Source organism: Hylobates moloch, unplaced genomic scaffold (assembly GCF_009828535.3).
Source record: "Hylobates moloch isolate HMO894 unplaced genomic scaffold, HMol_V3 SCAFFOLD_22, whole genome shotgun sequence".
Lineage (NCBI taxonomy): Eukaryota > Metazoa > Chordata > Mammalia > Primates > Hylobatidae > Hylobates > Hylobates moloch.
In genome coordinates, this window is record NW_026652297.1 from 4,034,017 (window position 1) to 4,176,889 (window position 142,873).

At 42.4% G+C, this 142,873-nt stretch overlaps 3 protein-coding genes, 1 long non-coding RNA gene and 1 other non-coding gene across 14 annotated transcripts in view; 4 read left to right on the forward strand and 1 right to left on the reverse strand.

Annotated features, from left to right (window-relative positions):
• The window catches only part of LOC116461620 (rap guanine nucleotide exchange factor 3), a 12,412-nt gene extending 1,199 nt beyond the window's left edge, over positions 1-11,213 (forward strand). For both annotated transcript variants that reach the window (XM_032143367.2, XM_032143370.2), the window contains 15 exons: positions 1-45; positions 131-213; positions 859-898; positions 3,693-3,774; positions 4,085-4,231; positions 6,169-6,266; positions 6,732-6,857; positions 6,949-7,130; positions 7,376-7,466; positions 7,580-7,630; positions 8,552-8,639; positions 9,112-9,176; positions 9,618-9,672; positions 9,772-9,843; positions 10,180-11,213. The exon at positions 1-45 is cut by the window's left edge and continues 106 nt beyond it. In XM_032143367.2, coding sequence (XP_031999258.2) covers positions 1-45; positions 131-213; positions 859-898; positions 3,693-3,774; positions 4,085-4,231; positions 6,169-6,266; positions 6,732-6,857; positions 6,949-7,130; positions 7,376-7,466; positions 7,580-7,630; positions 8,552-8,639; positions 9,112-9,176; positions 9,618-9,672; positions 9,772-9,843; positions 10,180-10,298 — 1,344 coding nt within the window. In that variant the 3' untranslated portion in view covers positions 10,299-11,213. The remainder of the gene's footprint in view (positions 46-130; positions 214-858; positions 899-3,692; positions 3,775-4,084; positions 4,232-6,168; positions 6,267-6,731; positions 6,858-6,948; positions 7,131-7,375; positions 7,467-7,579; positions 7,631-8,551; positions 8,640-9,111; positions 9,177-9,617; positions 9,673-9,771; positions 9,844-10,179) is intronic.
• Positions 11,214-18,217: 7,004 nt separating this feature from the next.
• On the reverse strand, positions 18,218-41,911 carry LOC116461622 (uncharacterized). Of its 3 annotated transcripts, none has more exons than XR_004246144.2 (4): positions 41,797-41,911; positions 28,532-28,652; positions 28,105-28,204; positions 18,218-18,933 (listed from the first exon to the last, which is right to left on the reverse strand). It is a non-coding gene; the product is annotated as an uncharacterized LOC116461622 (long non-coding RNA). The 3 variants fall into 3 exon arrangements; XR_009211697.1 differs by lacking the exon at positions 18,218-18,933 and adding an exon at positions 26,920-27,550; XR_009211696.1 differs by lacking the exon at positions 18,218-18,933 and having other exon boundaries at positions 26,920-28,204.
• On the forward strand, positions 18,967-38,077 carry ENDOU (endonuclease, poly(U) specific). Of its 5 annotated transcripts, none has more exons than XM_032143371.2 (10): positions 18,967-19,394; positions 26,929-27,051; positions 29,607-29,672; positions 30,145-30,282; positions 30,743-30,914; positions 31,303-31,502; positions 34,421-34,534; positions 35,188-35,294; positions 36,034-36,176; positions 36,891-38,077. In XM_032143371.2, the coding sequence occupies exons 2-10, from the start codon at positions 26,934-26,936 to the stop codon at positions 37,006-37,008; spliced, it is 1,176 nt and encodes a 391-aa protein (XP_031999262.1). In that variant the 5' UTR covers positions 18,967-19,394; positions 26,929-26,933; the 3' UTR covers positions 37,009-38,077. The 5 variants fall into 5 exon arrangements, with proteins under 5 accessions (XP_031999262.1, XP_058289644.1, XP_058289645.1 ...); XM_058433661.1 differs by having other exon boundaries at positions 18,967-19,400; positions 36,891-37,787; XM_058433663.1 differs by lacking the exon at positions 18,967-19,394 and adding an exon at positions 22,304-22,438.
• Positions 41,912-41,915: 4 nt separating the features above from the next.
• RPAP3 (RNA polymerase II associated protein 3) lies at positions 41,916-82,186 on the forward strand. Of its 3 annotated transcripts, none has more exons than XM_032143376.2 (17): positions 41,916-41,932; positions 44,512-44,670; positions 45,750-45,890; positions 49,608-49,730; positions 51,234-51,361; positions 56,019-56,140; positions 57,450-57,520; positions 58,649-58,774; positions 59,742-59,869; positions 66,447-66,568; positions 68,248-68,318; positions 68,428-68,529; positions 75,421-75,659; positions 76,669-76,855; positions 77,921-78,018; positions 78,698-78,798; positions 81,884-82,186. In XM_032143376.2, exons 2-17 carry the CDS (start codon positions 44,515-44,517, stop codon positions 81,967-81,969), a joined length of 2,001 nt encoding a protein of 666 aa, XP_031999267.1. In that variant the 5' UTR covers positions 41,916-41,932; positions 44,512-44,514; the 3' UTR covers positions 81,970-82,186. The 3 variants fall into 3 exon arrangements, with proteins under 3 accessions (XP_031999267.1, XP_031999265.1, XP_031999266.1); XM_032143374.2 differs by having other exon boundaries at positions 41,921-41,987; XM_032143375.2 differs by lacking the exon at positions 41,916-41,932 and adding an exon at positions 42,202-42,681.
• A 58,161-nt stretch (positions 82,187-140,347) lies between these two features.
• On the forward strand, positions 140,348-140,478 carry LOC116462164 (small nucleolar RNA SNORA64/SNORA10 family). Its single transcript, XR_004246261.1, has one exon. It is a non-coding gene; the product is annotated as a small nucleolar RNA SNORA64/SNORA10 family (small nucleolar RNA).
• The last annotated feature ends 2,395 nt before the right edge of the window (positions 140,479-142,873 follow it).

Genomic DNA, 142,873 nt, shown 5'->3' on the forward strand with positions numbered 1-142,873 from the left:
GGCTCCATGCTCCACACTGACCCTGTGGCCACCAGCTTCCTCCAGGTACCTGGCAGTGAGGCACAGCGGGGCTGGGCTGCCCGGGGTGGATGCAACTACAGCCATCTCAGTGAATCTTGGCTCTTCTTAGAAACTCTCGGACCTGGTGGGCAGGGACACCCAACTCAGCAACCTGCTGAGGGAGCAGTGGCCAGAGAGGCGGCGATACCACAGGTGATGCTTTGACTCTGTTAATTTGCCATTTCCATAACTGGCAGTGCCACAGCGACCAAGGGCATACGCTCTGGAGTCAAGCACTTGGCTTCAGATCCAGGCTGCACCACTTACTTCAATTCCTTGTTCTTATCAGTCCCCTTGCTGTTCACCCTCACGCCACACGTCCATCCATTCTCATGCATCATGCACTCATTCGTTTATTCATTCTCACATCCTGAGTGCACCTGCTGTTCTCACTTCCTTCATTGGGCATGCATTTATTACCAAATACCCTCAGTGCCAGCTTCTGCCAGCCCCACCCGGTACATTTCCTAGACTTTCTCTTCACCTTTGCAGATATTCCCACGGGAGCAGCTGAGATTCAGGGGGGTCGGGAGCTCATCTGAAACAGCACTCGATCTGAAACCCTGGGTCTGCATCTGCCTTTAACTTTTTCCTTCCCCTCCTGGCCTTGGAAAATCACAGAGTCCAGGGACCTGGTTTCAAGACCGTGTTTGCCCCTCTTTATGTGATACTTACCTGGTCGTGCTTACCTCTGAACCACTGGTGAGGGCCGGGGGGGAATCCAGAGCTCCAAGGGCCTCCCTGCTGCAGCCCCAGGGATACCCGGGCTCACTCACCTCCCTTCTCTCTTGTCTGCAGGTTGGAGAATGGCTGTGGGAATGCATCTCCTCAGATGAAGGTGTCTGCCTGGCCCCAGCTTCTTTCCTCTGCTCCTCCTGGACTGCAGGCCCCTCCTTCACCTCCTGACCCTGAGGGGCTCTGTGTGCGTGGGAAGCTCTCCTTCCACAGACACACCCTTGGGTCTGTGATAGGTGTTCACGGGGCCCTTGCTGCATGTGGTGCCCTGGGCCAGGCCATGCCAGGAGGTGCAGAGGCCTAAGGTGGCCTCCCTCCTCCCCCACTCCCTGACTCAATGGGCCTTTTATTCCTTTTGGGAGGTAATTCATGCCCACAGGTAGAGCCTGGGAGATGAGGAATGGTGGCTGGAATTGGCCTTTGAGGCCCACGGGGCTCCTGGTGGCCAATGCTGTGGGAGCTCAGAGGAAGGCGAGGCCCATCCCTGGAAAGTCAGAGGTGGCCCCAGGCCATTCTCAGCTGGGGCTTAAAGGGAAGCAAAGAGGGGATGAGAAGATGTGACTGCAGCCAGGATTTGGTTGAGGAATGGTGGGAGAAAGAACTGGAAAGGTAGATTGGGTTGGTGGTGGGGAGGGCTGCACTGGGAATAAAATCCAGGGGCCTCACCGGCCAGCAGGCTCCCCATGGTCCCACGCTACTGTGTGTCCCAGCCCCTGCCTGCTGGAGGCTCTTACTGGCTTCTCCTCCGCAGGCGAAGCCTGTTCTCCCCTTAGGGCCTTTGCACTTATCCCTTAGCCTAGAAGGGTCTTTCTCTGGCTCTGCCTGACAGGATCCTTCTCATTCTCCTCTCAGCCAAATGCTGGGTTCCCAGACAGGCCCCCTCCCGTCTCCCTATCCGGAGCACCCTCCGCTTTCTCCCCACCATGCTCTGCCTTGGTGACCTCTGTGATGTTCTTCAAAGCACTCTCGCCATGTGGAGTTGTTTTCTTTGCTACTTGCTTTCTGTCCTTTGGTATCTCTCCCATCCCACTGGAGGGTTGACTTCCCTCCTGCGGGCCCCCACCTCCGCTTCTCCGTGCTCACATGCTGCCTGGCTCTTGGCTGACGCTCAGAAACTGATGTGGGCTCGCCCTCGCGGGCCGGGCACTGCGCTAGGTGCTGACGCTGCACTTCATTCAACCCTGGCCTGCGGGGCTGCAGTCAGGCAAGGGGCAGAGCAGTTAAACAACCTGTGATGTGCAGTGACATGGGACACTTTCCCTGAATGTGCACTGGAGTCGGCTCTTCCGACTGTAGTTGGCTCCTGAAAACGGGAGGAGAAGAGCCAACTCCAGTGCAGATTCAGGGAAAGTGTCCCGTGTAAGCGACTACTGGAGTTGAGAGCTGCAGGGGGCGAGGGTGGAGGAAGAAGAGGATTCCTGGTGGGCAAACCCAGGAGGAAAGGGAACCCAGGAGGAGGATCCCTGGAGGAGCGAGAGTAAGAGCAGGACCCCAGAGCAGACAGGAAGTGGGCAGGGCCCCCTGGGCCAGGGACAGGGGTCTGATCTTTGTCCTAAGAGCAGTGCAAACCATTAAAGGGGTTTGAGCCAAGGTTGGCAAAGTCTGATTTGTGTTTTGAATAGGTCAGCTAAAGAGCCTGGGCTTTCTCCAGCAGACAATGGCCGCCATTGAAGCCGAGTGCGGGAGCTTCACAGGGCTCTGGTCAGGCAGATTGGAGGAGGAGGCCTGGAAGCACCTGGCAGGGAGGAGGAGGAGCACAGTTGGGCCATTGGGGTAGATAAGGAGTGAGGCCTCGTGGGCAGGTGGAACTGGAGTTAGCCTGGGCAGGGGAGGAGGGGGCACGGGAGACCCATTTCAAAGAAGAATCCTGAAAGCAAGATGACAAACTATGGGAAGTGTGGAGGACCCTGGAGCCGGGGAGAATGGCTGGGGAACAGAGTGGTCTGGGAGGCAGGATGCAAGGATCTGATGGGTATATGGAGTGTGAGGTAACGGATCACTCATGTGGAAGGATGCAGGGGGTGTTTGAGACCAGGGTTTGGAAGAGAGTTCAGCACTGCTGGTAGTTTTGGGAATCACCCATGTGCAGGCGACACATGAGGCAGTGAGGAACTCTGCAGCGGTCCCTGAGATTTGGAAATGTAGGGAAGAGCAATGGATTGAGGTCCGAACCTGGAGGATCTGCCATATGCAGAGCTGGGAGGAGGGACAGAGTCAGTACCAGAGTCGGAAAAAAGCAGGGTGGGAAGGGGAACCTGCGTCAGGAGCCTTGCCTGGCAGGCGCTGCCCTGCCAGCAGAGGCCTGACAGTGGTTTCCACGCACTGCATCCCTGCTGTGGGCTGGGACAGGGCTGCTGACACAGTCGGAGCACAGAGGGGGAAAGGAGCAGGAGGGATTCCAACTCTGCCAGTTAGCTGCTGTGTGGCTTTGGGCATGTTACTTAACCTCTCTGAGCCTCATTTATTTCATCCACAAAATGGAAATAAAAATAATACTTTTGTATTTTGTCAAAGGTGCATTGTGAATATTTAGATCCTCAGAATAATGCCTGGCTTGTAGCCAATGGTAGCTGGAGGGAAAGGAAGAGAAAACCAAAGTCAACAGCTGAAGGATTTTCATATTAGAACTGCTCTGGACCTATGTGGCAGAGGCAGAAGCACACACACACGGAGGGGCATGGATTTGCCCTGCCCTTAGACATGTTGTGTCTTCTCCTGGAGCCTTGGTCCCAGGTGCCTCACCTGAGCTCAGGTGAATGTGGCAAGCAGAGCCCTCTGGTGGTGTGAATGCTGTGTGGTGCCCATGCTCCTGGTGACACAGGGCCCTCACAATCCCTCCCTCTACACTCTCCTCTCATGCCGTCCCAGCCTTATTTTCTCGTTCCTCTTCCTCCCAGGCCCGGAACTTGCCTGTTTGGCTCCCTAACCAGGACGAGCCCCTTCCTGGCAGCAGCTGTGCCATCCGAGTTGGGGATAAAGGTTGGTGGTCTGAGCCAGCTGGGCACAGCCCGACATCTGCACCCTGCTGTCTCTGCCTCTCTTGTCCTGCTGTCATCACTCTTGACCTCGGTGTGCCTGGGCCAAGGTGGCATGCTGTACTCCTCAGGGTCTGTGTCCCAGGCTGCTGGCCAGAGCTGCCTCCTGCATGCCTCTTTTTTGCTCAGGGCCTCCCCACCTGCAGCTCAGCCTCTTGGGGATCCCTCCCACCATTACTGTAATAGCTGCCCTCTCCCTCCTGGGGTGGAGATCAGGCAGCTCTTCCCACAGCTCAGTCTGGTCTCCTCTTCAGTCCCCTATGACATCTGCCGGCCAGACCACTCAGTGTTGACCCTGCAGCTGCCTGTGACAGCCTCCGTGAGAGAAGTGATGGCGGCGTTGGCCCAGGAGGATGGCTGGACCAAGGGGCAGGTGCTGGTAAAGGTCAATTCTGCAGGTGGTGAGTTATGCCCCTGGATAGACCCCACGGGAGGGTGGCCCCTCGGATCTGCACCCAGGTTCCCCAGTCAAGATCATTGTCATCATTGTCATCTTTCTGGTCTTCCTCAGTGTGAATGATGGCTAGCATTAATGGGAGGTGGAGTGCGTCTGTTCGAAGTGCATTTCATGCAGTGTGTAAGAGCATGAGCTCTGGAGCCTGCTGCTTGCATCTGGCACCAGCCCTTTAGCTCACCATCTGTGTGTCCTCTGGCAGGGTACTTCATCCCTCTGTGCTCAGTTTTATCATCCATAAAATGGGAATAGTAGGAGTACTTGCCTCCTGGAGGAATTGTGAGGATCAATTGAGTTCATCTATGAAAGCATTTAGAATGGTGCCCGGCACATAGTGATACATAAGTATTAGCTGCTATTATTATCATCATTTGTGTTTAGTCATTTAATATGAAATAATAACAATCTCATGAGATACAGGTACTTTTATCCTATTTTCAGACAAGAACACTGAAGCTCAAAGGGCGTGAGCTATTCCTCAAGCTCACACAGTGAGAGTAGCTGGTCTTGGAACTTAAGTAGTCTTCATTTGTTTAGTCACTCAGCAAACATTTTTGAGGATCAGCTATGAGCCAGCAATACGTTAGGAGCTGGAGATACCACAGCAGGTAAAACAGGTCGGCTTGATGGTTAAGAGCATAGACTGTGGACTCCTAGCCCTGTGAAGGCATCTTAGACTCACCATTTACTAGCTGTGTGATGCTGGGCAAGTTGCTTAACCTCTCTGAGCCTGCATTTCCTCACCTGTCAGATGAGGACTGTAATTGTATCTACCCACAGGGTTGCAATGGCTACTAAGTGAGCTAATGTGTGTAAAGCACTTAGCACAGGGCCTGCCACACAGTCCGTGCTGAGAACATGGCGGGCTCAGGAGTAATAAGATGGGCCTCCAGAGAACCTGGAACATTCAAAACCACTGTTCTCTGCGGAGGGCACGGGCCTGACAGCTGGAACCCAGGGCAGACAAGAATTAGGGGCGTTCAAGAAGTGGGGATGAGAAAAGAAAAGCCTTCTCCCTTCAGGAAGTGGGGAGAGTTGAAGGCCACCTGTGTGCCCTGCCCTGGGAAGCACTGCCCTCTGCTGGCCACCTGGTGAGTTGCAGTTGCCCAAAGGTCATGTTTATTGAGACCCTACTATGTGCCAGGCACTGTTTAGAGCACTGATCTCCAAAGCACTTGGATCGACACCCATGTCAATAACCAACATTTAATTAAAACCCACACCCCACTGTGTGAATATTTGTTTGTAAGTAATACACATATATTACTACATTATGTCATAATAAAGATAGATAAAATAGAAATTGATGGAGTAGACATGCAAAGCAGGTAGGAAAAATAAACATAAGTAGAAGAGCTCATATTTTCCCCAGGCACATGGATGATCTGATGTACCTTACTTTGGAAGTCACTGCTCTAGGGACTGGGGACTCAAGCACGGTCCTAGTCCACGAAGAGCTGATGAAAATCAACATCAAGGCTTATGTAAGACATTTCCGAATTTTCAAAGGGCTTTTATACATAGCATGTACTTATAGCTACTATTTATCTACATTATTTTATTTGACTTATGAAATAGTTGGGGCAAGTCTTATTGTCTCCATTTTACCAGGGAGGAAAGTGAGGCTGAGGGAGGCTCAGACCCTGCCCAGGTTCTTCCGGACTCACTGAGAATCTTTTCTCATCCCCTTGGATGTCCCTCCCTGGGCTGCGTGGCTGCGTGGGCACATGCACCTGTGTATTCTGAGCACCCACCCAGGACTTCAACCCCGCTACTGGGAGAAACAACCTCTCAGCCTCCCAAACAGCACCTCCACCCTGGCCTCCAGCTGGTCCCTGGCCTCCCTCCCTTCACCCACCCAGGCCGCCTCTGCTGTCTTTGCAGATGCCATTGGCCTGCAGCCAGATGCCCGTGGTGTGGCCACATCTCTGGGGCTCAATGAGCGGCTCTTTGTTGTCAACCCACAGGAAGTGCATGAGCTGGTAGGGACCAGGCAGGGTGCCAGGGCCCAGGGAGGAGATCTATTTTGAGTGTGGCAGGGGTGGATTCTGGGGAGGGTCCCAAGAAGAAGAGGTAGGAGGGGCCTGGCTGTGGCTGCTGCTGGGTCCTCAGCACACAAAGGAGTGGGCCTCAGCTGATGGGGGATTTCCCAAGATTGTGCAGGGCAGGGGCTGGTAGCACTGGTTGGGAGCTCCCAAGGAGAAAGAGGAGGACCTGCCCTAGTTAGGGGTTCCCCAGGAGACAGGAGCCCAAAAGGAGGGGTCTCAGCACTGGGGAGCTCTGTCCTCCAGCTGCTGTAGCCCCCTAGAGACCCTCTACTCCCCGCTCCTGCCCTCCTAACCCTCCTCCTAACACGAGCATAGAGTCCTTGCCCCAACCCTGTCCCCCTGCCCTGTGCCTTTCCCTGGATTCCTCAGGCAGCCCCCTGAGCACTCTCCCACCCGCAGACCCCACACCCTGACCAGCTGGGGCCCACTGTGGGCTCTGCTGAGGGGCTGGACCTGGTGAGTGCCAAGGACCTGGCAGGCCAGCTGACGGACCGCGACTGGAGCCTCTTCAACAGTATCCACCAGGTGTGGGAGGCAGAGCTGGGGGAGGAGAGCAGGCGGCGGGGCGCCCGGCTTGGCTCAGCACTCGCTGACCTCTCCTGCTGCCCCCGCCCAGGTGGAGCTGATCCACTATGTGCTGGGCCCCCAGCATCTGCGGGATGTCACCACCGCCAACCTGGAGCGCTTCATGCGCCGCTTCAACGAGCTGCAGTACTGGGTGGCCACCGAGCTGTGTCTCTGCCCTGTGCCCGGGCCCCGGGCCCAGCTGCTCAGGAAGTTCATTAAGCTGGCGGCCCAGTGAGTCCCTGTCCAGTGGGTAGGGCGTGGCCAGAGTCCCCGGGCTACCTTCTCCTAAGCCCCCCTCTTTGCTTAGTATGTTGCCAAATCTGCCACCCTATTTGTTCCCTGGGTCCCCTGGAGCCTCTGCCTTCCCACCCCATCCAGCTTGGGTCTCTGCAGAGGCTGGCCTGGCTGTTGTCTGGGGGCACTGTAGGCGTGGCTGCTTCCCTTACCCTGAGGGTCTCTGGGTCTTCTGCTCACAGCCTCAAGGAGCAGAAGAATCTCAATTCCTTCTTTGCCGTCATGTTTGGCCTCAGCAACTCGGCCATCAGCCGCCTAGCCCACACCTGGGAGGTAAGTGTGGTCTGGAGGGCCCCCTCCTGAGGTCAGGCCTCAGGCCCTCCTGGGAGTGCTGGATGGGGTCGGGCCTCCCCCAGAGCAGCCGCTCATCTGCCTCCTTTTCACAGCGGCTGCCTCACAAAGTCCGGAAGCTGTACTCCGCCCTGGAGAGGCTGCTGGTGAGTGCTCAGCCCTGCCCGGCCTGGCTCTGCTAGGATCAGCTGGGCTCGGCCCTGCCCTCCAGACACCCTCACTCTTGGCTTCCCCGCAGCCCCTCTACCCGTCCTTTGTCACTTTCAGGGTTCCCAACCCCGGCCCAGGGCCTAGCTCCGGCCCGTGAGTTTGGGGAGCTGGCTGAGGAAGGGGTGTTCAGCACTAGGATAGGGGTTGCACGGTGCACTCTGGCCCTCAGTGTGTGCATGGGGGCAGGAGATCCTGGGTGAAGACTGGGCTGGAGCATGTGGGTGTCCGGTCTTGGGGTCTGAGGTGCCAGGGCAGTGTCAGGGGCTCCAGAGCCCAAGGGCCTGGCATGGAGCACCCCTGGTGCACCAGGGCCTGTCTGCCCCTTAGGAACTCTGAGGGGCTTGTGGGCTAGACCAGTAGAAGAGGCGAGGATAGAGTTGGGGGTGGAACCTCCCACCTCCAGGAACTTTTGAGGATTTTGAGGGTTTTGACTGTTCTGGAGAGAAGCAGAGAAGAGGTACTTCCTCAGCATGGCCTGGGAGGTCTTGAGAGAAAATCCACCTCATGGGGCTGAAGGGATTCAAAGGAGTTTACTCTCCAGAGAGAGAGAGGGAGAGAGAGGGAGGGACACAGAAAGAGACAGGGATAGAAAGGGACAGAGAGATGACAGCGACAGACTTTTCCAAGAAACCTGGGGCCCCTGTGACTAACTGCTGTGAATTTTCTCAGTGCTAATGGGAGGTTGGAAGCCCCGTGTTCGCCTGTGACAGAGCCTGGGTGAGACCTGGGGCTGAGGAGAGGCTGAGCTGGGGCCTCTGCACCTGCTGTGGGATAGGCATGTGGCCCCTCCTTGGTTGGGTGGGGTCTGTGGTGGCTTAAGGTGTGTGCAACCCCCTCAGTGTGGCTTCTTCCCCTAGGATCCCTCATGGAACCACCGGGTGTACCGACTGGCCCTCGCCAAGCTCTCCCCTCCTGTCATCCCCTTCATGCCCCTTCTTCTCAAAGGTAACAGGGCTTCCTGCCTCCATCCCTCCATTCCCCCCTTCCTGCCTCCATCCCTCCATTCCCCCCTTCCTGCCTCCATCCCCCATTCCCCCCTTTCTAACTCCATCCCCCATTTCTCCCCTTCCTGTCTCCATCCCCCATTTCTCCCCTTCCTGTCTCCATCCCCCATCCCATGCCTATCTGTGTGTGCACCCACACTGCTGGAGAGGTTATACCCCAAGTGCTGATGCCTCGGGGAGTGCAGAGATGAATTAGGAGTTCTTAGGCTGGAAGAATGAAGACATCCAGACAAATACGGGCTGCCTTCAGGGCCTGAGAGATACAAGGAAATGCTGCTGGGGCTTGGAGGGGGCAGAGGCAGGGGCTATATGGAGTGAGGTAGACCCAAGGGAGCCGTTATGCCCTTCACCTTTTCTGGGTTACAGGAGGGCAGAAGTTTGGGGACCTATGAACAAAACCCATCTCTTTGCAGACATGACCTTCATTCATGAGGGAAACCACACACTAGTGGAGAATCTTATCAACTTTGAGAAGATGGTGAGTCCAGGGAGAGCAGGCGCTCACTACTAACATAGGTGGAGGACATGACGGTGGCCTGGGAAGGGGCAGGGCTTGGAGGCGGCTTAAACTTGTTATGAATAATATGAGGATGAATATTTACTGTGTAATAGCCCCTGCCTTATTCCACTGCAACTGGGTCTGCCAGGGTGCCAGCCTCAGACGTCTCACCATTCAATGAGAGCCCTTCCAGCCCTCTTCTCTCTAAGCCTTTCTCTCCTGGCCTCTGCCTTCTGTCCTCTGCCTGGTCCCCACTGGGCCTCTGGGTGTGCTGGGGTGAAGTACACGTGACGCCCCATAACCAAGGATCTTACAGCCCCTGATCCTTGGTTCAGAGGGAGCTTGGTCTCCCTGCTGCTGCACAGGGCAGGACAGGGTTTCTCCCTCAGGCAAGAGCTCATGCCCCGGTGTTGTCCACAGAGAATGATGGCCAGAGCCGCGCGGATGCTGCACCACTGCCGAAGCCACAACCCTGGTGAGAGGGCAGGTCCCCGGGGTGGGAGGTCCCCCACCCTACATCCTCTGTGAGGCTCCAGGGTGGCCCTGACTCCGTGACCCTCCCCACCCCCCGCAGTGCCTCTCTCACCACTTAGAAGCCGAGTTTCCCACCTCCACGAGGACAGCCAGGTGGTGAGGATTTCCACATGTAAGTGGTGGGCAATGGTGGGTGGGCAGGGAGGGGGTGCTCATGGTAGTTACCCATGGCTGGCACATCCTAGGCACTTGCCATGTGCCAGGCATGGAGCCCGGCCCTTCCATACTTGATGTTGATAATGTTCAGACTCTGTGCTCTGAGCCACGGGGCTCTTCGGTCCGCTCACCCGTGGGGTGGGCAGGGACAGCCGTCTTTAGGAATTGGTGATGGGAAGTGGTTGGTGGGTCGTGGAGGGCAAGAAGGCAGATGTGATATGGCTCCTTGGAGGGGAAAGGTTGGGTTCCACAAAGGGGCGTCAGTGCCTCCCTGACCACTGTCCTCCACCAGGCTCGGAGCAGTCCCTGAGCACCCGGAGTCCAGCCAGCACCTGGGCTTCTGTCCAGCAGCTGAAGGTCATCGACAACCAGCGGGAACTCTCCCGCCTCTCCCGAGAGCTGGAGCCATGAGGAGGGGCTGGGACTGGAGCTGGAGCAGGCACTTGTGGCCGGGAAAGTCAGGGTGTGCTGGGCCAAGATCCCCACAGGCTGGCCACAGCTGGGCAAGGCTCTCTGTGGAGTGGACTCGAGTCCCTGGAGCAGGCAGCGTGGAGGCAGCCATCCCCTGTGATGACTGGCGGCTAAGGAGGACCTCGGAGTGGACCCCAGCCAGGAATAACGAATGACCCAAGGCCAAGGAAGGGAGGACAGAGAGGCCCCAGGAGTGGGTGGAGAGTGGAGTGCGCTGGGACGTTGTGTGCAACAGAGAGCTCTCCACACCAGGTGTTTTCCAGATTCTGTGCCTCTGGCTTTGTTGTCCAGCCAGGCCTGCAGCTTATTTTCACAGTGGACACACAGAGAGAGAGGCTGCATGTGTGTACTGTGTGTGGCAAGGGCAGGACCTTGGCCTAGGGCAGGGGCCCCCTGCTTTCTTTCCACAGCATCTGAGATAAACAGCGGGCAGTGGGGCTGCGGGCCTGTGTGGTGGTCCCTGAGGAGCTTTATTGTTACTGTCAACATAGTGGTCTGTTCCAGGCCAGCCAGGAGGGGGTGTGGCAGAGAGGCTGAGGCCCCGCCCTCTGGGAAGGAGCTGTGGAGGAGAAGCAGCCCCATGCTGGGCACGGGCCAGGCTGGGTCCAAGATCCTGATGCCACCCAGATGTGCCTCCAGGACTCTCACCAAAGGGCGGGCTGGAGCCTGGAGCCCCTGTCAGCAGCCAGCCAGGGTGACCATCAGCTCCCCATGGTGGTCCAATAGGACTTTACAGTCCAGATGCAACTGGCAGCTTCCTCCCAACTGCAGTCCCCGCTCTTCCACACTTGCGCTCGTCCTGGCCTGTTGGGCCAGGCTTCTGGGGTCTTCTGGGGGTGGCTCATGACAGAAACAATGCTGAAGCTTCCGCAGAGAGCCCATCGCTTGTTGAGGCCTAACAGACTTCCAGGAAATAGGGCTTATCATCAGTGTTGAGAATGGTCCCAGCAAGCTCTGGTCACACGAAGTCCTCTCTTCTCTGCCCCTTCAGCACCTCCCCTAGGAACCAGCTACTGCCAGGACACCTCCTGTGAGGCAGAGCTCACCCAGGAAGCTCCAGGGACTCCACCCTCTTGCCTCGCTATTGCCGAGTCCTGGCAGCAAGAGGCACTTGTCTGGCCAGAGAGAGACCTCAACGGCCCCTGGCATGACCCCTGAGTAGGTATTGAGGCTGCAGGGCCTTGGGCGTCCGGAGGCAGCTGGTATGGCCCCTCTGCACTTCAGCCCCATGGATGTGGATACACAGGCCTGCTGCTTCCAAAAAGGGTCAGAGCCTTTAGCAGGGAGGCAGCACAGCTGGGCTTAGACCTCAGGTCACTAAGTGAATCTCAGCAAGTCAGTGAACAGTTCTCTGCCTTCATTTCTCCACCTGTAAGCCAGGTATGATAAACGCCATCCAGCGCTTAGTGACAGACACATAAAACTGTAGCTCCTGCCTCTGTAGCAGAGGTGACAGCCAAGGGCAGTCCTGTGCTATCCAGGCCTGGTAGGGGGGCAGCCTCGCCTCAGGTGAGGGCTGAGGGAGAGACTGAGGTGGAGCAGATGACAGTGGTAACCAAACCAGTTCCCTTGCCATGGGTGGGGACAGAGGAGAAGCACGGAAGCATCCGGAACTGAGCAATCAGGACAGGAAGCTCAAGCCTGGGTGAGTCAGGAGTCCGGGGGCTTTCTTAGCCTCCAACCCATTGTCTGCTGGTGTCTCAGCAAAAGCCAGCCAGCCGGCCGCGGCCCTTCGCTGTCCTTCAGACTCCAGGGTGAGCCCAGCCCGGCGACACAACGGAAACCAAGTGCCACGGGGGTCGGTGTCCTCCACCAGCATTTCTCCTCTGGTCACATCTACGTCCTGATGGGACTTCTCCCTCCTCCTTGGACCGTCAGCTTTACAGTCCAGACCACCCTGCAGCCACCCTGTGGCCTCCCAGCTGCCCCAGTCTCCTGGGCAGGACGCCTTTTGAGCCTGTTGGGAGAGACCTTGCCAGGAGAATGGTGCCCAGGGCAGGCAAGAGGACACAGACTTTGGGAGCTGGAAGAGCTGCGGCCCAGGGGGCCGGGCCACTCCCAGAGGACAGGAGGCCCAAAAGCAGGGAAAGGCTCCATGTTACGGTGGCCCCATGCTGGGAGGTTGTGCTGGCTTCTGTCTCCCTGACTGCCCAGGCGTGGGGTGGGGTGGGGCAGGAGGCATCCTCTGGTGTCCCCTAGCAGCCCGGGCTGTGTGCAGGGGCTCCCATTTTGTGTCTCAGCTGCAAGAAGGCCACAAAGGGAGGAGGGGCTCACGGGACTGCTGAGAAGAAGGTGTGAGGCAAGGGAGTGTGGCCCTAGATCAGTCCTTTAAAAAGCCTCTGTTACCTGAAAGGAGGTCAAGCAGAGAGGAATGGCTGCGTGTGTGTCCTACGGGGCAGGACAGGACAGAGGGAGGTCATTGTTACACACACATCTCCCCTCCTTTCCTCCTTCCCCTCCACTTCCCTATGAAGGCCTGAGGCAGGCTGTGGCCAGGCTCAGGCCCTGACTGTGGGGTACACACCAAGGAGGGCCACGCCTCCCCACAGAAGGGGTGGAGCGGTCAGTGGAGCCAGCACCCTCTGCTGCTTCAACATCTCCGCCTGGAGCCAGCTGTCCCCTCTCTCTCAGGCTCCATCCGAACAAAAGCAAGGCACAGCCTGAGATCCGGCACCCCATCCCCCTCCACTCAGCACTGAGTTAGAGCTGGGTGGGGGCATGTCTGCCTTCACACGCTGCCTTATGGCCTTTGTGTCTCCAACAGCCCTCAGCCTCTGGCTGCTCTCCTTCCCAACAGTCACAAGATTTACCATGATAATAATAGGTTAAGACTTGAATAGTGTTTTCATCTTCTTTCATCTTCACCGTCTCACGTTATGTTATTTTTATCCTGCTGACAGAATAGTTACTACAGGTATTTTTACCCTGGTTTTACAGTCAAAGAAACTGAGGCACAGGCAGGTTTGCCCAAGGTCACATAACTGCTTAATAGCAGGGTAGACAGGTGAAGTAACCGGATGTGTATCAGCCATGCCCTTTCTCCATGCCCCCGGCACTCCCCATGACAGCTCCCTGAATCCCAACATTTTATTCTTTTGTAGGATTAGACCCAAGCATATAAATTCCTTTTTCCCTCTCTCCATTCCCACATTCTTTTATTTTCACGTACTTACTACAGGCCTTGTAGGGACTCTGTGAACAAGACAAAGGCCAGGCGCTGTGGCTGGTGTCTGTAACCCCAATGCTTTGGGAGGCTAGGCGTTTGAGACCAGCCTGGGCAACAAAGCAAGACCCGGTCTCTATAAAAAATAAAAATTACCCGGGTATGGTGGTGTGCACCTGTAGTCCTAGCTACTTGGGAGGTTGAAGTGGGGGGATCACTTGAGCCCAGGAGTTCGAGGTTACAGTGAGCTATAACTGCACTTGTCCTTTCTTTGGTTGACAGAGAAAGACTCTTGTCTCTAAAAAAGAAAAAACCAAGACTAGTAGTTCTGGCCCTCATGGGGTCAATCATCCAGCTAGGCAGCCAAGTCTATCAGTAACAGAAGATGCCGAGGGATAAGGTCCAGAGCAGCAGAATCCCAGGGCTGCAGCATCTCAGTGCTCACCCCAAGCATTGAGGCCCAGAGCTGCTCCCGTCAGAGCATAGGTTCATAGCCCCAGCTCCCCTGAGTCCTGCACACCTCTGTCCCCTGAGATGGGGATGCTCTCCACTCACCACTGGCACAAGCCACCTGAGTAGCAGGCAGGTATGGTGGCTGGTGGCTGCAGCAAATTCTGACCTGGCAGGTGTCCTCAACCCCTTTCTCTCTTCCACAGACCTATAGGCCAGAAAGTACATGTCTTTCCAAAATGTGTCCTAGTACCCCAACCCACACTCAGTATTGAGCTCCTCCTACATCTGTCAGGCCATGGAGCTATACTAAGTGTCCACCCAGGCCTGTCCAGTTGCTGCAGCCAATTCAGGCACCCTCCTCTCAGATTCTGGACCCTTCAAGACCTGAGCTGTAGCCTTCCTGCAGCACACAGTCTGCTGGCATCTGAGGGTGAAGGGGCTTGCAGGCCAGGGCACAGGTGACTGCTGTCCCTCCCAGTGATGATAAAACTGGATCATCCTGAGCAGCCGAGTCTGACTCAGCTGCACTTAGAAAGAGTCTTCTCTCCCATGCCTGGGGGCCTTCCTGGAGCAGGTGCCTCGATGGGGTCGGGGAGGATGCTGCTGGTGGTAGCTGGTAGAACACGGAGGAGCCTGGTGACTCCCAGAAGAAGACAGAAGGTTAAGCTCACAGCTTGGACCCACTTTTTGTGCTAGGAGGTGTGGGATTCTGGTTGTGCGTGTGTGTGTAGACTCTGACCAGTGTGCACCCTGGACCAGGGAGCTGGATGCTTCAGGCTTCACCCTGACTCTGCCTGCTTTGCTCTTGGCCCTTGGAGAGCACCTGGGTCTTGGTTTTCTCACTGGAGTGAGTTGCAGGCAGCTAGAGCTGTTTTGGACTGCGGAATGGAGGGCTGTACTGGCTTTCCTGGCACTTAGGCGATCCTAGCTGGCAGAGGAGTAGAGACAGGGTGCCTTTTTAGGGGGCCATGACAACAGGATATTTTAAGCTTACTTGACCACCCAGAAAAGTGCCCTGTCCACCAGAGTATAAGGCAGCATAGGGGGATCCCATAGGTGGGCAGTGTGCTGGGGCAGGGGGGCCTCCATCTCTCAGCAGCCCTGGGCAAGGCGAGCGCCTTCCTCTCCCTGGGCCTCACTTTCCCCATTTAGAAACAGGAATTCGGATGAGAAGTGTTTGAGGATCTATGAGTTTGGCAACTCAGGGTGTCAAAAGGGGAAGGGGTGTAGGCCCCTTTAAGCGTCTTCCCCATGGTGGCTTCCAGCCATAATTGCTCGTGGGAGGGATAGTGAGCTGCAAGCACTGTCTTATTGGAAGGGTTCTCAGAGCTCCCTACCCGAGTGTTGCTCCCTGCTACCCGCCTGAGTGCATGACTGCTTGCCTTCTACTCTTTGAGTTCTAGTTGTCAGTAGAAGGCCCCTGTTATGTAGATACATAAGTTGGGAAGATTCTAATGGCCCAACTGTAGATTCTAATTAATATTTCTAATGGTCACTTTTAAAAGAATAGAAAAAGAAGAGCCTCGAGGCAATGGCATTAGGGGAATTTTAATGGCATGATCAGGTGGCAAAGTCCAGAGATGATTACTTAGGGTGGGAGAATGTTACAGGGGTCCTGGGAAACAGGGCATCCAGGGTGGGAATCAGAGGGAGAGGTAGGTGGCCAGTTTCACCCTCTCAGCGTTGCTGGGGCTGAGCCCTGCAGGAGCAACCTGTGTGCTGGAGGGAGAACCTGCACGTGCAGGCTGGACTCTGGTGGCCCACAGAGAAGGTCAGCAATCTCTGTTTCTCTTCTCTGGTTCTTGACTTTGCACCAGGCAGCTGTGGATAATCTCATCAAATAGAGCACAAGGCTCAGGAGGCTGAGCCATGGAGTTGCTGCTCTTAGCTTAGCCCCATTGCAGCTTTTAGCTTCCCCCAGAGCAAAGCACTGTTCCTAAGGCTGCAGGCCACTGCCCCAGAAAACAGGTGGTTCCTTTTGGCACCAAACTAGGTGAGTTAGACACTGTGACTCATCAAAGGGCCATCCCCAAGACACGTTTTTTAAATGAAAATATATCTTTGGAATTATAAAATAAATATTACATTATAGAGACTGTAGATGAGAGAAGCTGCCACCTTCTCACTATTGTCATTTTCAGAACTTTTTTTTTTTTTTGAGATGGAGTCTCGCTCTGTCGCCCAGGCTGGAGTGCAGTGGTACAATCTCGGCTCACTGAAAGCTCCACCTCCTGGCTTCATGCCATTCTCCTGCCTCAGCCTCCCGAGTAGCTGGGACTACAGGCGCCTGCCACTACGCCCGGCTAGTTTCTTGTATTTTTAGTAGATGGGGTTTCACCATGTTAGCCAGGATGGTCTCGATCTCCTGACCTCGTGATCCGCCTGCCTTGGCCTCCCAAAGTGCTGGGATTACAGGCATGAGCCACTGTGCTGGGCCCAGAACATTTTTATTTTTATTTTTATTTCTTTGAGACGGAGTCCTGTTCTGTTGCCCAGGCTGGAGTGCCGTGGTGAGATCTTGGCTTACTGCAACCTCCACCTCCCTGGTTCCAGCGATTCTCCTGTCTAAGCCTCCCAAGTAGCTGGGATTACAGATGTGCATCACCATGCCCGGCTACTTTTTGTATTTTTAGTAGAGATCGGTTTTCACCATGTTGGCCAGGCGGGTCTCGAACTCCTGACCTCAGGTGATCTGCCTGCCTCGGCCTCCCAAAGTGCTGGGATTACAGGCGTGAGCCACCACGCCCAGCCACAGAACATTGTTAACATTCATTTTTCAGGCCTTTCCTAACCATCCTATCTAAATTACACCCTTTGTGGCCCTATTTTTTTTTTTTTAACAACAAACATCTGGCCTTATTTATTAGGCACTGTTCTAAAACCTTTGCAAGTATTAACTTATTCGATCCTCACCATAGCCCTCTAAGGTACTCTTACTTGTTCTATTTTAGATCTACGGGGGAAATTGAGGCACAGAGGGGTCAGGGAACTTGCCCAGGGTGGTACAGCTGGTGAGTGGCAGAGCTGGGATTCAAACCCAGGCAGCTTGGCCTTAGAATCAATAGTGTGAGCCTCATGTCCTGCTGCCCAGATCTGGCTGTAGACGCTCTTTATTTATGTCTTTCTTTCTCTCCAGCTGCTGAGCTGCTCACCCTTTATCCACTTTGCTTATCACAGCGTCTGGCACACAGTGGCACTCAAGTGCTATTTGTCAGGTGAATGAAGGAATGAATGAGAAAGGGAGAATTTCCCATAACCCAACTACCTTAGCACAATAGTTATGATAATTTTGACAGATCGTAGATTTCAAATCATGGGTCAGGAACCGCTCCTGCCAGTCCTGTTGTCCCGTCATCGTCTTTGAGGCCAGAACAGCCCAGCTGTGCCAACATACCTGGGGCGAGAGGCAGCCCATGTTCCTCATGCCAGCAGCCAGCTGCGGGTTGGCCTTGGGCCTGTCTCTCTCTTGATCTTGCCCTTACTCACTGCCTCGCTGTCTCTCTGAGCCTTCTTATCGCTGTCTGCCTGTCTTGTCCACTTCTCTTTGTTCTCATTGTGCCTCTAGACCCTCTTTAAAGCCAGTGGAGTTTGAGGACATGCAATAGTAATTTTATAATCATTACTGGGCAGTGTAAAACAAACAGCACAGCTGGCAAAGAGTGTAGGCAGGTGGTTCCTTTGGGATCCTAAAAAAGCAGGATACAGCTGAGATCTCTGTGACATTGTGGATTCAGAAACTGCTGGAACTGTCCAATCCCTGTGGTGGCTGCCCCTTGTAGGGGTGGTGCCAAGGGTGGCTTGGGGGTTTAGGCCCTCCTAAATTTCCATTAGGCCCCAACAAATATACAATATAGCTTAAAAAAAAAAAAAGAAACCCAGTGTATTTGTTATGAAAACGCAACTTTGAGATGAGTCTCTAGACCCCGCATCCCCCCTTTGGATAAACTCTGGAGCTTCACAGCTGCCGGAGACCCATTTGCTGTCCTCTGCTTTGCTAACCATCTTCACTGAGTCTTTAATAACAAGTGGGGCTGGAAGACTGACTAGTGCCCTGATTCATTTACGTATTGATTCATTGCAGGTCCCAGGCACAGGTTGATAATTATCTGTTAGATTCTAACACACATTGGATGGCAATACAAAGGGCCCATGAGGCAGGGTCCCCTTCTCAAAGAACTTCAGAGGAAAAGTTAAATGGCGGTGCAGGGGTTAACTGACACCACGTTGGCAGCAACAGATAGTCAGAGATGACTGTGCTGTGTCAAAGGCACACAGGACAAATATGGACAACCAAGTTCATAGGCAGGACAGATCCTGTGGGCTGGAGAGAGGTTAGGCTTTGTGGAAGGGTGAATTTGCCCTGGGGCTGGAGGATGAGTAGGAGCTGGACAGCTGAGCAGGGAGGGTGGGGGAGGGTGTTCCAGGCTGAGGACCAGCATGGGGTGTGGCTGGCAGAACTAGAAGTGCAGCATGGGACTATGTGATGAGTGGGCCTAGTTGGGAGGTCTGATGGATATGCTCAGCCCAGGCAGTGAGTGTGATGCTGATGTCAGGGCTGCCCACAAACTTAAACAAAAGCCTGGGAACACAAACGTGGTATACACCATACTAACCAATGTGGGAAAGAAATCACACATGGAGCCGCTTCTAAGACACATTCAATAAGAGCAGACATGGGTGACCATCCTGCGCTTCTATCCTGTGGGCCAGGGCAGCACTCCCAGGAGAACCAGCATCTTCATGTGCCAGGGTCCCCTTGGGAGGTGAGTCTGGGCCTCTCCTGTGATGGGCCAACTGCAGGGTCCTTCCGCACTCAGGTCCTCTGCTGAAATGACGTGGCCTTGGTTTTGCAGGAGAACGAGGATGGTAGAATAGGCTGGCCTGGGCAGGTATCCCTTTTAGTAGTCCTCTGGGTCAGTCTCTCTCATGGCCTGTTGATCCTGACAGATCCCAGACCACCTGTGGTAGCCCAGAGATGAATGAGGCCTACTTCAAACTATGGCCTAATGCTGAGGCTTATCTGGCCTCTGTCCCACCAGAAACCAATCAGTTCCAGGAAGGGTTTTCCAGCCTGGCCTGAACCCTGCCAGTCCAATAACAGCATAGCCCCTGGCATGCAGTGAGCACTCGATAAACATTTGGCTGATGGAATTCCCACCCTCTCCGTCTCTCCCAGCTGAGTGCCTCCCAAATCCTTGCCCAAGCAGCCGCACCCTCTTCCCCACTCTCCAAACCTCCACAGAGGCCACAACTGCACCATCTCTGTTGCCATTCTCATCACTGAGACACCGTCCCCCATGCATCTCCCTCCACTCTCTCCCTACCCCAGGTCTCCAGGACCCAGCCTAACGTGATTCCCAACTTGCTGGCTGGTCTCACTGTGGCTTCTTGGGAAGTTTGCAAGGATGGAAGTTTGCAAGGTACATGTGAGTAGCTAATGGCGGGGGGTACTCAGAAAGAGGAGCAGCAGAGTTCTTGGTCCACAACAGGCTAGCAGGGAAGAGAAAGCTGCCTGAAATCTATCTTAATGTATCTCTGTGTGTGTGTGTGTGTGTGTGTGTGTGTATACACACACATATATGGACATCTAAGTTTATGAGGCATCTTTGCATGAATGTATATTGATATATTTTCATTTATTGGCTTAATGGATTTTTTCTGCGTTTGTCAGCATGTCTTCGGTTATAAAATCTAGGGTTTGGGAATCCGATCTGCGAAGAGGGCGTATGAGCAGCCGTGGGAGGGCATATCCTAATTCCCCACCCCTCAACCCTCAGCACCAGAGGCATTGAAGGAGAGGCAGGACAAGCACTTAGGGTTGTTTAGGGAGTTGCGACATCCTATGAGAAGTAGAACTAGATGGCAGTTGAGGTCCCTTTAATCCCAGTGAATTTAAATCTAGACTGCTTTGTATAGTAACCAGATATGATTAAGTGGTGGTTCAAAGTGTGATGTTGTGGGGCAATGGAGCAACGGTGCTTATGAGAATGACCCCTGGTCAGGGGGATCTGGGTTGAGGCACAGCTGCATAACTTAATGATTGTGTGCTCTGGGCACGTCTCCTAATCTTTCTGTGCCTCAGTTTCTTCATCTGTAAAATGAGGACAGCAATAGTACCTATTAAAGTTGTCGTGAGAATCAATGAGATAAAACATATGATAAGGTAACACGCGCGGTAAGTGCTCAGTCAATGTTGCTGGTGGTTGTTAAGGCTGTTATTCTTGTTGAAGGATGCAGTTTTAAACACTTGGGTCCTCAGATGAACTATCTGGCTCTATGGAGTCATCCTTAACTGTCTTCCCCAGCTCCCATCCTTGCTCCCGACCTAAAATTCCACTAATAGGGGGAGAGCTCCTGCCCTCAAAACGCCATCCCATGGCCAGTTCAGCTGGACACTAGGAGAATCTAGCTAGGCTGTACCCCACTCTGACAGCTTTGGCTTCAGCTAGGGTCCACCCAGCTGGACACTTGGAAGGGACAGACCATTCAGTCCCAAATTCTGAGGCATCATTGCTTCCCGGGCCAGCCAGTGACACCGTCCTTTGTCCCGTAAACAACAGGAGTCAGAGATATGTTTATGTGTTGCCAACCCAGGGAGGATGAGGATTCTGAGGGGCAGTGACTCTTCAGCCTGCTTTTGGGTTGTGTAAATGAAACCTATGCAAATGAAGCGGCCATTTCTGCTCTTACTCCTTCTAACCAGCTTCCTTCTGGGAGAGAAGGGCTAGGCTCACTCTTCAGTTGTGCTTCCGGGCTGGATGCAGTGGCTCACACCTGTAATTCTAGCACTTTGGGAGGCCAAGGTGGGCGGATCACCTGAGGTCAAGAGTTTGAGATCAGGCTGGCCAACATGGTCTCTGCTAAAAATACAAAAATTAGCCGGGTGTGGTGGTACATGCCTATAATCCCAGCTACTCGGGAGGCTGAGGCATGAGAATTGCTTGAGCCCGGGAGATAGAGGTTGCAGTGAGCTGAGATCACACTGCTGCACTCCAGCCTGGGCGACAGAGAGAGAGAGATTCCATCTCAAAAAATATACATATATTGCACTTCCGATGTGAGCCCCTTGCAAAGGTTGCTTGCCCTAGGCTTGTCCTTCTGTCTACCCCTGAGTCCCTATGTTTGGAATCCTCTCTACACAGCAACAGGTTGGGGGATTCTCTTTAACCCACCAGCAACTGTTCAACCTGGCACATGGGCAGGAAAACTCGAGATTAAAGTCTGAGAACCTGGAAAGGATTGTCAGATCCAACCCCATCATTTCAGATGAGAAAGCTGAAGACCAGCGAGAGGAAGAAACTTCTCCTGCTAAAGCACACTGGATGAAGACGTGCTCCACTCCCAACCTCTAGAAAAAAATCACTGATGAGTGGCCTCCACTGTTCACCAATTTTGCCTTTTTATATTATAGTTTTCTTGCCTGAGAGGGATGAGAATCCCCATGCAGTGCTCTTTCTGGCAAGGGTATCATACTTAGCAGATTTTACCTTTATTATCGGGGAAAACTGGACAGTCACACGGAGCTACTCCTCTTCTTTTGGACTTGGAAACAAAAGAACCTCACTGGGGAGGAGTTCCTGAGGAGAGGAGTGTAAGTGGGGGTGAAGGGAGTGAAACCCTGGGCTCCCAGGGGAAGAAGAGTGGGCCTTCAGTTGCCTTTAAGAGGCCTCTTGCCCCTCCCCTGCCTCATAAGGAATCTGAAACATTTAAACCCCAGAGGCTAACTCAATAAGAGTCATTTGCATAATATTTTAGGGTGATTTAGCCATGCGCAGCTACATGTGGCTGATTTAGCTATGCTGGGCTTGGTGGTAACAAGAATAGCCCTGGTTCTGACCGACACATCCTGTATCTCTCTGTCCAATGACCCCAACTCTTGCTTGGGCACTTACTGTTTGTCAAACTTGGACCAGTCACCTTACTGTGTGCCAGTGTCACGCTAAGCTCCAGGAATTTGAAGATGAATCCAACCTGTGGCCCCTTGGAAAGTCAGGTCTGAGACTTGGAAGTAGGTGTCTGGTGGGGATCACCCAAAGATCAGCCCATGGGTATCCCTAATTTGGACAAAGAACCCTCCAAACTGGACCCATCTTGGTGTGCCTGCCTGCATGACCTATTTTTTTAAGCTGCAAACAGCTAGCATTACCTGTTCTCAACATCTGGCATTACCTACCTGCTTAGTCACCTTCCCTCAGGCTTCAAACAGCTGTAGGGCCCCACCTCCTATCCATCTAGGGTCCCTCCCTCCCCTTTTTCTTCCTGAAAGGATCTGGAGACACCAGCTCCACAAGTCCTGGTGTCTTTAAAAGGATCAGCTTGAGGAATAAGGCTCATTTGAGAGCTGTGACATTCATCCGACGCTAGTGAAAGTCCAACAGCCACTCCCTTTTTGGCCTCCAACTGGGCACCATGAGGGCCTGCATCTCCCTGGTAGTGGCCATGCTGTGCGGCCTGGCCTGGGCTGGTAAGTCACTATCTGGCAGGCATGGGATTGCTGGTGGGGCGGGATCTTGCCTAAAGAAGCAGAGAGTTGGAGAACTTGGTAGAGGGTAGGGCCGTGGGACAAGGGAGGGTGAGCTCTGTCCTAAGCCCGCAGAAGATTTTTGGGTTGTCCTTGTCTGAGGGTGCGGGTGTTGTTCCCGGAACGGACTGGACTATGTGGAGAGAGTTGCAGGGCTGATGGTCTGATTTCATGGAAGTCCCTTCTTGACACCTTGGAGGATCAGCCCCAAACATCCCTTAGTCCAGCCTGAGTTTTGATCTCCCCAAGATTTTGTTGTCCGGGGCCACTGTAAAGTATAAAGCTAGGGCTGGGGTCCACGGGGTCTGAGTGGCCTGGCTGCCCTTGGTCACTCCTTCCACTGCCTGGTGACAGGTGAGGTTGTCTAGGGTGTGATCTTACTTTGGGTAGAGCCTTAGGAGGTGGGCAGGCTTAGGAGGAAACTGAAAGGGCCCTTGACCAGAAGGTGGGCCACGTCCTATCTGGGGCTGTACAGGGGTCAGAGGAATGGATCTCTGTTGCAGTGTTAGGAGAATTAAAGAATACAGAAGGGACCTGGCCCACAGTTATGAGAGGTCCAGGGGATGGGACTGGCAGAGGAACAGGACCATGTTCCTGTTTAGTAACTGTGCAAAATGCTGGTGCTGATGTGTTAATTGGTAGCTAGTGGGTAGGTGGGAAGGAGTGCCAAGGGAGGGGCTGAGCTGAGGAGTGTGGGGAGAATCCTCCTCTGCCCACAGGAGAATCCTTCCACTGGGTTGCTCCTGTGCAGGACTGTGGAAAGGATTAAATGAAATAATATATGAGAAGCACCTGGTGCAAAGTGAGATCTCAGTGAATTGGAAATTCGCTATGATTATGACTATAAATATTCTTGGGAGAAACTTCCACTTGGGGCCATTTCAAATTGGGTTGTGGAAAGGAGACCCTTATGGGATTTCTAAATGGAAACCCCCTGGAAGAGGAAGCTGTGCCTCCCAACCATGGATGAGATAGTGCGCCTTACCAGAAACCAGCTCTGCCTGGGCCCTAGTGGGTGGACAGGCAGTGGGAGAGCATGAGTGTGGGCCTGGGAGGCACCAGCCTCAGTCCTGTTGGTGGGGAGGAAGGTGGAACCTGGGGGCTTAATGTGTAGGGGTGGCCAGCGGGCTTGGCATATTCCAGCCTTAGGGAAGGAGAGCAACTCTGGATATTTGGTCCCTGGGGGGACATCCCTGAGGGCAGAGGTAGCAGTGGCTTTAGAAGTGCAGGTGGAGCTCTTGCTGCTGGGTCAGAGGGCAGTATCTGCTTTGGCTGTGGGATTGATGGGGAAGTGAGGTCAAGTGTGTGAGGCTTCCTAAGGTGGCAGGGAAGAGGCTCTGCACTTGTCAATACTATCCCAACATCTCAGAACTGAGAGGCAAGAATATGAATCACATGGGGAATCATTGACAGCCTCAGGCCCTCCTTTATGAGTTGGATGTCTGTGGAGAACCTTGGTTATTTTTTTGGTTGTGAATGGAGGCAGGAAGCTAGTCCAAGGGGTGAGGCTTCTTAGTTGACTAGGACTCCATGGAAACAGCATGAGGCCTTCTGAGAGGTACAGACGTGTAGGATGTCCCAGTCATCAGAGGGGCTGAGCGCCAGTGTACAGGGACACTGTGTCCACCCAGGCTTGGGACCAAGCTTTCTTGATGGCCAGTATGGATAGGGAGTGGCTGTTCTGGCATATTGAAGTCTTAGCAAGTGCAGAGAAATTGAGCATTTCATGGGGGAATGGAGGGAGAATTTGAACCTGAGAGAGGAAAGGCTCAGATGAAGAAAGGCAGAGAGTCAGAGAGGTGAGGCAGAGGAACAAGAGGCACAGGTTACTAGAGCAGTGATTCAGGCACCCGGCTTGGGGAGCAAGGCTTATTCAGAGTGTTGGTGTTAATGGTGCAGTGTGGGGATGCTGGAGTGAGTTGTTAGGGTGACTAGTCACTCATCAGAGTGTCCCCAGAATGTCACAGCAAAGTGCCTATGAGGAAAAGTTCCTCCTACCCCTGCCCTCCACTGTCAAATCCCAAGGTCACCTTGAAGCAGACTAAGTGCACAGAGAAATGTGAGAAAGTGCTGGCATGGGGCTCTTGCTGGAGACAAAGTTCCTGAGCAGAGATGAAAAAGCCCACTCAGCTTGGGCCGGCGGGGGTGCTCTCTTGCACGTCCAGCTGACTGCTCGCTTGCAACCCTTCTCAACTGGTGCCAGCTGCTGGAATGAAGTGAATTCTTTCCCTGGACTCTGCTGATTTGGCCCATTAAAAACATTGCCCTGATTTGCCTGAATTCTCTCCCTTTGGATTCTGGGTGTACTGCCAGGCTGACTGAGCAGGGAGCTGATGGGCTGAAAATTTCTCCTTAAGATCTTTGCATTCAGGCTCCAAGGCAGCATCATTTAACATTCAAGAGGAGTTCCTGCGGGCTTGAAGGAACAAGTGGCCTTGGGCCTGGTCTCTTTTAGGGACTGGAAACCTGCCTTCCTGGCCACCTTGGAGGCCTGACAATGCGAAGTTGTCTGAGGACCCGGGTTAACCTTGACCCGATGCCTGTCTGATGTAAAGAATACCGAGCTGTAGTGATGAAGTCAGCCAGGAAACCAGCAACACAGATGTGCTGACAACCCAGCCCAAGGGATGGCCCTGTTGAAACCCTGGGAGAGTGTCAGCTAGATTAAGTGTGTCGACAGGGCCACCACACAGGGAAGACTGCTCCAGCCAGTCTGAACACTTGTCACTTGGAAGATGGGCATGAAATATTGCCACCGTTTATTCACCTAACAAATACTTCTATGGTACTACTATGTGTCACTTGCTGTCCTAAGTGCTTTACACATATTAACTCATTTAATTCTTATATTCTATGAGATAGGCTCCATTATCATCCCACTTTTACAGATAAGAAAACCAAGGTACAGAAGTTCAAACAACTTGCTCAAGATCACATAGCTAGAAAGCAGCAGAACCAGAATTCCAGCCTCAAGCAGTTTGGCGCCAGAGTCTAGGTTCTTAACTTCTCTGCTATCCTGTCCCTCATTAGACACAGTATCAACCCTAATCCCAGAATCCAATACTAGGGACTGGTAACTAAACCCAACCTCTAATATTTAAGCTCTAACCCACTCCAGGCTTAAATTAAGATACTATGCCTGTATTGAATCATAACCAGAACCAAGCCCCCAAACAAAACAGGGATTATTCATCTTTTTCTCATCCTGACACATTCCTCAACCCCGAATGTCATCTTAAGTCTATTCCTATTCCTTACTCAAATATCAATACAAAATTGTTAATTTATCAACTAATCTAACTCAAGCCCAAATCCTAACTGTAGTTCTTAACCTAACTAACCCCAACCCTGGTCCAAATTAGGCTTCAGTTTCCTCACTGATACAAATTCTGATGCTGATGGTAACTCTGACTCTGACCTTGACATTCTCTGTAACCCACAGTATGACCTCTGAACCCAGCGTTCATGAAATCCAAACCTCAGGAACCTCAAATCGAACAAAGACTCTGTTATCACCCTTAAATCCCAGAGTGGATAGTGGGTTTCCACTGTTCCTTCAAAATGTCTTGTCTTATGTCCCTTGCGACCAAAAGCTTGTTTCTGCAAACCATTTGGCTGCAGTAGGGGATGTGGTCTGTGGTTACATAATAGAATGCTATGCCAGAGCCCAATTCTCACCCGCACCCGCCTCATTCCCCACCCTGAGCATAAATTCATCTGAATGTACTCCAAAGACAGGAAAGAACAGAAAGATGTGACACAGGGGGAAAGAGGGTGCAGAGAAGAGCAGAAGGGGAGAGAAGAGCAAAGAAGCAAAGAACATAACAGGGATGGGATAAGAGCCAGGGGAGGGTCAGGGGCAGGGGACATCCCTGGGGCAGCATGACATGACAGGTGAAGGGGGCCTGTGGGCTATACCCAGTTCACAGACCTCTTTCTTTGGCGTGCTTAAAGTGTTACAAGGTTGGAAAATTTCACATAAAAATGAAGATTTATCTTGAAAAAAAAAAGGGGAGGCTCTGGCAACACTGAGCCCACATCCCAACATGGCCACAATCGGCTAGAGCTGAGCATCAGCTGCGAATTTCAGATGGAGCATTGCTCTCAAGTTTGTCACGGTCTCCATTTCTTCCTACTGCCTCATACCCTGCTTCTTTACTTGTTTATGTTATGGGCCTAACCCAAATAGGCATTTGGGTTTGTGATCCTGGTCTCTTTGATGAGCCTTGAAATATTTGGTGGGTGTTGGATGGTGGGGAGCAGGCTTATGTTGTGCACGGGAGGCTGTGGATGTACTTCTCCCTTGCAGAGATTAATGCCCTTCCCTGCCAGGTACACTCCTGCCCTGGTCTGTGAACCCTCCTGCAGGAGCCACCTTGGGGAGGAGAACAGGGTCTCCATAGAGCTGAGTTTGTGACCTTTACTGCCCATAGGAAAAATGGAATCCTGTGCATCTCGATGTAATGAGAAATTTAACCGGGACACTGCCTGCCAGTGTGACCGCTGGTGTCTCCGGCATGGGAACTGCTGTGAAGACTATGAACACCTGTGTACTGGTGAGCCTCCTTGTGAGACGAACGCACATCCAGCCTGTCTAAGGGGCCACTGGCCTGGGTGTCCAGCAGGCCACAGCAGTGTTCAGGACTGACAGGGGCTCTAAGGGTCTGGACAGAAAACACTGAGGGACAGAGGCAGGGTCAGGAATTTGGCCACCACTTTTCTCAGGTTTTCTAGGATGCCCCCAACTTAAAATACAGTAGATGTCATTTACCTAGAATTTCTGTGTGAACTATGAGTATTAACAATATCTTGAAAGTTTAAGTACCAAATTCTAAAAATGGGTAAAATGATAAAAATAATATATTAGTATGTATGACATTACTAATTGTTATTCAACACTTTAAATCGCAAAAATGTAAAAATGGTAGCAAACTCTCACAACTTGTGTACCGCCAGGAAGACTGCATGGTGTCACAGTGACGGACACGATTCATACCACTCTTCCTCTAGTGAAGGGACCACGTGGCACAACATCCCCATACCATCATTTCCAGCCTACAAATTAGAACAGGACATGCACCACCTTTAACTGCATAGTTTTAAATGAATACTTGAAAAAAATCTTGTATGAATAATCAACTTGTTTAGGTGCTTCCAATGTTGTCAACTCCCATATTAATGATCTTCTGCTTTGTGACACAAAGCCTTGCTATCAAGCCATGCACTCTGACTCCCAGTTTTGAAAACACGGTCACTGAAGGCACGTTAGGTAATGGCCATCAATTTCACTGCATAATCGTTGCACAGGTTGTGCATTGCACAAGGGAACCTAGTTAAGCAGCAAGCTGGACCAGAATCCAGTCTGTATCCTTCTCATCAGGTTTTGTGCCCTGGTGAAGAGTTGTGTCTGCTGAGAGAAAGGAGTGCATTTTCTGAATTTGCCCAAAGGTGGTAGCCAGTCAAGCGCCCAAAGAGCTGCTTCCATTCATATGGAAGCTTTTTTTCAATTTATACAAAAATACCATATGTATTAGTCCATTTTCATACTGCTATGAAGAAATACCTGAGACTGGGTAATTTATAAAGAAAAAGAGGCTTAATAGACTCACAGTTCCACATGGCTGGGGAGGCCGCACAATCATGGCAGAAGGCAAACGAGGCGCAAAGACACATCTTCCATGGTGGCAGGCAAAGTGCGGGGGAACTGCCCTTGATAAAACCATACAATATCGTGAGAATTAATCACTATCACGAGAACAGCACAGGAAAACCTGCCCCCAAGATTCAATTACCTCTCACTGGGTCCCTCCCATAACACGTGGGAATTATGGGAGCTACCATTCAAGATGAGATTTGAGGGGGGACACAGCCAAACCATATCACCATATAAGCATATGTATTATACATTTGCACCACATAGATATTAGCACACACACATATACCTCCTTCCCCAGGCAGGGAGACCCAGGCCCAGGGATCAGCCGGAATCAGGGCCTATGCCTTTTCTGCTGCCCTTGTGTCCCCACTTTTTCTTACCATTCAGAAAACACAGGAAGGCTTGTTCACCTTGGACCATCAGGCTGGCATTCAAGATAAAGGCAATACCCAGCGTAGTAGCCATTTCATCTTCAAGTTTCTGATTTGCAACTCAGAACCCCTTTCCAATAGAAAAACATATTGGAAATGATGGTTAGGATTCCAGCTCAGCACACAAAATTCTGTTTAGCATAAAATGTGGCTGAATTCAGAACTCTATGGATTGCCAGCACTTAGAACACAGCCTGACACATAGTGAGTGATCAGAAGATGTTTGTTGACTGAAGAATAACCTGACTGGTAGTTCTGATGGTAATAACTTCCCAGCAAACTCACTAGTAGATTCTGAATCACTTTGTAACAGTATTGTTTGTTGGGTATGTGGAGGGGGGGCTGGGGGGGATTATTCCACTGTGTGATGAGAGAGGAACTCAGAGTCCCCAGGAACATTTCTCCCCCTGCATCACCCCCAACCTCAAATCCACCCTTCTCCACCCAGAGCTGAGCTACAGTCACTCAGCTTGCAGGTGAAGGGAAAGGGGCAGCAATAGGAATGTGCTTTCCTGAACATGCCCTTTCACTAGACGCAGTCTTTGTGGCCATTTCCAAGTGGGGCAAAGAAAGAAGGGAAGTTGGAATCTCAGGAAACAGTGCTTATTCCTTGAGGCCCTGAGAATTTACCCTGAACTCTGATGAGAAGTTTTTCTAGGTACAGGATGTTCCTAAGTGAGGGCCTTGTCATTAGGACAGCATCAAGGCTCTATCCATCTGTCAACTTTTGTTAAATCAGAGTTTTCATCACCAAAATCAGAGTTTTCAATCCAGATGTGTCACCTGGGGAAATTATTTTCCTTTTTTATAAGTTTTCTATAATGTGTCTTCCATTGGAAACATCTTCCATTTTCTGTTTTCATCCTCATTATTTGGTGCCTGTCCATTGGACCCCAGCCCCTGTTCAGAATTTGCTTCCAGTGCTCTTGCTTGTCCCCTGAGGCTGGGGAAGCAGAGAACCAGAAACCAAGCAGCAGGGGAATTCTCAGGTTGTTGGTGACTTTATTTTTCTATCTACCTGCAGAGGACCACAAAGAGTCAGAGCCAATGCCACAGCCGGAGGAAGAGACAGAAGAGGCCCTCGCCAGCAGTGAGCCTGCCTCCCCAAAGAGGGGCCCTCAAGATAAAGCAGGAGGGACATGAGGGTGACAAAGAGGGGTGGCCATGGCCGTGGCACCAGGCCCAGGCCTCAGCCAGATGACAGAGGCTTGTTGGACTCTGGGAACCTGGGCAGGAAGAAGCCTGGGGGGCTCAGCCAGCCTGGGGGGCCATGGGAGGAGGGTAGCTAGGAAAGAGAGCCGGAGGCCTGGAGAGGGAGGTGGAAGAGATTTTATTTTTAGAATGAGAAGATTAGAAAAACAGCAGGCCAGAAAGTAAAGCTCGGCATCAGAAAGGACTTCCTGACTGTGAAGGGTATGCACGAATTAGGTTTGTTTGTTTTTCTTCCCTGGAGATCTTTACTGGGCAGAGCGAAGAGAGCCAGGCTAGGGAGGGACAGCCTGTGGGGCGTTCAGAGTGACCTCTAGAGGTCAGCCCGGGACATACCACCCCTCTCTTCTCAGACTTGTACTCGGCACCCACCTCCTGCCGGGGCCGCTGCTACGAAGCCTTTGACAAGCACCACCAATGTCACTGCAATGCCCGCTGCCAAGAGTTTGGGAACTGCTGCAAGGATTTTGAGAGCCTGTGTAGTGACCATGGTTAGTCTTCTGCTCCCTTAGCTAAGCTGCAGACACAGAAGGACTTTAGAGCAGGTTCTCAACGTGTGGTCCCTGGACCAGCAGCATCAGCAATGTCTGAGAACTTGTTAGAAACGCAAACTCTGGGGCTTCACTCCGGGCCTACTTAATTAGAAACTCTAGGGGTGGGACTCACTGTCCTGTTCTACCAGGGCCTTCCGGTGATTCTGATGCATGCTCAAGCGTGAGACCCCTTCTAGGGGGAAGGGGTGGGGGGACATTCTGTGCGCAATGCGGTGTGGTGATTTCACAGGTCCTTTAGGCTCTGGGCCCCTGTCCACCACTAGGGTGTCCAACTGTGGCCCCCCTCTCTCCATGCTGGCTTCTTGAAGGTGCCCAGGAGGGGATGCACACAGATAATTTCCTGCCAGCCCTCCTTTCCCTCTGGCTCTGAGGCCATCCCCCTCCCAATTCCTCCCAGAGGGCTTCTCCCACAGCAGTGATGCCATAACCAAAGAGGAGATTCAGAGCATCTCTGAGAAGATCTACAGGGCAGACACCAACAAAGCCCAGAAGGAAGACATCATTCTCAATAGCCAAAACTGCATCTCCCCGTCAGAGACCAGAGACCAAGTGGATCGCTGCCCAAAGCCGTAAGTTCCCGCAATTCCTCTTTCTACCCCCCAGATCTCGCCCCATCCTTGCTTCTCTTGATGCCTCAGCTCTTTTATCCTCAAGTCAGGCAGGATCAAAGGGACAGCAGAAAAAAATAGGTCTCCAGAGACAAAGCCATCTTAGGGACTGTGGATATCCAGTTGGGAGGGTTTCTGTGATTGGCCAGGCTGAGGATAGAACAGCTCTTCCAAAACGTGAGGTGGAAGAAAAGTGACCTGACGTGTGGCTTTCAAGAGTACCTGAAGTGCCCCCTCGGCTCCTGAAACCAGCCCTCGCCTGTCTGCCCCTGGCCTGTCCAGAAGTCTCTGGAGGGTTCGCTGCCCCGTGTTTGGGGCTCTCAGTGGGGTTCCCCTCTGCCTCCCCCAGACTCTTCACTTATGTCAATGAGAAGCTGTTCTCCAAGCCCACCTATGCAGCCTTCATCAACCTCCTCAACAACTACCAGCGGGCGACAGGCCATAGGGAGCACTTCAGTGCCCAGGAGCTGGCCGAGCAGGATGCCTTCCTCAGAGAGATCATGAAGACAGCAGTCATGAAGGAGCTCTACAGCTTCCTCCATCACCAGAGTGAGTGAGCACCCCCAGGTCTCAAGGCGCATGAGTCTGTCTGAGGGAAGCCAGGTGGGCGGGGGCGGGGGAGGGGAAGGTTAGGAGGGCAGGTGAGGAGGCAGTGGGGACTCTGTGGAGGTTAGTGTACATCTAGGAGGGATGAGGGATGAGGCCAGGGGGAAGCCAAGGAGAGGTTAGGAACCCAACCAGGAGCTGGCACATCCTCTGGCTGGTTGGCTTGGAAATCACCCCACCTTTGACTTCATGTTAACTGCCTCATGCACGCCCACCCTCTGCTACAGTCTCAGGGTTCTCTGCCGGGTGTGAGCCTCCCCTCACATCCCACCCCCACCCAGGGCACGTCTCAGCCACCTCCGCGATCCCGGAGTCAGCACCATGTTTCAGACAGATAGAGTCGCTGACTCTACTTCCTCTTCCTGCACTAAAGTCCAGGAATCGGGTTGGCTGAGTCCACCTTTTGGTTGGGGAAACAACATCAGAAAATCAACAAAGGTTCAGAGAGGGAAGTCCTATCGGGAAGAGTTGTGGTTGGAAAGCCTCCAGATAGAGACACATTTGAGTCAGACCAAAAAAGATTTTGGCCGCAGGACTTCTTGGCATGGAGTTGTGTTTGTTACTGTCCTGCAGATTCCTTTCCCAAACTCCAGGCAGCTGGGCTTTGTCTCAGGGGTGGCTGTGTCCGGGTATTCCCTCGTTGTCCCTGAGAGTGCCTTGGCTCAGAGCTGCTGCCTCCCTTAAGAGTTGGTGACACTGTTTTTAGGTAAAGTGACAGGGACACAGGAGTGACTCTATGAAGAAGTTGCAATCCTGTGCTGCCCCCTGGCGTTCTCTTTGTAGTAAATACACAAGAGAATCTTGGAGGCCTAGACTGAGCAAGGGCTTTTCAAATGAGAGAAACAGAGGCCAGACAGGCTAGACTTAGAATCTGAGGCCACAAATGAGTTGGAAGCGGAGCTGCGGCTGGAACTCAGGGTTCTGATGCCAAGGCCAGGCTGTCCCGTTACTCACTCTCTCCTCACCTCTCTCCTTGTCCAAATCCCACTTATCCTTAAACTTCTATGATAGTTCATATCCCACCACATTTGTGAAGGCTGCACCTGCCCCAGCTCACCCTGGCTTTCGGCACCTCTGCAGAGTTTGGAGTGTGGTCCACAACAGCCTTGGGCCAGAGAGACTTGGTTTAAATCTTGGCTCTGCCACTTGCTAGTGACTTGACCCTGGGCAATTTATTTGACCCCTTTGGGACTTCCCTTTGAAATGGGGTTTTTGAGGATGACTGCTTATAAAGCACCCAGTAGAAAGCCTGGCACTCAGTCCTTGCTCAGTAAGGGTAGCTATTCAGTGTGTGAAACCATTCTCTGTTATTTCATGTATATTTAGTCTTGTTTTCCAAATGTGTTTTAAGTCCTTGAAAGGAAGGAATATGTCTGGTATCTCTTTTGTATTCACCATATAAAATTGTGGGCAGTAAACAGTCAATCTTTGATGGTTCCCTCATTGAAATCTCCAGCCCTGAACTTTCCCAAGGGTCTTTTCAGCATCTCCACTTAGCTATCTAACCAATATTCACACAGAACTTAGTGTATAAAGAATTTTTGGTTCCCATCAAAAATACCTGCTCCTCTCTGGGTCTTCCCCATTTCATAAATGGCAACATAACCCATCCGGTTGCTCAGGCCAAAAGCCTAGTAGTTAGATTTAATTGTTCTCTTTACCTCAAAGTTCCCTACCCCCATCTCCTCCATCAGTAATGTAATGTCCATCACTCCCACTTCAAAATATGTCCTGGGCCTACTGCTTCTCTCTCCTCCTCCGGAGTTAACACCACCATCTAATCCCCATCAACTTCTTACATGGACAAAGCATGAGCCTCAAAACTGGTCTCTCTGCTTCCACTCATACCACCCCATTGCCTTTTTAACATACACAGCCAGGGTGATCTTTTAAAAGCTCCTATCATACAATTCCCCTGCTTAAAATCCTTCAGTGGCTCTGCACTACCAAGAAGCTATAGAGTTGTTAAAGAGATTGGTCTCTGGACCTAGACTGAGTGGACTCAAGTGCTGTCTCTGCCTTTCATTAACTGTGATCTTGCATGAGTTTTATACTTTGTCTGTCTCAGTTTCTTCATTTCTAAGTTGGGGATAATTAGTACCAAGCTTATGTGAAGATTCAACGTGAGGATTCAGTGTTACATTGAAAGCACTTAAAATGGCAGGCACTAGGTGGACAGAAAGCAATGAGTAAATCTAAAACATTTTTTGTTTTATTTCTATTTGCCTGAGATCTGACCTTCTTGCCACGGCTTGAAGGATCTGACCCTTGGCTGCTTCTCAAACCTCCTCTCCTACCACTCTCCCCTCCTGCTCCAGCCTCACTGACTTCTTTTAGTTCTTTGAATAGCAAACTCAAGTCTGCCTGGAGCCTTTGCTCTTGCAGTTCCCTCTACACGGAAGAATCTTCCCTACAGATCTTTGTGTAGCCAGTTCCTTATCCCTCAGCTCTCTGATCAGTGCTACCTTCTCACAGAGGCCTTTCTGATCTTCCTTTCTAGAAGACCCCCCAACTCATGTGCCAGACCTTTCCCGTCATTACAGGCTACTCTGCGTCATAGCACTGATCTGAAATCATATTTCTTATTGTTTATTTATTATTTGACTCCTCCACTGGAATATAATATAGATAGAGACCGTGTCCTTGCTATTCCCAGCTGAATCCTCAGCCTTTAGATCTGGATCTGGCACAAAATAGGCATCCCATAGATAATCATTAAATAAACAGCCGAACACATTTGTTGATTGAACCCATGTGTTTCTTGACGTGTGGGAGCAAGTAGCTCTTCAGGTCTCTGTTTAGTGCTCCCAGGACCTGGCCCTGCCTCCCCTCTCCAAAACCCTTTGTGTTCCTCTCTGCAGATCGCTATGGCTCAGAACAAGAGTTCGTCGATGACTTGAAGAACATGTGGTTTGGGCTCTATTCAAGAGGCAATGAAGAGGGGGACTCGAGTGGCTTTGAACATGTCTTCTCAGGTGCGAGCACTTCTCTTGGAAAGAAAGAGTTTGAGGGATGAAGAGGAATGGCTTTGCTCAGGAGCAGGGCAGCCCTGGGTGTGGATTAATCAGCAGTCTAGCCAGCTAGCAGGGAGGGACCCATGCACTCTCCCCTGCCCATATGGCCGGGGGGAGGGTGGGGTGTCTGAGGAGCCATTCTGAGAAACAGTCTTTTCTGGAGTACCTAAGGGGGAAAGATGACCAGATGCTGGGGCTCCCAAGGGGGTACATCTAGGACAAGACATGTGTCTGGGAGCAAGTTTGCCTACCTCTGAACAGTCCTTTGCTTCCAGGGCCTGGCCAGCTGCTTCCCAAGAGGGCCATGGTCTGTTCCCCACTGTTCTACCCCATCAAACTCCCACCAAGCCTGGCTTGCTGCTGGAGTAATGGCTGAGAGAGGTCATCAGGATCACCAGAAGGAAGGATTCTCCCAAGGGCTTGAGCCAGAACGGGGGCCTTCCTGAGGTGAGAGATAGGACTGTGAGAGACTCGGGGGACTCACAGCAAGGGGCCAAGCAGCTAGAAGTCAGAGACTGGAGAAGGGGGAAGCCTTGGCATGGGGTGGAGAAAGGGGATTGGAGGAGAGGGTGGGGAAGGAGCCCAGATTATCCATCTTGGACTCTTTATTATAGGTGAGGTCAAAAAAGGCAAGGTTACCGGCTTCCATAACTGGATCCGCTTCTACCTGGAGGAGAAGGAGGGTCTGGTTGACTATTACAGTCACATCTACGATGGGCCTGTGAGTACACGGGCTGGAAAAGCCCTGTCAGTGCCCAGATGTCCTGCTCTCACTCTGCGTTCCAAACCTTTGACTTGTCTCTCAGCCTGACTCTCAGGGGGCAGCCCCAGGTGGTTGTGACCATCACGTCCTCACCTGCTGGACAGCTACTGTAGCCAGCCAGGACACTGGAATTCCCTTCCAAACAGTGAAGGCTCTAGAACTGCAGGGGACAGGAGGCAGGAGGCACCATATCGGGGTGGGAGTCTGGGGCCTGGGGAGGATTCTCAGAGGGAAGAACAAGATATGCAATTACTCCCTGCCTTAGTTTCCTTAGAATGTGGCTGAAAGTTTCAGCCTGGCTAGTCTGAGCTAAACTTCATACACTTTACAAGACAGAAACCTTTGCTGCCCGGTACCAGGAAATAATTTGGGGGCAGTAAACGGTCCTTCTCTTGCATGTGTGAGGGCCACTGGGAACAGTGATGTCCTTGATATCCAGAGATGGATCCTATGGATAGTGATTTTGCCCTTTCTGGTAGATGTGCACTGGCAGCTCCAGGCAGAGGGTCCGGGTGGGCTCAGACACCTTAGCAAGGCAGACTGCCTCCTCTATTTAAAGAATCCAGTCTCCCTGGAAGGTTCACACAGGCCCCTAATGGACCCTCAACGAATACCGTCTGACTGTTGCCATTGGGCACCTGTTCTACTCCACTCTGTGGCACTCACCAGACCCCCTTTTCTGCCCTTCCCTCCGCAGTGGGATTCTTACCCCGATGTGCTGGCAATGCAGTTCAACTGGGACGGCTACTATAAGGAAGTGGGCTCCGCTTTCATCGGCAGCAGCCCTGAGTTTGAGTTTGCACTCTACTCCCTGTGCTTCATCGCCAGGCCAGGCAAAGTGTAAGGATGGGGCCAGCCAGGCCTGGGGGGCAGGCTGGGGCTGCAGGCTGTCTTCAGCCATCACAGAGTCAAGAGACCTGGACTCTGCCACAAAGAGGCTGAGAGGGCTTGGACAAATCTGTGCTTTGGGCCTCAGCTCTCTTGCTTGAACAATTAAGTTTTTGGATTGGTTTGGTGGCTGCCAAACTTCATCTTAGCAGCAAAACTATCTCCCCTCATTCTCCCAAAGTGAAATGTTACATAGGACCTTAATATATGAAATAGAAATGGAGTTGTCCTAGAGCTCTCAGCCTCTTTATTTGTCCCCTGAGGCTACTTAGGGGAACCTAGAGCCCCAGAGAGTACCATTAGGAACCACTGGGCCTCAAGTTCTCTAACATTCGGACACGTTGAGTTCTCCCACTTCTGAAACCCTAAGCAAACATTTAATTTCTGAGGATTTCACCTCCAGAATCTGGGATTTTGGAATATTGCTCTGGGAAAGATGAGGAACAGCATTCTTCAAGAAGACAAGAAATAAGGCAAAGATTTTGAAATGGCTCCTTGCACATGGGGAGCTGCAGGCAGCTGCTGAAGAAAGCAGTGCCAGCTCTGTCTTTAAGGCTGTTTAAGCAGAATGGAGCCCTTCTGCTTCTGTTGGGCTTGATCCTTCCAGCCCAGGGAGAGGCAGGGTGAAGTGGGGAGCCCCTCTGATTTCAGGCTCTTTCCCCACAGCTGCCAGTTAAGCCTGGGAGGATATCCCTTAGCCGTCCGGACATATACCTGGGACAAGTCTACCTATGGGAATGGCAAGAAGTACATCGCCACAGCCTACATAGTGTCTTCCACCTAATAGAACTTCGAGCCAGAAAGGGGCATGAGGGCTCTTGCAAGACTGAAGTGCTATCTTCTCTGGACTAGAGAGAAGAGGGAGAGGACTGGAAGGGATCACCAAATCTCAAAGCAATTGAGAAGCATTCCTAAATCTCAAAGTGCCCACAAAGGAAACAGATAAAATGTACAAATTAGAAAAATGTGGATAAACAGTCAAACCTTTATCCTCTAGAATTTTGGCAATGTTGACTAAGAAACAGAGTCCAGGCAGAGAAGGTAGGAGCCCTCCATAGCTCTCTGCCCTGATGTGTGGGGTAACTAGGAAGAAGTCCTTTGACCTTACCAGGCCTCATGCTTCCCTTTAATGTAAAGGGAAGGGGTTTGCCCACTTTCCTCTTTTTGGGGTTGGTGAGAGGGCAAACCCTGATATTTTTACTGTGAAGGTGTTTTCAATTGTTCTTAGGAAGAACAGCTGATAGAAATTCAAGATTACTATAATGGCTGTTATTATACACAGCTCTGTAAACTACAACTCAGCCCTGTGTTGGGGTCCTCAAAGAAGTAAGGCCACAGTAATCAAGCAAGGGCCTTTGTTTTTTTCCAGAGTTAGATCCTCTCAGAACAGAGTCTGGGAGAACTCCAATGCTGAATGGAGAAGGGTAATAGGTTGGTGCAGTGAATGGGCTGGGGGTGGGGTGGCCTTCTCCAGGCCTGAGTGTTTTTGTGTCCAGCTCAGTATCTGCATCAAGAAGTTTCCCACTTGTGGATGTTTAGTGCAGCCACAGACTTGTATTTTGATCCCCAATTTTTTTTTGAAAGAGTTCTCCTCATAGGAGGACGATTCAGCATCAGAGGAAGAAGGAACCCATAGCTTGGTGTCATTAACATAATTATTTTAAGGCTTATCCAGCAGCCATAATTTGAATAACTCTAGGAGACCAGAGAGACTGTAGTTCCCTATTTTAACCTCAATTATGCATTTGTCCCCCAACCCCACTGAGAACTAAATGCTGTACCACAGAGCCGGGTGTGAACTATGGTTTAGAAGGTTCAAGTTTCCAATTAAAGTCATTGAAGAAAACTTGAAATGAGCGTGTTCTTTGTATATGGCCTCCCTCCACTGTCTGTCTGTCTGCCTTTTCCCTGGAACAGGGCTGGCAGTGATACTTTTGCTCTAGAGTCTTTTCAGAATGGCTTGAAGAATGTGGTATCTGGGTGAAGTCTCTGTTGACTCACTAAGTCTCTCTAGCCAAGAGGGGAAGAGAATTCTGTAATATGAAGAGTGGAAGGAGCATTGCATACAGATAGTGAGGCGGCGGGCGGGGGGGGGCGGTAAATGGAGATTGGTGGTCCCCATCCCCAATAACCAGTCCCCTTGATCACATACACAGGAGTATAAGGACATTTCTGGATGTATGGATGTAGCTTCTGTGGTTGCAGAGGATGACCACACTGGGGCAAGAGGAGATGCTAAAGAGATACAGAAAAAGACTTCTTATCTGTAAACAGATTACTCAAGCCACAATGCTAGAAAACGGTCAGGTATGAAGAGATACCTCGGGCAAGTTCATAGACTGCAGACAGATGAAACAGGGCCTTGTCCTGCCCTTTCCCAGAGATGTTCACAGTCAATAGGCAAGACAGTGAGTCAGTAGAGCACAGGGGTAACAGGTACAGACTCTGAAGTCATGTTGCCCAGGTACCTAGCCAGGCTCTGTTGCTTACTGGCCATATGAGCAAATTTCTTAATTATTCAGATTGTTTCCTCACCAGTCAAATGGGGATAATATTACCATTGTTGTGAGATAAGGAATGTGAAATAACATGCTAGTCTTTTCTTATAGTAATTATTGTCTCACTTATTATACAGATTTAATTTTATACTGGGAGAGGCAATTTACTATCCCTGCTATCAGCCTTAACCTTCACCTACTGGTGCTCAGTACTTGTGCTCTTCATAGGCCTCTTCAGAGGTCTTCCAGGTAGTCCAGTAGGAGACAGAAAGACAGAAATGCAGGAGAGATTACTGTATTCCAGGGTCTGGGCCTTAGCTTTGCAGGAGAGAAAGGTAAGAACTAACATTTGTTAAGCTGTTACCATGTCCCAAGCTGTGCTAAGTAGCCCTTTTATATTCATTTTCTCACTCTGGTGGGTATTTTTATTATCACTTTAATTTTACCTAGACAACTGAGGCTCAGATTAAGCCACATTCTTAGTCAGTAGCAGAATCAGGATTGCAAAATTCAACCCTTTTCCTCATGTTGTAGTGAGCCTGGATTTCTAGTAGTATCTACTCACTTATTCATTCATTATTTTTGAAGAATATTTATTAAGACCCCTGACAGAGGCTGCTGGTTACCCCTCAGTATCTGCTCTCCTCTTCTTCCTTATTCACTGAACTCTCAGTTTTTAGGTATACAAATGACTGTCAAGAGCACAGACTCTTGACCTCCATTGCAACCAGAAGTAGGCGTGTGTCTATGTCCTCACCAATGGCATGCAAAAGGAAGTATTCTTAATGGGCAGGGGGTACCGTTATTCCCACTCTTGCCCTTTTCTGCTGACTGGATTTCAGACAAGATCGTGGGAGCTTGAGCAGCCAGCTTGAACCATGAATGAAAGCCATGTGCTGAAGATCACAGAGCAGCCAGGAAGGAGCCTGGGTCTCACACTGAAACTGCCACACTAATCCTGGATTGCTTATATTCAGTCTTATATGAAAGAAAAATAATCTTTCATGTTTAAGCTACTCTTATTTTGGGCTTTCTGTCACATGCAACCAAACTTAACATAGTATCTCTATAACAGGAAGTCCCAAGGTTCATTTTCTTCCTAAAGTTACTTAGCTAATACTTCCTTTCTTAAGATTTACATTAACTGTCAGACTCTTTAACTATTTGAAAGATCCCAATAATTGTTTTGGATATTAAAATTAATAGCATTTACAATCATTAATTGCAGCATTTTATTGTCACAATAATAAACACTCCTGTTTATTTCCACTGACCATTACAATTTCAACACATAAAACACATAAAGAGGTCTGTCTCTTTGAAAATAACTCCTCAGGTATTAATGATAAGTTCAATTGAGATGACTGGAGCAAATGAATAACAGAGACATAAAAGAAAGGCATTATTTACACATTTTGTTGAAATCCATTTGAAGATAACTGCCAATAGAAGTGGGGAGGTCTGCATGGAATCTAGGAAAGAACTTAAGGTGGCCTAGGTCTGAGCTCACAGGAGAGAAGGCTGCCATTGCAGGCATGGGTTTTGTGGGACAGCAGGAGCCTCAGAATTAGGTGATGATGACCATCAAAACCATTTGATTAACTTTTCTCACTTTGACTCTATATTCACTAAGCTACTTCTGATTATTATGTGGTTTGAGAGAGAAAAAGAGAGAGAGAAAAGAGGGGTCACCTAAGGGTCTATGAGGTTTTACTAGAGCAGCCAGCTAGCCCCCGTATCTCTCTTCTCAATCAACTCTGCCAGAATTAATAAAACAAATGTGGTTGCTTTTGTTAAAAACACCAATAAATCAATATTTGCTTTTAAATACTTAATAAAAAATTCTTAAAAGTCAGTTCTCTATCTCCCTAATACAACCAAAGAATCATTTCATTAGTAAATATTTTGACGTACACTTACTGATTTGACTACTATGATTTTAAAATATAAAGATACCAATAATTAAACAATGGGAAGGATGTGCTAATGATATGACCTTGTAAGACAGCACCCCAGCCTAGTCCTTCATTGATCAGCACCTGGGTTAGTGGCATCCAGCTTCAAATGCACAGCTGTATCCTATGCTTTAAAAAATTCTGATTGGCTTCACTCAAGACTAGTTACATCAGAATCTCTGGGATAGGACACAGAAATCAGTATATATATATATATATAATACTGTATATATATATACATATATTGTGTATATATACAGTATATATACACAATATATGTATATATATACTGTATATATATACTGTATATACACTGTATATATATACACATATACAGTATATATATACACTGTATATCTATATACACATATACACACACACACACACAGACACACACACACACACGTGTATATGTATACACTCCCTAAGTGATTCCAAAGTTCATTCAAGACTGAGAACCACCGATCTGGATTTTGAGGATAATATTTGAGGTTACAGTCCTGTTTTAAACGGAAAGTTTCATTTGTTTGTGTTTGCTTTTGTGGACTTCTGCAATTATTTTTGTTTTACTTTCGTTTAAGAGTTGTCATTGCAACGAAGACTCCCTCGCACGGGAAGCAGAAGCAAAAAGTGTTAAAAGTTTCGTTCTTTTTTCTCTGCAAGCCAGAGCATATCTAAAGACAGACTGTAACACTGGCACATGTCAAAGAAAGACTCAGAGATAGATTCACTTAGAAAAGGAGTTTATCTGCAAAAGATGCAAGGAGTTAGACGGAAGGACTAGTCTGCCAAATACCAGTACTTAAAGGGGAAAAAAAAAATCCCCTAAAATTGCCAGGATTACCAGTTGACAGTAGTCTGTTCATGGTGGAAAAACAGTAACTTTCTCACATGGTTATTATACTCACAAAAGTCAGACAAATTAATGTCACAAAGGTCAGACATTAGCAAGGTAAATACTAGGGATTAAACTGTTTGAAGGGAGTCCAAGGAAATATTCAAGGTTTTATTGTTTTGGAGATCAGAAAATCAGGATGATCCTGCAGTTTTTGGGTTATCTCCTATTAAGTTTAGTCATATTGGAAGCAGACAGAAGGCTCAGATATTGCTTTTACATACCCTCAAGCCACCAAGCTGGTTCCATCCTGAGAAGGAAGTCACGAAGCTGACTTCCTGCGCGCGCTCCAGCCCAGGCTAAAGGGGGCGGGGCGAGGCCGCGGGGGCTTGTGGGGAAGCGCAGGAGGCGGGGCTTTGCGTGAGTCGCTGCGGGGCTGACGGGGCGGCAGTGGGGCGGGTTACGGCCTGGTCAGGTGAGCGGTTGTTGAGGTTCTCGCTGCCCGGAGCAGCGTAGGAGATCCTTGGGGTGGCCGGTGGGAGGACGGGTAGCAGTTATGGGTACCGGTGAGGTGGGGCGGGCTAGGGCTGGCGGTGGAGGCACGCGTTGAGGCGGCGCGTCGGTGTCCAGGGTAGCAGCATCTCGGGGCGCGCGTTCCCGGAGGGGTTCGCCCCCGCAACGCGGGCCTGCGCGCTCTGCTTTGCGGGACGGACCCTCCACCCTGCTGCGATTTGCAGTGCTCGGGAAGGCAGAGCCGCCCTTCAGCAAAGACCGCGGTGGGGCCCGCCCCCTTGCGGCGTGGGTGTGCGGTGTTCGCCGGGACAGCGGGTATGAAAGTGATACCCCAAGCGCTGGAAGTTTCTGATTGCTGGCTCGCGCCCCTGCCCCATCGCAGGGTCCCCGGGAGAGTTTTTGGGCCTGCTCGAGCAGCCGCGGTGATGGGTGAAATAGAAAAGCATCTAACCCCCGTCAGCATCTCACTGACTTGTTGCACTTTTATTCATTTATTTGAGTTCCCAACAAAGCGTTGTACTAGTTTTGTTTTTGAATGAGATGTACATATGTGATCAAACATGGACACTGCCTGAAAGAAGCTTAAACCTAATTTAGTTGTTGAGGCTACGAGTCAGAAGACCTATCTGCATCTGCAACTGTCCCTTCTTAGCGAGGTATTTTTCATTGTCCTAAACAAATGTTTTTCTAATTCCGTCTCTCTCCCTCCCACCTTACTTCTCTCTCCTCCCCCTCAAGCTTTGAATCTTCTCCCACCTTTTTGGAGATTTTGCCCCATCACTCATCCTTTTTCCTGTATCTTTTACTTTGTTCCTCTTCCCCCAGACTATGCTCAAGAACAAGTCTTATATTATCAAAGGCAAATGTACTCTAATCTCCATATAATCTCATTTACTTAACTCATTTCATTCCCCCTCTCCTTTTTTTTTTTGCCCCAGGCTGGAGTGCAGTGGGCCTATATAGCTATCTACGGGATATCTCCTCGCCCCATTAGCACTCAAATTCAGCATATCCCAAACAAATAATCTGACTTTCCGTTTGCCCTCCAACTTTGATGCCTCTTTTCCTTTTAACATTGTATTTATTGACTCAAAATGGCATCGGTAATCTTACCAGGGTCCCAAGCCAGAAATCTAGGCCACTGTTTGAGTCGTTCTCTGTTCTCCAACACCTCAGTCTAGTCAGTCGTCAAGTTCTTTTTATTTTGCTACCTTGATATTTTCACATAACTTTCAGAATATACATTAGACCTCATGGCCTGCCATTTCAAGTCTGTCCCGTGTCCACCTCTTTAATCTTCTTTTCCTTCATTCTCCCTCATAATTCCTCACTCTGCCTGCCCACTCCTCCCTGTTAGTCACTTGGCGGGCCCCTTTGAAATCCAGCTAAAGTTCCAACACCTCTGGGGACTCCTTCCTTGACTCCACCACCCTACCATCTGATCCATGCCTATTTTTTTGCGGTCAGTTCCATAGCATCTGTATGTACCTCTCACACAGGGTTCTCAACCAGGGGTTATTTTACCTCTCAGGGAACATTTGGCAGTGTCTGGGATTCTTCGTTGTCACAATCCATGAGGGGAAGGGATAATCCTGGCACCTAGTTGGTAGAGGACAGAAATGTTGCCAACCATCCTACAATGCACAGGACAGCACTCTTACATTTTTTGGCCCAAAATGTCAGTAGTCCCAAGGCTGAGAAACCCTGCCTAACATATTTTGTTACTAGTGCTTTATATATTTTTTTCTTCTCCACTACACAAGGGACCTTGTCTTGTTTTTTTTTTTTTTTTTTTTTTTTTTTTTTTGAGACAGAGTCTTGCTCTGTCGCCCAGGCTGGAGTGCAGTGGCGCGATCTCGGCTCACTGCAACCTCCGCCTCCCGGGCTCACGCCATTCTCCTGCCTCAGCCTCTCCGGGTAGCTGGGACTACAGGCGCCCGCCACCACGCCCGGCTAATTTTTTGTATTTTTGGTAGAGACGGGGTTTCACTGTGGTCTCGATCTCCTGACCTCGTGATCCGCCCGCCTCGGCCTCCCAAAGTGCTGGGATTACAAGCGTGAGCCACCGCGCCCGGCCTTGTCTTGTTTTTGCATCCCTAAATCTTGATTCAGGGCCTTTCTTCTATAGTAGAAGTTAAATGTTGGAAGAAAAAGAAATAAAGGAGGTAATTGCTCAACTCCAGAGATGAGCAGCCTGTCTGCTACCACAGGCTACTTGATAATTTCAGTGATTTTTCTCCCCATTACCTTTCTTTAATGTTGCCTTTCAAGGATGCTCAAACTTGTCTATTTTTCATTTGTTTGTTCAGCAACTGATTTATTTTAAAAATATTATGTTGATTTTTCTTTATTCAGCATCAGTTGGCTGTCTTCTGTCCATGTATCTTGGCCACCTATGAAGTGGTAAAAGATAATTAGCTAGCTTTCAGAAAAATAAACCAAATAGGCCTATTCTTATCAGAGGTTGGTTGTTCAAAACTCTGCAGGCCATGATGACTTCAGCAAATAAAGCAATCGAATTACAACTACAAGTGAAACAAAATGCAGAAGAATTACAAGACTTCATGAGGGATTTAGAAAACTGGGAAAAAGACATTAAACAAAAGGATATGGAACTAAGAAGACAGAATGGTGTTCCTGAAGAGGTAAATTAAGAATTCGTAATTAAGATCCACCAAAACTATTTTTATAAAAATAAAGCATAACTTTTAAAAATGTTTTGTGAAAATACTGAAATTGAAGTGATTTGCTTCACTGTCAATTTTTTTTTTTTTTTGCGATGGAGTCTCGCTCTGTCACCAGGCTGGAGTGCAGTGGCGCGATCTCGGCTCACTGCAACCTCCGCCTCCTGGGTTCAAGCAATTCTCCTGCCTCAGCCTCCTGAGTAACTGGGACTACAGTTGCGCACCACCATGCCCAGCTACTTTCTGTAGTTTTTTTTTTTTTTTAGTAGAGACGGGGTTTCATCATGTTGGCCAGGATGGTCTTGATCTCTTGACCTCAAGTGATCCACCCACCTCGGCCTCCCGAAGTGCTGGGATTACAGGCATGAGCCACCATGCCCGGCCCACTGTCAATGTTTTTAGAAATTCTGCTTTTCAAAAGGTCTTTGTAATAATTAAATATATTACCATATTTTAAGGCTTAGTGAATAGTTACTGAAGGGATGATCATGTGATAATACTTAAGAGGTAAATAAATGACTAGCATCATAAAATATGTAGAGGTGTGTGTGTATAAAAATAATATGTGTAGTTATATACTAATGATATATTAACATACCATATTGGCATAAAAATGCAGATAGTACCTAGGTTCAACCAAAAGTTTTTCTTAAGACAGTGCATTTAAATATGGCTGGGTTTTTCATACTGTACATAATATGGAGGCAGTTCAGTTTGTCTTTGCACTACTGCTGGTTCATCGTACTAAGGTTGAAGATAGGTCGTTTTTGAAGTTTGAATTTAGGATTGCAAATTAAAGGTATAATTAGAATTTCTAGGTGATACTTTTTTCTTGTGATTGAACAATGTTCAACACTCATCAAAGTATGAATTAAACTTTTCAAGTATAATTATTATAAGTGAAGGTGGTAAATTGGTCTTTTTAAACACTTTAAAAAATTCTTAGAAGAAAATATAGTGAGAATTTTAAACATAGCTAGTTATACAAAGAGTAACAGAGCATAATACTTACAACTTTGTGGTTTTTTTTCCCTCGTTAGAATTTACCTCCTATTCGAAATGGGAATTTTAGGAAAAAGAAGAAAGGCAAAGCTAAACAGTCTTCCCAAAAAACCAAAGAGGAAAACACAAAAAACAGGATAAAATCTTATGATTATGAGGCATGGGCAAAACTTGATGTGGTAAGTTAATCTAGTCATTTGCCTCTTAATATTTGAGTAAAATTTTCTGGGAGTTAGCTGATAATTGTGGGTTAAGTGAAAAACAATGTAGAGTTACGGCCTGTGTCTTTCTCTTATATATGATTTTATGTGGAATAAACAATTACATAGCTCTTTAGTTAATGAGATAATTTTTTTTTTCTGCCATCCTCTTTCAGCGAATGGTGGCTAAAACAGCCAGGATTTTATTTTTTCTTTCTTTTTACAAAAATTACTGTTTACTTATTACTATTTATTTATCCAGTGTCCTCATCATCCAGTTTCCTCTGGTGGTTACATCTTTCTTAACTGTAGTATACAGTATGAAAACTAGGAAATTGACGTTGGTACAGTGGGTGTATGGTTCTATGTTATTTTATCCCATGTGTAGGCTTGGATAACCCAACCGCAGTTAAGATACAGATATATGGCACCTCCACAAAGATTCCCTTTTTGCCATCCCTTTATAGTTATACTGCTCCTCTCTTCGCCACCTTCTCTAACCCATAAACAGTCAGAATTCTAAGATACTCCCAGAAAAGAATGACTGTGCAGATGTCTTTGTCGTAAACTGAAGGACCTGTAGAAATCTGCTAAAAGAGAATGCCTTTGTGTCTAGTCTTAGGACTGGGGCTGTGTGACAATAAACATAGGCCTGTCTTGATCCTAGGAAGTTGGGCTTCTTTACCCTTCTAGACTGGGATAGCAGATGTGTGTCCTCCCATCTCCCAGATGTGATACACAGCATACTTGGAGAATCACCACCAGTGCTCTGTCTTACAACCCTTTACCAGTGTTTCATGCAGCCACTGTTGTGTCAGCCTGCGAAAGAGAATCTGTTGGCCAGCCCTATTCTGCACTCTGATCTACTTTAAGGGTTGATTTGGTTAGGGGTATGTATGTTGGGGGATGTGATAACCAACTGATGAATTTGGAATATATATTCCTCTTTAGTTTTTAAACAAGTGTTTATTATATAATATTTGATTCATACCAAAGAATATGTAGAGTTATATGTTCTAAAGCATAGTAATAAAATGAATACATGAGTCTTCCTTCTAACTTAAAGAGAGTTTTTCCAATATCATTGAAGCTACTGGTATTCTCCTTTCTAATCCTATGTTCTTTTCTCCCCTCTACTCCCAGAAGTAACCGCTGTCTGATTTCTGTTTATTATTTTCTTTGCATTTTTCTGTTTAACATTTTTACTGAGGTATAATGTGCATCAAGTCCAAAAATCTTAAGTGTGCATCTTCCTGAATTTTTACTCAAGTGTACACTTGTGAAACCACTGTTCGGATCAAGATATAGAACATTCTGGGAGGCTGAGGCACGAGAATGGCTTGAACCCAGGAGGCGGAGGTTGCAGTGAGCCAAGATCACACCACTGCACTGCAGCCTGGGCCACAGAGGGAGACTCTGTCTCAAAAAAAAAAAACAAACAAACAAACATTTCCAGCCTCGCAGAGGCCTTCCTTTCAGTGGATGACCTCTGAAAAGCAGCCACTGTTCTGACCTCTCATACTGTAGATAGTTTTGGAATTTCATATAAATGTATTATACAGTATGTATTATTTAAGTTTGGCTTCTTTTGCTGTCATTATTTGAGATCCATATTGTGAGTAGCAGCAGTTCTTTTTCATTGCTGACCAGAATTCCATTGTGTGGATGTGTCAATTTGTGTATCCATTCTCTTATTGATAATACTTTTGTATTGTTGGCGGTTTGGGGCTATGACGAATAAACCTGCTGTGAACATTCTTGTATTTGTCTTTTGGTGGATATAAGCACCCTAGAGGGGATTTGCTGGGTCATAGTTTATAAATACATTTAGTTTTAGAAAATACTGTCAAACAGTTTTTCAAATTATTTGTGTGGTATTTTTCTTAATAAAACTAAGGCTAATTAAGAGAGCGCTGGGACTTTTATGTAGTTTGCCATCTGCTTCAGGATTGTCGCAATATAAGAGAAGTAAAATTTCGGGTCTTGAATTTATCACTGTTGGAACTACTTTCTGAAAATAGAATTTATTCTCAAGTTCCTGTAGCCTGTCTTCGTTGTTTTTGTGTGTGTGACTTTTTGTTATATAGCCTGTTCCTTTTCATCAGTTGGTGTCTTTTTATAATGCCCTTTCCTGAAAGGCATCATCTCAGATGATTTCTTATAGAGATGTTTTCTACACAGGCATTTACTCATTCAACAGATACTGATTGAGCTCCTGCTGTATGTGGACAATGCCATCAAGATTGTACTGCATAGCTTGCAGTTGTCATTTTAGTGTCTGTATACAAGATATAGTTGTTTAATTCCCATTTCATTCTAGTTCAGATCTGAGCAGCTGCTTTTAGTGTTCTGCTGCTGTTAGTTTTCTATACATGTCAGCATAGCAGGGTTGGATAATCCTGGCTACAATGTTGGTAGGCTGGTGGTATTTCTAGAATCTTCATGCTAAAACACATAGCTAAATTTTAGTCCATGTTTCAATGTTCATTTAATGAAACTATGCATAGTTTTTTTATTTTTATAAGCAATTTTTTTCCTACGTAAATAACTTTAGTGTTTGAATGCAAAAAGAATTTTGTTTACAAAACAAAATAAAGTTTGTGTTTAAATGTGCTTTAATGAACTCTAATGGTCGTCACGGTGGCTCACGCCTGTAATCCCAACACTTTGGGAGGCTGAGGCGGGCAGATTGCTTGGGCTTAGGATCCAGACCAGCCTGGGCAACATGGCAAAAGCCCGTCTCTACAAAAAATAAAAAAATTAGCTGCTCATGGTGGTGCATGCCTATAGTCCCAGTTACGTGGGAGAGCGAGGTGGGAAGATGGCTTGAGCCCGGGAGATGGAGGTTGCAGTAAGCTGACATTATACTACTGCACTCCAGCCTAGGCAGCAAAGCCAGATGCTGTCTCAAAAATAAAATAAAAATAAAATCTTACTAAAAATCATTGTTTTATCATATAAAAAATAAGAGGAAAATTCTGGTGGTGGTCTATGAGATTATTTATTACCATGAAAGTAGTGTGAGTCAAAAGAGATTGAGAATCGTGGGACTAGCACATTTTTTATTTTTCCTTTAGTAGAGGCAGCTGTATTTTGGAATACATTGAGAGACAGTATAACATATCAACTGAGGGCTCTTGAAGGAAGTAGACTTGGTCACTTACTAGCTGAGTGACCTTGAATGAGTTAACTAACTTCTGCATTTCGGTTCCCTCAAGTGAAAAACATGGGTAATTATACCTTCCTCATAGGTTATTGTGAAGATTAGGAGTTAATGTGCTCTTTTTTTGTTTTAAAATAGCAGTTTTTTGTTTTAAAATAAGGAAGAAAAATTTTTTTTAAAACTTTTCTGCTACTGGGTGCTAATTATATTAGTTTAGGGCTATTTGCAAACTTCCTTTAAGCCATAAGACCTAACTGCTAATAGTTTGTGATTTAGGGGTGATTTGTACAGTCTATTGACTTAGCTTTATGAGTTCAAAGTCAGATTCTTGGTTTGGATCTTGGTTTTCTAAACAAAGGCATCTTTTTCTCTGGATATAATCTTAACAATGAGAGATTTGGGTTGCTTTGTAAGCCTGTAGGTCCTTAGATTGTAACAATTTACATTCATTTGAGTGTATTTTTTCAGTATGTCTTTTGTTTTTTCTCCTAATTGTATAATTATGACCCCTATTTTCCTTCTTTTGATTTTAGGACAGTATCCTTGATGAGCTTGACAAAGACGATAGTACCCATGAGTCTCTGTCTCAAGAATCAGAGTCGGAAGAAGATGGGATTCATGTAGATTCACAAAAGGCTCTTGTTTTAAAAGAAAAGGTACTAATTAGTTAGGTTTTGTTTTTTTTCAGGTAAGCAGGAGATGTTGAAAATCATGTGGATCCTAAAGTTTCTTGAGCATAGTTTTAGTCGGTGTTTAAACTTTATGTTGTTATTGGCTGCATCCCTCTCTGGAGGCATTGTAACATAGTGGTTAGGAGTGCATGCTCTGGAGCCAGATTACCTGGGTTCAGATCTCCGATAAGTTCTTTAAACTTCTGAACTTCAGTTTTCTCATCTGCAAAATGATAATAATAATATTACCAACCTCAATGGGTTCTTATGAGTAGTAAGTGAACTATTTTATGTAAAATGCTTGGACCGTACCTGGAGTTGTCCAGTGTTTTTAGTAGTAGATTGAAGTAACTTGAAATTAGTGTGTGATTCTTGGCATAAATATTATATTCCACTCCTGGGTATCAAAGGCTATCTTTGGTTACTGTTTGGAATGTTCAGTATCTCCCTGAGGGATGCCTCATTATTATAAAACCAGCTGTATTACTTTCACAAAGGTGGAACTCTTTTCAGATTAAATTCTGTGCTTTTTTGGGTTACATTTCTGTAGGTTGGCTTGTCAATAAGGAGTATAATGCTGGGTGTTTTACTCATTTTTCTGCCTGGGCTCTTGGGTTGTGCCCATACAGTGACCATGTACAGTTACCCTTGAACAGTGTGGGGTCAGTGCCTCATGCAGTAAAAAAATCTGCATTAACTTTTGACTCCCCAAAAACTACTAATAGCTTACTGTTGACCGGAAGCAGTATGGATAACGCAAATAGTTGATTAGCACAAATTTTATGCATTATATGTATTATATACTGTATTCTTACAAAAAAGTAAGCTAGAGAATAGAAAATGTTATTAGAACTTTTTTTTTTTTTTTTTTTTGAGACGGAGTCTCGCTCTGTTGCCCGGGCTGGAGTGCAGTGGTGCAATCTCGGCTCACTGCAAGCTCCGCCTCCCGGGTTCACGCCATTCTCCTGCCTCAACCTCTCCGAGTAGCTGGGACTACAGGCGCCCGCCACCACGCCCGGCTAATTTTTTGTATTTTTTAGTAGAGACGGGGTTTCACCGTGGTCTCGATCTCCTGACCTCGTGATCCACCTACCTCGGCCTCCCAAAATGCTGGGATTACAAGCGTGAGCCACCGCGCCCGGCCGTTATTAGAACATTTTAAGGAAGAGAATGTATATTTATTTATATAAATATATTTCACTGTTTAGAAGTGGATCATATAAAAGTCTTCATCCTTGTCATCTTCACATTGAGTAGGCTGAGGAGGGGGAAGGGGAGGAGTTGGTCTTGCTCTCTCAGGGGTGGCAGTGGCAGAAGAGGTGGAAAAGGTGGAAGGGGAGGCAGGCACACTTGGTGTAGACTTTTATTGAAAAAAATCCACATTTAAGTGGACCCATGCACTTCAAACCTGGGTTGTTCAAGGGTCAACTGTAGTGAATTTCAGAATTTGTAAAAAAGATCATTTTATATAATTTTCTTTTCTTTCAGGGCAATAAATACTTCAAACAAGGAAAATATGATGAAGCAATTGACTGCTACACGAAGGGCATGGATGCTGATCCATATAATCCCGTGTTGCCAACGAACAGAGCATCAGCGTATTTTAGACTGAAAAAGTAAGAACTTTCTCTAATGTGTGTGAATGTGAATGTCTTATATATATATGGAGACTTATTTTAAAAAGTTTGGAATAAAGTGTGGAGGACAGATTGAAAATGTATTGCATTTTCTTTTCGACTGTAAATTCTTATAGCTCACTCCTTTTTATTGAATTATTTTGTTTAAGCCATTTTAAACATCTGGTGCTAAAACCTCGTTCCCATAGCTCACTTTACTGTGGTATTCCTCTAAAAATTCAGTAATAGTGTTCTTTTCTAATTCACAAAACTAAAAAAGTTAGTTGGATATTTTTAGAAATTAATATCCCATCATTTTGAAAAACCATTTATCCACTATTTAATCTAGAGAACATTTATTATGGAAAACTTAAAATATGTTTCAACATTTGTTTGTCTTTAAGTCATACTGACTTTTAAAGTAAATAATGTGGAAGAATATAAATGTGGTATTGTCTTATCACATGCAGATAACCAACCTATCATAGGGGTTTTTTAAAAAGATAAGCACCATCAAGGAAGACATTCTTACTGTTTTAATTATTTGGAAACACAAATTTTATTGGTGTCTGAGTTTTTACTATTTAAATAACATTTTTATGTCTTTGAAACTCATGATATTAATCTTCTAAAAATTAGGGGAATATTTACATTTTATAATATTCGATATCTGCAATATATGTAGCATATACATAAATTGCAGAGAATAGTTTAAAATAAGCCTATATAAGCACCCCTCTCAACTTAAGAACCAGAACATTACCATTATTTTTGAAGTTACCTTGATGCTCCTTTCTGTATCCTGTCCCTTGCCTCCCTCCCAGTTAACCTCTATCTTGAATTATATATTTGTCATCCTTTTGATTTAAAAAAGGTTTATTATATATGTATATGTTCCTAAATAATATATTGTATAATCTTGCTTATTTTTGAGCTTAAAAGTATATCATACTGTGTGTAGTTTTCTGTGGCTCACCTATTTCTCTATTATATTTTTATGATTCATTCTTGTTTTGATGCTTATAGCTCTAGAGCTCTCATTGTAGCTGTTATATAGGATAATTTCTTTTTAGAAATATACCATTGTGTGTCTATTCTTGTGCTGCTGGATTGTTGGTTCCTTCCTTTCTTCCTTTTTTTTCTCTCTCTCTCTCTCCCACTCTTTCTTCCTTCCTTCTGTCCCTCTTTCTTTCTATTGCCCACCTTCTGTCCTTTCTTTCCTTATTTCAGCAATGCTATGAACATTTTTGTACATGTTTCTTGGTGTTGGGTCATAAAATGTGTAGATGTTCAGCTTCACAGGATGATGGCAAAGGTAGTTTGTTGTTACACAGTTGTTACAAAGGTAAATGGATGAGTTTACATTCTCATTAGCAGTGTATAATAATACCTATTTCCTACCCTTACCAACATTGATATAATTGGGCTTCTTAATTGTTTTCAATCTAGTGGGTGTAAAATGGCAATTTCATTGTGTCTTTGAAATGACATTTTGCACTTCTCAACTATTAGTAAGGTTTTCATTTCTCAACTATTTGTAAGGTTAAGCATCTTATATATTTTCCACTTTTTTTTTTTTCTTTTTTTCCCTGTGAAATGTCTATTTGGTGTTTGGCCATTTTTTTTTTTTTAGGGCTTTTCCTATTGATTTATTTTGAGAGTTCTTTATTCTGGATAACTAATCTTTTGGTCTTTTTCATAATAACTATCTTCTCTCAATTTGTAGCTTATCTTCTTTATGGAATTTTAATGAATATAAACATTCAATTTTAATATATTTCAACTTCTTGATTTTTTAAAAGGATTAGGACTTTATAAAATGATTTGTTCAAAAAAATAGTTTGCTGGTTGAGTTCATAATAGTCTTCTCTAATTTCTTCTAAATATTTTTAAGACTTAATTTTCACATTTAGGCGTTTTCACATGTGCTGAAGGTTCTTCCAGCTCTATTTTTGGAATAGCCCTACTTTCCCCTGTGGATCTGCCATGCTACTATTGTCATATGTCATGTTTGTCATTGACCAGCTGCCGCCCCCCCATCTCTCTCCTTCTCCTTGGGCTTCCCTATTCCCTGAGACACAACAGTATTGAAATTAGGCCAGTTAATAACCGTACAGTGAGGCCAGGCATGGCGGCTCACACCTGTAATCCCAGCACTTTGGGAGGCCGAGGCGGGCAGATCACTTGAGGTCAGGAGTTGGAGACCAGCCTGGCCAACATGGTGAAACCCTGTCTCTACTAAAAATACAAAAAATTAGCCAGGTGTGGTGGCGCACGCCTATAATCCCAGCTACTCGGGACGGTGAGGCAGGAAAATTGCTTGAGCCCAGGAGGCAGAGGTTGCAGTGAGTTGAGATCATGCCACTGCACTCCAGCCTGGGTGAGAGAGTGAGGCTCCGTCTCAAAGCAAACAAACAAACAAACAAACAAACGAAACCCTACAGTGGCATGTAAGTATTCAAGTGAAAGGAAGACTCACAGATCTCTCACTTTAAATTGGAAGCTGGAAATGATTAAACTTAGTGAGGACGACATGTGGAAAGCCAAGACTGACTGAAAGCCAGGCCTCTTGTGCCAGTTAGCCAAGATGTGAATGCAGAGGAAAAGTTCTTGAGGAAATTAAAGGGGCCACTCCAATGAACACAAATAATTAAAAGCAAAAGAAGCTTATTGTTCATAGGGAGAAAGTTTTATTGGTCTGTATAGAAGATTAAACCAGCCACAACATTCCCCTGAGCCAAAGTCTAATCCAGTGCAAGGCTCTAATGCTCTTCAATTTAGTGAAGGTTGAGAGAGGTGAGAAAGCTGCAGAAGAAAAGTTGAAAGCTAGCAGAAGTTGGTTCATAAGGTTTAAGGAAAGAAGCTGTCTAAAAAGTGGAAGGTGAAGCAGCAGGTGCTGATGGAGAACCTGCAGAAAGTTATCCAGAAGATCTAGCTGAGGTAATTGATGAAGGTGTCTGTGTTAAACAACACATTTTCAGTGTTGACTAAACAGCCTTCTGTTAGAAGACAGTGCCATCTAGGGCTTTCGCAGCTAGAGAGAATGCCTGGCTTCAAAGGACAGTCTGATTATCTTGTTAGGGGCTAATGCAGCTGGTGACTTTTAAGTTGAAGACAGTGCTCATTTACCATTCCAAAAGTCCTAGGGCCCTTAGGAATTATGCTAAATCTAGTCTGCCTGTGCTCTACAAGTAAAGCAACAAAGTCTAGATGACAGCACATCTATTTATGAACTGTTTTACTGAACATTTTAAGCCAACTGTTGAGACCTACTGCTTAGAAAAAAAGATTTGTGGGAAGCCGAGGCAGGCAGATCATGAGGTCAGGAGATCGAGACCATCCTGGCAAACACGGTGAAACCCCGTCTCTACTAAAAATACAAAAAATTAGCCGGGCGTGGTGGCGGGCGCCTGTAGTCCCAGCTACTCGGGAGGCTGAGGCAGGAGAATGGCGTGAACCCGGGAGGCGGAGCTTGCAGTGAGCCAGATCGCGCCACCGCACTACAGCCTGGGCGACAGAGCGAGACTCTGTCTCAAAAAAAAAAAAAAAGATTTATTTCAAAGTAGTGTACTGACAGTGGACCTACTCACCCAAGATCTCTGATGGAGATGTACAAGGACATGAATGTTGTTTTCATGCCTCCTAACACAATATCTGTTCTGCAGCCCATGGATCAAAGAGTCATTTTCAATTTCAATTCTTGTTATTTAAGAAATAGATTTCATAGGCTATAGCTGTCATAGATCGTGATTCCTCTAGTGGATCTGGACAAAGTAGATTGAAACCTGGAAAGGATTAACTATTTTAGATGCCATTAAGAATGTCCATAATTCATGGGAGGAGGTCAAAATATCAGTGTTAACAGGAGTTTGGAAGAAGTTGATTTCAGCTCTTATGGATGACTTTGAGGGGTTCAAGATTTTAGTGGAGGAAGATGTGACCGAATTGCTGCAATCTTGTATTCAAACTTGAATGATCAGTTGCTTCTTATGGATGAGCAAAGAAAGTGGTTTCTTGAGATAGAATTTATTCCTGGTGAAGGTGTCGTGAACATTTTTGAAATGACAACCGAAGATTTAGAACATTATATAAACTTATTTGATAAAGTGGCAGAGTTTGAGAGGATTGACTCCAATATTGAAAGAAGTTCTATTATGTAAATGCTATCAAACAGCATCACATGCTACCACCACCACCCTGATCGTGCAGTAGCCATCAACATCAAGGCAAGATCCTCCAAAAGCACAAAGATAAATATTCACTGAAGACTCAGATGATTATTAGCATTTTTTAGCAATAAAGTATTTTTTAATTAAGGTATATACATTGTTATTTAGACATAAAGCTTTTGCACACTTACTAGATTACAGTATAGTGTAAATAAAACTTTTGTATGCACTGGAAAACCAAAAAATTTGTGTGACTAGCTTTTTTGTGACATTTACTTTCTTGTGGTGGTCTAGAATCAAATCCACAATATCTTTGAGGAATGGCAGTATTGCTTTTATTATGCTTAATTAACTAAAAGGAGGTAGGAAAAATGCCTTCACTGGGTGAGTAAATTCGATTTTCAAGGATTTCAGAAACAAATTTTGAAGTTTTGGTTTGGTAAATTAGTTTTATTAACTTTATTTATTTTAATGTTTTTAAATTGCAGATTTGCTGTTGCTGAGTCTGATTGTAATTTAGCAATTGCCTTGAATAGAAGTTATACAAAGGCTTATTCCAGACGAGGTGCTGCTCGATTTGCTTTGCAAAAATTAGAGGAGGCCAAAAAAGGTATTTTCTAGTCACTATTTAAAAATTCTTTAACAGTGTTATCTAACAGATGCTATATAGAGAATACTGAGTAATCACAGTTATACCTTCAGAGAGCTTTCTGTATTTGAACAAAGGTCATTTTTGCAACTGAAATGGTATCTTGATGTTTTTAAGAAAGAATGCATTATTTGCCACCAATCAGAATTTGGTTCAAATTCTCATGTTACTAAGTACTAGCTATGTGACCAGTATCTCCTCTGATTTTCAGTTTCTCATCTGTAAAATAGGCATTAAAATGTCTTGTTGGCTTTAGTGAGGCAAGAGGTAGTGTGTTTAAAGCTCATAACACATTTTTGTTCACTTGTAAATTCTAAGCCTTCTGTTATTTCATAAAATAGGTTTGTATATTATAAATCACAAAATCTGAGTAAAGCTGATATTTAATTGGATTTTGCTGCTGCTTAGGGTTTTTTTTTTTTTTTGAGACAGAGTGTTGCTTTTTCACCCAGGCTGGGGTGCGGTGGTGTGATCTCAGCTCACTGCAACCTCTGCCTCCCGGGTTCAAGTGATTCTCCCTGCCTCAGCCTCCCAAGTATCTGGGATTACAGGTGCCCACCACCACGCCTGGCTAATTTTTGTAATATTAGTAGAAACAGGGTTTCACCATGTTGGCCAGGCTGGTCTTGACTCCTGACTTCATGTGATCCGCCCACCTCGGCCTCCCAAAGTGCTGGGATTACAGGAGTGAGCCACTGTGCCCGGCCTGCTTCTTGGTTTTATGATGTACAACTTATGACAGCACGTATCCTTCCTGAGGCTGGTGGAAGATGGTTTTGTCATAGGATTTTTTCTGCCCTGGGGGAGAAGAAGAAAGTACAGTGGCTTGGCTCGGCACAGTGGCTTACGCCTGTAATCCTAGCACTCTGGGAGGCCAAAGTGGGAAGACTACTTGAGGCCAGGAGTTTGAGACTAACCTGGGCAACGAGGAGAAAACCTGTCTCTCCTAAAAATACAAAAATTAGCTGAACTTGGTGGTGTGTGCCTGTAGTCCCAGCTACTCAGGAGGCTGAGGTACAGAATCACTAGAACCTGGGAACTGGAGGTTGCAGTGAGCCAAGATGGTGCCACAGCACTCAGCCTGGTCAACAGAGTGAGAATCTGTCTCAAAAAAAGAAAGTTCAGTGGCCTAATGATGGCATTTCTTTGTTTCTCCTTTATTTTGCTGTAGGACAGTTGCCTAATTGTCACAGGCAACAAAAGATTGTTTTGTACAGGTTTTAAAATATTACCTATCTTTAAAAATTTTTTTATCTTCTCTTTTACTTAGATTATGAAAGAGTATTAGAACTGGAACCAAATAACTTTGAAGCAACAAATGAACTCAGGAAAATCAGTCAGGTAAACTGTAGTTATTTAAATTAAGTGTGTTACTTATGACCTTTATTTGAAGAAGTAAAGCTTTTTGCATAGATTTTGTACTATAGATTTCTTAATATTGAGATTTTCTAATTTTAATTCTTTGTACTATAGAGTTTTACTAAATGAATTTGCAAGCTAGAGGGAGTGTAATGGTATTTAAAGACCCTTGATTGTTCTAAAAGTTGCCTGAGATCTTTAGAACTACTACTGCTTCACTCTTTCCCAGATGACAGAATTATTATTTTTTTATCCCACTGATTTTTTTCTTTTTTGGCTTATCCACTGATTGAAACATTGAGAGAAAAATGACAGTGATTGGGGAAAGTGTGCTTTTAAATATTACCATTACTATTGCACATAAGATCTGGTACATATGTTAACTTGATTATAGTTGTGAACTGTATTATATATTTTTAAAATTTTGCCTTAGGTCAAATAATGACTGTGAATATTGAATTTGAGAAGTTTGGTGATGTAGTTGTAATGAACTGTTATGTCTGAAAACAGCTCCTAAAACAGTGCCTGGCCCGTATAGAAATTCAGTAAATATTTGTTGAATAAATGAGCAACTATTTTTAATGGATGCTACTTACTTATTTATTTTAAATAATTTCAACTTGTATTTTAGATTCAAAGGGTACATGTGCAGGCTTTTTACATGGGCATATTGTATGATACTGAGGTTTGGGGTATGAATGATTCCGTCACCTAGATAGTGAGCATAGTACCCAGTAGGTAGTTTTTCATCCCCTCCACTCCCCACCCCCAGTGTTTCTCTCCCCAGCAGGTAGTCTATAGTGTCTGTTGTTTCTGTTTATGTCCATGTGTACCCAATGTTTAGCTCCCACTTTTAAGTCAAAACATGCAGTATGTGGCGTTTGATACTAATTTTAATTGAAATGAGGAGCACATTAAATTTATTATATACTTATTTTACTTTTTACTTTAATAAGTAGAAAGATTTTGAATTAGAGTAGAAAATGTTATTTTGATTATTTAAAATGTGGCAGAAATTCTACTGTATTTGAGGTATTTATGTTTTAAGGTCAAATATATATGCATCTTGCATTACTTTGTTTTATTTTAGCTGACTGCTATGTCTCCTAGGCTTTAGCATCCAAAGGAAACTCATATCCAAAGGAAGCTGACATAGTGATTAAGTCAACAGAAGGAGAGCGAAATCTAATTGAAGCACAACAGAATAAGCAGCAGGCCATTTCAGAGAAAGATCGGGTAATCCAAAGCTATCCCAACATACAATGTATATCTTTTGCTGAGTGTTGATTTATTTCTTGTATATCAGTTAATTTCTTTCTTCTCTAATATTAAAATTTTGCTTGAGTAGGAATTGGAAATTAAATGCACGAAAGCCTCTGGGACCTACTAATTCAAAATTTGGGTAATTGATGACTTAATATATAAATTAAATAACTATAGAAACACTTAAGTTTAGGAAACTACTTTTGAATGTTTTATTGTATATTTACATATACATAGTTATAAATTTAACATAGAAGTTAATTACAATCCATTCTTATAATGTAGTTTTTTCATTAATTCACACTGGACTGTTTCTGATTGAAATTCCTCTACTAATCATGAGTTGAGGAGGTTTAGTTTATTTATAGCCTTTCCTGGACCCACAGAGGATTCCTAATCAATAGTTATGAAATGATTATTGATTGTGATATTTGACTGACTGTAAGTAAATGTTATAGTGAAATCAGGTATACAAATTCCAATGCAGTTGAATTTATCTTATATTTGGGCATATTAAAGTTATTGAAGAGTGGGCTTTATAATTCTGGTTCTTTCACAAAATTTATTTGAGTTATGAAATCTTTTTGTACAGCTTCTAATGGAACTTAAGACAGTATATTATTTGGACCTTTGTTAAAATAGGTTTTTAAATTTAAGCTTTGTGTAATATGTAATTAATGGAATAATAGTGAATGCTGCAAAGTAATATAGTAGTATACATGTTTTTCCTTTTTAATACTGAAAAGAGAATAATGCCATTAAAAAAGAAACAACCCAAACCAACAGAGTTTAAAACGTGTCTCATGGGCCAGATTTTTAACAGTATTCTTTCCTGAAATACTGTTGGTGAATATCCTTGCAGTGTTTCATAAGATTTGAATTCATTTATTTTTTTTCAATTTTTTTTTTTTATTCTCCATATTTCTCTACAAAATAACAGGGGAATGGATTTTTCAAAGAGGGGAAATATGAAAGAGCAATTGAATGCTATACTCGAGGGATAGCAGCAGATGGTGCTAATGCCCTTCTTCCAGCTAACAGAGCTATGGCCTATCTGAAGATTCAGAAGTAAGTATTGGTTACATTTTAGTGCTTTTCAGGATACAAATTTACAATAAATTGGTAAATTTTTACCATAAGTTACCTAACATGCCAATTATGGCGTGTTAGGTTAGCTAACATGCCAATTTATGGTAAATTTAAGTAAATTAAAATTTAATTTATATATTTTTGAGCATTTAAATTAAAGTGAAATGAGAGAGGAAAAATACTGTGTGTGTGTATGTGTATGTGTGTGTTTATGTACCTGTGGTATACATAGTTCCAGGCACAAGGTGTGTATTCAGTAGATGTTCTTGTTAATATTTTCCCACTTTTAAGTCTGGCATTACAGAGTTTCCCAGTTTTTCTCTAGTTGCTTTATGTATAGTATTCTGGATCTTGATTAAATATTATTTTTCACTTCAGAGCCCTTTGGGCAAAGTCTTATCTGGAAATGTTTTATATACATACATGTATAACAAAAGGGAACTGCTGTCATTGAAACTGCTGATTAATAACATATGTAACAAACATTTGATCCTACATTAACCAGCTTTTTCTGGATGTGCCCAAGTTGGACAGTCAGTAGAATTATATCCGATGGCAGAAACTTAGACTTAGACTTTGTTTCTCTTGTTATACTTTACACACTAATGCCAGAATTTTAAAAAGCCTGTAAATAGTATAAATAGGAATTCAAAACTTCTTCAGTGCCATGAATTCCCCTTTAGCTGTATGTTGAACGCTTCTCAGAATATTTTTAAATGCTTAACTGTACAACTAGGATTACAAAGGAAACCAATTATATCAAAATATAGTTTTGAAAATGTTAAAAATTGTGATATAGTAGTATATTTGCTTTTTTATTAACACACCTCAAAATGAGAAATTACATTTAAAATACAGGCAAGTGCTGTATTTTATGCTCACCGATATTCAGAATTATAGTACAAATTTAACCTGCTGCTTATTTGCAGGTGATTGTACTGTATTTGAAACTACATTTAAAATACAGACAAGTTAATGTTAAAAAAATTTTAAAGACATGATTGTAAGGTTTCAATAAGGACACTAAATTTTGGGATGGTCCTCGACACATCTTCCACGTACTGATCAATAAGCAAGTGTGGATAGGGAATACCTGAAGCAATATTAGATTTCCAATGTGATAACACATGCCTTAGCTCTTTGTCTTCTGAATAACTACTAGGGCAGAGTTGCCCAACAGTTGCCAGCCTTGTTACAAGAGTATCGATAAACCAGACACTGCAATCACATGCAAATAAGCAACAGGTTAAATTTTTACTGTAATTCTGAATAGTGGTGAGCATAAGCAATATTTTGAGATACCAGTAACAGTTGTAATGTGATATGGAAATATCTGTTTTTTTTGTTTTTTTGTTTTTTTTTTTTGAGACAGAGTCCCCCTCTGTCACCCAGGCTGGAGTGCAGTGGTGTAATTTTGGCTCACTGCAACGTCCACCTCCCAGGTTCAAGCGATTCTCCTGCCTCAACCTCCTAAGTAGCTGGGTCTACAGGCATGCGCCATGACACCTAGCTAGTTTTTGTATTTTTAGTAGAGATGGGGTTTTGCCATGTTGGCCAAGCTGGTCTCAAAACTCCTGACCTCAGGTGATCTGCCCACCTCGGCCTCCCAGAGTGCTGGGATTACAGGCATGAGCCACCGCGCCTGGCCGAAATATCTGATTTCTATTGGTGACAAAGTGATAGATACTGTTGTCTGCATTTGTATTTGAAAGAAAGCTAAATTTTATTTGAAGTTTAGTGAAAATAGTGATACAGTTTTTTTCCTAAACAAGTTTCTACATCCCTCAGAGAATCTCAGGTTAGGAGCTCCTGTCATAGAAATAAATTTTGATTATATCTTTAACCTTATTTAAAGTAAGAGATATCACTAGAGATGGATTCTTTTGTTGACTAGTCAGAGTAAAGATCATTGCATCTCTTGCTCACTTATGAAAATTTTGATTTTTGCTATCAAAGAATTGTGCATTGGCTTAAAAATTGTAAAGCCTGAGTTTGTTGGTTTGACTAATGCTAAGAGTAATGCCTTCTTATAGGTGAGAGATTATATATGCATTTATAAGATATCTAATTTATTGTATTTTATTTCTTTAGTTTATAGTCATATTAGTGGAATATATTATACCAAGTTAGCAGAGTATATTTTAAATTAAAATAACTTAAGACTCTTATTTGTATCTTTTTCTAGTGTATCTTTTAGATTCACAGTTAATATCAGAATTTTTTTCTGTACATGGAGACTGTTGTTATGTATTACGGACTATGTGAGGAACATAAAAAAGCAACATTTCAAGCTTGGACTACTCCTAGCTTAGGTAACCATCCTATAGCTTGAGGTTCTACAAACTGTGTCAAATTAGAGCTAACTAGAACCAGCAGTATAGTCAGTCTTACCTACCAGTGTGCGGAGTAGCAGTAGAGAGTAAGAAGAAATTCACCTAGTTAGGCCAACCAGGATTCCTAGACAATGTGCTTTCTGGAGGTGATAGTCTAAATTAGTAGTTTGCATCGGGAGATGAGCAAGACATCCTTGAGTTACAGTAATGGAGTGCCTGTGAGTTGGCAAATTGTGGAATGTAGGGTGGTAGATGGTTAGCTTCAGAAAGGCTGAAGAAATACGAAGATAATCATAAATAAGGACAGAAGTTTGGGCCAACACTGTAGCCCTTGAAGAGGACTGACCAAGAACAAATCTGAGTCCTATTCTTAGAGGGAGTAAAGCATACATTTAGAGATAGGATAAGAAGAAAATAACCCAGTAGTATTAGATATTAGATTTGGGAAACAGGGTTGAGAGTTGGTCACAAAAATAAGGTAGAATTTTGGTTGCTGGAACTGGAACCAGACTAAGACTTGATTTAGTAGAGGGTGGTTCACTTAATGGTGATTAGGGGCTGCATTTACACTAGAGCCGGAGTAGACCTAGTGAGAGGTGACAGTGTGCTGGCAGTCCTCACAGCCCTCGCGTGCTCTCGGTGCCTCCTCTGCCTGGGCTTCCACTTTGGTGGCACTTGAGGAGCCCTTCAGCCCACCGCTGCACTGTGGGAGCCCCTTTCTGGGCTGGCCAAGGCGGGAGCCAGCTCCTTCAGCTTGCAGGGAGGTGTGGAGGGAGAGGCGCAAGCGGGGACCAGGGCTGCGCGCGGCGCTTGCGGGCCAGCTGGAGTTCCGGGTGGGCGTGGGCTTGGCAGGCCCCGCACTGGGAGCAGCCGGCCGGCGGCCCTGGGCAATGAGGGGCTTAGCACCCGGGCCAGCGGCTGTGGAGGGTGTACTGGGTCCCCCAGCAGTGCCAGCCCACTGGCGCTGTGCTCGATTTCTCGCCAGGCCTTAGCTGCCTTCCCGCGGGGCAGGCCTCGGGACTGCAGCCCGCCATGCCTGAGCCTTCCCCCGCCTCCGTGGGCTCCTGTGTGTCCCGAGCCTCTCTGACGAGCGCCACCCCCTGCTCCACGGCGCCCAGTCCCATCAACCACCCAAGGGCTGAGGAGTGCGGGCACACGGCACGGGACTGGCAGGCAGCTCCACCTGCAGCCCTGGTGCAGGATCCAGTGGGTGAGGCCACCTGGGCTCCTGAGTCTGGTGGGGATGTGGAGAACCTTTATGTCTAGCTCAGGGATTGTAAATACACCAATCGGCACTCTGTATCTAGCTCAAGGTTTGTAAACACACCAGTCAGCACCCTGTGTCTAGCTCAGGGTTTGTGAGTGCACCAGTCCACACTGTATCTAGCTGCTCTGGTGGAGCCTTGGAGAACCTTTATGTCGATACTCTGTATCTAACTAATCTGGTGGGGACATGGAGAACCTTTATGTCTAGCTCAGGGATTGTAAACGCACCAATCAGCACCCTGTCAAAACAGACCACTCGGCTCTACCAATCAGCAGGACGTGGGTGAGGCCAGATAAGAGAATAAAAGCAGGCTGCCCGAGCCAGCAGTGGCAACCCGCTCGGGTCCGCTTCCACACCGGAAGCTTTATTCTTTCGCTCTTTGCAATAAATCTTGCTACTGCTCCCTGTTTGGGTCCATGCTGCTTTTATGAGCTGTAACACTCACCGCGAAGGTCTGCAGCTTCACTCCTGAGCCAGCGAGACCACGAACCCACCAGAAGGAAGAAACTCCGAACACATCCGAACATCGGAAGGAACGAACAACTCCAGACGCGCCACCTTAAGAGCTGTAACACTCACCGCGAGGGTCCGCGGCTTCATTCTTGAAGTCAGTGAGACCAAGAACCCACTAATTCCGGACACACTAGGGCAAGTGGACCTAACTGAAAATCAGAAGGAATCAGGGCTAAGGAGCTAGGCAGAGATGATAGTTTTTCGCACTCACCATTTTTCTATTTTTGATGAGTCTGTCTTTTTCTCCAACCACCTAAAAGATATTTGTTGATTGGATTTTTCTAAATTCAGTTTACAAATGGAGTGCACAGGAGACATTTAATAATTTTAAAGGACTTACGTGAGTCCATTTTCAAAGAATAATCATCTACCTCTGTGGCAACTTCAGACTTCTAGAAAAATTGTTGGGTTGTCTTCACCTGTACAATGGAACATGCAATTAAATACGCAATTGAAATGATTTCCTAAACGTTTATCTTCTAAATTTTCTTTGAATTTGGGTGTTGGAAATTTTTTGATTTACTTATTCAGCGAACATTTATTGTGCTAAAATGTATCAGGTGTTCTGTGAGGCACTGTGGAAGGTATTAAGTATACAAATATTAAATGTGCAGTTGTTTTTTTTTTTTTTTTGAGATGGAGTCTTGCTCCGTCACCCAGCCTGGAGTGCAGTGGTGTGATCTTGGCTCACTGTAAGCTCCGCCTCTCAGGTTCATGCCATTCTCCTGCCTCAGCCTCCCGAGTAGCTGGGACTACAGGCACCCGCCAACACGCCCAGCCAATTTTTTTTGTATTTTTTTTTTTAGTAGAGATGGGGTTTCACCATGTTAGCCAGGATGGTCTCGATCTCCTGACCTCGTGATCCGCCCACCTCGGCCTCCCAAAGTGCTGGGATTACAGGCGTGAGCCACTGCGCCCGGCCAGTGTAGTTGTTTTTAAGAAACCCGAAAGTTGCAGGGAGCGACAGAAAAGGAGACCAATATTTGTAAAATACGCTAAGATAGCACCATGAAGGCCACGTGCTATAGGAGTTCAGAGTGGGAAGAATACTGGCATAGACTGAGTCCAGGCAGAGGAATTCATGGAAAGCATCTTGAAATTGTTCAAACCAAACTGAGATCTAAAGGAGTAGTATGAGTTAGGTGAAAAAAACAGGAAACAGGTCAAGTCTAGTGCAGGTTCAAAGACATGGGAGTAGGCAGGTTGGTGGTACTTTAACCTGGAAAGGGTGAGTGGTTCATATTATGGCTGTTATTGCAGGGGACAGTGGCAGAGAGAAGGCCAGATACTCAGGCAGGCCCCCGACTTTGCGTGCCAAAGGAATTTGACTTTATCCTGAAAAGTATGGGGGCCATGCAGGTATCTTGAATGATAAAATCAGGCAAGTAGAAAATAACATTGATAAGGGTATGAACACAGATACGTTCTTTATCTCTTGCTGGAAAGTGAGTTAAATAAATCAGAGATGTTTAAGTTCATTCGAAATTCTGATTTTTTTCATGAGATCTTGTTTTGAGGGGAAGATGACATCCATTTAGGCCTTGAGGAGAATGCAATTACAGGAGTGTTTTTTTTTTTTAATATTCTTATGAAACTTTTCAGACTTATACAGAAGTAGTATAATAAACTCCATGTGTCCATCATCTAGTTCCAACAAGCCATACTTCTTTTGGTCATATTTGTTTCAGCATTTTCCCCCTGAATTATTGTAAAGCAAATCATAAACATTATGACGTTTTATCGCGAAAGAAAGGATATTTTATACATAACCATAACCATTAGCACGCCTAAGAAATTAACAATAATTCATTAATGTCATTAATATATGAGAATGTCTGAAGTTTTTTTGTTGTTGGGTTTTTTTTGGTGGGGGGGGGTTTGAGCTCTTCTTAAGCACCTTGTTCTTGTAGAGCAGTAATGAGTAAGTCTGTAAGTCTGAATTGATTGCTGGTTGCATGGCTGAGTAGAATTTATGCAAAGTATTAGATGATATGCTATCACATTCATAGCAAGTTCTCATTTTTTTGTTTTTCTATGAGTATGGAAGGTTTACTGTGGGTAAATGTTAATAAAGTTTTATTAGAAAAGTAATGCCAGTTAAAATTCTAATGTAGTACCTGTGCATATTGAGACTTGGAGAAGAGGTAGGCTGCCAGCAGTGGTGTTCGTTTGTCTGCCCTAGTCATATTTTTGCATTATTATTTCATCACTCCAGCAGACTCTCCTAACATTCCCTCAATCTGGTACCTTCTCCCTCCTCACCAAATGATTCTGAGATTTGGTGAGAATAAAAAATTTATAAAATAGTTCTCCACTTCAAACACAGATTTAGGAGTTGGTGATTGAAATTATATATAAGCTTTTTAAATTAGAAACTTAGTTTATATGACATTTTTCCATGAGCTGCCTTTTTTCCAGTCAGTAATTTTATCATGTTCAATAGATATGAAGAAGCTGAAAAAGACTGCACACAAGCCATTTTATTAGATGGCTCATATTCTAAAGCTTTTGCCAGAAGAGGAACTGCAAGAACATTTTTGGGAAAGCTAAATGAGGCAAAACAAGGTAAGACTTTATAACAGCTGGCACTCAGTCATCCTGATGAGTGCCCAAGTTATAGAAGCAGAGATTCATGTAGCTTATGAAAAGGAAGGGAATCAGTGTTGTTGAGCAAAAGCGACTCACTGTGTGATATGCTCGAAGCCAATACTGTGACATCAGGTTTTTGAGAGAAGGCTTTATTTGTATTGAAAGTTGACTCCCAGAGAGACAGGAATCAAACCCAAATCTGTCTTCTTGTCCTGGCCTTAAGGCAGTAATTTTATTAGAAAGGGTTTAGGGAGGTGGATACTGGAATTAGCAGGTAATTAGTGGAAGGAAAGGGAAAAGTTATTGGGCATATGTTAGCTATCTCTTCATGCTAACTAATGGATTGCAGGTGCAAATTTGGAGTAGTTAGTAGAACTTGGTGGAAATTCAGGCTGTGACATCAGCAAGCTCGTTTTTGTGCAAACTCCACTTGGCCATCTTGGTTCCAACCGATTTCAGCCGTTTTTTTTTTTTTTTTTTTTAAATCCCAATAAGGAGAGGAAGTTTCTTTGTTTAGCAAGTTGTATCTTTTCCTATCTGCCATCCTGCAAACTGAAGAATTTCTGTTAGTGATTGATTTTTTTTTTTTAAACTCTTCGGGCTGTGGTTTTATCAGCAGGTAGGGAATGGAGGATAATGGAGATCTGATGCCATTTTAATTCTTGATACTATTTTTTTTTCTTTGTTTTTATGGCCTTCTCTTTTAGGGTATTCATTGAATTAGTCTTTTCAGAGAACCAACTTGGTTCTCCTGTGTGTGTTTTCTGTTTAATTTCCTTCTGCTTTTTATTTTATTCCTTCAACTTTCTTTTGGTTTAATTTGCTGTTTTTCTAGCTTCTTGAGATCAGTACTTAGATAATTGATTTTCAGCCTCTGTTCTTTTCTGGTATGTGCATTTAAAATCTGGCAGTTTCTCTATAAGCCTGTTAGCTACAGCAGTGTTTTTTTTAATTGTGGTTAAAAAAATATGTAACATTAAATTTATTATTTTAACCATTTTTCAATATATAGCTCAGTGGCATTAAATACATTTACATTGTGCAGCCATCACCACTGTCCATCACCAGAACTTTGTCATCATCCCATTCTAAAACTCTATATACATGAGACAATAGCTCTCCATTCTACTCTCCCCCCAGCCCTAGTAACCTCCATTCTACTTTCTGTCTCTGAATTTGACTGTTCTAGATATCCTATGTGAGTGGAATCATGCAGTATTTGTCCTTTTGCCTCTGCTTATTTAACTTAGCATAATGTCCATGTTGGAGCACGTATCAGAATTTCATTCCTTTTTAAGGCTGAGTAATACTTTGTTGTATGTAATTCTCTTATTCTATTAATATTTTACATTTAGTGAGTTACTCTGTCATTTGTTTACATGGTGAACTTTGCTAAGTTAGATGACCTCTAGGGGCCTCAGTTTTATCACCTTTAAAGTGGGGTTGTAGTGAGGGTTACGTGAAAATTCATATACAACAACTACAACAGTGTTCAGTAAATGTTCTTACTATAGCTCACCTGTTTCCTAATAACCTGAGTAAAACTTCTTGAGCTAAAAATGTGATTACTAACTGAATGTATCATGAATATACATGTGAATATGAAAACTCCACATTTTAATTATGTTGTAATGTTTTTAAAAAATTCACTTTAGATTTTGAAACTGTTTTACTTCTGGAACCTGGAAATAAGCAAGCAGTAACTGAACTCTCCAAAATTAAAAAGGTAATGTATTCTTTTCACCCAAACATGGTCATATTTTCTGAAACATAAATATATTTATTTGTTGTTTAATAAATATTTTGATAGTTATGATTATAAATTTACTTTCAAGGAATTAATTGAGAAAGGACACTGGGATGATGTCTTTCTTGATTCCACACAAAGACAAAATGTGGTAAAACCCATTGATAACCCACCGCATCCTGGATCAACTGTAAGTAAAGTACTTTCATTTTTTCCTTGCCATTTAAATATGTTGTAATAGGAGAATTGGAAACCAACCATTGTATTAATAAACTTTTTTTTTTTAATTATACTTTAAGTTCTAGGGTACATGTGCACAACGTGCAGATTTGATACATAGGTATGCATGTGCCATGTTGGTTTGCTGCACCCATCAACTCATCATTTAAATTAGGTATTTCTCCTAATGCTATCCCTCCCCCAACCCGCCACCCACAACAGGCCCCAGTGTGTGATGTTCCCTGCCCTGTGTCCAAGTGATCTCATTGTTCCATTCCCACCTATGAGTGAGAACATGTGGTGTTTGGTTTTCTGTCTTGTGATAGTTTGCTGAGAATGATGGTTTCCAGCTTCATCCATGTCCCTGCAAAGGGCATGAACTCATCGTTTTTTTATGGCTGCATAGTATTCCGTGGTGTATATGTGCCACATTTTCTTAATCTAGTCCATCATTGATGGACATTTGGGTTGGTTCCAAGTCTTTGCTATTGTGAATAGTGCCTCAGTAAACATACGTGTGCATGTGTCTTTATAGTAGCATGATTTATAATCCTTTGGATATATACCCAGTAATGGGATTGCTGGGTCAAATGGTAATTCTAGTTCTAGATCCTTGAGGAATTGCCACACTGTCTTCCACAATGGTTGAACCAATTTACACTCCCAGGAACAGTGTAAAAGCATTCCTATTTCTCCACATCCTCTCCAGCATCTGTTGTTTCCTGACTTTTTAATGATTGCCATTCTAACTGGCATGAGATGGTATCTCATTGTGGTTTTGATTTGCATTTCTCTGATGCCCAGTGATGATGAGCATTTTTTCATGTGTCTGTTGGCTGCATAAATGTCTTCTTTTGAGAAGTGTCTGTTCATATCCTTCACCCACTTTTTGATGGGGTTGTTTGTTTTTTTCTTGTAAATTTGTTTGAGTTCTTTGTAGATTTTGGATATTAGCCCTTTGTCAGAGGGTAGATTGCAAAAATTTTCTCCCATTCTGTAGGTTGCCTGTTCACTCTGACGGTAGTTTCTTTTGCTGTGCAGAAGCTCTTTAGTTTCATTAGATCCCATTTGTCAATTTTGGCTTTTGTTGCCATTGCTTTTGGTGTTTTAGTCATGAAGTCCTTGCCCATGCCTGTGGCCTGAATGGTATTGCCTAGGTTTTCTTCTAGGGTTTTTATGATTTTAGGTCTAACCTTTAAGTCTTTAATCCATCTTGAATTATTTTTTGTATAAGGTGTAAGGAAGGGATCCAGTTTCAGCTTTCTACATATGGCTAGCCGGTTTTCCCAGCACCATTTATTAAATAGAGAATCATTTCCCCATTTCTTGTTTTTGTCAGGTTTGTCAAAGATCGGACTTTATTTCTGCCTTCATTTCAGGAGCAAGTTGTTCAGTTTCCATGTAGTTGTGCAGTTTTGAATGAGTTTCTTAATCCTGAATTCTAATTTGATTGCACTGTGGTCTGAGAGACAGTTTGTTGTTATTTCTGTTCTTTCACATTTGCTGAGGAGTGCTTTACTTCCAATTATGTGGTCAATTTTGGAATAAGTGTGATGTGGTGCTGAGAAGAATGTATATTCTGTTGATTTGGGGTGGAGAGTTCTGTAGATATCTATTAGGTCTGCTTGTTGCAGAGCTGAGTTTAGGTCCTGGATATCCTTGTTAGCCTTCTGTCTCGTTGATCTGTCCAGTATTGACAGTGGGGTGTTAAAGTCTCCCATTATTATTGTGTGGGAGTCTAAGTCTCTTTGTAGGTCTCTAAGGACTTGCTTTATGAATCTGAGTGCTCCTGTATTGGGTGCATATATATTTAGGATAGTTAGCTCTTCTTGTTGAATTGATCCCTTTACCATTATGTAGTGGCTTTCTTTGTCTCTTTTGATCTTTGTTGGTTTAAAAATCTGTTTTATCATAGACTGGGATTGCAACCCCGGCTTTTTTTTGCTTTCCATTTGCTTGTTAGATCTTCCTCCATCCCTTTATTTTGAGCCTATGTGCGTCTTTGCACGTGAGATGGGTCTCCTGAATGCAGCACACTGATGGGTCTTGACTCTATCCAATTTGCAGTCTTTGTCTTTTAATTGGGGCATCTAGCCCATTTACATTTAAGGGTAATATTGTTATGTGTGAATTTGATCCTGTCATTATGATGTTCGCTGGTTATTTTGCCCGTTAATTGATGCAGTTTCTTCCTAGCCTCAATGGTCTTTACAATTTGGCCTGTTTTTGCAGTGGCTGGTACCGGTTGTTTCTTTCCATGTTTAGTGCTTCCTTCAGAAGCTCTTGTAAGGCAAGCCTGGTGGTGACAAAATCTGTCAGCATTTGCTTGTCTGTAAAGGATTTTATTTCTCCTTCACTTATGAAGCTTAGTTTGGCTGGATATGAAATTCTGGGTTGAAAATTCTTTTCATTAAGAATGTTGAACATTGGCCCCTACTGTCTTCTGGCTTGTAGGGTTTCTGCTGAGAGATCAGCTGTTAGTCTGATGGGCTTCCCTCTGTGGATAACTCGACCTTTCTCTCTGAGTGCCCTTAACACTTTTTCCTTCATTTCAGCCTTGGTAAATCTGACAATTTTGTGTCTTGGGGTTGCTCTTCTCGAGGAGTATCTTTGTGGTGTTCTCTGTATTTCCTGAATTTGAATGTTGGCCTGCTTTGCTATGTTGGGGAAGTTCTCCTGGATAATATCCTGAAGTGTGTTTTCCAACATGGTTCCATTCTCCCCATCACTTTCAGGTATACCAATCAATCGTAGATTTGCTCTTTTCACATAGTCCCATATTTCTTGGAGGCTTTGTTTCTTTTACTCTTTTTTCTCTAACCTTGTCTTGTCGCTTTATTTCATTAGTTTGATCTTCAGTCACTGATACCCTTTCTTCCATCTTTGTGGTTTAATCTACCTTTGGTCTTTGATGTTGGTGACCTGAGTTGGAAATGTAGAAATCACCCTTCTTCTATATTGATCACACTGGGAGCTGCAGATTGGAGCTGTGCCTATTTGGCCATCTTAGAACGCCCCCTAACTCTTAAAGGAAATGTGGAAGAAAGGGTATCAGTGACTGAAGATCAAAATGTTGAAATGCCTTACTGGGGCACCCCCCCCCCCCGCCTTTTTTTTTTTTTTAGAATCTTTAAAAAATACTTCCTAGGATTACTGACATATAAGGGAAATTTAGCAGTGTTTAGAGTTTTGGGATAACTTTTGAAGTGACTATTTTAATTTAAGACTATCAATTTAAATATTTCTACCTATTTCTCTTATATTAAAGGAATTTCAAGCAGTTTTACATTTTATAGAAATTAAATCTTTGTATTTTTATTACTGTTCTTTTCTGAAGTTGGGATAAACACCCTTGCATCAAGTAAATTATGAAATATACATACAGAAAAGTACACAAGACAAATTATGATTTAGAGAATAATTACAAAGTGAACACCCATGAAACCACCGAGTCAGACAATTAAAAGACATCACCCCTAAAAAACCTCTCTATGTACCCCTGACTGATCAAGATCCTCTTCTTGCCCTCTTAAACTGTTATGCATAGACGATCCTTTGCGTAACAGTCAGTTTTCTCTATTAGAAATAACAATTTCATAAGGAAGTCAGAGGAGGTATTTTTATCCTCTTTTTATAAAGGCAGAAAAGGAGAGAAAGTTTGTTTTGCTACATTTGTACTAGTTAGTAGTAGCAAATAGATTTCTTAGTTTAATGCTTTTCCAGTGCATTTAATATGACTGTATTCTTTTTTTTTTTTTTTTTTTTTTGAGACGGAGTTTCACTCTTGTCCCCCAGGCTGCAGTGCAGTGGCACGATCTCAGCTCACTGCAACCTCCAACTCCTGGGTTCAAGTGATTCTTCTGCCTCAGCCTCCCTTGTAGCTGGGATTACAGGCACCTGCCATCACGCCTGGCTAATTTTTGTATTTTTAGTAGAGATGGGGTTTCACCATGTTGGCCAGACTGGTCTTAAACTCCTGACCTCAAGTGATCTGCCCACCTTAGCCTCGCAAAGTGCTAGGATTACAGGCATGAGCCACCATGCCTGGCCTATTATGACTGTATTCTTGGTAATACTGGTTGTGTGTGTTGTGTGTGCCAGGCATAAATCTGGTTGTTTTCCCACATTATGGTCATTTTCATGTATTTATTTACTGTTCTTTTCAGTAAAAGTGATTATTTAATTAAATGTAGTTTAAACTTTTACATCTTTGTAACACTTCTTTACAAAAATTAATTCACAAGTTTACAGAAGGCCTTTGTTAGATGTCACTGTCCATAATTATGAAAACATTGCCATGTGATATGTGTAATATCCCATGACTAATATACCATAAGTAGCTTTTAGAAATTTGTCGGGTCCACCTTCTTGTCAAAAATGAATTTATGTTAATAGTTGTGAAAATTACAATGTAAATTTAAATCTCTATGGCAATATGACAAAACAAAACACCTCTAGGAAATGAGAAATCTCGGGGTAAACTGTTCTGTAAATGATCCAAAATCAACAAAGTTGGTATCCTAGTGGGAAGGGAAAAAAATTGCTGTTGATTTTTATAATGGATCTTCATGGTAAAAAAATGTGGGCATTATTTTTAAAAAGCAGAGGATAGCAGTTTGGTATAATGCCTTTGAGACTGGATTTGAGCCTCACTTGATAAACTTTGCAATCTTGAGCAAGTTAGTTAATCCCTGCGTTATCCTTACTTTTTCTCCTTAAATTGAGAATAACTCACAGATTAGTTTATATCAAAGGAAATAATGTGCATAAATGCTGAGGCAATTTCAGGTGAAACAAATTTTAGTTTCCTTTTTAGTCATGTGTTTGTGACACCACCTGGTAACCAGAGAAAGTGGTCAGGAAAGAAAGGAAGACTACGGAAAGTAGAGAGAGAAGAGAATGAGTCTCAGGATTATTGAAATGAAAGGCTAGGGCAGCATAGTCTGTGCTTGAAGGGCTGGCAGCTTGGAGGTATTTTTAGCAAACCTCTAGACGGAGTGTAGAAGAGCAGAGATGTAGGTGAACTTGGGCCTGGGGTTTCCCCTGAGAGTGGTAATAAGTGAAAGTTTTCCTGATCCTTTAGTCTCTGCTAAAATATCTTATTTTGCTTTATTTCCTTTTTTTTTTTTTTTTCATTTTTCTGTTTCCTGATGTCAAAACTTCACCTATTTGGTCCCTTTTTCTCTTTATTCCTTTGTTCTTCTCTCTCTCTCTCTCTCTTTAAATGGTCACAATATACAACTAAATAAAATGTTACGCTTCTGAGTCATGATTTTAAAAAAGGAGTGAATTGAACCTTTCATATTTTCTTAAGTTCTTTCTTTCTATAGTGGTTTCTTTTATGGTTTACTCCTGTTACTAGCATACTGTTCTTCCCCACAGTCCTTCCAAGCTGTCATCAGTGACTCTCAGTGGCTCTCAGTACCCCGGGTCTACACTTAACAGAGACCAATGATTAGGAAATTCATAAATTCAAATCATTATTTACATATCTGTTGTCAAGGAAAGGGTTTAATACACATATCCATTCTTGATCAGTATCTTGATAAAAACTTTTGCTGATATAGTTCTTAGCAAAGCATAGGCCTTAATATGATTATTCTTTAAAATAGAACTGCTTGAAGAATTCTGTTATAAATATTCTTACAGCTTTTTCATTTTTGTACCTTCATTTAGTAACACTCATTTATTACCATTGGGTCATATCTTAGCTGCATTAATGGGATTTCTGGTTTTAACATTGAGTTTGTTATCTATTGCAGAAGGAGAAGTGCTTATATTTACAACTTTTCAATTTATAATTCAACTATGTAGTTGGAATGTATACTTAGAGTACATTGAGGAAAGCTTTTTTCTCTTTTCTAAAGATAAAACAAATTTCAAACATATACAGAAGTATATAGCTGCAACTGTTAATCAATATTTGCAAATTTTAGAAGAAGCTTTTCTTGTTTCATTTTTCAATACCATTGGTGGAACAATAGCTCCTCAGTGTATTTCTGTGTGTTTGGTATGATGATATAGTGAAGAATATTATTATATTTTATTAGATATACATATATTATTAAATATCAGCATAAGTTGAAAATGACACGTGTGTAGTGATCGAGATAAACAGTGAAAGCCATTTATTTTATTAAATTGGAAAAAAGGATTTACTTTTACCAACTTTGTGAATATTACTTGGCAGATTTTTAATCCTGGGCTAGTTTTATCCAGCTGCTATATATTTAGACAATGTGTTTAGGTTTTAATGATAGTCTATCCCATACATAATGCTGGTTATTGTCTGCCCTTATTCCACTTGCCTTCAGTTAGTCCACAGTACTGCTGTTGGTTTGGTAATTTCTTTGCTGTATTGCCCCTAGAATAGAGTCCAAAATCCTTTCATGACATCCAAGTCCCTTCATAAGCTGTCTTCAAACAGCCTTTCAGGCTTCATCTCCACCATGCCTTGCCTTGCACCAGCCCCACTGGACTTCTCACCTTTCCACTGACTGTGCTGTACCCTTCAACTTTGCCATTCCTGTGTGCTTTTTCTGTGAAGGCTTCCCTCATGCCAGTGTTTATCTTCCTTCCTGTGTTCTCTTAGCATTTTGTGCTTTCATCTCTTAAACATACCCATGGCCTTATATATTTACGTATACATGTCTCTCTCCCTTGTTTCGACCTACCTGGGATAAGTGCTTTGTATAGCTTTTTATTTTTGTATTCTCAGACTCCTAAGTCTGTCTAGCCACCAAATTGAATTTACTAATCACTGGGATATTAGCTGTAAGAACATTGTAGCCTTTTAACTTGTGACCCTAAAATAGGAAACCTTTAATATTTTGATTTAAGGAATTGATTTTAATTGTTTTAGAAACCACTCAAGAAGGTTATTATTGAAGAAACTGGTAATTTGATCCAGACTATTGATGTGCCAGATAGCACTACTGCTGCTGCTCCAGAGAATAATCCTATTAATCTAGCAAATGTAATAGCAGCCACAGGCACCACAAGTAAGAAGAATTCAAGCCAAGATGACCTTTTTCCCACAAGTGATACTCCAAGAGCAAAAGTATTGAAAATAGAAGAAGTCAGTGACACTTCATCCCTGCAGTGAGTAGAAATACTGTTATTTGATGATCATCCAGAATGGGATAATTCCAATGGAGAATTGATATTACTGAGACTTCTGATTTGTACTCATCATGCTAATTTTTTGAACTGCCTAACTTAAGGTTCTAGCTTTTCTTTTTTATTTGTACTTATTGTAAGGGTGATTTTGCTTAAGGAATGATTACTATTTTTTTTTTTTTTCTTAACCACAGTGTGAAATTTAGAGATGATAAGAAGGTATCTTGAAAATTGATTTTGTTTAAAAATGTTCATTTCTAGGATTTCAGTTTTATTATTTAGTTCAGCAAAATTTTAGTTTTTTCAAAGGAAGCTTCATAAAAATGTAGAATTTATGGATTGCCATTATTTCATCCATTAGTATTTAAGACTGTTGTGGACTCTAACTTTTGTTTGGCATTTAAAAAATAGTTTGTGTTTTTTCTTAATAATGAGAATATAGAAGATATAGACTAATTAGGTTCATTTTGAGGTATGGAAACCTTACTCATATATTTTTACATTGCCACTCAACAAACCTGCTAAAAGTTGTTTTTTCTTTTAAACTTTGAACTTTAGTAGTACTTTTATTTAAAGTGATAGTATAGATCATGGGACAATACTATATAGGCAATTTTTTTGGAGGAAGCATTTCTTCCTTTTTGGAATATCTTGAAAATGATCATTTAGATCTTTGAAGGGCTGAATCATTAGTGTATGTGACATGGTAATTGAAATATATAGAAATGGTGTACTCAAAAGGTGGATAGGTTAGCTGCCCAGCAGAGGAGAATAGTCATTACATAGCCAGCATGTGAAAATTTGTAAGAGCATAATCTATTTTGCCAAAAAATGTTTATATATTAGCTGCAATAATTGAATGCTTGTATAATACAAGTAGATAATATAATATTAATAAAGTCAAAAATTTAAAAATTTTTATTGATGTCTCCTTGATTGAGCTTTGATTATTTATGGTTGTTTTCTGTTTGATACTTCTGAAATATTTCAGACCTCAAGCCAGTTTGAAGCAGGATGTATGTCAGTCTTACAGTGAGAAAATGCCTATAGAGATAGAACAAAAACCTGCTCAGTTTGCCACAACTGTTCTTCCTCCAATTCCTGCAAACTCGTTCCAGCTCGAATCTGATTTCAGACAATTAAAAAGTTCTCCAGATATGTTGTATCAGTATTTAAAGGTAAGAGAGAGGAAGGTAGTACTTCTGTTGCAAGTAAAAGGTCAGAGAACTTCTTTTGTCACTTTATAATAATGGTGCCATGTTTGCTTTTTGTAGGATATTATTGTAGAAATTATTGTAGAATACATCACCCTGGTCAGACCATTTAAAAATATTTACAACCAGGGAAACTTGATGTTCTCCTTTGGCAATAGATTCTGTGTCAAATTCTATTGTCTCAAATAACTTAATCTAATTTCATATATATTAGCTTAAGCTTAATCCTTCAAAAAAAATCCTAAAATACATTGAGTGTCTTCTGTGTGCCAAGCAGTGCTTGCAATATGTAGGCAATCATTCTTGTAATATTTGCTTTAAGAAAAAGAATCAAATCTTATGAAATTTAGCAGATAATGGATTAGCATGGTCTTTTTCAAGTGTAATGAGAGTAACATTTCCTTATAATTGTGCAATATAAAATTACTTCCAAATACGTTTTCTCGTGTAATTCTACTTTTAAATATCTCTAGTTATGTTTATTGCTCTTTGAGAGCCTTTAAAGTTTCCTGTCTCTCTTAGGATGGTGTATATCTCTTCTGCTCATAAGATTTTTCTGTGACTAGAACAGAGTGATTATCATGCAGTTCCTGTAACTTTCATTCTTCATAATTGCATTTTAATGTGACTCCATTATTATTCATAAGTGCTAATGCATAGTAGTTATTCTTTTCTTTTTGTTTTGGATGGAGTTTTGCTCTTGTTGCCCAGGCTGGAGTGCAATGACGCAATCTCAGCTCACCGCAACCTCTGCCTCCCACGTTCAAGCAATTCTCCTGCCTCAGCCTCCCGAGTAGCTGAGATTACAGGGATGTGCCACCATGCCCGGCTAATTTTTTGTATTTTTAGTAGAGATGGGGTTTCTCCATGTTGGTCAGACTGGTCTCGAACTGTCAACCTCAGGTGATCCTCCCACCTTGGCCTCCCAAAGTAGTTATTCTTTACTATTTTTACCCAAGCAGTTGTTGTGCAATTTGTGATATGTAAGTGTTGCCATCAAGTAATTGTCTTTTTATTTTTTTTTTCAAGCAAATTGAACCATCTTTGTATCCTAAGTTGTTTCAGAAAAATCTGGATCCAGATGTATTCAACCAGATCGTTAAAATTCTCCATGACTTTTACATTGAGTAAGTCAAGTTTTTTTTAGTTATACAGTAAGTCCTCACTTAATGTCATTGATAGGTTTTTGGAAACTGCAATTTTAATTAAAATGACTTAAGACATAGGAACGTAAGTCTTGTTTATATCAATTGGCCTATGGTAAAATTGGTTTGTTTATACAGCATGCTGTTTTACATAAAGTTGCAGTTTTCACGAACCTATTGATGATGTTAAGTGAGAATTTACTGTACTCTTATGATGCTATGCTATTTCCAATGATTTGGGAAGTTCATTCTCTTTGAATGTATATAGCAAATTAGCAGCATATAGCAAAGTTAGCTTTCTTGTAAGTTTCATTGTTAACAGAAGTTGCAAGGAAATGACAAGTACAGACAATAAAAAGGGAAAAGTTTAAAAGGGAGGAAAAAGGACTCTAATTTTTTTGTAGAGAAAAGTAGGGTATGGAAGTGACCAGTGTTTTAACAGAATAATAGTTTCTATGCTAAGCTCTTATTTGAGAATATTGTAATTTCTTCAGTTGACTTGATAAGTCTCTTCATTTGGGCATTTAAAATACAGGTAGTATCCAGGGGAAAAAAATGATGTCATTTATATGTAATTAGAAGTATTGTGTTAGTAAACAGAATTATTAATAAATGAGCTGCTTTTAACTGATCATTTGTTTTTATATTTGGATTATTTCAGGAAAGAAAAGCCATCACTCATCTTTGAAATCTTACAAAGACTTTCTGAACTAAAAAGGTTTGATATGGCAGTGATGTTTATGTCAGAAACAGAGAAAAAGAGTAAGTTCTATGAAAGTTTTCCCATGTTTATTTTTGTACATTGCTTTATTCATTCAATAAATAATAGCTGACATTTATTGACTACTTATTGTGTATAAGGTTATATTTAATTATTTATATTTAAATTGTGTTAATTATATGAAATTATATTTAAGTTAATTAAATTGGATAACAAGAACAGTTAAAATTGTATTGTTAGTCCTGACAATATTATGAAGTGTAGGTACTGTTTTCACTCTCCTTTTACAGAGGAGGAAACAGGTATAGAGAGGCTAAGAAACTTGCTAAGGTCACATAGCTAGGAAGCCAGACCCAGGATTTGAACCCAGGCAGTCTAACTCCATAGTCTGAGGTCTTCTACTTGAAAATGCAGTAAATGGTATAATGGTCGAGTTCCTACTGTTACTGAGTATGTAAAGGATCAAAGCCACAGGACCATGTAACTGGGCGAGTTACAGGAAAGGCCTAATCCATTCTGAGAGAGGTAATTTCCTTGAGTTTGATTTTAGCTGAATTGTCAAAGAAGTGCAAGAGTCAGAGGAAAGGCTGAGCAAGAGAGTTTTAGACTGAAAGAATGATACATGCAGTGGTTCTGAGGCAGGAAAGAGCAAATTGAGTCCAGAGAATTTAAAGTGGTATGGCTGGATTGTAGAATAGGGAGTAATGAGTGGCAGGTGATGAACCTGAAGAATTGTATTTCTTTTTTATTTCCACATCACAATTTTTGGCATAAAGAGTCCATTTTGAGAAATCCTAATTAAAGTAAAATTGCACTATGCAGAAACTTCAGTTGCTCAGAGTTTTGGGCTATACTCATTTCAGGAAAAAAGAGAAAAGTCATTCACATACCAGTGTATCTTTTTTTTATTTTTAAAAAGTAGCAAAACTCAGTGTACCATTTTCAGATACCTCCTGTACTAAACATACATGGGCTTCTTTTATTTCTTCTTTATCTTTTTAGCAGTGATGTTGAATGATTTTAAAACAATAAGAAAGACACTTTTGAAATTATACTTAGGGAAGTGGACATGTAATTTAGATATATATATTTTTTAGGCCAGGCATGGTGGCTCATGCCTATAATCCCAGCACTTTGGGAGGTTAAGGCAGGAGGATCGCTTGAGACCAGGCTGGCCAACATGGCAAAACCCCGTCTTTACAAAAAATACAAAAATTAGTTGGTTGTGGTGGCGTGCATCTGTAGTCCCACCTACTCGGGGGGCTGAGATGGGAGAATCGTTTCAGCACGGAAGGTTGAGGCTGCAGTGAACCATGATTGTGCCACTGCATTCCAGCCTAGGCAACAGAGTGAGACTCTGTCTCAAATAAATAGTTAAATAAAAATAAAAAATATATATATATTAAAAAATATATATATATGTATATTTTAATAGTGAGGGTTTAAACCAAAAGTTTTGGTTTTAGCTTTAGTTAACCAGAAATGTTCCTTGAAATCCCTGAAAAATGTTACTGTTTCTTATTACTGTTTTGACCTCATCTTTTACCACTCTTTTTTCAACCACTGTGCCCCATTATAGTGGTTTTATATAGCTTTTAATATACCAAACTGTCAGCCGAGCGCAGTGGCTCATGCCTGTAATTGCAGCACTTTGGGAGGCCGAGGCAGGTGGATCACCTGAAGTCAGGAGCTCAAGATCAGCCTGGCCAACATGGTGCAACCCCGTCTCTACTAAAAATACAAAAAAAAAAAAAAGAAAAAAATTAGCTGGGCATGGTGGCAAGCACCTGTAATCCCAGCTCCTTGGGAGGCTCAGGCAGGAGAACCAATCGCTTGAACCTGGGAGGCATAGGTTGCAGTGAGCCGAGATCGCACCATTGCACTCCAGCCTGGGCAACAAGAGTGAAACTCTGCCTCAGAAAAAAAAAAAAAATTACCAAACTGCCAAACTTATTTTGGCCTCAAGGACTTTGTGTTTGGCTATTCTCTTAACCTAAAATATCTTCCTACATATCTTCACTTGTGTGCTTCTTCATTTGGTTTTCACCTATCACCACTTCAAAGACGTCTTTCTTCACTGACCCCCCGTGAACCTCTCTCTTCTTACCCTGCTTTATTTCTCTTCGTAATACATTACTAGCTGACGGTGGTTCATGTGTATGTTTATTATATCTCCCTCTCTAATAGAATGAAAGCTCCATGACAGCAGGAACTTTGTCTACCTCGTTCACTGGGCCTCAGTGCTAGTACATAATAACCCCTCAGTGTCAGTGTGTTGAATGAAGGAATTTATTGTTACTCTAATGTGATAAGTTCAAGGTATCCGAGAATGCAAGTGGGCTCTTCAGACTGGCTGCCCAATAGTAGTGTCTTGATGGGGTTTCCACTGTCTGCTAAGTTAAACATGGAAAGCGCTTAGAATGGTTCTGGCATGCAACTAAGTATTCAGTAAATACTTAGCTGTTGTTATCTTTTATTATTGCCATTATCATTAATAACTGTCAGCTAGCTCTCCAGTTTTAATGTTGAGAAGCATGAACTAGAACAGTGTTTTCCTATTGTTGAGTGTCGACCAATCAGTGGTAGTAAATATGATTTTTTTGTGATTCATAGTCTTATTTTTAACATGTAGTAGTTTTAATTTTGTAATATAAAAATATTTAACTGTCTCATCAAGTGTGATTTCATCAGTGTCATTGCTGTTTTTCATTTACAGCAGTGATGTAAAGTTTTCTTTTAAAATAAAATGATTTAGGTTTGAAAAACAGTTTAGTTGAAATAAAAATATTAAGTAAATAAAAGTACACTTGTTACACAGATAGGGTAAACATTTTTAAGGTAGTACAGAATGAATTAAGTTTAATCTGCAAGATTAATATCATCGAGAATGCAGGGGAAATTTTATACTGCTAAAGCAAAATATTCTGGAAAGAACCATTGTTGGATTGCTATATAATTTTGTGTTCTCAGATTGGCTTTTTAAATATCTGAATTAGAATTTATAAACCTATTTATTGCTTTAAAATGTAAAATGTTTTTGACAAATCAGATTGCTCCTTTTAATTTACATTTTGCTTGGTTTTTAAAAAATGAGATTAAAATGGAGAACTTTTTTTTCTTTTTCAGTTGCACATGCATTATTTAATCACATAGACAAGTCAGGATTGAAGGATAATTCTGTTGAAGAACTCAAGAAAAGATACGGTGGTTGATTTCCATTTTTGCTGAAATAATTGTTTTCGACTTTCATACGTAAATTTTTTCTGCTGAAAGTGTTTTGCTTCTTAAGAAAATGAAATTATATAGCAGGAAAGGACTATCTTTGAACGTAAGTTAATTAACTATAAGGTGAATTGTGATTTAACTAGTGAGAATTGTATTCAAGTGAACTCTTAAGTGTTTTTCTGAAAATAAAAATATAAACAATGAGATATGTTTGTAAGGATCAGCATTTTATTTTATGAGTCATTTTAAATGTTAAATTTAGATACATTCTTCAGTGACCCATAAATGTAACATTAGTTTTATATTTTCATGAGTTTTTGCAACTAACCACTTGCCAAAGCTGCTTCATTAGCATATGAATAATTACCTTTGTAAAGAGGAAGTTAAATAGATAGTGAGATCCTTTCTTTATAAAACTTTTAAATGTTATTGTGCCAATTCACTAACATGAAGTTATTTAGTTGCAGGGTGTGTATTTTTAGTATTTATGTTGAAAGAAAGAAGACTTTTAACTAGACTTTCAAACTAGGTTAATTGAAGTATCACAGTATTCTTACATTTTAATGCCATAGGGTTTTTTCCCTTATAATATCCATGTTACATAGCAGTTAAGGACAGATAATCTAATGCAAGGTGTAACAATGTAAAAATTAGTAATGTTTAAAGTACTAATTAGCATATAGCCCATATGTATGTGTTGGATGTGAGTGTAGCGTTTGTAAGCTTTTGAAAGTAGGGCTAGAACTCTGCCCATCCCTGTACTCTGCATAGTACCTAGTACAAACCTTTGCACAGTTAGGTGCTCAACTGATACTTACAAAATTTAATTGAATTTGACGCAAGAATCATATTAAGTAAATGTTTAAAGTAGCAGCAGCAAATTTTGGGCATGGTGTAAACACTGGTAAAACCAGTTAATTTTAGAGACTATCAAGTTGTAAAAAAAATTAGAATACCATCCTATAATTGTTATCAGCATCAATAAGACAGTTCAGTTTACAATTTTATACAATATTGTGGTTAATTTTTATTGCCATTAGACATATTACTATTCTTATGAATTGTTTGAGAAGTAACCATAATTTATTTACAAAGATAATTTCTTCAGGTTGTGGTATAAATTATTGAGATATGTTTGTTATTTGGATAGTTTGAATGCTTTACAATACACTTAAGACAGAGTTTATTAACTTTGTTTATTGCTACATGTATTATGATATATAAACAGGCAATGGAATTTAGCTTTTTATCTGCTATGATCTGAATGTTTATATCCCCCACAAATTCATATGTTGAAATCCTAACCCTGAAGGCGATGGTCTTCGGAGGTGGGGCCTTTGGGAAGTGATTAGGTCAGGAGGGCAGGCCCTTGTAAAAGAGGCCCCAGAGAGCTTGTTCACCAGTTCCACCACGTAAGTACACATAAGAAGGCACCATCTACGAACAAGAAGGTGGGCCTTCACCAGACACTGGAGACCAGAATCTACTGGCATCTTCATCTTGGACTCCCCAGCCTCCAGAACTGTAAGAAATAAATTTCTGTTTTTATTAATGTAATCTACCCAGTTTGATATTTTATTATAGCAACCTGAATGGACTAAGGTATGATCCTTTGAAGAAGCTTATAAGGTAGTCAGGGCAGATAATGTTATTGTCATTCTTAACATAAGAAAAGGAGGCTCAGAGGGTTAATGTTCTCTGCATGATTATAGAGCTAAAAATTGGCCAAAACAGTTCAGAACGTGCTGTCTTCTCTTAATGTAGAGCTATTTGAACTACTCCCAGCTGCAGCTTTTATGTTGTGTTACCTGCGTAGAGACTGTTAACTGAAGAAGTACAGATCACAAGACTTTACTATAGAATTTGAATTTTAAAAAATTTCTGATGTTAGCCTGATTTCTCCCCAGAGACATTTTCACGTAGTGATTTAAGATCAGAGGCTCTGGATTCAGACTTCTTGAGTTTGAATTCTGGCTCCATCTGGCTTTAGGGCCTTGGACAAATTACTTTTCTATTCTTTGTTTTTGAAATCTGTAGAATGGGTATAAGTGAGATTGAACGAATGCACACATTTTGTTTTTGGAGCAGGGCTGGATGTATAGTAAGCTACCGTTGTTACTATTATTATTACAGTTACCATCATTTCCTAAAAGTGATTAGAATAAAGAACAGTCTTTAGGGGCTATCATATTGTTGCCTTATTGCAAAATAGCATAGTGGTTAATAAAGTCATTTTTGGGTCAAATAACCTGTGTATACAACCTATTGCACTCAACTAGCTTGTGAATTTGGACATACTGCTTAGCCTCTCTAAGCTTCAGTTTCCTCTCATATAAAATAGAGTATTAGTAAATGCCTACCTCAAAGATTTTTAGAAAGGCTATTATTTATAAGTATTAGCACATTAGTGCCTGTCACATAGTGCTCAGTCATTTTTATTAATAATAGTAATATTATTGCCTTAAAGGTACAAAAGCAGTACTTTCCCAAGTGGTTTCTTTCTGGAAATGTAGTTATTTACTGTTAATTGTATCTTTTGACTTGATAGCAATATTTACATCATAATTATTCTTGTATTGTTGGTGGAAGCACCATGCCCGTCATTTATTGGCTGCCTCCCACTCTTGTTTTAGTTACACTCAATTCAATAAATTGATGGGGTATACCCAAGTCCTCACCATTTTAACAATTTGTGCTAATGCATTTGAAAAAAATTTTACTTCCAACCTATAAATCCATTATCTCTGTTAACAGGAGGCATTTCTGAACACAGTACCAAGGCTCATTTTACCTTTTTACAATTCTTTCTTAATGTTTGACCTTTATCAGAGTTATGTTTAAAGAAACATGAAAAATTTAATGTTAATGAAACTTCTGTTTGATTCATTCATTTAATTAATTTAACAAATATTTGTTGAGTCTACATATAATGCCAGGCACTGCTAGGCACTGGAAATACAAAAATGAACAAAGTAAACACGGATTCTTTCCTCACAAAGCTTACAATGAAGTGGGAGGTGGGATGGGATGGTGGGGCTACAAATAAAGAGGTACAGTGTAATAAATGCTAGACAGGTAATACTAAGGGATCATGGGAAATACCAGGAATAGCAGATGCAAAAGACAAGACAAGTTTGAGAAAACTTAAGTTTAATTTTCAGCATAGAGTGGGAACTGGATTGTGCTAAGAAATGAGGCTGGTGAAGAAAGAAGGGTTGTGATTCTAGAGGACATTTGAACTTCATCCTGAGGGTACCGTGGAACTAATGATAGTTTATATAGGAGGGTGATTCTCAAATTTGTATTTTATAAAATTTACTTTGGCTACTATGGGAAGAACAGTTGCCTGGGGACATTAGAGACAGGGAACTTGTCAGAGGACTTGGGGTACCTAAGGCAAGAGATTATGGTATCCTGAACAAGAGTACTAGCCGTGAGGATGGAGAGAAGTGACCAGAATGGAGAAATATTTGGGAAGTAGAATGGGCAAGATTTGGCAGTAGATTCAGGGCCCCCACATTCAGGGCTTAACTCTAAGGAGCACCCTTTACATTGTGGTCTGCGTGAATGGCATCCCTGGAACATAATGTGAATGCTTCCTAACTTGTACAATTTGGTGATCCTGTGTGGACTGGGAAGCAAGTTGAGAAGCAGAAGGAAGCATTAATGGTCGTGCCCAGATTTTTTTCCCCTAGGGCAGTGCTTTCATTCACTAAAATATAAACCACAGCAGGTGATACCATATGTGGAACTGGAAAGTTTGGTTGAGTGGCTGAGAGAAAGGTTCAATTTGGGATCTGTTGGATTTGTGATCTCTCTGGTCACTGAAATAGATTAGGGATGGTGATTTGGGTTTGGACATTAAAAAACATTTAGGTGAAGTCTCAGGATTAGATGAGATTACTTGGAAGTATAGAATCAGGAGAAAAGGGTGACTGGGTAAGTGGAACAGAACTAACATCCACATTCAACAGATTGGAAAAGGAGCACATAAAGCAGACTAGGGAGAGTGGGCACAGAGAGGATGACGTTGGCAAAAAGCATGTGATGGAATTAAGTTTTTTGTTATTGATAATTTAAAAGCTTTGTCTTCGTAACTAATTATTGGTTCTGTCATGTAAGTTTTTAGGATTGTTGCCAAGTTTGAGAAAATCTCTACCATGTTTCTTTTGTATTTGAGCCATATGATTCTGGGGTTTATATGAGTATATATTTCTGGTAAGGCAGAACTCCCATTTTGACCAGGCATCCATGAAGCATCCTGTTAAAATACATGTCTGAAGACTGAGAAGTATCTCCACAGATTAGCTTCGGGATCCATACATTACAAATCTTGTCCATCACTGCACATGTACTTCTGGGGCTGGTTACTGTCTAATGCATTTATATCATGGTTCAACTTCTGGCCTAAAACTGGGAAAGTTGATGGTATGGACAGTAAGAGTATCCCTAAAATCTTCCTATACTGAGATGGTGAGCAGTAGTTCAACCTGGTGCAAAAATGACTGCAAACCATGTAAATATATTCTGTAACACTCAGCTACTTCATAGTCTAGATCTCAAGACACTTGGTGCAGGGAAGTTAGAGTGGAAAGGGACAGCAGTCTAGATTGATTGTGGTTAAAATATATTAGTTTTGAAATTTAGTTTGAAAATGTAGTTTGCAAAAACATAGTCATGTAAACACTTCCCTGTAGCCCCTCTCAGGGTGGAAGTGGCCTGTACAAGTGAGAGTTCCTGGGGCTTAAGCCTTTGTTAACTTCAGGGTAAATCAGCTGTTTTCTCAGTCCATAACCCTGAGGCCTATGAGTGTTTAGCAAAAAGCATCTCTTCTTTTGCAACACCAGAGGTTTTGGATGCACAGTCTATACATCTCAACTATCAAATTTGTGAACAACTGAAGGCTTATGCCTTTTTTGGGCTTGATCTGTCTGGTATTGATTTTTCATTTTAGGTATGAGTTACAAGAGCTAGCACGTAAGAGGTTATTTGCTTTCTTTTCCATGTATATCTCCTTTTTTTAGAGTGTGAGCCTTAAGCCCATGCCCTTCTATCTTTTCTATTATCTTGTATCCTGATGTCCTCTATTTTCTGAGGCTCCTCCCCTGACCACAAGCAAGTCTGGATTTCTCTGCTTAGAGGAATGGTCCTTTGACCCTGTCCATGTCCTCTCTCTCTTCTGGCTATCCCCAGTAGTTCTGTGATGGTAAAATTAGTCATTTTCCCCTTAGTTCTTACTGTCCTTGACCCCCTGTAGCATTTGACCTGGTTGGCTATCTTGGCCTTGGTGACATTTCACCCTGTTGGTTCCTCGCCTCCTCCTCATAGCTCTGTCTCTGTCTCCTTTTCATCTTTGCGTGTCTAGTCTAGTCCTTGGCCCTCTCCTCTCCCCTGACAGCTTGACTACTCAGAACCTCTACTAACAACTCCCAAATTTGTTTCTTAATTGCTCTCCTTTTTCCCAAGTGTTAGTCTTTTTCCCTGGTTCTGTACTAACTGTTATTCCTCGGTGTGCTATTACTGACCAGAACCCAACATTGTAAATAGCAGCTCATTGCCCTTGTAATCCAGCAGCCCCATTCTAGCTGTCTCTCCTGACTGCCCCACTTTTAATGTGGCCATTGTTGGTTCAGACACAAATTTCAACCTTAGCAATATTTTTGACCGCTACTTCTCTTTGCCTGCATCCAATCACTAACTCATGAAGTCCAGTGGGCTTTCCCCTTGCAGTGTCTGCCATGTGTCACCTCATGTCCTGAAGATGGCAGTAACCCCTAATGAGTCTCTCTGGCTGTATTCCTGTATAATCCACCTGTGTGCCTCTGCCAGCTAAATCTTCCTTTAGCATTGCTCTCATGATGTCACCTGTGCACACAGCCTGCAGGACACCTCACTACTCATGAGACTTCTTGTGATGGCCATCTTCTGAGTTAAATATTGGGACAACTTGTTTGACTGAGGGCTTTCTGATTTGTAGATTTAATTCTTAATTCAGCAACACATATTATATGCCAGCTACTATGCTAAGCCACAGCCTCTACCCTGAAGTATCTCAGTCTATTAGGGGAATTGGACAAGAAACATGAACTATAATAAAAGGTGGCAAATATAATGATAGAAGTCTAAGAGGCAGGACTCAAAGCTCAACTGGTAGGATTGAGAAAGGCATCTCTGCAGAGGAGCCATCTAGTCTCAGGCATGAAGGATTAGAAAGAAGAATCCAGGCAGATGCAGGGAAAGCATGGTTTAGGTAGAACAGCTTGGAACAGAGGAGTATGAAAACAGGAAACATTTAGGGATTTGCAGGCAGTGAAGGTACTTGGGGCTTGGCTGTGGGGAGATGGTGAAGAAGTAGGAGCCAGATTATGAAAGGCCTTTGCTGTGACAAAAAGGCCAATTTTCTGAAAGTGATCAAGAATCACTCAAGGATTTCATTTTAGAGATAAGGAAACTGAGGCATATATAGGTTATATAATTTGCCCATAGACATCTGATTAACAGGTGGTGGAGCAGAGATACTGTACCAAGTAGTCTGATTCCAGAAGCCACATGCCCAACTACCATTCTATATGTTATTTTGGATGTATAGAGAAGACAGGATGGATTTTTATTTTTTGTTTTTGAGACAGAGTCTTCCTGTCACCCAGCCTGGAGTGCAATGGTGCAATCTTTGCTCACTGCAGCCTCAGCCTATTGGGTTCAAGCAATTCTCCAGCCTCAGCCTCCCAAGTAGTTGGGATTACAGGGATGCGCCACCACGCCCAGCTAATTTTTATATTTTTAGTAGAGACGGGGTTTCACAATGTTGGCCAGGCTGGTCTCGAACTCCTGACCTCAAGTGATCCACCCCGTCTTGGCCTCCCAAAGTGCTGGGATTATAGGCACCCCCAGCCTTCAAGATGGATTTTAAAAATATATGTAGGAGGGAGAATCTACAGGACTTCTGGGCATTCATTCATTCAAACATTTCTTAAGTGTCTATAATGTACCCGGTAGGGGATTAAGCATCAGAAAACAGACATAACTTCTGCCCTTCAGTAACACACAGGGTGGCTGGGGAGTCAGATAAATCTGCAGTTACAGCACAGTGTCATGAGTGTCCTAATGAAGGTTTGGAAAGAGCACAGAGGGCAGCTCTGAATCAGACTGGGTGGGACAGGGAAGGAAGAGGCAGCATTTGATATGAGACTTGAGAAGGATGGTCCAGGTGCACAGTGGGAAGGAGATGTCCAGGTAGCGGAATCAGCATAGGTGAAGGCCATGTATTAATAGCATAGTCATGAGCACCTTGACTTGACCTTGGGGGTGTAGGCAATTCTGTATACTATGGAAGGTGACATGGGGGATAGAGTTTGAGTTGATTGGTACATTTTCCCTTTGTTTTTTATTTGTTAATTTTTCATGTGTGCACATAACTAGATTTTAAGTTCCTGGAGGGTCGTGACATCATCTTAGATGTCATTAGTGCTAACATTGGCCTTGTCTATGGCAGATGCTCAGCTGTTTATTGAGTGATCAGTCTAGATTATTACGACATTAGGCTAGAATTAGTGTCTCCTCTTACTGTGGTTATTTATTGTAGGACTGTCAAATCTAATTCATGAGAGAATTATACTCTTCACGACTTCTTCATTGTAATCACTTAAAGAGAAGAAAAATGAAGCCACACATGATATAGGCTATCTCAATCAGTTTGATTCTACTTTGTCAAATAATAATTTGGGGCAACAAAAAGACTTGATTAAAATGTTTTTAACATGATTGTTTTGTTGAGCTTATATAAGTTTAAAACTTATTTCCCATCAAACGTGAGGATGAATAGCTTCACTTCAATTCAGTCTTAATGGCAGCCTGTCTAGTGATAAGGCTTTTAAGATTTGTGACATCTTTGAATTTTATATAGCAGTAATTTTAACCTAGTAGCAGCAAGGAGACAAAATTCCTTACGTTCCATCTCTGAAAATGACCACTCCTAAAGTAGGAACACCTCAGGGATCTGGGAGCCTCAATTAGAGTTTGAATTAAGAAAAAAAGGCCTCTGGGTAATTTTATTTAATAAATGCTGTTCACCTACTCTATTTTTTTGCTATGGTCTTAATGTCTGTGTCTCCCTAGACATTAGTTGAAAACTAATCCCCAGTTTGATGGTATTAGGAGGTGGGACCTTTGGGAGGTGATTAAGTCATGAGGTCAGAGCTCTCATGAATGGAATTAGTGACCTTATTTAAAAAAAAAAGAAACCCCAGAGAGCTGCCTTGTCCCTTCTCCCATGGGAGGTTATAGCAAGAAGATTATTAACCCTCATCAGACATCAAATCTGCCATGATCTTTGACTTCCCATTCTCTAGAATGGTGAGAAATAAATTTCTGTTTTTTATAAGCTACCCAGTTTATGGTAATTTGTTACTGTAGCCCAAATAGACTAAAACAAATTTAGAATATCCATTTATATTTTATAATAGGCAAAACACCAAACAACAATAACAGACCCAAGGTTTATGTGTGTATGAAGCCCTGCTCTGGTGTCCTGCTGAATGCAGCTCTGGAGGAGGCTGTGGTTAACACTGCAGGGGCTTCCAGAGGGCTTGGCCTTGAGTTCACCTGGAATCTGCAGTCCTGGATGCCTATCCCAGGATCCAGGTATGTGGGCAGTGTACCTAAGCAGAAGACCCTCCTTCATTGTGTTTGACTTCTGTGATCACAAGCAGCCAGTCAAATGGGAGGTAGGAAACATTTCCCTTGTGGCTTATGGAATCAGTACTGTGTTTTTGCAGTGACTGGTGCTGTGCTGATAACTGCAAAGAAGTAAGACTATGAGTGATGAAAGGCTCAATCAGGGATTTGATGATTCTGGAGGTGGCGATCTGGGGAATAGACAGGGAAGGTGGCATGGAAGAGGTGGGGTCTGAGGAGGCCTAGAAGGATGGGTCAGATCTGGTTTAGGTGGAGGAGGGTTGATGGCTTCTCTTAACAGGATCCATCTTAACTTCTGAGAGATACAGATGGATAGCAGAATGGTAGGATGGGAATTGCTGTGGCACCTTTCTTGAATGGTACATCAAAGCCCAGACCTGTTCACTCAGGAGAGATCTTGGGACGGAGAACAGTGGTAGAATTGTTATTTGGTTTGTCTCTTAAAGATTCTTAAATTTTAGGTGCTACTTCAGCACTTAAACTTCATGCTGTCGAAATACCAACCTGAGAGGTCAGAGGAAAAGAAGATAAAGAGTGCAGGCACTCAGGCAGTTGACATGGGTAAAACTAAATATTTAGGCCTCACTAGAATCTATTGGTTTTACTATCTCTTCAGGGAATAGTGTAAATGAGGAAGATATGCCTGAGTCCTGGGGTCTATTTTAACCTACCACTTATAGCTTGCTTTATTGACATTTCAGATCACCCAAGCCAGTGAACACATTCGTGATGATCCTGAAGCTGATCGTGGGGGAAAATGTTTTATAAAACTAGGGGCATCCTTTGGGCGATGAAACAGATGAAATCAGGATGAAACGAGCAGATTAATAAGGGTTGAGCATAGGCTGTAAGAAATATTAAAAAACATATAAAACTGTCATCAATGATAAAATATTCTCTGCTACTAACAAGTTACTGAAATATATCAAACGTTCTTCTGATCCTTGGCTGGTTCTCTTTGAGTAACGAGTAGCTGCAGTTAGTTTCTGCCACCTCGGGATGGAGACCAGTGTGCACCGGGCAGAGCACTGAGGAGGCACTTGCTAAATGTTCACTGAGTGAAAAGCAAGTAAAGCTGGAGACTGTTGTTGCCATGCATTGTCCATGAACACCAGCCAAAAGTTGTAAATTAATTCGATTGTAAATTAATTTGATATTTTAAAAGGAAAACTAAAATCATTCTGTAGCCAGAGTAGTGGAAATACATGAAAATCGATGACTCAGTCATTCCATCGATGCTGTACTACAACAGAATTTGCAATACCATTTAGAATACTTCTGGAACTCTGTCCCAATAACAGCAATAGAAGATGAGCTTTTATCATAACAGTGCTCTGAGCTGTATAGTTTTCTTGACTTTTTTTTTTTTTTTTTTTTTTTTTTTTGAGATGGAGTCTTGCTCTATTGCTAGGCCTGGAGTGCAGTGGCACAATCTCAGCTCACTGCAACCTCCGCCTCCTGGGTTCAAGCAATTCTGCCTCAGCCTCCTGAGTAGCTGGGATTACAGGTGTGCACCACCACGCCCGACTAATTTTTGTATTCTTAGTGGAGACAGGGTTTTACCATGTTGGCCAGGCTGGTCTCAAACTTCTGACCTCAGGTGATCTGCCTGCCTCAGCCTCCCAAAGTGCTGAGATTTCAGGCATGAGCCACCATGCCTGACCCTTCTTGACATTTTCAATTTATCTTTTTTTTTTTATTATTATACTTTAGGTTTTAGGGTACATGTGCACAATGTGCAGGTTTGTTACATATGTATCCATGTGCCATGTTGGTTTGCTGCACCCATTAACTCGTCATTTAGCATTAGGTATATCTCCTAATGCTGTCCCTCCCCCCTCCCCCCACCCCACAACAGTCCCCGCAGTGTGATGTTCCCCTTCCTGTGTCCATGAGTTCTCATTGTTCAATTCCCACCTATGAGTGAGAACATGCAGTGTTTGGTTTTTTGTCCTTGCGATAGTTTACTGAGAATGATGTTTTCCCGTTTCATCCATGTCCCTACAAAGGACATGAAGTCATCATTTTTTATGGCTGCATAGTACTCCATGGTGTATATGTGCCACATTTTCTTAATCCAGTCTGTCCTTGTTGGACATTTGGGTTGGTTCCAAGTCTTTGCTATTGTGAATAGTGCCGCAATAAACATACGTGTGCATGTATCTTTATAGCAGCATGATTTATAGTCCTTTGGGTATATACCCAGTAATGGGATGGCTGGGTCAAATGGTATTTCTAGTTCTAGATCCCTGAGGAATCACCACACTGACTTCCACAATGGTTGAACTAGTTTACAGTCCCACCAACAGTGTGAAGGTGTTCCTATTTCTCCACATCCTCTCCAGCACCTGTTGTTTCCTGACTTTTTAATGATGGCCATTCTAACTGGTGTGAGATGGTATCTCACTGTAGTTTTGATTTGCATTTCTCTGATGGCCAGTGATGATGAGCATTTTTTCATGTGTTTTTTGGCTGCATAAATGTCTTCTTTTCAGAAGTGTCCGTTCATGTCCTTCGCCCACTTTTTGATGGGGTTGTTTGTTTTTTTCTTGTAAATTTGTTTGAGTTCATTGTAGATTCTGGATATTAGCCCTTTGTCAGATGAGTAGGTTGCAAAAATTTTCTCCCATTCTGTAGGTTGCCTGTTCACTCTGATGGTAGTTTCTTTTGCTGTGCAGAAGCTCTTTAGTTTAATTAGATCCCATTTGTCAATTTTGGCTTTCGTTGCCATTGCTTTTGGTGTTTTAGACATGAAGTCCTTGCCCACGCCTATGTCCTGAATGGTATTGCCTAGGCTTTCTTCTAGGGTTTTTATGGTTTTAGGTCTAACATGTAAGTCTTTAATCCATCTTGAATTAATTTTTGTCTAAGGTGTAAGGAAGGGATCCAGTTTCAGCTTTCTACATACGGCTAGCCAGTTTTCCCAGCACCATTTATTAAATAGGGAATCCTTTCCTCATTTCTTGTTTTTGTCAGGTTTGTCAAAGATCAGATAGTTGTAGATATGCGGCATTATTTCTGAGGGCTCTGTTCTGTTCCATTGATCTATGTCTCTGTTGTGGTACCAGTACCATGCTGTTTTGGTTACCGTAGCCTTGTAGTATAGTTTGAAGTCAGGTAGCGTGATGCCTCCAGCTTTGTTCTTTTGGCTTAGGATTGACTTGGCGATGCGGGCTCTTTTTTGGTTCCATATGAACTTTAAAGTAGTTTTTTCCAGTTCTGTGAAGAAAGTCATTGGTAGCTTGATGGGGATGGCATTGAATCTATAAATGACCTTGGGCAGTATGGCCATTTTCACGATATTGATTCTTCCAACCCAGGAGCATGGAATGGTCTTCCATTTGTTTGTGTCCTCTTTTATTTCATTGAGCAGTGGTTTGTAGTTCTCCTTGAAGAGGTCCTTCACATCCCTTGTAAGTTGGATTCCTAGGTATTTTATTCTCTTTGAAGCGATTGTGAATGGGAGTTCACTCATGATTTGGCTCTCTGTCTGTGATTGGTGTATAAGAATGCTTGTGATTTTTGTACATTTATTTTGTATCCTGAGACTTGGCTGAAGTTGCTAATCAGCTTAAGGAGATTTTGGGCTGAGACGATGGGGTTTTCTAGATATACAATCATGTCATCTGCAAACAGGGACAATTTGACTTCCTCTTTTCCTAATTGAATACCCTTTATTTCCTTCTCCTGCCTGATTGCCCTGGCCAGAACTTCCAGCACTATGTTGAATAGGAGTGGTGAGAGAGGGCATCCCTGTCTTATGCCAGTTTTCAAAGGGAATGCTTCCAGTTCTTGCCCATTCCGTATGATATTGGCTGTGGGTTTGTCATAGATAGCTCTTATGATTTTGAGATACGTCCCATCAATACCTAATTTATTGAGAGTTTTTAGCATGAAGCGTTGTTGAATTTTGTCAAAGGCCTTTTCTGCATCTATTGAGATAATCATGTGGTTTTTGTCTTTGGTTCAGTTTATATGCTGGATTACATTTATTGATTTGCATATGTTGAACCAGCCTTGCATCCCAGGGATGAAGCCCATTTGATCATGGTGTATAAACTTTTTGATGTGCTGCTGGATTTGGTTTGCCAGTATTTTATTGAGGATTTTTGCATCAATGTTCATCAAGGATATTGGTCTGAAATTCTCTTTTTTGGTTATGTCTCTGCCAGGCTTTGGTATCAGGACGATGCTGGCCTCATAAAATGTGTTAGGGAGGATTCCCTCTTTTTCTGTCGATTGGAATAGTTTCAGAAGAAATGGTACCAGTTCCTCCTTGTACCTCTGGTAGAATTCGGCTGTGAATCCATCAGGTCCTGGACTCTTTTTGGTTGGTAAGCTATTGATTATTGCCACAATTTCAGAGCCCGTTATTGGTCTATTCAGAGATTCAACTTCTTCCTGGTTTAGTCTTGGGAGGGTGTATTTGTCGAGGAATTTATCCATTTCTTCTAGATTTTCTAGTTTATTTGCATAGAGGTGTTTATAGTATTCTCTGATGGTAGATTGTATTTCTGTGGGATAGGTGGTGATATCCCCTTTTTCATTTTTTATTGCATCTATTTGATTCTTCTCTCTTTTCTTCTTTATTAGTCTTGCTAGCAGTCTATCAATTTGGTTGATCTTTTCAGAAAACCAGCTCCTGGATTCATTAATTTTTTGAAGGTTTTTTTGTGTCTCTATTTCCTTCAGTTCTGCTCTGATTTTAGTTATTTCTTGCCTTCTGCTAGCTTTTGAATGTGTTTGCTCTTGCTTTTCTAGTTCTTTTAATTGTGATGTTAGGGTGTCAATTTTGGATGTTTCCTGCTTTCTCTTGTGGGCATTTAGTGCTATAAATTTCCCTCTACACACTGCTTTGAATGTGTCCCAGAGATTCTGGTATGTTGTGTCTTTGTTCTCATTGGTTTCAAAGAACATCTTTATTTCTGCCTTCATGTCATTATGTACCCAGTAGTCATTCAGCAGCAGGTTGTTCAGTTTCCATGTAGTTGAGTGGTTTTCAGTGAGTTTCTTAATCCTAAATTCTAGTTTGATTGCACTGTGGTCTGAGAGACAGTTTGTTATAATTTCTGTTGTTTTACATTTGCTGAGGAGAGCTTTACTTCCAACTATGTGGTCAATTTTGGAATAGGTGTGGTGTGGTGCTGAAAAAAATGTATATTCTGTTGATTTGGGGTGGAGAGTTCTGTAGCTGTCTATTAGGTCCACTTTGTGCAGAGCTGAGTTCAATTCCTGGATATCCTTGTTAACTTTCTGTCTCGTTGATCTGTCTAATGTTGACATTTGGGTGTTAAAATCTCCCATTATTATTGTGTGGGAGTCTAAGTCTCTTTGTAGGTCACTCAGGACTTGCTTTATGAATCTGGGTGCTCCTGTGTTGGGTGCATATATATTTAGGATAGTTAGCTCTTCTTGTTGAATTGATCCCTTTACCATTATGTAATGGCCTTCTTTGTCTCTTTTGATCTTTGTTGGTTTAAAGTCTATTTTATTAGAGACTAGGATTGCAACCCCTGCCTTTGTTTGTTTTCCATTTGCTTGATAGATCTTCCTCCATCCCTTTATTTTGAGTCTATGTGTGTCTCTGCACGTGAGATGGGTTTCCTGAATACAGCACACTGATGGGTCTCGACTCCTTATCCAATTTGCCAGTCTGTGTCTTTTAATTGGAGCATTTAGCCCATTTACATTTAAAGTTAATATTGTTATGTGTGAATATGATCCTGTCATTATGATGTTAGTTGGCTGTTTTGCTCGTTAGTTGATGCAGTTTCTTCCTAGCCTCGATGGTCTTTACAATTTGGCATGTTTTTGCAGTGGCTGGTACCGGTTGTTCCTTTCCATGTTTAGTGCTTCCTTCAGGAGCTCCTTTAGGGCAGGCCTGGTGGTGACAAAATCACTCAGCATTTGCTTGTCTGTAAAGTATTTTATTTCTCCTTCACTTATGAAGCTTAGTTTGGCTGGATATGAAATTCTGGGTTGAAAATTCTTTTCTTTAAGAATGTTGAATATCGGCCCCCACTCTCTTCTGGCTTGTAGAGTTTCTGCCAAGAGATCAGCTGTTAGTCTGATGGGCTTCCCTTTGTGGGTAACCCGAACTTTCTCTCTGGCCGCCCTTAACATTTTTTCCTTCATTTCAACTTTGGTGAATCTGACAATTATGTGTCTTGGCGTTGCTCTTCTCAAGGAGTATCTTTGTGGCATTCTCTGTATTTCCTGAATCTGAATGTTGGCCTGCCTTGCTAGATTGGGGAAGTTCTCCTGGATAATATCTTGCAGTGTGTTTTCCAACTTGGTTCCATTCTCCCTGTCACTTTCAGGTACACCAATCAGACGTAGGTTTGGTGTTTTCACATAGTCCCATATTTCTTGGAGGCTTTGTTCATTTCTTTTCATTCTTTTTTCTCTAAACTTCCCTTCTCGCTTCATTTCATTCATTTCATCTTCCATCACTGATACCCTTTCTTCCAGTTGATCGCATCAGCTACTGAGGCTTCTGCAGTCTTCATGTAGTTCTCAAAACTTGGCTTTCATCTCCATCAGCTCCTTTAAGCACTTCTCTGCATTGGTTATTTTAGTTAAACATTCGTCTAATTTTTTTTCAAAGTTTTTAACTTCTTTGCCATTCATTTGAATTTCCTCCTGTAGCTTGGAGTAGTCTGATCGTCTGAAGCCTTCTTCTCTCAACTCGTCAAAGTCATTCTCCATCCAGCTTTGTTCCCTTGCTGGTGAGGAACTGCGTTCCTTTGGAGGAGGAAAGGTGCTCTGCTTTTTAGAGTTTCCAGTTTTTGTGCTCTGTTTTCTCCCCATCTTTGTAGTTTTTTCTACTTTTGGTCTTTGATGATGGTGATGTACAGATGGGTTTTTGGTGTGGATGTCCTTTCTGTTTGTTAGTTTTCCTTCTAACAGATAGGACCCTCAGCTGCAGGTCTGTTGGAGTTTGCTAGAGGTCCACTCCAGACCTTGTTTGGCTGGGTGTCCGCAGCAGTGGCTGCAGAACAGCAGGTTTTCGTGAACCACAAATTCAGCTGTCTGATCATTCCTCTGGAAGTTTTGTCTCAGAGGAGTACCCGGCTGAGTGAGGTGTCAGTCTGTCCCTACTGGGGGGTGCCTCCCAGTTAGGCTGCTCGGGGGTCAGGGACCCACTTTAGAAGGCAGTCTGCCTGTTCTCAGATCTCCAGCTGCATGCTGGGAGAACCACTACTCTCTTCAAAGCTGTCAGACAGAGACATTTAAGTCTGCTGAGGTTACTGCTGACTTTTTGTTTGTCTGTGCCCTGCCCCCAGAGGTGGAGCCTACAGAGGCAGGCAGGCCTCCTTGAGCTGTGGTGGGCTCCACCCAGTTCTAGCTTCCTGGCTGCTTTGTTTACCTAAGCAAGCCTGGGCAATGGCAGGTGCCCCTCCCCCAGGTTCACTGCTGCCTTGCAGTTTGATCTCAGACTGCTGTGCTAGCAATCAGCGAGACTCCGTGGGCGTAGGACCCTCTGAGCCAGGTGTGGGACACAATCTCCTGCTGTGCCGTTTTCCAAGCCCGTTGGAAAAGCGCAGTATTAGGGTTGGAGTGACCCGATTTTCCAGGTGCCGTCTGTCACCCCTTTCTTTGACTAGGAGAGGGAACTCCCTGACCCCTTGCGCTTCCCGAGTGAGGCAATGCCTTGCCCTGCTTCGGCTCGCGCAGGGTGTGCTGCACCGACTGTCCTGCACCCACTGTTTGGCACTTCCTAGTGAGATGAACCTGGTACCTCAGATGGAAATGCATAAATCACCTGTCTTCTGCATCACTCATGCTGGGAGCTGTAGACCGGAGCTGTTCCTATTCGGCCATCTTGGCTCCACTCCCTTCTGAATTTTTTTAATAGAATATAAGGATTTAATTGAATTTTACAGAATTATTTCTAAAAACAACATACCCTTTAATCACTAGCAGAAGAGCAAGAGAAAGAGCTGACTATAGATTAAGAACAAAATGGCATCTCCAAAACATGCAGAATGATTTGAGATCAATTAACTGCATTTCAGTTTCTTTTTTTTCTTTTCATTTCTTTTTTTTTTTTTTTTTTGAGACAGAGTTTCACTGTTGTTGCCCAGGCTGGAGTGCAGTGGCACAATCTCCGCCCCCCGGTTCAAGTGATTCTCCTGCTTCAGCCTCCTGAATAGCTGGGATTACAGGCATGTGCCACCACACCTGGCTAATTTTGTGTTTTTAGTAGAGACAGGGTTTCTCCATGTTGATCAGGCTGGTCTCAAACTCCCGACCTCAGGAGATCTGCCCACTTTGTTCTCCCAAAATGCTGGGATCACCAGCGTGAGCCACTGTGCCCAGCCTGCATTTCAGTTTCTTAGTGATCAATTTCTCTAACTTTAAATTTTTATTAAATAATATTCAACTTGTTTCATTTAATGATTCAAATGTCATTTTCCTATTTTTCAATCCTTAGTATCATTTTACAAATTTCTTAAATGGTTTATCAGTCTTAATTTTAAGCTTCTAGCAATTAAAGCTTTAAATTAAATTGTATTAAGTCAAATCAGATTAAAATAGTAAAGGCTTAAGATAAAAGGATGAAATTTCAACTGGGTATTTTCAGGTAAGCAACAGCAAATGAGATTGTTTTTAAATTAAAGTTTAAAATTTGAACTCAAAAGCACCTGAAAAAATTAGTTATATCTCCAAACTATTCTGTAAGAAATTATGGACATTTAAAATTCCTCACAAGAACAAATTTGAGACAAGGAAGCAAAAAGGAAGTGAGGGTGCCCAGAAGGTTATATTATAATTATTTTCATGACCAATGCCTCAAGTTTTATATTCACCAAGTGTAAATCCAAAACTGTCATAAAAGAGTTTTCTTTTAATGGCTTAAAAAAATCCTAAAAATACTGAAAAGACTGGTAAACTGATAAACTGGAAGCTACAGGATCAACCACATCACAAGTAAATATGAATTATTAAATTGTTAGAAAACTTAGATTGATAAAGGAAATTCCTAGAATATAGTGCCCCAATTTGAGAAATTGGCAGAATAATAACAGGTATGCTAAAATGTTGGCAAAACCAAAAAGATATGAAAGAAATCAGTATAAACTGAAAATTTCTTATAGGAAACAAACACTAATTTTTTGGTTATGGGATGATTTTTGAATTTTGCATACATTTTGAAAACACTTAAAGACTTCTTTAAATGCTGCTACAAAGACAAAATAAAACCTTGTCAATGAAAACTGTAGAAATTCTCCAAAACTACTAAAACTGTTCCATTGGAGACAAGTCACTATATGTTTATAAATAAGATAAGCAAAGTTTTTTTTTAATAACGTTAAATTTGTTGAATTGATGACAAATTGTTTTTTGGTAAACTGGTCTTATCAGTTGCTTGTGCTTGGGTAAGCTGCCCTGCTTCTCCTGGTGAGTGGGGTTTATAGTGAAGATGCCAGGCTACCCAGTGGCACTAGAAGAGGAGGCAAAACCAATTGTTTCTCTCTTCTCACTGCCTGGGCCCTGTTGCTGGTGAATTCAAGTTGCCTGGAGACTGTCTCACTGGGGATCTGGTGTTTTCCTACAATAAAACTTCTCACCCCAGGGTCCTCTCCCATCTGAGGCATGCTTCTAGCATATCTCTAACAGTCTGTGCCTTTGTGATTTATATGTTTTCAACCAAACCTTCAGGCTCTTGGGCAGTGGCTATGCCTTATCTTTCTCTTTCCAGACCCAAACCTGGTGCCTGGCACATTATACGTGAGTGAAGGATGACTGTTTAATAAATGGATGAATGTGGGAAGGACTTTTTAAAAAATGTGTTGTTTTTCCAGGAGTTTATTTCTGACCCCTTCCTTGTGGGTCCAGTGCCCCTATGCTTCCCTCTCTGATGAGTGAGACAGGTCTCAATCTATTTAGAGGTTTATTTTGCCAAGGATGAGGACATGCTCAGGAAGTAGAGACACAAGCCACAGTAAAATCTGTGCACTTTTTCCAAAGCGAATTTTGAGTGCTTCAATATTTAAAGGAGCAGGAGGGAAGGGAGGGAAGATAAAAAAGGGAGGGTAGATAAATGAGACAAGTGATTACATTCTTTTGCACATGAAAAGAAGGGAGTAGAAGAACAGTCAATGATGTATTCATCTGGTGCTCAGTGAATCTGCCTTTTACAGAAGATAAGTAAACATGAAGGAGAGGCAGAAGTCAAAGATGCATTCCTCTAGGCGTGGGCAGGGGGATGATTTCTAGTCTTCCCTTGTCCTGCGCCCATGAAGATAAGCTGTTAATATACATTCACAGGGTGCTGGGGGCCACCTGGGGAGATACCTCTTTAGGAACAAAAGGAAAGGCAGTTGTGTGTGTGTGTGTGTGTGAGACTCAGTTTCCAAGCTTAACTTTTCCATTCGGCATAGTGAGTTTGGGGTCCTGAGATTTTATTTTTCTTTCACAATGGCAAAGATCACACCTGTTTCCTTGTTCTGCTCCACCTCACTCAAGCAGGGCGGCGCTGCTTTATGGCCCCAGACCAACCCCAGCAGTAGTGGGACCTCAACACATGGTGGTTGAACTAATTTTTTAGTATCTCAAATGAGCCCCTGAAGATCAGACTCCATTCTGATACCTGGTCCTTCTAATGTGACATTTCAAATTCCTTTTTTATGTAAAGATCTTCAAAGGTGACTTATTTCTATTCATCTTAGCTTATTATTTATTATCTTTTGGCTGATGGGCAGCCACTGTATTCAACAGTTTCTTTGGAACCTACGTGGTGTCACTGTCCTAAGCAACAGGACAAACTCCACTTTGTCAAAAAAGCAGACAAACTCTATTCATGGGCATTATATTTCAGCAATTTCTTTCATTTCTATTTTCCTTCTAAAAATAACATTATTGGCCATAACTGTTCCTGTATTTTTCACTCCTACTGTATTTGTAACATAAATGAGATTTCCTGACTATTCTTCATTGCCAAAATAAACACATTTTTTAAAATGTCGTTTACTTTATCCATGAATATTCAGGCATAATTTATCATTGCTTCACCTCTTTTCTCATTTCTATTTCCACAGAAACAAATTGTGTATTAACATTTTACATTCTGTTTTCTCTCTTCCCTTTTGCATTTTTCATTTAATATTTGAAAACCCTGTATTGGTTCTTGCAGTGATGAAGGGGGCATGATTTTGTCATAATAGAATCTGAAAAAGCTGCTGATGTACAACCTGAGTCACATTTAGGTAAATCAATGTGATGACTCCAGGTTTCTATAAATATTTCCTGGACATTTTCCCAAAGGCCTTTTCTAGAAATCCTTCCTTCCTGTTCCTGTAGAGGGTTGTGCATAGTTCTGTTACAGCACTTCACACACAGCTGTTACTCTCTTCTTGCTTTCCTTCTTCACTAGACTTCAAGGATCTTACCACGTTTGCGTTCCCAGTGCTTAGTGCACTGTAGATGTAACATCAATGTCGCTGAGGTCAAGGAATGATTACAAGGGGTCATTTTCATCTCTCTGTTAGTAATACCAACAGCTAATGTTTAGTGTCTACATTCTTTGGACCAGGCATTAAGCTAATCTCACTACATGCACTGTTTCATAATCCTCTCTTCATCTCTGTCTGTAGTGCAAATAACCTTCCTATCTCTCCTTTTACCAATAAGAAAATGATTGGAGATTTAGAGAGGGGTAAGTTAGCTTTCCTAAGGTTAAAAGCAATCATGACAGAGTGGGATGGAAACCCACATCTAACTAACCTGGGAGTCCATATTTTTATATTACTCTATATCATTAAGGCATTTCAGTTCACCATAACTTAAAATGATTTAAAAAGACTTCCTCGGGCCAGGCGCAGTGGCTCACACCTGTAATCCCAGCACTTTGGGAGGCCGAGGCAGGTGGATGACCTGAGGTCAGGAGTTCAAGACCAGCCTGGCCAACATGGCGAAACCCCGTCTCTACTAAAAATACAAAAATTAGCCAGGTGTGGTGGCACGCACCTGTAATCCCTGCTACTCTGGAGACTGAGGCACAAGAATCGCTTGAACCCGGGAGGCAGATGTTGCAGTGAGCCCAGATCGTGCCATTACACTCCAGCCTGGGCGACAGAGCAAGACTCTGTGTCAAAAAAAAAAAAAAAAAAAAGAAAGAAAAAAAAAGAAAGGAAAAAACAAACAAAAGACTTCCTCTACTAGTATTCTTTGTATGTAGAACATGGATGGCTACATCCCATGAGCATATCTCACAAGTGGGCTCAAAACAAAGCCAGTCTAAGTAGGGAAGCATGTATAGGAAACCAGAAACAAAGGGAAATAGACAGGAAAATAAAGGGATGATCTATTTGGTGCTGGATGGGGAATGAAAGCTAAATTTTTACCTTATCATTGTAGTGTTTCTAGGTATCCACCCCTAAATGCCAGCCCTGGTGATTAAGTCCTGAAGATAAATAAAAACTCCCATCATTTTTCTAGGCAAATACTGTCCAAAGATTAAAGTAAATTAAAGACAGAAAGAAGGCAAGAAGGCATAGAAGCCAAGCAACCATTTAAACCAGAGCATCTCCACCTCGGCACTATTGATATTTTAGGTTGTGTTATGGTTTGAATATGGTTTGATAAGGTCTTTATAGAGGTAACTGGGTTAAAATGAGATCACCAGGGTGGACCCTACTCAAAAATGATTGGTGTCCTCATAAAAAGGGGAAATTTGGACAGAGAAATAAACATAGAGGGAAGACAATGTGAAGAGACGCAGGGAGAAAACAGCCACTTACAAGCCAAGAAGAAAGGTCTAGAACAAAGCCTTCCCTAGAACAGAGCCTGCAGAGGGAACCTTGTTTTTGGACTGCTAGCCTTCAGAACTCTGAGACAATAAATTTGTGTTACTTAAACCACCCGTTCTGTGGTGCATTGTTATGGCAGCCTTAACAAATTAATACAATCTGGTTAACTATATGTGGTGGAGGCTGTCCTGTGCATTGTCGGATAGCAACACCCCGGGCCCTGCCCACTAGATGGGGCAGCATCCTCCTGTGCCCAGTTTTGACAACTCAAAATGTCTCCACACATCTGCAAACCCTCTGGGGCAACCAGACTAGACTGTCTGGCCTGGACACAGTTGTTACTCTCAGCCATTAGATCCATTGCCAATTGTACAGCACTCTCCAGGGCCTGATGTCCCAAGCAGGCAATACACATAACTTGAAACATTTAACTCCATCTGAACAGGGACCTCTTATACATCATGGATATAATGGAAACAAATTCTATTCAACTGCAGATCTACATAAGACAGTGAAGGGGATTGTAATATGCCACCCCAAAATATATTACTTTGGCATAAGAATTATTTTGAGCTGAAGACATTTGAGAGTCAACAAATGTAGAAAAGTAGCTTCTTGGAGCTTCCTTTATCTAACTGCAAGCAGAAACTCCTGAGAAATAAGGGCTGCAATAAATGCTGTCTCCCAGGGAAGTTTTATAGCCGTGAAAGAGACAAAAAGTTGGCACTGCGATGAGCCTGCACAAACTAACTTACTAAGTAGCCCTTTTCTCCCACTCGTGTCCCCCATCTATTTACCAACCCAGTTTACCACACCTGGAAGCCTAAAACCCTTTTGTCTTGTGACGTTGCCACAATATATCATTCTTTTTTAAAAATGGTATATAAGCTTTCAGGCTATCTGCTTCTTTGGGTCTTTGCTTCTTTTCTGGGAAGATATCACATAAAATTAACATAAAATAGACTGGGCATGGAGGCTCACACCTGTAATCCCAGCACTTTGGGAGGCTGAGGCCAGGAGATCGAGACCATCCTGGCTAAGATGGTGAAAACTCATCTCTACTAAAAATACAAAAAAAAATTAGCAGGGCGCCTGGTGGTGGGCACCTGTAGTCCTAGCTACAAAGGAGGCTGAGGCAGGAGAATGGCGTGAATCCGGGAGGCGGAGCTTGCAGTGAGCTGAGATCGTGCCACTGCCCTACAGCCTGGGCAACAAAACAAGACTCCATCTCAAAAAAAAAAAAGAAAAGAAAAAGAAAAAAATTAACATAAAGTAAAGATTATATGCCTTTCTCTGGTTAATTTGCCTTTTGTCCGTCTGATGTGCAGGGCCCCAGGCAATGAAACTAAGAGGGCAGAGACAAAAAAATTTTTCCTCTCCTATGATGGGAAATCCCTCAGTCATACCCAAGGAAAACTAGTGGGACTTTATTTTTCTTAAATCTAAACAGTGGCTTACTCTGAAGACAAAAACAATTTGTAAATGTCACCCTTTTGCAAAAGTGCTAGTCTTACCCTTCTACAGGAGCAATTACAGAAGGAAAATAATGTTTCTGTGCTATATGAAAACACAAGCAGTTCACTGCTTCCATGTAAAAGCTGTGGAAGAAGGATCTAAGGACATATTCAGTTGAGAGGCAATATTTTAATAAACTATCACAAAGGCTTTATTATGTTACCATTTATTTACATGCAGGAAGGTAGTTGTAGTGAGTGGAAACAAACAACCACAGCCATATTAGTGATATAGCTAAATCCTTTTCACATCCTTCAATTCCAGAGGGATTCTAAAAGGTCACGTTTTCCATAATTTTATTTTTCTCACAGCATGAACTCTTCCTGATGGCAATGCTGTAAGCCGCATTCAGGTGATGCATTTTTCCTAATAGTTCAATGCATCATTTTAAACAACAGGAAACTCTTTATCTTTCACTAATAGTTTCAGCATGTTTACAAAGTCTATATTATAAATAATTATAAATATGTAAGAAATCCTTTAATAGAGCCACCTAATAATTCCGTTCTCTCTAAGATTTACCTGACGGTACTAGCTCATAATCCATCAGGCTTTACTTGTTCTTATTTTTCTCATATTTTAAGTGTTTTTGCTTCCTCCTCTCTTCATGTACACATTTGTATATGTAGGAAAACAGCTGTTGCATGGTAAGAGTGAGGCTGTCTTGAAGCAATAGCACCATGATAACTGATGTTTGACCCCCATAGGCCAGGGTGTTCTGCAGCAAGGTCTTTAAACAATGCCTGTAGTATAAATTACCCTTCATAAAGAAGTGGTCATAAGTCTCCGCAAGAAAATCTGAAGGCGTGACAAGCAGCAGCACGTGCTTTACCCTAAAAGCTTGCTATGTAAAGAATACTTTCTGGAGGGTGGGTGCAGGGATCCACCATCTCGTGGCTGCCCAAGACATGACTTCTGTAAATCCCTATTGAATGTTTCTTTCTGAGAAATGGATTTGTCAGCCTCTTCGGTCTCAGTGTTTTTGCTTTGTCATGAGTTAGAACTGAAAGTAACTAAAAACATGGAGCCTTCCAATCCCCTTCAACTGTTTGAGTTGGCAGCTCCTGGGCCTGGCCTTGGTGTCTTCCAGAGGACCATCCCCTTGTTTTCTAAGAGCGAATTGAGTTTCGCAAGAATGTAGGGTGACTTAAAGGAAGATACGTCTCTTTGGGACCACCAGGATTGGACTTCGCCTCCCGAAGGAGAAGTTTATAGCTCTATCATTCTGAAAGAATTGTTTTCCAAAGCTTCGTCATTTACAGTAGAGGAATTATTAAACACCAAGATAATCTGATTTTATGTTACTCAGGTAGGAATTGCTTTACTTCACACAGTGTGAAACAAAATATGCCTGAGTTTTTATATAGGTGCTCTACAGACAGGACACTCACTCAAGGGGGTCTTGAAATGCGATAGGCATTTTTCAGGCAATGGAAGGGAAGAAGAGTTTTACAGAGAATCCAGACAACCAAACCACAGACAAGAAGGAAAGCCACAATGATGGGAGGGCCAGGTCACGGGACTTGACGGGGGGATGAGGATGGGTACTCATGGAAGAGCAGCTGCAGGCCTCAGTCTTTCTCTGACCCCCTGTGTCTCATTAGTCCCATGCAGCATTTTCAATGTGAACCAGCTCTCCCTATCTAATCCTCCCTCCTGTGGCAACGTTGGCTCTTCAGTGTTTATCCAGCACTCTATCTGGGGGGTTGCAAGGTAGGTGTTCCTTTTCCCCCCATTTTTATAACAAAAACAAAGGAGGAACCAAAAAGTTAAGACACAACACAGAGTTTCTAAGGGAAATTCGTACACCCGTGTTTACAGCAGTATTATTCCTAATAGCCAAATGTGGAAGCAACTCACATGCCCATCAATAGATAAATGGATCAACAAAATGGGATACACAATGGAATACTGTTCAGCATTAAAAAGCAAGCAAATTCAGACATGTGCTACAACATAGATCAACCTTGAAGACATTATGCTAAGTGAAATAGTCACAAAAAGACAAAGGCTGTATAATTTCTCTTATATGAGGAATCTGGAGTAGTCAAGTTCATAAAACAGGAAGTAGAATGGTGTCTGCCAGGGGCTAGAGGAGGAGGAAATTGAGGAGTTATTGTTTAATGAGTTCAGAGTATTTGTTTTGGAAGATGAAAAGGTTCTGGAGATTGACTCACAACACTACTGAGCTGTACGGTCAAAAATGGTTAAGGTGGTAAGTTTTGTATTATTTGTATTTTACCACAATCAGCAACTTTAACTTTTTAAAAAAGTTAAAACATTAGTACAAACACAAGTAGCTACAGTTAAAACTCTTTGAACTCCACTTTTGACTAATTGGTAAAGCTCCCTTGTACTATAAAGAAGTGAAAAAGAAAACAAAAACAACAACAAAAGGAGGAGGACAGTGACTCTTCTCTCTTTCCTCTTCAAAATAGTGAAAATGACGGTCAGTATCTGAAGACCTTCAGAATAAGACTCCTTTCTAAGAGATGGGATTATAAGATACTCTTTTTCTTCTGTTTGTGTTATTCTGTATTTTCTTAAGTTTCTGTAATGATATGGATTACCTTTTTAATTGGAGGAAAAAAGTGCTGAGGCCCTACTAAAACAAAGGTGGTCCATCAACACTGAGATTCTTGGGTTAATCATAAGAATGTTTTGCAAGGGTAGAGTAGCTCTGTTGTTTCCTATATGCCACTAGCCAACCCCAGGAAGGCTCTGGCCCCATCACATGGCTGCTCTAGTACTAGGAAGAAAAAGACACCCAAAGTTCCAAATGTGTCATCAAGTTAGAACTGGAAATCAGGCCTTGCAATCCCCACTCCAGTGCCCTTTGACCTAGTTGACTGTTTCTCTGAAAGCTGGGGTGTTTATTGTACAACTAGAGTTATGTTTATATGCAGCTCAACTTCATTTGCACCAAAGTTTCTCAGCCTCAACACTATGAACATTTTGGGTTGGATAATTCTTTGTTGAAAGGGGCTGTCCCATGCATTGAAGGATATTTAGCCACATCCCTGGCCTTTCTCAATTGTTTACCAGTAGCACTCTCCCAACCCTCCAACCAAAATTGTCTCTAGACATTGTCAAATGTCCCCTGGGGGCACAGTTATCCTAGTAGAGAACCACTGATTTACTGCTGGTGAAAATTCATATAATCAGCAATTTTTCTCTTGGACCTTTTCTTCACCAGTTTACAGGACTGGATTTAGGGTCTGAGGAGTTCGTTTGAAAAACAAATCCTGATGAAAATTTCTGGTTTGTTCCCTGGCTCTCCCTGGAGCTCAGCCTTGCTCATACTGTACTGCTGCTAAAAGTAATCTGGGTGGTCAGAGAGAGATGCTGCTGTGATCGTTTTGGCTGTTTTGTTGAACTGATCTCAGTCTCATCCTTAGCCAGACTTTCTGGTGACTCACCAGCTTTTCTGCTGCCTGTGCCCTTGCCATGATCCCTTCCAGCCTTGACGCAGTCCTTGCCCATTTCACTCTTCCCAGCTGACAGCCATGTCCTCCCCTAGGACGGCCCTGACGTCAAGAGTGGAGAGGGGCACTCTGGCGTAGCTGTGAGGAATGAAGCTGCACTGAACACGCATCAGAAAACCTGGCCTTGACTCAGCCCTCTCAGTTTCCTCATCTTGTTTTCAACATGTCCTACTTTGTAAAATGGTTGTGAGAACAAAATAAGATGACATACTCTGAGTGCTCAGTACCACATCTGATCAAGACACCCTTGTTGTCATTACTGTCACTGTGATTTTGAACAAGCCACTTAACTTTTCAGGGTCTCAATGTCATCATGGGAGAAAATAAGGGATTGAATTGGGCTAACTTCTAGGGTTTCTTCAATGTCAGATTTCAAAGATTATTGATTTTTTTCCAGCTGTAAATGGAACAGTTAATAATCCCTTACAAGGATGGGGTGCAAACAAAATACTATGGGAAACATTTTGCAAACTGTATATCATGTCAACATCAGGTGGGTTTGGCCATTTGGATGGAAGGACCACGGGCAAGTGATGCAGACACGGGGCCATGGAGGTTGATGGCCAGAATGATCACAAAGCACAAGGGCTGCTCAGTCCGCTTGTGAACATGAGTCCTGGGCCAGCCAGTCAGACCCCATCTGCCACTTTTTCTGTAAGTCTACATAAGGTGGCAGCCTTCCAGAATCCTTTATAGTAGTGGGGAATCACAATTAACTACCAAAATGGGAAGGAACTGAGGAACCATGCCGTTCCTCCACAAAGAAACTAATTTTCTTATTCTCAGAAGGTTCAAGGGACCAAAGTGGAGGGAATAATATTTCTTTTTTCTTTTATTTTTATAATTTTGACTTCTATTTTAGATTCAGGGGGTACATGTGCAGATTTGGTACCTGGAAATATTGCCTGATGCTGAGGTTTGGGGTATGATTGATCCTGTCACCCAGGTAGTGAGCATAGTACCCAATAGTCTATTAACCCTTGCCCGTCTCCCTTCCTCCCCACTCTAATAGTCCCCAGTGTCTATTGTTGCCACTTTTATGTCCATGATTACCCAATGTTTAGCTCTCACTTATAAATAAGAAAACGTGGCTTTTAGTTTCCAGTTCCTGAGTAAATTTGCTTAGGGTAATGGCCTCCAGCTGCATCCATGTTGCTGCAAAAGATATTATTTCATTCTTTTTATGGCTGCATAGTATTCTATGATGTATATATACCACATTTTCTTTATCCAGTGCACCATTGCTGGGCACCTAGGTTCATTCCATGTCTTTGCTATTGTGAATAGTGCTGTGATGAACATACAAGTGCATGTGTCTTTTTGGCAGAACAATTTATTTTCTTTTGGATATATACCTAGTAATAGGATAGCTGGGTCAGATGATAGTTCTGTCTTTAGTTCTTTGAGAAATCTCCAAACAGGGGCTGAACTAATTTACATTCCCACCAACACTGTATAAGCATTCCCTTTTCTCTGCAGCCTTGATGGCATTTGATATTTTTACTTGTATTAATAGCTTTTTATTAATAGCGTTCTGACTGGTATGAGATGGTAACTCATTGTGGTTTTGATTTTGTGTTTCTCTGATGATTAGTGATGTGAACCATTTTTTCATATATTTCTTGGCCTCTTGTATATCTTCTTTTGAGAAGTGTCTGTTAATGTCTTTTTTAATGCTGTTGTTTTTGCTTGTTCAATGGTTTAAGTTCCTTATAGATTCTCTGTATTAGATTAGGTCTTTGTTGGATGCACAGTTTGTGAATATTTTCTCCCATTCTGTAGGTTGTCTGTTTACTATGTTGATGGTTTCTTTTGCTGTGCAGAGAAGCTCTTTAGTTTGATTAGGTCTCACTTGTCAATTTTTTTTTATTGTTGTTGCAATTGCTTTTGAGGATTTAGTTATAAATTATTTCCAAAGGCCAATGTCCAGAATAGTGTTTCCTAGGTTTTCTTCTAGAATTTTTATAGTTTGAGGTCCTACATTTTAATCTTTAATCAATCTTCAGTTAATCTTTGTATATGGTGAAAGGTAGGGGTCCAGTTTCATTCTTCGGCACATGGCAGGCCAGGTATCCCAGCACCATTTATTGCATAGAGAGTCTTTCCCCTTTGCTTATTTTTGTTAACTTTGCTGAAGATCAGATGGCTTTAGGTTTGTGGCTTTATTTCAGAGTTCTTCTTCTGTTCCATTGGCCTACATGTCTGTTTTTGTACCGGTACCATGCTGTTTTGGTTGCTGTAGGCTTATAGTACAGTTTAAAATTGGATAATGTGATGCCTCTGGCTTTGTTCTTTTTGCTTAGGATTTCCTTGGCTATTTGGGCTATTTTTTGGTTCCATATAAATTTTAGAATCGTTTTTGTCTAATTCTGTGAAAGATGACATGGTGGTTTGAAAGGAATGGCACTGAATCTGTAGATTGCTTTGAGCAGTATGGTCATTTTAACAATACTGATTCTTCCAATCCATGAGCATGCAATGTTTCTCTGTTTGTGTCACCTATGATTTCTTTCAGCAGTGTTTTGTACTTTTGCCTTGCAGAGATCTTTCACCTCTTTGGTTAGATGTATTCCTAGGTTTTTTAGGGTTTCTTTGACTATTGTAAATGGGATTGCATTTTTTATTAGGCTGTCAGCCTGAACGTCATTGACATATAGAAATACTACCGGTTTTTGTACATTGATTTTGTATTCTGAAACTTTAGTGAAGTTGTTTCTCAGTTCTAAGAGGCTTTTGGTGAAGTCTTTAGGGTTTTCTAGGTGTAGAATTATATTGTTAGTGAGAGAGATAGTTTGACTTCTTTTCCTATTTAGATGCCTTTTATTTCCTTCTCTTGCTTGCTCTGGCTAGAACCTCCAGTACTATGCTGAAGAGGAGTGGTGAGAGTGGACATCCTTATTCTCAAGGGGAATGCTTCTAGCTTTTGCCTGTTCAGTATGATATTCACTTTGGGTTTGTCATAGATGGCTCTTGTTCTTTTGAGGTATGTCCCTTCTATGCCTTGTTTGTTGATGGTTTTTATTATGAAGGAATGTTGAATTTTACCAAAAGACTTTTCTGCATCTATTGAGATGATCATATGGTTTTGTTTTTAATTCTGTTTATGTGGTAAATCACATTCATTGATTTGTGTATGTTGAACCAAACTTGCATGCCAGTAATAAAGTGTACTTGATTGTGGTAAATTAACTTTTTGATGTGCTGCTAGATTCCATTTGCTAGTATTTTGTTGAAGATTTTTGTGTCTCTGCTCATCAGGGGTATTGGCCTGTAGTTTTGCTTTTGTGTGTGCCTTTGCCAGATTTTAGTATCAGGGTGATGCTGGCTTTGCAGAATGAGTTACGAAGGAGTCTCTCCTCCTTGACTTTTTCTAATAGAATTGGTATCAGCTCTTCTTTGTAAGTCTAGTAGAATTCAAATGTGAATCCGTTTGGTCTGAGGCTTTTTTTGATTCGTAGATTTTTTTTATGACTGATTCAATTATGGAACTCAATATTGTTCTGTTCAGGGTTTTAATTTTCTCCTGATTCAATCTTGGGAGATTGTGTGTTTCCAGGAATTGTTCCATTTCCTCCAGATGTTCTACTTTGTATACATAGAAGTGTTAATAATAGCCTCTGAGGATCTTCTGTATTTCTGTGGGATTGGTTGTTATGTCACCTCTGTCTTTTCTTATTGTGCTTATTTGGACCTTCTCTTTATCTTTGTTAATCTGGCTAGCAGTATATCAATCTTGTTTATGCTGTCAAAGAGCCACCTTTTGGTTTTGTTGATTCTTTATGTGGATTTTTGGGTCTCAATTTTGTTCAGTTCTGTTCTGCCTCCCTCTCTTTCTCCCTTCTTTACTTTTCCTCCCTCCCTCCCCTTCTCTTTCTCTCTCTTTTTCATTCTTTCTTTCTTCCCTCCCCTTCCCTCCCTTCTCTCTTCTTCTTTCTTCCCTCCCTTCTCTCTTTTTCTCTTTTCCTTTCTTTCTTTCTTTCTTTTTCTTTCTTTTCTTTCTTTTTCTTTCTCTCCTTCCTTTCTTCTTTCTTTCTTTCCTTCCTTCCTTCCTTCCTTCCTTCTCTCTCTCTCTTTCTCTCTCTCTCTCTTTCTTTCTTTCCTTTTTTCCTCTTTCTTTTTTCTTTCAATAGGGTCTTGCTCTGTTATCCAGGCTGGAGGGGAGTAGCATGATCATACCTCACTGCAGCCTTGAACTCCTGGGCTCAAGCAATCCTCCCACCTCAGCCTTGCAAGTAGCTGGGACTACAGGCACACGCCATCATGCCTGGCTAATATTTATTTTTGTTTTTACTTTTGTAGAGATGGAGTTTTGCAGTGTTGCCCTGTGGAGTCTTACCACCTTGCCCAGGCTGGTCTCAAACTCCTGGACTTAATCATTTTTCCACTTTGGCCTCCCAACCTGCTGGGATTACAGGCATGAGCCAACATGCCCAGTCCTAGTTATTTTCTTGTGCTAGCTTTAGAGTTGTTTTTTCTTGTCTTTCTAGCTCCTCTAAGTGTGATGTTAGGTTGTTAATTTGAGACCTCTCTACCTTTTGAGTTAGGCATTTAGGGCTATTAACTGTCTTGTTGACACTACTTTTGTTGCATCCCAGAGATTTTGGTATGTTGTGTCTCTGTTTTCATTTATTTCAAATAATTTTTTTATTCCTGCCTTAAATTCATTGTTTAGAAGCCAATCCAGTGCAAATTATTTAATTTCCATGTAATTGTGTGGTTTTGAAAGATCATCTTGGTATTGATTTCTGTTTTTATTCCAGTGTAGTCCAAGAGTGTGATTGGTATTATTTTGAATTTTTTTGAATTTATTAAGACTTGGTTTATAGTTGAGCATGTGGGTGTTCTTGGAGTGTGTTCCATATGCAGATGAGAAGACTATATTCTGTTGTCAGTGGGTGGAGTATTCTATAGATGTCTATTAGGTACAATTGGTCAAGTGTTGAATTTAAGTCCAGAATTTCTGTGTTAGTTTTCTGCCTCAGTGATCTGTCTAACACTATCAATGAGGTTTGTGGTAGTGGAGGTGACAATTCTTATAAAATAGATGATAAAGTTGATAAAGAGGTTGCCCAAAAAACTCTGAGAAGTCAAACTCTCAGCATAAGAATGAAGAGACCTGAGATAAGCTGAGAAAAATTATAACAGTTTTGATGAATCCTTAGAGTGTATTGTTCTGATTCATGATCTTCCAGCATTAGTGTCCATCAGTCTGGTGGCACTCAGCAAGTCTGTTACTTCTGTTAAAGCAGCAGTGGTGTGATTACTACTAACAGTATTACTAGTTGTCGTTATGATGACAATGCTAGAACCCATCAGCTGCTGTGTTAAGGGCTTTATATACATCATCATTTCAAATTCTGACAACAATCTTGTGACTATCATCACTCCTGTTTAATAGAACACAATGATGAAGCCCAAAGGTTAAACAATGGGCCCACATTTTCCAGTACAGACCAATAGAGCTGATTTGAAGTCTTGTGGGGTGGTTGATCAAGAAAGGAAGCCACCATATCCTACGTGACACTGGCCTTGTATGGACGTACCCAACAGTGCTGTGAAGGCCTTCCTCCTCTCCCAGTCTCCTTCTGGACTTGCACTTTTATCACTTAAAACTCAATTTTTTACATTGCCAAATGCTCTTCATTCTGACAGAGGAAGCATATTTAGCTATGATCAATCTGCTTTCATTAAATCTTTAGTGATGCAGAGGAAAGCAAAAAACCACTTGAAGCAGACATCAGGGACCTGGGTATCTAAACAGGCTCTATTTCTTACTAGCTTCGTCATCTGACGAATGGTTTCCCCTTCTCCCATTTTGGTTTCCTCATCGGGAAGCAGGAATAAATGTTTCCTTTGCAGTGTAGTTGTGAAGTACCATTGATACAATGGATCTAAAAGTTATTTGTAAAAAGTAAATTCTCATAAAAAGACAAAATATTCTTTGTTCTTTGGTTAAAAGATTATTTTTAGTTTGTTATAACCAAGTCAATACTAGTACACATCATTATTATCCTCATACATGAAAATAAGAAAAAAACCCACAGTCTCTTCATGCAGAAATAGCAGTTAACACATTAGTGTAGATCCTCCCAGAACTTTTATTAAAATGAAAAATACTTGGCCAGGCACGGTGGCTCACGCCTGTAATCCCAGCACTTTAGGAGGCTGAGGCAGGCGGATCACAAGGTTAGGAGATCGAGCCCATCCTGGCTAACATGGTGAAACCCTGTCTCGTCTCCACTAAAAATACAAAAAAATTAGCCAGACATGGTGGCAGGCGCCTGTAGTCCCAGCTACTTGGGAGGCTGAGGCAGGAGAATGGAGTGAACCTGGGAGGTGGAGCTTGCAGTGAGCCGAGATCACACCACTGCACAATAGCCTGGGCGACAGAGCGATACTCCGTCTCAAAAAAAAAAAAAAAAAGAAAGAATGCTCTTGCTATTGTAATTATAATTTTGTAAAAACCAGTTGTTATTGATGCTGTGCTGTTCTACACTGACAAGATGGAGAAAGGAAAGAGATTGAGGGCAGTAGGTTGACCAGGTAGGAGAGGGGGCTAAAGAGGAACAGGGGTACATTTACTCAGAAGCCACCAGACTGGTAGCTAGTTGGGTAATCAGTTAAAGCAGTTAGTTAGAGCAAAGAAACACTAAAAATGGAAAACATTTTTAATATTTTACTAAAGTAAAACATATAAATATTCTTTCATTTGACAGTATTTTGAAGGGACAAGGCCTCTTTTAAGACATGTGACATCTAATAGGAGTTGTGTGTGGTCATTTAAAAAGTCAGTGGTTTTCAGTCCCAACAGCTTTAAAGTAGAGCCAGAACTGAAGGACAGTTGGGCAACAGTCTGAGTTCAGAATTATTCTAGATTTAACAAAATTTTCCAATTATTTTACACTTGCCTCACCTGTATGAAACTCTAAGATTGTTTTGTATTTGCTTTGTTTTCTAAGCAACTTGTCTTTACTGTTTATGGAAAGCATTCAGTTTGGATTTTGGACAACAACAATTCTTTCCCTCACTCACATTTTATTGCTTTACATAATTACAAAAACAAGTGCAACTAGCAAAACCAGCTTGTGGACAAACATTATCTGCCTCTTGGTAAACCTAAACTGTGGAAGCAGAACTGCCCCAGGGACCTTAAAACCTGACTCCTGAGGAAGCAGTCACTTTGCTTTAGGCAGTGCATGTAACTGAGAGGAAGGCAAGCATGGGAAAAGCCAGTTTTGAGGATTTCTCATACATTGCAAAAACAACTGTGTCCATCAGGACCCTTTTGCTGCAAGTAACAGAAACCCTCACAAAAGCTGGGTTTTAAAAAAAAAAAAAAAAGGAGATTTATTCAGAGATAAAGCAGTCTTCATGGTTAGTCAGGCATGGTGTCTCATGCCTTTGTAATCCCAGTGCTTTGGGAGGAAGAGGAAGGTGCATCACTTGAGGCCAAGAGTTCTAGACCAGCCTTGGCAACATAGCAAGACCTTGTCTCTACAAAAAAAAATTTAAAAATTAGCCCGGTGTGATGGCATGAACCTATAGTCCTAGCTACTTGGGAAGCTGAGGAGGAAAGAACATTTGAGCCCAGAAGTGGGAGGCTGCAGTGAGCTATAATCTCACCACTGCAGTCCAGCCTAGGTGACAGAGCAAGACCCTGTCTCTTTAAAAAAAAAAAAAAAAAAAAAAAAGACAAAAGAAAGAAAAAGAAAAGAAAAAAAGAAAGGCTAGTCGAATCAGCAGTTTAGCAATGTCACTGGACCCCAGATTATTTCCATTGCTCCACTCTTCATCCACAGCATCGGCTTCCTCTTATGACTGGGGCCAACAGCTGGACATCTCGTTTCCTTTTCCTCACTGGTAGGAGAGAGAACAGGTGTCCATCTGGAATTAAGTCCTTCCCTTCTGTCTGACCAGTTCAAGTTGGGTCTCATACCTGCCCCTGGACAAATTAATCATCATCATCAAAGGAATGGCATCTGGTGATTGGTTTAGAATATCAGCATCCACTTCTGGAGCTGGGGATGAGTTCGGTTTCCCATTCCTGTGAATCTCATGATTTGTGTGAACACCTGAACAAAACCAGATCCTGTGAAGGAAGAAGTGGTGAGGAAAGCATGCTTGGAGAGATGGCTACTTCACATTACTGCCTCATGCCAGGTCTGTTTCCTCAGATGCCAGGATTGTACATTCCCAAGCCATCTTGGTCAACACGGTATCATCCACCTACTCTGCAAAGGGAGAAACTAGTCTTCCTTTAATTCAGGGTCACAAATATTGATGGGTTCTCCCAGGGCCTGGAGCCCTGCCCGCACTTCCCGGGGTTATTCCCTTGCCCATCCTACAAGGAAGCATTTTATAGTTGCTCTCCCTTCAAAGCTCCAACACCTGCTCCCCCTCCCTCATAGTCTAGCTGATGTCTTCCTCTCAAACTTCACAAAGAAGCTTCAAGCTGCAGACTAGACCTTCCCCTCATCAACTTTACCCTGCAGCTGTCTCTGCCCACATGCTGTTTCCTAGGCCTCAGTGGGGGACTTGGCTGCTCTCTCAGGCCAACCTTACCATCCGCTAGCTCCTGGACCCCAGCCCCCCTCACCTTCTCAGGACCTTTTCAGGCTGGCTCTGCATCCAGCCCCTCTCTCTCTAACTCCAAAGGCACACAAAGGTGCTGGAATCTTGCATCTTAAAAACGAAGTGAACCAAAGCCAAAAAAAAAAAACTCTTCCCTGACCTTCTCCCTCCTGTTACAATCTTGTTTTTCCATACAACATATCTTTAAAGTGCTGTTTAGAGGCACTGTCTCCACTTTCTCAGTTCTCATTCTCTTAATTCACTGTCATTGAGCTTTTGAACCCATCACTCCCCAAAACGGTTCTAATCAATGTGATTAATGACTTCTTTCACCAAATCTGGTCACTTGTTGCTTATCTGACCCTATCCGTTAGCACTTTCTTCAACCTGTCACTTTCTCTTCCAGCTTCTATAGCACACCCTCTCCTAGGTGGAGTTCCTTCCCCAGTCACTTGCTGTTCCTCCATCTCCTCTCTTTGAGGATGGCCAAGATTGATTTGGGACCTTATTCTTTTCCCCTTCCCTCCCCTCCACTTCTCTTTCTTTTCCTCTCCCCATCCTCTTTCAATATTATCTGTTCTACTCCCTGTTTAAAGTCATTCCTTGCTGATGATTGGCAGGTTTACAGTTCCAATCCTGATCTGTCCACTAAGCTTCAGGCTTGTAGAGGCAGCTGGTTGCCTCTATACTCTGCTAAAACGTCTAATAGCATCTCCACCTCACATGCCCCAAACAGAACTTTGGGTTCCTTCCACCTCTGTCCCTCAAACTCATTTCTCCTCTAGTCTGTCTATCAACTTAGGAAATGACACCACCATCTACTACACTGTGGCTCCAGTCTCATACAGGAATCAGTCTTGATTCCTCTTGTCCCGTGCTACTCCCTTCATATACTCCATCAGTGAGTCCTGTCATCTTCCCCAAGACAGCCTCAGTTCATCCTCTTTTCTTTATCTCTAGCTCCAAGCTGCAATCATCTCACGGAATTACTGTGAGAACCTGGTACAATTTCTATTCTGCACAGAGACCAGAGTAATCCACAAATATTAAGTCAGATCATCTCACTCCCTTTTGTAAAAACCCTTTTGTGGCTTCCTGTTGTGGGCAGAACAAAATCAAGACAGCTTATCATGGCCTAAGAGGACTTACCGGAGCTGGTCATGACCCCTTCTGACCTCATTTGGTGAAATTGGGCCCTGGGCACACTGACCCTCTGCCTGTGAAAACGCAGACTCATGCCCACCCAGTATCTTTCAAGTTTCTCTGCTCCTGATTTTTACAAGATTTTATCTTTCTCATTACTAAGGTCTCAGCCTAAAGGTCACCTCCTCAAGGTCTTCCCTGACCACCCAGTCTAAATTAGCTCCTTGCCCCCATCACTTCCTACTCTTAATTTTGTTCTACTTCTGTTCTAGAACTTAACGCTGTTTTGATTATCTTCCCATCCATTTCTAGACTGTAACCACCAGGGAGGCAGAATACTTTATCTTGTTTACTATTGTTAAATGAAATTTATGGGAGACTATTGTTTTGGACTGGGCTCCTGCACTAGGCCCAGCAGACCAGAAGGGAGTCATTCATGTTAAATGCCACATAATCAAACTGAACTCTGAAATAAGCCAGCTTTCTAATAATAATAAAAAAAAAATAGAGAGCGAATGAGATTCACAGCGACTAATCAAAAGGGGAGCAGCTTGCCTTGAGATGGTATGACCAGGAAGTCCCTTCTGCTTTAACACGATCAGGGTACTAACCTTGAAACAAACCATCTGCTTTTTGTTCTCTGTTTCTGTTTTCTTCAGCCCTTTTCCGCCTATAAAGCCAGCCTCCTCTGCTCAGCTCATCGGAAAACCCATTTTATTTTATACGATGAGATGTTGCCTGATTCTAGAACTATTAATAAAAGCCAATTAGATCTTTGTACTAAATTTGTTGTAATTTTGTTTTTTGACTCTATGGTGGTCTCATCACCTAGAACAATAATAGAAGCAAATAGCAATAATAATTTAATGAATAATTCTGTTTGCCTGACTCACATCCCACTTTCAGAAAGGAGTAACCTCCTGGGAGTAGCCAGCAGAGGTCCCAGGACAAGTAGCCATGGGAGTTGCCTAATCTTCTTTCGCTCACCACTTAAATCACTTAGCAAATATTAATTGTCAGGTTGTGGGCTAAATACTGCAGGAACCCAGATAAAGAAATCACAGTTTTTGTCATTTCAAGAACTCACAGACTAGTGGGTGGTGGCAGACTAAGAGGGTAGAAAGTTACAGTGTTGCCGTTTGATAAATACAATAGGAGAGGGAAGCACAGGCTCCTATTGCAGCTCACAGAAGGAGCACCTAACTCACATGAGGTCAAGGAAAGCTTCCTGGAAGAAGTGATACTTCAAGCAAGTCTTAGAAGCAGTGGGTGAGGAAGGGGTGGGAAGTGGGAAGGAACGCTCTAGGGAAGGGAGAAACAGAGGCACAGAGGGTGGGCAGCTGCAGGGGACGTGGAAGGTCACCAGGAGGTGGCATGGAAACAATGTGGACAGCTCAGTAGAGACCATATCACAAACAGCCTTGTTACAACAACAAAAATAAGAACAGTGTCTAACGTTTACTGAGGGCTTACCATGTAATGGGCACTGAGTTAAGCATATCACCTGTGTTTTCTCAGTTAATCCCTGCTACAACCCCAAGTACGCTTTATTACTGTGCACATTTTATTGAAGGGGAATGTGAAGATGTTACTGGAAAGGGATCTCGGTCCAGAATCCAAGAGAGAGTTGTTGGATCTCATGCAAGAAAGAATTCCAGGGGTGTCCATAGAGCAAAGTGAAAGCAAGTTTATTAGGAAAGTAAAGGAATAAAAGAATGGCTACTCCATAGGCAGAGCAGCCCTGAGGGATGCTGGTTGCCCATTTTTATGGTTATTTCTTGATTATATGCTAAACAATGGGTGGATTATTCATGAGTTTTCCAGGAAAGAGGTAGGCAGTTCCAGGAACAGAGGGTTGCTCCCCTTTTTAGATGCTATAGGGTAACTTCCTGACATTGCCATGGCATTTGTAAACTGTCATGGCGCTGGTGGGAGTGTAGCAGTGAGGACGACCACAGGTCACTCTCATTGTCATCTTGATTTGGGTGGGTTTTGTCTGGCTTCTTTACTGCAACCTGTTTTATCAGCAAGGTCTTTATGGCCTTGTGTATCTTGTGCCGACCTCCTATCTCTTCCTGTGGCTTAGAATGCCTTAACCTCCTGGTAATGCAGCCCAGTAGGTCTCAGCCTTATTTTACCCAGCCCCTATTCAAGATGGAGTCCTCTGGTTCAAACGCCTCTGGCAGAGCCCCTTTACTAGAGCACACATAGTAAGGGATGGAGTCAGCAGTGAAGCATATTACAAGTGCTTCGAAACTCAAGCCCTGAGTCTCTTGTGTGATTTCTTAATTTCACTCTCTGATCCTTAGTTTCCTCGTTGGTAGAATGGGACTGGCCATAGTGCCCCTGCTACATGGAGTCTGTGGGATTCAATGAGAAGATTCCTGGCCAGGCGTGGCTCATGCCTATAATCCCAGCACTTTGGGAGGCCAAGGTGGGTGGATCACTTGAGGTCAGGAGTTTGAGACCAGCCTGGCCAACATGGTGAAATGCTGTCTCTACTAAAATACAAAAATTAGCTGGGCGTGGTGGTGCACGCCTGTAATCCCAACTACTCGGGAGGCTGAGGTAAGAGAATCACTTGAACCCAGGAGGCTAAGGTTGCAGTGAGCCGAGATTATGCCACTGCACTCCAGCCTGGGCGACAGAGGAAGACTCTGCCTCATAAAAAAACAAAGGGAGAAAAGATGCGTGTAAAAGGGCTGAGTGCTGAATCCAAGTTAGTCACTACTCAGTAAATGTCAGCTACTACTACTATTATTACTGAATTTCTTTTTGGAATGTTGATAGAGAACCATTACCACTTAAAGCTGGGGAATTTTTCCTTGCTGTGGAAACAGGACTTGACTTTCTAAAGATTGTGCTCCCCTCTCATTATGATTGGTGACTTTGTTTACTCATTTATAACATGTTCTGAATGTCCACAACTTCAGTCCGTTTTTTTTTGTATATGCAAATTTTTTGAGATATAGATTGAAGGGTAGAACTAGAGAATTAATATTTGCATGAAAGGATTAATAGTTTAAAATCTTGTTTTTAACCATAAAGCAATATATTCATAAGCTGTAAAACTTACAAATGGGTATGAAATGTAAACACCTACCTCCTTACTTACAAATCCATATTTAAGGTAATTATAGCTGAACATAATCATAGCTATTATTTCTTTTTTCTCAGAAATTTTTATGTATATACATACATGTATATAAATGTATGTATAAACATGTGATTCTAGGAATTTTCACTTATAATGATATTGTATTCTACCTTTTCTTCCTACTTAAAACAGTTTAGTTTGGATACTTTTCATATCAAGACATAGAAATGCATTGATTCTTTGGAGCAGCTATGTAATATCCCATTTCACAGAGCCACTATAGTTTATTTAATCCTCTCTTGATGGGCATTTAAATTTTTTTTCACTATTACAAATAATAGTATCATGCTACTCCTATATAGTAGATATATGCCTCCTTGTGAAAGTGTTTCCTTGGGAAAAATTCCTGAAAGGAGAATTGCTGAGTTTAAGAGAATGTGCTTGTTAAATTTTAATAGTTATTGCCAAATTGCTTTCCAAAAAGGTTGTAGCAATTTACATGCCATTAATAATACATGAGTGGTCCTGTTTCCCACACTCTTAAGATCAACATTTTACAGTAGTCCCCTTTTATCCATGGGATTATACCATGCTACACAATTTAAAATATATAAGTTGTTTGTTTCTGGAACTTTCCATTTAATATTTTGTTTTCTGAAGTTTTAGTTACCCCGGTCACCTGCAGTCTGAAAATACGAAATGGAAAATTCCAGACTGTGGCTGACCAGAGGTAACTGAAACTTCAGAAAGTAAAACCATAGAATGGGGTTGGGTGGGGTGGGTGCAAGCTCCAGTATTTTTGCGAAATATACAAAGTGAAAAATAGTATCTTGTTTTAACTTACATTTCCTTGATTTTTTTAGATAGCTAAAAAATGTTATGTGTTTATTTGCTATTTGCTTTGTTTTTGTTGCAAACTTATTTTTCTATTGAATTGTTCAGTTTTCTGTTGCAGGTTTTTTAACTGCTTTGTATATAAAAGAAATTAACCCTCTTCCTGTTATATAAATTGCAGACATTTTTTTTTCTATCCTGTGGTTTATCTCTTGACTTTGTTTATGGTATTCTTGTCTTGAAAAAGTTTTAAATTTTATATAAGTAAATTTATCAATCTTATCTTTTATGTCTGTCACTTTTCGTCAGTTAAAAATTATGAGAAAAAGACCAATGATTTTTCCAGTACTGTTATGGTTTCATATTTTACATTCAAGTTATTGATCCACATAGAATTTATTTGGGCATAAGATACTTCCGCACTTTTTCCCCCAATGGCATGTTCATCACAACATTTCTGAATTATTCATATTCTCCCATTAATTTTAAAATACCACTTTATTTATATTTTATTTTATTTTATTTTTTTGAGACAAAGTCTCACTCTGTCACCCAGGCTGGAGTGCAGCGGCACAGTCATGGCTTACTGCAGACGTGACCTCCAGGGCTCAAGTAATCCTCCCACCTCAGCCTCCCAAGCAGCTGTGACTACAGGCATGCACCAGCACACCCAGCTAATTTTTATATTTTTTGCAGAGACAGGGTTTTGCAATGTTGCTCAGGCTGGTCTCGAACTCCTGAGCTCAAGTGATACACCCACCTCAGCCTCCCAACGTGCTGGGATTACAGGCCTGAGCCACTGCACATGGCCTTATATTAATATTAATACTTTAAGTTCTTAAAGGTATTTGGGTCTGTTTCTGGGGTCTTTATTCTCCATTAACAGCTTTTTTATTTCTTGTCATTTCTCTACCTATAAAATATCTTAATATTGGATAAAGCTAGTTCTTCATTATTTCATTTACAGTTGTATTGGCTATTCTCACTCCTCTATTATTCTACAAGAGCTTTATAACATTTTGTCAGTCTCCAAAAAAATCCTATTGGTATTTTGGTTGGAATTACAATTGCTTCATGGAAAAGAAACTATACTGTTTCATTCACTCCTATCTTTTGGGTTCCTGTATTAATCAGGATAGGATGGACTGTTACAAGAATAATTAAATTTTGAAATCCCAGGGTATTATTTCAACAAAATTTTGTTTCTCACTCATGTAAATTCCTGTGCAATTGGGCCACTCTCCAGGGCAGGGGTCCTCACTGTAGGGGCCCCACTGTCCAGGCTGTTTTGATCTTACAGCTCTGCTCTCTCAACATGCTGAGGACGATGGAAGAGATAACTTCCAGTCCTGTCTAGTTAGGTGGAGTGGTAAAACCAATCCTGGTCAATGGACTTTGAGTAGCAGTGATATGTCTCGCTTCAGGATCAAAGCTTAGAAAAGCAGGTGTGAATTTGCCCTGTGATCTTTTCCTTTGTTGGTCAATTTCGAAGGCCGTGACTTGAGATGACAGAACCAATGAGAGAAACCTTTTCAATAACTGAGCCACTTCATCACACAGGGCAGTTACCCAGGGAACTCACCTGACTCACATCAGACTCACACCTTTATTGTATTAAGGCCACTGAGATTCCAGGGGAAAGTTGCTACTGCAATGTGAAAAAACTTATCCTGACTGGAAAAAAAAAAAATGCTGGGGCCAGTTGTGGCAAGCTGTTGAAAAAAATTAAAATATTGGCTTAGCAGTCAGGTGATGACAGAGAGGAAACTGATATCAGATGCTGGGAAGAAGGCAAAACATTTGGTAAAGGTTTTGCTTGTGATTACCTTGCAAGACCACTCATCTGTTGAACTTATAGTTCAGAGGAAAGTTAGTGCTGCTATTATATATGTGGCTGCTACTGGTTGTGTTTGGTAAAGTACTAGGAGGGGAGAGAGAGAGAGAGAGAGAGAGAGAGAGAGAAGCAACTCCGGAAAGAAATGACTAGTTTATAATGAATGATAAAAGGGAATAAAGATAATCCAAAAATTTGGAATCTTATAAATTTGAAACATCCAACTGCTTTTAGATCCAGAATCTGAAGAGTTTAAAGGCTTTGAGTAAAAAGTGCTAGGAAAAAAGAAAAAATATATATATGTATACACACACACACATACACATAGATACATACATACATACTTGTGTGTGTATCAGTTGATTAAATGCCTCAGGGCAAAGGTTAGATCAACTTTTACAATTTGTTAAAACTTTACAGGATTAAAATTACTTAAATCAAGGTACTGGTCACGGAGGCGCGGGGGAGAGGGAGAGGAAGGATGTTTTGAGGACAAGAAAGCAAAAGAATGAAGCAGAAATAAAAGAAGTCCCTCAAAGAGAATTCTAAATATGGTTATTTGCTCATGGAAATGTCTGGAAGCAGATAGATGGGGCCTCCTGGTTTTTGAGGGAGTCGTTCAGTAGTACAAAGAAACTGTAAGCCTGGTCTAAAAAGCCTGAGGCACCAGCCTAATTCAGGGCAGGACGTGGAAAGCTGTGCAGCTCAGTACCTACTTCAAGTGTGAGCATGGCAGGTAATAGAACAGAAAGGACTTCCCAGAGGGTGGAGCCAATGAGCTCCGAGAACCGCCCCACACCGTGAGGGAATGGGCCCTGGAAGTCAAGTTTGTACCTGTGGCCGTGTCCCCCAGCACAGTTGTTTGAACCCACATTGGCAGTTGTCCTAAGTTTGACTAATCAGATTCTCTCAGAACTTTGTAACCGAGACTGAGATGTTCTTGTTTCTCTGAGAAGTTTGCTTGTTCTGAGGTAATAAGAACTGAGGACGTTATGGGAGTGGCCATCTTTTACCCATCAAGTGTGCTAAGAATGCTGTAGAGAAAACTGGTCTTTTCTGTAGAGAAGAGAAAAGAATGCTTCTTGTGGAGAAGACATGAGAAACCATATTTATGGCGGCAAGGCGCGGGCGGTGGGGCGGGGAAGAGGGAGAGAGACACAGAGATTTGAAACATGATTCTGCCTGTTCCTGAGAGCTTTCTAGTCTCCTGGCTCCCCCAGGGTCAAGCTGCTGTAAGGACCCCTGTACTCCTATGAGTTCCAGGAGGCACCCATGTGTCATTATAGTCCATCTCCTTTTCTTGTTTAAGTTTGTTTGGGTTGGTTTCTCTTTCTTAAAATCAAAAGACCCTTGACTGAGGAAGTGCCCGTATCTTATCACTGCAAAACATCTCCAGGAAGGAACCTCCCCTTCCTTCCTGCTGTGTACGTTGTGGTCACAGCACTATAGTGAGATTTCTCAGTAATCCCTGATTTCGAAGTAATTACGGGGAAAAGGAGTAGCTGAAAAATTGGCTCATGCCTCCATCTCCTTCTAGACTGCCCGGTGTTAAGGATGACCTCTTTAATAACAACACTGAGAACAGCAACAATAATATGAAAAGAAAACATAATGATTCCTATTGTCCTTAATTTCATAATCAGGCTAAGGAAGAGGAGGAACATCTACTCTTTATTTCCTTTATCAGTTCACTCTCCTGCTCTCTGAAAAGGTGATTTTCTACCTTCTCCTTCTCCTACTTGCAGTGTCCCTTCTCTTTTCCTCACTCTCAGCCAATGAACTTATTTTTTATTCCACTGAGAAAAAAAGAATAACTAGGAGATAATTTTCTTATCCTTCCAGCACCAAATCTACCAAACTACCAGCAAGGTACCCAATTACTTGACCCTCCCTCCTGTTCCTATCAGTGCTTAAAGTTCTATCAAAGCCCAATAGAACTTCCTGAGATGATAGAAATACTCTGTACCTGTCTCTCCTCAATGCAAAGCCAAGAGCCACACATGACTATTGAGTGATTGGAACATGGCCAGTGAAATTGAAGAACTGAATTTTACATTTTATTTAATTTCAATTAATTTAAATGCGTATAGCCGTATGTGGCTAGTGGCTGCTGTGTAGGACAGCTGAGGTATAGAGAAGCCTTTTGAGGAGTTTTGCTATAAAGGAACAGAAAATGGGGTGGATAGTCACAGAGGGATGGGGGTCAAAGCAACAGCACTTTAAAAAAAACAGGTAAATAACATTTTAGCATGCTGGTAGGAAGGATTCATAGAACAGACAAAAAGATTACACAGGAGAGAAAGAAGGGTCAATTGCACGTCTCAAAAGAAAGCATACACATAGCCAATAAGTGCATGAAAAATGCTTAACATTACGGATCATTAGAGAAATGAAATCAAAACCACAATGACATACCATTTCACACCAGTCAGAATGGCTACTATTAAAAAATCAAAAAATAACAGATGCTGGTGAGATTGCAGAGAAAAGGTAATGCCTATATACTGCTGGTGGGAATGTAAATTAGTTCAGCCACTGTAGAAAACAGTTGGAGGTTTCTCAAAGAACTCAGAACTACCATTCGATCCAGCAGTCCCATTGCTGGGTATATACCCAAAAGGAATATAAATTTTTCTACCGAAAAGACAAATGCACCCATATGTTCACTGCAGCACTATTCACAATAGCAAAGACATGGAATCAACCTAGGTGCCCATCAATGATGGACTGTATAAAGAAAATGTCATACATATACACTATGGAATACTATGCAGTCATAAAAAAGAATGAGATCATGTCTTTTGCAGCAACAGGGATGCAGCTGGAGGTCATTATCCTAAGCAAATTAATGCAGGAACAGAAAACCAAATACCACACATTCTTACTTATAAGTGGGAGCAAAACATTATGTACACATGGACACAAAGAAAAGAACAATAGACACTGGGACCTAACTGAGGGGGGAGGATGGGAAGAGGGCGAAGGTAAAAAACCAACCTGTCATGTACTGTGCTAACTACCTGGGTGACAAAATCATTTGTACACCAAATCCCAGTGACATGCAATTTACCTGTGTAACAAACCTGCACATGTACCACAGAGCCTAAAATAAAAATTGAGAAAGTAAAATAAATAAATAAATAAAAAATGCTTAGGAACAAACAAACAAAAATAGAAGAAGAAGAAAGAAGGCTCAATTATAAAAGGAAAGTTGATTCTAGATAGGAGCAGGCCATTGTATTTAGATGCACTGTCTAATATAACAGCCACTAGCCATATGTGGCTATTTAAATGTAAATTGATTTAAATTTAATAAACTTCCAAATTTAATTCCCCAATCACCCTAGTCACATTTCAAGGGGCTATCATATTGGACGTAATTTCCATCATTGAAGAAAGTTCTTTTGGACAGTGTTGCTGTATACTTTCTGTCTTCATTTTATATCATCATTCCATGTTTTGAAAAAAGTTTTAGGCCGGGCGCAGTGGCTCACGCTTGTAATCCCAGCACTTTGGGAGGCCGAGGCGGGCGGATCACGAGGTCAGGAGATCGAGACCACGGTGAAACCCCGTCTCTACTAAAAATACAAAAAATTAGCCGGGCGTGGTGGCGGGCGCCTGTAGTCCCAGCTACTTGGAGAGGCTGAGGTAGGAGAATGGTGTGAACCCGGTAGGCGGAGCTTGCAGTGAGCCGAGATTGCGCCACTGCACTCCAGCCTGGGTGACAGAGCGAGACTCCGAAAAAAAATTTTAAATTTAATCAATTTATATAGGTGATAGTTAGGAGCCAAAATGTGCAATTGACAACTTTCCATTCCTTCTCCCTATTTTTCACTTCCCAAGTAATTGTGATCAAGTCTTTTTTTTTTTTTTTTTTTTTTTTTTTGACCAATCTCCGTGGCGCGATCTCAGCTCACTGCAAGCTCCGCCTCCCAGGTTCACGCTGTTCTCCTGCCTCAGCCTCCCAAGTAGCTGGGACTACAGGCTCCTGCCACCACACCCGGCTAATTTTTTTTTTTTTTTGTATTTTTAGTAGAGACGGGGTTTCACCGTGTTGGCCAAGATGGTCTTCATCTCCTGACCTGGTGATCCACCCGCCTCGGCCTCCCATGGTGCTAGGATTACAGGCGTGAGCCACCGCACCCGGCCTCAAGTCTTTTAGCTTTAAAAAAATTATGGCTATAATTCTAAATAATTTTCTTGTGTTGCTTCTTCTCGATTGTTTTCCAAGTTTTGGACATGATCCTGACTTCTTTAAGGAATGCATGAATTCAGCACTCCCCACACCCCTTCCTAGTCACACCTGCACACACATGTACACTTCCAGTCCCCCATCTCCCCCTAGAGTCAAAGTATTTTTATGGTTAAATCAGTATTCAGTGTTTTCATTATTATGAAAAAGTGACCACTTGCAACCAAGCCATGTGATAAATCATGGTTACTTTTTATTTAAGATCTTTTGATGTTCCCTAAAGTTAATACTCTTTTTTAAAAATTTGCTTAGCTATGTAAGCATTTATCAGCAATTTGACCCCAGTCTTCTTCAGAAGTGTGGATGTTCTTTCCGTATGTTCAAATATATCAATTTCATCTTTTTGGGGCCATGTTTTCTGGAGACTTGCTTCAATCTGTTCAGGTTGCTCTCTGAGGCTGCTGCACGGTTGGCACCCTGGGATCCCTGTCACCTACATCCTGGGATTCCCATCCCTTCTTTCTTGAGTCAGAGCCACTGTTGGTGGGACATGTCATCCTCTTTCTTGACATACTCCTTCATCGTGCTACTGCTCCAGCAGTAACTATAAAAAGTAAATTTTGAGGACTAGCATGTCTGAAAATGCCTTTAGCCTATCTTCACACTTAGGACTATGTGTATACAAATTCCAAGGCAGAAATAGTTTTCTCTCAAATTATAAAAACATTGTTTTACATTAACTTCTAGTTTCCACTGTTGTTAAAAAATCCAAATCTATTCTTACTCTTGATCCTTTGTATATGACCTATTCTTTCATCTCTTTTGGCCTGACATTATGACATTTTATAATGGGACGACTTATTATGGGTCTATTTTCATCCATTATGCTGGGCTTTTGGTAGGCTTTTTTTTTTTTTTGAGATGGAGTCTTCTTCTGTCTCCCAGGCTTCAATGCAATGGCGTGATCTCAGCTCACTGCCACCTCTGTCTCCTGGGTTCAAGTGATTCTCTTGACTCAGCCTTGCGAGTAGCTGGGATTACAGGCACCCGCCACCACACCCAGCTAACTGTTTGTATTTTTAATAGAGACAGAGTTTCACAACGTTGGTCAGACTGGTCTCGAACTCCTGACCTCAGGCTGTCCACCCACCTTGGCCTCCCAAAGTGCTGGGATTATAGGCATGAGCTGTTGCACCCAGCCGGTGGGCCTTTTTAATCTAGAAATTCCTGTCATTCCACTTTGGGAAATTTCCTTGAATTGTTCCTTTGACTGTTTCTTTATGAATGTTCTTTTGTTGTTGTTCCCTCTTTCTGTAATTCCTATCATTGAGATGTTAGACCTCTTGGCCTGATCATCTAATTTTCTCTTTTACTTTTCTCTGCTGTTTTCCTTCTCTTTAATTTTTTGCTCTACTTTCCTCAATTTACCTTCTAGTCTTTGTATTGAGATTTTTGTTTCAGCTTTCATATTTTTAACTTCCAAAAGCTTCCTTTCATTGTATTAATGTCCCATCTGGACATTGGGTATCAAATTGCTTAAAAGCAGTTCTCAGGCCCACCTACACCCCTCACTTTTGGTTGAACCTATATTACAGATTCCTGAGCCTTTGGTGGGTTCTATGGTGCCAAATTGCTCCTTGCTTTCCTCAGAGCTGACTAGGAATTCAGCTTTCATAGATCTCAGTCATTTATACTTCTCTAGATGCTTTCCAGTTTCCAAACTGTACATGTCAGAGCGGGGCAGGGGTGTGAGTAAGTCGTTACAAATTCCATTTACTGTCATTTAGTCAGGTTTCAGGGGAAGCAGAAGTAAAAGCACATGTTAGATCAGCCATCTGTGACCAGAAGCTTCCCCACTCTCACTTGAATGAGCTTCTAATCAAGCTTTCATCCCCCCCTCAAATATTCTTTTGCCACAGTGACATACGACCTTCCATTGCCCATTCTCTGGTTAATTCTGTCCTTATCTCACTTGACTTCTTACCAGCATTTGACGTAGTTGATCACTTGCTTCTGGTACCCCACACCATCCTCACTGTTTTCTCCATTTGATTCTCTCTCTCTCTCTTCTGTTTTTAGAATGTGCTTTTTAAAATTGAGTCATAATTTACATATTGTGAAATGCATAAATTTTAAGTATGCAGTTCAATCAGTTTTGATAAATGCATATACCCATATCCCGCTCCCCTAACAAGACAGCATTTCTATTCTTTTTCTCTTCTATTGGGGATCCTCCTCTTCCTTTTCCTGACTTTTAAATGCTGGAGTTTCCAAGGGCTCAGTCCTCGGGTCTCTTGGGCTTCTTCTCTTTTCTATCTATACTGACTCTCAATATCCAGTCCATTGGCTTTAAATACCATCCAGACCTGTGTTGTCCAACACAGTGGCCACTAGCCACCTGGCTATTAAGTCTGAATCAAGATGTGGTACACATGTAAAATTCATACTGAAGTTCAAAGACTTATAAAAAAAGAATGTAAAACAACACAGTAATATTTTCATATTGACTATATAATAAAATGAGATTTTGGATTATTAAGTTGAATAAGACATTATTAAAATTAATGTTACCTATTTTTTCCACTTTTTAACATATAGCTATTAGAAAACATATGTAACTTGCCTCATATTTCTACTGGTTAGCACTAGTTTAGATATTGATAACTTACAAATTTCCGTCTCCAGCCCCAAACTCTCCTGAACACCAGACTTCGTATCCAAATGCTTACTTGATGCAGCCAGAAAAAAGACCAAAATCATGTTCTTTGCAGGAACATGGACACAGCTGGAGGCCATTATCCTAAGCAAATTAACACAGGAACAGAAAGCCAAATACCGCATGTTCTCACTTACAAGTGGGAGCTAAACATTGGGTATTCATGGACATAAAGATGGCAATGGTAGACAGTGGGGACTACTAGAGGGAGAAAGGAAGAAGGGGAGCAAGGGTTGAATAACTATTGGGTACTGTGAACAATACCTGGGTGATGGGATCATTTGTACCCCAAACCTCAGCATCACATAATATACCCGTGTAACAAACCCACACATGTATCCCTGAATCTAAAATAAAAGATGAAATTATTTTTAAAAAGTTATATTGAAGTGTGAAATATTGATTACAACTATTTTGAAGCATAAAATATATTGATTATTGTCATGGTTAATACTGTCAACTTGATTGGATTGAAGGATGCAAAGCACTGATCCTGCACGTGTCTGTGTGGGTGTTGCCAAAGGAGATTAACACTTGAGTCAGTGGGCTGGGAAAGGCAGACCCACCCTTAATCTGGGTGGACATCACCTAATCAGCTGCCAGCATAGCTATAATATAAAGCAGGCCGGAAAAAAAAAAAAAAGTGAAAAGACTATATTGGCCTCCCAGCCTACATCTTTCTCTCATGCTGGACCCTTCCTGCCCTCGAACATTGGACTCCAGGTTCTTCAGCTTTGGTACTCGGACTGGCTTTCCTTGCTCCTCAGCCTGCAGATGGCCTAATGTGAGACCTTGTGATTGTGTGAGTTAATACTTACTAAACTCCCACATATATATATATATATATATATATGTATATATATATATATGTGTGTGTGTGTGTGTGTGTGTGTGTATGTATGTATATGTATACATATATATACACACATATACATATATGTATATACATATATGTATACATATATGTATATACATATATGTATACATATATACACACACATATACATATATACATATATGTATATGCATATATACACATATATACACATACATATACACATATATACATATATACATATATACACATACATATACATATATACACATATATATGTGTGTATATATATGTATATATATGTGTATGTATGTATATGACTCAAATGTTAATTTCCTCTGGCAACACCCTCACAGATGCACTCAGGATCAGTGCTTTGCATCCTTCAATCAAGTTGACACTCAGTATTAACCATGACAATAATCAATATATTTTATGCTTCAAAATAGTTGTAATCAATATTTCACACTTCAATATAACTTTTTTTTATAATTTCATCTTTTAGATTCAGGGATACATGTGTGGGTTTGTTACATGGGTATATTATGTGATGCTGAGGTTTGGGGCACTATATCTATCTATCTATCTATCTATCTATCTATATCCCATTAGTTCTGTCCTTCTAGAGAACCCTGACTAATACAATTATAAAATCCAACAAATGCCTACTTGACATGCCCCACTTGGTTATATAATAGATATCTCAAACTTAACAGGTCTCAAATGGACTTTCATATTTCCCCCTGCCCCAGACTGACCCACCTCAGTTTTTCCTATCTCAGTAAAAGTCACCACCGTTTTACTCAATTGCTTGGGCCCAAAACTTTGGAATCTTATTGACCACTCCCTTTCTCTCCCTCTCCATGCCCAATCCATCAACAAATACATGTAGAATTAGCAACTTTTCACCTTTGCCCCTACCAGGCCCAAGTCGTGGATTGCTTTCGCCAGGACAATGACCATAGCTTCCTGTATGTGTCCCGGCTTCTCCACTTACTTTGTCCTGTCTGTTTCTCTGCACAGCAGCCAAATGGATCCTTTTACAAACATTATACAGGTTAAGTCATTCCTGTACTCAGAAAACCCCGCAGCAACTTTTAATCACCATAAAATCCACAATCCTTACCAATGTACAAGGCGCTTCTTGATGTGTCCTCTGGCCACCTCTCCAAATAATTTTCTACCTTTTTTACCTTGTTCAGTGCACGTCACCTATGCTGATCTGTTCATCATTGCAGTTTCTTTTTTCTTTTCTTTTTTTGAGATGGAGTCTCACTCTGTCGCACAGGCTGGAGTGCAGTGACACACTCATGACTCACTGCAGCCTTGACCTCCTGGGCTCAAGTGATCCTTCCACCTCAACCTCCCAAGTAGCTGGAACTACATTCACAGACTACCATGCCCACCTAATTTTTTGTATTTTTTATAGAGACAGGGTTTCGCTGTGTTGTCCAGGCTGGTCTGAAACTCCTGAGCTCAAGTGATCTGCCAGCCTTGGCATCTCAAAGTGCTGGGATTACAGGTGCGTGCCACTGTGCCTGGCCATAAGCTACACATTGTTATATTGAGAAGATCCTCTTGAAAACATATGAGTTACAGTTGGCCCTCTGTATATGAGGATTCTGCATCTGCAAATCCAACCAACCATAGATCAAAAATGTCTGAAAAAAATTAAAATGACAATACAATAAAAATAATACAAATAAAAAACCAACACAGTGCAACAACTATTTACGTAGCATTTACATTATATTAGGTATTATAAGTAATCTAGATATGATTTAAAGTATATAGGGGGATGTGCATAGGTTGTATGCAAACACTACACCATCTTAAATCAGGGATTTGAGTATCTGCAGATTTTGGTACCCACAGGGGGTCCTGGAACCAATCCCCCATGAATACCAAGGGACAACTTTATATGTAAAAATTAACGCTGCTGGGTGGATACATTTTACCAGCATATATCTTGGCTATTACTGTCAAACCTACTATTCACAAAACTTCTGCTACTTTATTGCTTTAATCCATCTTTGGTGAGGAAAAAAATGTGTGTACCAAGCTGCTAGTAGACAGCACCAGTCTGCATAAGATAATAGCCAAAACCAGAACCCCAAGTCAACATGCATAGCTTGTAGAATATCTGAAGTTAATAATGTTTATGTAACCCAAAAAGAGCTAGTGGATTTTAGGACCAATGATAAGGATGTTAAAGATCAAAGAGAATGAAATGTCAAAGAGAATGAAATGAAACCAGGTTTCTTAGTATCTGAAGAGATTTCTATTACAATCTCTCTATCCATAATTTGAAGTCTATTATTTTCTCCTTAAAATTGGACATTTGAAGTAAATAAAACTGTACAAAAATTAGGGCAAATTACAATAGCCTGATAATTACAACCCCAAACTGTGTATTACTTTTTAATTTTTTTAACAGATTGGCAGCCAGAAAATATTTTCTTTGTATTTATTTTTTAAACAACAAGTAACTTTGAATTTACTTCACTTCCTTCCTTCCTTCCTTCTTTCCTTCCTTCCTTCCTTTCTTCCTTCCTCCCTTCCTTCCCTCTTTCTTTCTTTTCCTTTCCTTTCCCTTCTTCATTCAAATAGCATCTGGACCGGATCTAAACTAAACTCATAGCACATTTATTTTGAGTGTCTGCTTTGAGGATCAGTGAGACTCAAGTGGAGTCTTCGCCATATGTAGACATGTTACTACTTTGAGTTACTCTCAGAGTAGTTAACTATTTCTACCACAGTTATACAGTTAATACTCTGAGAGTAACTGTCAATCAACCTAAGTAGTACAATCTGTCAGCAGGCTAGCAGGCTAAGAGTGGTCTGTCAGTTACTTTTTACTAACTTTGTAGTTCTTCATCCGTAGTCATCTTTATGATTTCACTGGAAATAATAAAAATACATTCATTCATCCACTCAATAAGAAAACATTTACTGAGCACCTACTTTGTATTAGGTGCCATGAAGGCCTTAGAGATGTGGGATTTGATGGTTAATTGTTTGTGTCAACTTGACTGGATCCGGATGCCAGGTATTTAGCTAAATATTACTTTGGGGTGTGTCTGTGAGGGTGTTTCCAGATGAGATTAGAATTTGAATTCATGGGTTCAATAAAGCAGAGTGTCCTCTATGGTTGTTAGATGTTTCAAAGAATCATATTTCTGACTGGTACTGAATCAGATGAGCACAGATGTCCCTTTTCTACTGATATTCTATTTGTCTCTGAGTCAAAGGATAATTACAGAATCCTACATTTTACTTTGGATAACAGATGGGAAAACAGACTTTGAAACTAAAAGCCCAAGAATTATTGCACCTATTTTTATCAGGTGGTTTTGTATAATCCTCAGATTGTAAAAAGATACCCTAAAGAAAGTTGTTTGTAGAATAAAATTTATCACAGTGAGTATTGTCACAGTGAAATATTTTAATAACAAATATATTGTCAAACAAATCATGAGCCACTATTATGAACACAGTCTTAGCCTGGCTTCTGCTCTATAACAGAATACCTGAGACTAGGTAATTTATTTAAAAAAAACAAAAATTTATTTCTTATACATGTTGAGCATCCCAAATCTAAAAATCCAAAATCCAAAATGCTCCAAAATCTGAAACTTTTGAGCGCTGACAAGAAATACTCATTGGAGCATTTTGAATTTCAGATTTGAGATGCTCCACCAGTCAGTATAATGCAAACACTAGCAAGATTCTAGAATGGGTGACTGAGTGATTATTTATGAGTATTTACATAGGTAGGAGACAGCCATTAGTAGCCCTCTGGGGCCTACTAATTTATTGTGTTCCATACCTCTGGAAACCTGACTATTGCAAGGGTCAGATCTTAGCAGCTGAGAAAAGAGCCAGTGTGGGATATCTTGAGAATAAATGTCTGAGAAACCTGTCCCAAATCAGAATGGATATTTTAGGCTGGCATATAGCCCCCTATTCCTTTAAAGTTCATGCATATGCTTCACTTCCCTGATGGAAAAGGCTATAAATCTGGAAGGATCGCAGAGATCTCATTTAATTTGCTGAAGGCACTTAGGACTCAGAATGGTGCAGATTGCTGTGTCTGGGGTTGCATAGCTGACGGGTTGCGGAACTGGGACTGCAATTCAGATTCTTCAGCCTGCCATCAGGTCAGGGCTTTTCTAAGCATCACTGCCCCAAAGGATGGAACGAATGCCTTCCATGGCTGTGGATCATCTGGGCAGGGGTAATTATTGCCTCTCTTCTCAGGATGGAGGATTGACAGATAATCATCCAAACACTCATTCCCTGGCCACTGTGTGACCAACGGCAAGCATTTGTGAAGCACTGAAGGGCTGGGGAAAGAGGGTAAGGGAGTTAGGGCTCTAAGTAGCGTCGATGCCACCAGAGCTGTGCCAGAGCCTTCTGGTGTCCTTTATCTTCATATTCTCTTTCCAGTTCAAGCTACAAACTGTGTTTTGAAACTGTTGTTTCAGTGAAGGCACGGTATCCTAAATTTATTAAAGTTTGCCTGAATAAATTTAAGCATGACTACTTTTAAGCATCTAGTTCACCGCTAAGAAAATCCAATTAAATCAAAAGGAAATCTGAAAAGAAAAATGACTAAGCCCACTTCCCTGGCATTCACTAAATCACCACTTGTAAAGTGTCTGGCTCTCACTGTGCATTTTACATGCATTGTTTAAAATCCTGACCACAATCTTATGACATAAAGATTACCTTTATTTTAAGGATAAGGAAATTGAGGCTCAGAGGGTTATCATACACTAGCAGGAAGAGGAACCTCTGAGAGTTGAACTCTCATGTTCCTCCCACTCTGATACATACTCTCTATTCACCCAACAAATATGTGTTAATTTTTTTTTTAGAAGCATCATAGAAATTGTACCTCAAGTACTTGGAAAGACATTTGTTAAAGAAATAGAATCTTAGAGTCTGAGATCAGCCTGTCCAACATGGTGAAACCCTATCGCTACTAAAAATGCAAAAATTAGCCTGGCATAGTGGTGCACGCAATCCCACCTACTCAGGAGGCTGAGGCAGGATAATCACTTGAACCTGGGAGGCAGAGATTACAGTGAGCTGAGATCGTGCCACTGCACACCAGCCTGGGCCTGGGCCACAGAGCTAGACTCTGTCTCAAAAAAAAAAAAAAAAGAAACTCATTTTTAAAGGCAGGCCAATGCCATGTTCTATAAAATAAAATAGGTTTATAGATGCTTAAAGTGAACTACTACTTCTGAAAAAACAATGTGGTTTCCAGAGAAAGGTTATTTAGCTATTGATGAGGTTCTGGGACTTTATTAACCTTAATAAATGTAAGTTTGACTTTTAAAATTAAGCAAGAATAATGCAAAACTGAGGACAAATGGCCCAGAGCAGAGTGTTGCCCATGGCTGGCGGATACATCATTGTAATGACACTGAGCAGTCAGAAGGGCTAGTGAACATTTCAGTCTGAGGTTAATGGGAAATCAACTGTAAGGCTAATTTGTTAATGTACTAGGAAACTATTTTACTGAATATAAATTATCTCTTTGGGTAGATATTTCTAGGAAAGAGATTACATTTCTTCTTGCCACATTTCTCTACAAAGTGTTCCAAGTAACTGTCTACAGCGGAGGTTGGCAACCCTTCTGTAGCATAAATGTAGCCTGAGACAATATGTGAAAGAAAGAGAGTGGCTGTGTTCCAATAAAACTTTATTTAGAAAATGACAGAGGTGGGGAAAGGGGTCTATAGTTTGCCCATCCCCGAGCTACACTGTTAGTAAGCATTGGGTAATAAATGTCACTTCTACTTAAATGTCCAAGAGACCTGCAAAGCAAAGAATCCAAGTGCATATATTAATTTTTTTAAATCTCACTATGGATATTAGAGCATTCAAAGCCAACATAGAAAGTTACATTTCTTTAATGTGACTATTATCATCCTTGTTTTAAATGATTTGGATGAAACCTTTGGTGTTAACTTTTCAGTTTTATTTTTTAGTAGCTCTGCATGAACATAAAAAAGAATTGCCTTGAACAGTTTGGGCTGCTATAATAGAATACCACAGGCTGTGTGGCTTCAACAACAAACATATATTTCTCACAGTTCTGGAAGCTGGTGAATTGCCCTCTTCTTGGTTTGTAGAAGACTGTCTTTTCATATATTCTTACATAGTCCAGAGAGATCATCTGTCTTACTTAACTTCTTATAAGGGCACTAATCCCACTCATGAGGGCTCCCCTCTTGTGACCTAATCACCTCCCAATGTCCCACCTGCTAATATCATCACAGAGGGGGCTATAATTTCGACATATGAACGTGGCAGGGACACATTCAGCCCATAACAAGAATCTAGATGCCAGTGGTTTAAAGAGCCTAGGGTGACCTTACGGGTGTCTGCAGTCATACAACTGATAGCAATGCTATGTCAGTATTTGGTTAATAGGTGATAAGTATCTTTCCAACTTACATATTGTGCCATCTCTGAGACGCTATCGTTTTGCAGATTAGTGGCAGGCTAATTTCATTTGAATGAGTTATTGGAATTTTCTGTGGCCAAAGTATATGGTAACTTCTAAAATATTTCATATGACTAAGCAATATTTCATGAAGGTTCCTGTTTTTTTTGTTGTTTTGGGGTGTGTGTGTGTGTGACCACTGAATGGAATTATTTTTTAGTTAGCCCATAATAATATATTCAATAATGTTTAATGAAGTTAATAAATTAAGTCAATTACAACTTCTTTCCCTAGAGATTCTTTTCAGGGTTATATTTCTTATTAAAAATGATCAGGGCTGAGTACGGTGGCTCACACCTGTAATCCCAGCACTTTGGGAGGCCGAGGTAGGTGGATCACCTGAGGTCAGGAGTTCGAGACCAGTCTGGCCAACAGGGTGAACCCTCGTCTCTACTAAAAATACAAAAATTACTGGGCATGGTGGCAGGCTTCTGTAATTCCAGCTACTTGGGAGGCTAAGGCAGGAGAATAGCTTGAACCCAGAGGCAGAGGTTGTGGTGAGCTGAGATCATGCAATTACACTCCACCTGGGAGACAGAGTGAGACTCCGTCTCAAAAAAAAAAAAAAAAAAAAAAGATGACCAAGCCTGGTGTCTCATGCCTGTAATCCTAGCACTTTAGGAGGCCAAGGTGGGAGGATCACTTAGGACCAGGAGTTTGAGACCTGCCTGGGCAACATGGTGAAACCCTGTCTCTACAAAAAATACAAAATTTAGCTGGGTGTGGTAGCAAACAACTGTAGTCCCAGCTACTTGGGAGGCTGAGGTAAGAGAATCGCTTGAACCTGGGAGATGGAGGCTGCAGTGAGCCATGATCACATCACTATACTCCAGCCTGGGCAATAGAGTGAGACCCTGTCTCAAAAAAAAAAAAAATTATCTGGACAGGAGGATCACTTGGTCCCAGGAGTTCAAGGTTACAGTGAGCTATGAGCACACCACTGCACTCTAGTCTGGCAGATAGAGTGAGAACCTGTCTCCAATAACTAATAATAATAATAATAATTTTAAAATATAAAATGACACATAGTTTATATATTTTTCTTAAGTTATGATGGAGAGCCTTCATAATAATATGAAAAATCCAATATATTATTCCTTAGGGTCTTAGTTATTAATCTCATTATGATGTCATAACAGATGTTGGCACTCAGCTCTAGGTAAAGAGAAGAGGTGGCATTGACAATTTAAAAATGATTTTGAAACCAGTCATTTTCTAATTCTATTTAGTAGTAACAGTAGCACTGTAGTAATTGCTGCAGCAGTAGCAGTTAACATTTACTGAGTTCTAACACATAAAAAACTGTACTAAACACTACACATATATATCACTTAATCCCCAAAATAGCTAATGTTGGAGGTATAATTTTACAGATGAGGAAATGAAATGGCAAGAGGTTACAAAATGTATCCAAAGTTAGAGGACTCAAACCCAGATCAGTCTGATAGCAAAGTCACTGCTTTTAACTACAATGCCAGTGATTCTCAAAGTGTGGTCCCCAGACCAGCAGCATCAACATCACCTGAGAATGTGTTAGGAATGCAGATTCTCAACCCTCATCCCCATCAGCTGAATCAGCAACTCTGGGGGTGGGGTCACTTTTGTCACATTCTCTCCAGGTAATTCCAAAGTCCACTGACATTTGACAACCTCTGTACTATGCTAAGCTGCATTTAAAAGAAGTACCAAACACTGAGTGAACATTAGTTGTGCAGGAGAGAACTACCTAGCACAGCACAGAGCTCACAGTGAGCATTAGCTTAAAATAGTTTATTTCTATTATATTAATACCCACCACGTCTGTCTTTTGTGAAGTTAGATTATTAAAAACTGTTCCTGAACTGCGCATCTGTTTTCTAAGTTGGGAGGGGAGAAGCCCAGCACACTGTGCTTAGAAAGAAAAACAAAGGCAAATGTGAATAAATTATCCTTCCAGGCCAAACAAGATCTTGAGCAATTGTTTTTTAGCTAAAAAACTAAATCCATATTTTGTATTCATCAAAATGCCCATTGCTTTATCTGGATTTCATGGTAGGAGAAATCCACATATTTGACAATTCCTTTGAATGAAACTAAGAAGTAATGTTGGTAGTGATGGCCTGAGTGATACATGTGATTGTGGCAGAGATTAATGGTGACCAAAGAAACTTAACAAGTTTTAAAATTATAAAGTAGGCCTCTCAGCTCCGCTTAATCACAAGGTCCAGTGTGTGCTTGGTGTGTTTTCTGGGAGGCAGAGGAAGGCTCTCCTAATCACAACAGACCTGCCCAGAATGGCCTCTCCATTTCTAGGAGTATGATAGCTTTTGGGGAAAAGAAAAGAAAAGAATGGATGCTGCCGGGCACGGTGGCTAATGCCTGTAATCCCAGCACTTTGGGAGGCTGAGGTGGGCAGATCACGAGGTCAGGAGTTCGAGATCACCATGGCCAACATGGTGAAACCCTGTCTCTACTAAAAATACAAAAATTAGTTAGGCGTGGTAGTGGGCGCCTGTAATCCCAGTTACTCAGGAGGCTGAGGCAGGAGAATCACTTGAACCCAGGAGGCGGAGGTTGCAGTGAGCTGAGATCATGCCATTGTACTCCAGCTTGGGCGACAAGGGCAAGACTCCATCTCAAAAAAAAAAAAAAAAAAAAAAAAAAAAGAAAGAAAATAATGGATGCTATGAATGATAGTTTAATAAAATTTTTACTGATACATGATAATTGTACATATGTATGGAATATATGTGATATGTATTAAACGCATACAATGTGTAATGATCAAATCAGGGTAATTGGGAGATTCGTCACTTCAAACATTTATTTTTTTTTATGTTGGGAACATTCCAAATATTCTTTTAACTATTTTGAAATACACAATAAATTATTGTTAATTATAGTTACCCTACTATGCTATGGAACACTAGAAATTATTCCGTCTAACTGTATTTTTGCACCTTTAACCAACCTCTCTTTATTTCCCATCCCCAACCCTTCCCAGCCTCTAGTAACTATTATTCTACTCTCTACCTCCATGAGCTCAACATTTTTAGCTGCCACATATGAGTGAGAACATGCAATATTTCCACTTCTTCTACCCATTATTCTGAATTATTCTCTGTGCTTCGTTTATTTCACTTAACATAATATCTTCCAGTTCCATCTATGTTACTGCAAATGACAGAACTTCATTCTTTTGTGGCTGAATAGTATTCCATTGTGTATATGTATACAACATTTTTTTTATCCATTCATTGATGGACACTTAGGCTGATTCCATATTGTGACTATTGGGATTGCTGGATTGTATGGCACATCTGTCTTTAGTTTTTAGAGGAACATCGATACTGTTTTCCACAGTGGCTGTACCAGTTTCCATCCCCCCCGGTAGTGTACTAGTGTTCTTTCTCCACATCCTAACCAGCATTTGTTGTTGTTTGTCTTTTTTATAATAGCCTATTTTAATGGATGCTACCAATAATATAATTTAGTAGGATAGTTTTAGTGATACCTTTCTGAATTTATATTTTCATAACTTGTGAAATGTCCCTCACACCTCTTTTGGCCTCTTCTCTACCTCTAAGATTTTGCAAAACCTTGCACACATGCATGACTTGGAATGCCAGGCATAATGGAAAGTTGCCACACAAGAAAAGAAAGAAAAACTCAGCTAGGCGTGGTGGCTCAGGCCTGTAATCCCAGCACTTTGGGAGGCTGAGGTGGGTGGATCACGAGGTCAGGAGATTGAGACCATCCTGGCTAACATGGTGAAACCCTGTCTCTACTAAAAATACAAAAAACTAGCTGGGTGTGGTGGCACGTGCCTGTAGTCCCATCTACTCGGGAGGCTGAAGCAGGAGAATCGCTTGAACCTGGGAGGCAGAGGTTGCAGTGAGTCAAGATTGCACCACTGCACTCCAGCCTGGGCGACAGAGCATGACTCCATCTGAAAAAAAAAAAGAAAAACTCATTTCTGTTGAACACTTTTTAACATGAACAAAAACGGTAACTTTTTTTGGTAAGTGATTCTAGTGGTGGTGTGTGGAAGACAGGGGGTTCGTCAGGATCAGAAGAGATCACGTTCAGCTCAAAGAGCTCAAGAGAAGATAGAGTTGGAGAACATGCTGTTCTACCTTTATGCTACACAATTTTAAACTGTAAACTAAAGGACCTCAAAATGGGTTATTGTCCAATTTTTCCATAATTCTTTGAGTGAGACTTGCATTTGTGATCATCATCAATGAATCGCAGTAATTACCTTGGAGAGAGTTACTGGAAACAGGCCACACAGTAGATGATCCAGTGACATGTATAATGATGTAACCAGCATTAAATAAATGGACTTAGGGAACTGCAGAGACAAGCAGGTCTGTATGGTTCCAATATAAACAGGTTCCCAAGAGTCACGACATTGTGAGTCATAATGGTACCACTACCTTTTCTTTTGTGGGGCGGTGTGGGGGGAGGACGGTATAATATATATTTGGTAAGATTAACTCTTTTAAGTGTACAATTGTATGAGTTTGGACAAATGCATACAGTCATATAACTGCTACCACAATCAAGATTTTCAATGTACATCTTAAACTAATCACAGTCTAGACTCAAGGAGTATTCTACCTCTTCACTGTGTGGTGTCACAACTGGTGTACTAGGGTTATGGCTGTCATACATTTTGCTTTTACATATGCTACAAACCCCCAAAACTACTGTACTTT

Coding starts and splice junctions, on each gene's coding strand:
- ENDOU (XM_058433663.1), top strand. CDS start 22,384: ATGAGGGCCTGCATCTCCCTGGTAGTGGCCATGCTGTGCGGCCTGGCC. Junction 30,283..30,742: donor GAGCCTGTGTAGTGACCATG/GTTAGTCTTCTG, acceptor AATTCCTCCCAG/AGGGCTTCTCCCACAGCAGT. Junction 35,295..36,033: donor GTCACATCTACGATGGGCCT/GTGAGTACACGG, acceptor TTCCCTCCGCAG/TGGGATTCTTACCCCGATGT.
- RPAP3 (XM_032143376.2), top strand. CDS start 44,515: ATGATGACTTCAGCAAATAAAGCAATCGAATTACAACTACAAGTGAAA. Junction 45,891..49,607: donor CATGGGCAAAACTTGATGTG/GTAAGTTAATCT, acceptor TTTTGATTTTAG/GACAGTATCCTTGATGAGCT. Junction 49,731..51,233: donor CTCTTGTTTTAAAAGAAAAG/GTACTAATTAGT, acceptor CTTTTCTTTCAG/GGCAATAAATACTTCAAACA.